We start from the raw sequence: 138061 nt of genomic DNA on the forward strand, positions 1-138061 counted from the left end.
TTGGAACGACATTTGTTGTGGTAACACCTCTTCCTCAATATCAGGGACAGACTCGTTTGCTCTAAACGAACTTTCACTTTCCACAAGTGGCTCAGGATTTTCGGCCATAACTCGAGGATGTGTGGTGACAAATATAGGGATGCATCCATAATTGACCACATCAGAGGCCATGTGCAGCACAACATTAACCATTTCATCATTAAATATATCCATAGGTAGTGAACATGCACGATACATTGTGTTACTAGATCTCAAAGTTGTCTTCATCGACAAACTATATTCAATATGATTTATCTGTAAAACTTCATACACCTTTGCCATAAATTGCTCAAACGTACAATCTTTCCGAACTAAAAATGTTGTATTTTTCGTATTCACGTATTCCGTACGACCATCTGCTAATGTCTCCCACCAACCGTCATAACATAATTGAAGTACAACGGAATCCATTAAACCTAAAAAAAAACAAAAGAGATAAGATTTCACGCTACAAAACCTAGTAAAAATGAATATGCAGTACATTTATGTGGATGAAATGAAGTATACAATTTTTGATTTACTTCGTCTCATCGTAAGCTTCGAAATGATATATTATACGCCTAAAACGGACACATGTAGCCCAAGTTATTACTTTCGGAAAATAACTTAAATTTAGTGAGACATGCAGTGGGACATGTGCCTGTCTCACATAAAACCAGTAAATTTATGTGAGACAGGCGCCTGTCCCACTTGCCTGTCTCACATAAAACCAGTGGTAACAAGTGAGACAGGCGCCTGTCTCACACGCCTGTCCCACTTGCCTGTCGCACGTATTTTGGTGAGACAGGCAAGTGAGACAGGTGCCTGTCTCACATAAAACCAGTAGATTTATGTGAGACAGATGCCTGTCTCACTTGTTCTGGGCTTTTGTTTTACTCGATTTTTCAGGGGTTTCAATGATTGATTTTCATTTCTCAACTCAAACTAACTACTTTAACAAGTCACATTGTTTTGTTAATGAAAAATAACAACATTTGCAATAAAAACTCACTTCAATTTCGAAATCAAATGATAAAATCAATAGATTAAAAGTTTAGGTTATGGTAAGAGTATAAACTAACCTTAAGAAGCTCTCTAATTGATAATTATATCTTCAATTATGTAATACTTGTTTGATGAAATTTGCTAATTTATTGAGAGTAATGGAGTTTGTTGAGTGATGAAATTTGTTAAGTTGAAAAGGGAAAAGTGGTGGAAGTGCTGGAATTGATAAGGGAAAGTGGCATGCCTTTGTAAATTTGATAAAAATGATGAGGATAATGTAGTCCAAAAATAGGGCGTTTGGCTAGTTATGATAGAAAAAAGTTTGAGGAGTTAAAGTTGAAAAATGCCTAATTTTTTTGACTATTTTTATAAATTTCCCTTGAAGTAAAGGGTTAATATTTAAAACAAAAAATATTATTATTTTTTAATTGATTAGATAATTTCAATTAAACGTGGATTTAACAAAGAATTGAGAAGAATGTCAGAGGTTCTACTCTTCCCGAAAGCATCGGCTGCAGCCGCACAAAATTCGTGGGATTCGTGTGGGCTTTTCAAGGTCCAGATGACCAAGCCCATGTGTTTTATACAATTTGGTCTTGGGGCGCTAAAATTGAAGAACAACGTTTGGCACGAATTGGTCGTACACATAATTATCATTGAATATTTGATAGATTATTACAACAGAGCAAAATATCCAACATAAAATACCAAAAAAGAATTTTAGCAAACATAAAACAGCAAAATATCGGGAAATTAGATATTTTCAAATGGAGATGTTGTCCGGATAAAAATTTTATAATGCTGTAATTAAAAATCTATCTATCTATTTATATGTATTTATATATCTATATAAAGTTGAGACTATTGATGTGGCATCAATATTTTTTATTTTCGTACATTATTTATTATTTAATAAATAAAGAATTTTTTTAAAATTTAACTTTTCATCTTCTTATAATTAATTTGATTGTTATTAGATAATTAATATGTAATAGTTCATCAAAAGATTTATTATCTTCTCTAATTGAAACATTCTTATCATAAATTAAGCAATAATTTATAAATATTTTTAATTACTCTTTTCCTCTGTCTTACCTTAATTGATAAGCAGCGACAAAAAATATGATATCTCACGTAAATATAAACACGACATAAAAGAAAAAAAAGTAACAATGACTCTAAAATATGTGTTTTTTTTTTTTTATTTTAGCTCTCACTTGCCTAATCATGACAAATATTGTAAATGCACCTAGCATGATTGATCGCCTTAACAATAATATGAAATCATGTTATGATCTTGCAACAATACTTGAAGTTAGCGGAGGCCTAACGAGTGCTGGAACGCGTTAATGGTGCTGAAATTATGTTCAAATGAGGTTGTTATATTCTTCCTTAATAGCCAGGCTGATATTGGCCCTGACTGTTGCGCGCTATTGATATCATCATCCGTAATTGCTCGCCTGTAATATTCACCTCTCTCGGATTCACTGCCGAAGAAAAGAACAAACTGAGAGGCTACTGTGATGCATCTGCTCCTCATTCTCTAGGTGGCCTCGCGATTATATATCAGCTTTAGATTTCTAAGGTTTTGGCTTAGACAAGGTGCATTTATGACACTTCTATTTTTGTGGTGTTAATTTAGCTAATGTAATTTTAAATAATTAAAAAAGTATTTTTGGTTTTAGTTTTGTTTTATTTTTTCATTTTTTTTAAGTCTTGCTTCTTAATCAAATAGAATAAATCGTTAAAAGTAGAATAAGAAAAAAATGATAATACTAATTTTTTTTTTTCAAAACCACATAAAATGCGGTTCTATTTCCAAGTTATAAATAAGGGTCATCTTATAAAATAAATTACGTGTAGTAAATATGATTTTTAAATAATAATTTTGATAAAAATATGAATTTAAAATATTAAATATTATAAATTTTTTATCATATAAGTATGAGATTTAATGTAGTATAAAAATATGTGATAAAATCAATTTAATTTTAAAATCATAACAGTTAGGGTTTATTAAATATTTTAATTCTATAATTTTTAAACTATGGCTATGGGAACTCAATAATAAACAAGACTGAAAAAGTTTATTCACTAAGTGATGATTAAAAGAGATGCAGAGAGTCAGGAGATAACAATTTATTGTCAGCAACAAAATTGTATTAATCATTGGACGCAAATTAAAGTAGTTCATTTATGGGCATTATCATCTTCGAACGACGTTGAGTTCTTTTACAAGCCTACCACATTTCACAGGATGCCACCAATAAAATTTGACTTAAAAACTTTTTTTGTAAAACACATTATCATTATAATTTTTCATACAGTATTTTGAAGAATCCAAATCTCCGATCAAATTTTCATTTATAAGAAAAGACTTTCAGATCCTGATATTAAAATGAATTACTAGTCATCTAGTGAACCTTTTAATGACAAGACATTTGAAAAATGATAATAGCTTTTTCTATAGAAGTGAAAAAAATAAATAATATTAGAAAATACACAATGCTAAATTTGCACTGTCAAAGCGGCAGCAATACCATGTAAGTTGAATTGTGCAAAAATATTCGACGTGGAACAAACACGATACATACAACACATTTACAGCTACACTAATGCAATCGAACAGCAACAGACGAAGTGGGGTTCGTAGTGAAAACCTATTAGATTATTTTATTTCTCTGGTACATTAATTATTGTGGAATATTTCATGAATTGGTAGTTAAATGAACACTATCTGACGATCCGTACCTACTGCCTTATTCATACTTTTTTTTTTTTTTTTTTTTTTTTGCGGAGAACGACTATTAGTGGTTACCATACGCTAATTTTGTTATAATATTAAGATTTAATATGCTATTATTATCTGTAAGGTGTTTATTCATATTACTAATAGTTAATAAAACTTAGACCTATTGATGGGTTGGTAATGGAGAAAAAGAAATAGAGAAGAAATAGAAAAAACAAAAGGACGGAATCAAAAGCGACAAAAATAAAGAGAATCTTCATTAAAATTAATTTAAAGCATGGACTTTCGATTTTGCCCCTTACCGTTAAATTTAACTGAGAAAATTACGAAATTAGGCTGTGTACATTGCTGTACAACGAGTAAATTTTATTAGATGCGCTCTGTAAAATGTCAATTCATTGCGGGAGTAGGTAGAAAATTACGTTATTGCATTTTAGCGCCCGCCAACGGCTCTTCAACTCCTCAAGCGACACACGATCCCAGATTCCGGTATAGTTATGTTGGGCTCCCCGCAATATATCCTCGCGTGTAATGACCATCGTATCCCTACAGGCACCCCCGTCAAGGATATTTATCAAAGTCCCGTGGATCCAATAACCCCCAGCCACGACAACTAGCATTTAAGCATTCAGCTCAGCATAAGGACTACGATCCTCTACAGCGGATTCATTAACTAAGATTGGTACCCGCAGTGGTTTATCAAGTGATTGGATTCTCTCGTGACCACCTGATCATCAAAAGCAGTCTAACGTGACCAAAAAAAGTGCCATGTATATGTACATCATACCGCATTCAATTCTAACCCGAAGAGGAAAATTTTGAAAATTCGTCTAAATGAAAATACCATAATAAATAAATACAAAACTGTTTTATATTAGAATATTCGTGCTCTTCGTGTGGGCTGTGCGTTGCAACTTTCAACCTATTTCCCTCTCCACGGCGATCGGATCGCTGATAACTTTCACTTCTGGTAATCTCGGTGCGTCTTTTTTTTCAAATCTCATTTTCTTAATTGCTATTGGTCTTATCATAAACACGATTTTATTGTCTAATAACTGATTATAGCCTTCGATTTGCATTCACTTCCAATCGATACGATTGTGTATCCTCTTTTTTTTTTTTTTTTTGCCCTTCCTTTTGCTATTCGCTGATTGTGTTATCTATGGTGCTGTTATTGGCGGTTAATATGGTGACTAGGGCAGGATTTTCATTGAAACAGAGTTGAAGATGTGGGGAATTATTAGGCAGAAAGTGGCTGCTGGAGGAGGTTCTCCTGTTGCGGTACTTCAAAATAGTATTCATCATGCTTCTTTTTTTAAACTGTTGACTGTTGTCTTATTGCGAATGCGATTTTTATTCCAGAGAATTCGCCCTGTGGTATCCAATTTGAGAAACTACTCATCTGCAGTTAAACAGGTAATTGTGCCTTTTATGACTTATTACTTGCAATGCGTTGATTTTGGCTGTATGATGCTTGTATTCTATCTATCTATCTGTATAGGCTTGCCTTCTATTTAAGTATTTACTTTTTCTAAGTTCATTATAGTTTTTTCTTTTCAGAGAGTTAATGGTATGAGAAATTACACATTTAATATTTATTTAAGGTAGCAATTTCTAGTTTGCGGCACATTGTTTGGGAATTCATTTTTCCAAAGTTATTTTGTCTACTACTGAGCTTAAGATGTTGTCGAATGCACAGATGATGGTGAGAGAGGCTTTAAACTCTGCTCTTGATGAGGAGATGTCTGCTGATCCTAAAGTTTTCTTGATGGGAGAAGAGGTTGGGAAAATTGATTTGGGATTTTCTTTTTCCTGGTCTGAACCTTAACCTTTCTTTTCTTGGTTAACGTGCGTTCATTCTATGTCTTTTGAGTGCAGGTTGGGGAATATCAGGGTGCTTACAAGGTTAGTTTTATTGTTGGAGATATTCACTCTGGTTCTTTTGTGTTTCTTGAAGGTCTTACAAGTATGTTTACGTTTTTCTAACTACTGGATTTTTATTTGCTGTTTTGTTTAGATATCCAAAGGGCTATTGGAGAAATATGGCCCTGAGAGAGTTCTTGATACCCCGATCACTGAGGTTATTGCTTTTACTTTATTTGAACAACTTTGTTGTTCCCCCCCCCCCCCCCCCCTCTTTTTTTAAAAACCTAATTCTTTTTGTTAGTTAATAAAAAATTTTATGGATTCTCTTTCTTTCTCTCGATTTCTAACTATCTATTTACCTATCTTGTATGCAAGTTTATATTAGTTATCGACCAATGAATCTTCTTGTTTTATTCTTGGCGATAGCTGTCTGCCCATAATAATTTGTGTCTTGCATGTTTGGCAGGCTGGTTTTACTGGGATTGGAGTTGGTGCTGCATACTATGGTTTGAAGCCTGTTGTGGAATTCATGACATTTAACTTCTCTATGCAGGTCAAGAGGGTTCATACTTTGCTTATATTAGTTGATTGAAGTGCTAGATTTTGTTCATGAACGTTAGAATCATATTTGATCAATTAAAGATTTTTACTGAAAAGAAGAGCCACATTCTTGAAACACAAGAGTTTATATTGAAGTGCTAGTCTCTCTTCATTAATGCTAGAATCATATTTGATGAGTGAAAGAATTTTACTTATTAGAAGAGCCACTTTGTTAAAACACAATGGTGGATAGTTGGCAGTGAAATTTTAGCAAATTGCGAGGGGAATGAGATCATATCTCTGATAATTCAGTTCAGAGCATACAATTGAAAAAGGACTTATATTCTTAAATCAGAAAAGATGGTACTTGTGTTTAAATGATCTTATTCTTGTTGGTTATGAAATCTATTCAAAACGCTATATGGGCCTACCAAACCCTTTCATGTTGACATAGACATGGTGTGTTCTTATAATTGCAGCATTAGAGGTGGGAATCCTCATAATTTCACTGCTAGTTTGTGTTATTCTCTTACCATGGCAGTTTAGGAATATCATGCTTGTTCAATATGATTTTCATTATAGGAATTTGTTAGTCAGATTTCTTCCAATGAGTACTTCTTGTTAATCTCTGTTGTGGTTTTTGTTGCAGGCAATTGATCACATCATTAATTCTGCTGCAAAATCAAATTACATGTCTTCTGGCCAAATATCGGTTCCTATTGTCTTCAGAGGGCCTAATGGTGCTGCTGCCGGAGTGGGTGCCCAACACTCTCAAGTATGGATCCCCAGTCTCTTCCATACCGTTCATCTTAATTGTCAGCTTTTAGTTTCTTCCTCTCCAAAATTATGCCAATTTGATTATCGTGGACAATTTATGCATTGTTTTCACACTTAACTTCTGATATCTTCAAATGTATCTTTGGTTCTTCAAAAATTTGTGAGCTAATATTTGACGACACTGCTTTTGTGTTCCTTGTAGTGTTATGCAGCATGGTATGCCTCAGTCCCTGGGTTGAAAGTACTGAGCCCATACAGTTCTGAAGATGCTCGTGGACTGCTAAAAGCTGCTATAAGGGATCCGGATCCTGTTGTTTTTCTTGAAAATGAGTTGTTGTAAGTAGTTTTGTGCAGTTTGATTCTGATATACTATTAGAATTTATCATCGGTTAACAAAAGTTAATGTTAACTTGAAATTTGTGCCTCAGATATGGTGAGTCATTCCCGGTATCAGCTGAAGTTCTTGATTCCAGTTTTTGCCTTCCAATTGGGAAAGCTAAAGTAATGGTCTTTTACCTTTGAAACTTGCTTGTTCTTTGATTGTCTTATTCACTCTTACTGCATAATACTGTCTTATCATCCGTTTACATTGCGATTATTTATTTCTAACAGATTGAGAGAGAAGGAAAGGATGTAACTATTACAGCTTTCTCAAAAATTGTGGGCCTTTCACTCAAGGTTTGTAACAGAGGGAGCTCCTCTTGATTTCTTTGAAATGTTTCCTTCTGAAAGTAATATAGTTGTTCCAAACAAGTCTTCCTAATCATATATCTAAATGAACGTTGCTTGGTTTTCAGGCGGCTGAGATACTTGCAAAGGAAGGAATAAGTGCTGAGGTAAATTGATGCTGGCATAAAGAACAATGTGTAGTTTCAAATGGTTCAGTCTTTTTCTTGCTGGACTCAGTTGCTGTCTCTTTTAAAACAGGTTATCAATCTGCGGTCAATTAGGCCACTAGATAGATCCACAATCAATGCTTCTGTCAGGAAAACTAACAGACTGGTAACAGTCGAAGAAGGGTTCCCTCAGCATGGAGTTGGTGCCGAAATCTGGTGTGCTTTCTTTCCACCAGCATGGTTAATCTCTAGTAATAAGTTATGAGACACTCTGGCATACATACTGACTCTGCTATTCCTTCCAAACAGTGCATCCGTTATTGAGGAAAGCTTCGGTTATCTTGATGCACCAGTTGAGAGAATTGCTGGAGCTGATGTTCCAATGCCATATGCAGCCAATCTTGAGAGAATGGCTGTCCCACAGGTCTTGTGTTTCTTATATGATTCTTCGATTGATGGCTGTTACAAGTTTCTTGTGTATTAAGGCACTTTGTGGGATATCTACCCTTGATCTGTGAAATGGCTAAATTGTAAATGTAGTCATTGTCCAATGGAACTGTACTATCAAATGCTTGTAAATGCTAGTTATTGTTTTCTTAGAGCCTTATGATCTTGGTTAATGGGTTTTGTACAGGTTGAAGATATTGTCCGAGCTGCCAAGAGAGCATGCTACAGATCTGTGCCAATGGCTGCTGCAGCATAAATGAACTGATTCTGCCCTGAAGCTTTGTCAGATCCTGGTTGGTTTTATTTGCACAAACTATTGTCTATTTATTAGTTTTATAAGGCTTTTTTTTCAGCTGGTGGCTTAAGGTCAATGCTATGGTTCTGAGTTTCAATTTGCCTATTTATTTAACGACTATTGGATCCTTTCCAGGAACAATAGAGGGATTGTACATTTTCCCCGTTCTCAACACTTTTTTGGGGGAATTGATCATGAAATAATTGGAGATTGTTGATGACAGCAGGAAATTTTGTGGCTCAGTTTTCTCTTGTTAATGTGGAAAATCAACAAGAAACCAGAGTTTTATTGTTTGATTATCAATGTACTTCTACAAGTTTTGTCAGTTACATGATATTTCATTAAATGGTGCGTGAATCTGAGTCGTTTGAATTCTTTCTTCGGATTTTTGATAATTGTATTGTCACTGTGAGAAAAGAGAAGGTGATGTGGGATTACAGAAATAATAAATTTGATGCATTGCCAACAATCCCTCCCTACATATTTTTCATTAAGTATCGTGCGTAATAGCAATAATAGAAACATACTGTGTTTCGGGCCCCATTTTCTTTCAACGAAGGAAGAGCCGATTCAGGGGCCTAGTGTTTGTGACTTGAACAGGGTTTTTGTACCGCCGAAACTCAAAGGCTAGCTTTTCTTACGTGAGATGGTTATTCTCACGAGTCATTAAACACTGGTAAAGGGGGCCTAGGAGTATCTGTTCTATTGCGCGACAGAAACAACCGAATTAACAAATAAACCTAAACTCGCCGAGCCGGAAGAATGTACAACCCACCGGAGTTAGCTGAACTGAAATACACAAGTGGCTAAGAAGTTGACTTGCTGGTGAAAGTGAAACCAAAGCTTTTGTTAGTAAGTATCATGATTCATGATTAATGCAAGAAGAGCATATGTAATTTCAATTTTCAATGCTACAAACCACACAATAATAATTTTACATCTGTCCGGTTTAAGTTTTAATTTCTAAACTTTCTTTTTGTTAAACACTAATTTATATGGTAAAACTTACATAAATTAACAGTATTGGTATCAAGAATTTTTTTTTTTAGTTAAGCGAATATTAAGTAATTGAATTATAATTTAGCAAGTTGACCCCAGTGGGGATTGGAAAAACTTATTGTTTAAGTGATGTTTTAATTTATTGAGATTCTACTGTATATTACAATCAAAATTCTACAGATATTTACAATTAAAAATTTAATGAGACAATATAAATCAAGTTTGTTATACACACAATTCATATTTTTATCCTCACAAATATTGGAATAAAATATACTCCACTCACATGCTTGTAGATATAATTACCTCGATTCAGTTTTGAAATTGAGAGGGAAATGGAGTAACAACCAATGATAACACAACTAGAAAATCTTTTATAAATTTATTCTTTTACAAAGAGATGTGGTTTAAATTTATTGATTGGATAAAAATACAAAATAATAAAAATAAGTCTTTTAAAATGAGATTTATCTAATCCAATCAATTAAATTATGATATATTAATTTGTATAAGAGTTTATAACTCTTGTCTTGTTATAATCACTAACATGTTCTGAGACTTCAACTCCCACCATAAAGTTGTTTAAGGGCACGAGTTAACAACAGAGCGCATTAGCTAAGTTATAAACTTAACCATGAGTCAAAGATAAGACAACATAATTCAAACATCCCTACTGCGAAACAGCGAAAGGCTGGGGTTGAACCTTCTAGGAATAGGAATATGATAGTTTTACTGGAACACTATTCTACAAAATGGGCGGTTCCAGCATTTCAACCGAAAATATATCGGAAACATCAAACGAGACGCGGCCTCAAACTGAGCCTTTTTTTTTCAATTTTTATTCTTTTCCCTTTCCAGAGTTTTCTAGAAAGAGAAGTTAACATCCGGTAGTGAAATTGCAGAGAGGCTAGCAAATCCTTGTGCTCTACGAAACACGTTTCCTTGACCAAAGAAAGTATCAGGTCTTCGCCCTAATGATTCCATTTCCATCCCCCGTGTTCTTTCAGTGTCCAATGTTCGCCAAATGCAATTTGGGATGGGTCTGGGTCTGTGACTTTTGATTTTGAGACTTTCAACTCAACTGCAATACATTCCAAAACGCAAATAAAAATTACCCCTGGTTTGTCGTCAGCTCGCCTATCCTAAACCCTCTTGTCTCTTCTGGTGTTGACTGATTTTTTTATTTCTTTAAAAACAGCAGTAATATGAATATAAATTATTCCACGACGCGGCCCCGCGCCGCGCACTAATGGTCAAAAGTTAGTTCTTGACCAGCTGAAACGTGCAATCCAATTACCGCTTTCCGATATTTTGGTCTATATTGGCTGCAACATTGATTTGGGCCTCTTTTTTTGGGCATGGTTGTATCTCGTATGTGCTGAATCATTATTGTTGTAGTTAGAACTCGCAACGACATCCCTGTGTATTATTATAAATATAACCTGTACAATTATGGGGTATATAACAATTTGAATGTCAAGTTTTGCATCAAAAGCACGACCCCTAAATCAAATGTACATTATTGGTAGGAGCAGAGTGCCCTGCACAATTGGTCAAACGATTCAATATTTGCTTTACAACACACGCATGGCATGTGTACATAGTTACAGTTAAATAATGCATGCGCTTGATGGTGGTGGACCGGTCAGAGAACATTAGGTGAGTATAGTTAACTTTATTTGGTACAAGAAGTGCTTCGATTGAATAAATTTAACTTATTGCTCTATTAATGTAACAAGCTGACGGACAACTGTTAACCCGTTTACCTGTGAAACTTACCATTAACAATAATAATTAAATCGTAAAGAAGGAGAAGTAGTCAAGAAGACAAGAAGGAATAAATAAAAATCTATTTCAACATCGATTTTTTGTTTTCTTAATCATGGGTGACGTAATGATGCAGGCAGTGCAGTTGAATTCCGGAGAAGAATGATTGTATTTCACTTTGAATTTCAGAGCTAACAGATAATAGGAGAATTATATTCGAGACTTGAGAGAGGATTTCATTTTTCATTTCCATTTCGTGAGGATACGAAAAAGGTTAAAAATCGAAAATGAAGACGTCGCTGAGACGATGGCGAGGATTCACACTCCACAAGCACGGCGATTCCAAGGACCGGCGAGATCTTCGGCCTCTGGCTCAATTGGACGAGCTCGCTCAGGCTTCTCAGGTACGCCGCTGTTGCTGTTTTTTTGTTTCGTGATATTTTAACAGAACGACTCTTTCGAGTTTTTTGAACGTGGCGTTAGGTTTCTCTGTAGTGGATGTTATGTTGGGTAATTCAATTGTCCCCCTTTTCTTTCTTTTTTTTTTTTTAAAAAAATAAACATAGTTTTGGATCCAGACTTAATGTGTAAATTGCTTAAAAGTTTGATTTACATACATAGCAAAAGTGAGACTTTTTGAAATTAAAAAAAAAAAAAAAATCAACTGATTTATAGGGAGAATGTAAGTAATATATAAAGTTATCGCCTTTTCTGGCTGAATTAGTATGTTTTTTTTTTTCCTTTTTAACAGGACATGCAGGACATGAGGGGCTGTTATGATAGCTTACTTTCAGCAGCTGCAGCGACTGCTAATAGTGCTTATGGTACCTCATTGATGCGTTTTTTTTTTCTTTAATTAATTTTTCTCATATTCTTTCTCATGAATGTTCTATTATAATCATAATATCTACATTATTGGCCGGCGAATATGTAAGCATTTCTGCGATGTTAACGAATCCCGCATATAGTGATTAGTTGGAATATCAAACAAATGCAACTACTTTTTGCAAAACTAAGACGGGACTAGTTTAGTTTATCGTATGTCACTTCTTGATTTTGTAATCTATTTTGTTTATTTTTTGAGTGTATTCCCATTTTCTCTCAGAATTCTCCGAGTCATTACAGGAACTGGGTGCCTGTCTTCTTGAGAAAACTGCACTGAATGATAACGAAGAAAGTGGTAAGTCAACATACTTTCTCTTCTGCCTTGTTCTTTTGTACCTTTTTTTTTTGTTAATATAGATTTGGCAAGTATTGTTTGAAACATGTCTTAATTTTACTAATCCACTGTAATGGCTCTGCCAGTAAAATATTATTCAAAGGCGATGTTGTGCTTAATGTTTTGGCCATTGTTTCATTCTTCAAATCTTATGAATAGAAGAATAATTGAAACTCAAATTTGAAGAATTATTTGGGCATAGTATGGTACCAATGTGCTTCCCAGTTTTGCTTAAAGGTGTAGTTTGCCACCGTATTTATCCTGATTTTTTTTTTTTTAATATTTCACTCACTATTGTTGATCTGTCAATTCTTGGTTTTGTAAAAATTGAATTGAACATTTGTTGTATAACTTTATCCAAGTTTGTTAATAGTTTCTTGTTCTTGTGAGTGCTAAAACTATGGTCAGTGCTCAGTCTTATACACCCAAAATAAGTCAGTTTTGCCTTCAGTTAATTAATTCTTTTTTTTTTCCCCCTTAGAGATGCATGGTCAGTGACGTGTGTTTTTTCCCCATTCTAGAGAGGGGCAAAAAGAAAAATATTAAGTTGTTTTAGTTCCTGTGCAGGCAAAGTCTTGTTAATGCTGGGAAAAGTGCAGTTTGAACTTCAGAAACTTGTTGATGCATACGTGAGTGCTTATTCTTGTCTGTAAGCTGTCACAAAATTGTACATCTTGCCCTGCCCCATTAATAAATTTCTCTTCATATTGCAGCGCTCTCACATTTTCCAGACAATCACAATTCCATCAGAGTCTCTTCTTAATGAGCTTCAGACTGTTGAGGTTAATTTCATGTGCACTCTTTAATTTTCTTAATAAAATTTTTCCTTCTGAGACACTTTCGTCTTTCAATAATTTGGTTTCAGTTACCATTTTCTAATTACTCACTGTTTCTATTGGTGAATTTTCTCTGCACAGTTTCTGCTTTTGTTTGTACATCTAATTTTTTTTTTTTAACATTTTGTTGCAGGAGATGAAGCGACAATGTGATGAAAAAAGGTACAGAATCAATTTTTAAGACACACTGCAGACACAGAAATTGAATGTCATTTGAGCCTTTGAGATAATTAATTTTTCATTTTGGTGCATGATCTGCAGAAACGTATGTGAGTACATGTTGATGAGGCAGAGAGAAAAAGGGAGGTCAAAAAATGGGAAAGGAGAAACATTTTCGCTGCAGCAGTTGCAAGAAGCTCATGATGAGTATGATCAGGAGGCAACCTTATTTGTTTTTCGTTTGAAATCTCTGAAGCAAGGACAATCACGAAGTCTTCTTACACAGGCAGCTCGGCACCATGCTGCTCAGGTTTATCGTTTTTCTCTATTGTTTTGTCTAATGTTCTTGTCCTTCTGCTGGATAATTTATTGATTGGTTTACTTTTCTGTGCTTGAAAACAGTTGAGCTTTGTCAAGAAGGCTCTTAAGTCTCTTGAGGCAGTAGATCCACACGTAAAAATGGTTGCAGAGCAGCAGCACATTGATTATCAGTTCAGAGGACTTGAAGATGATGATATGGATGATGGTGACGATGACGACAATGGCTCAGATTCGCGTGGTGATGGGGAGTTAAGTTTTGACTATAGACAAAATGAGCAGGAGCAAGATGCTGTTTCTTCATCAAGAAAATCAATGGAGGTGAGAACATAATGCTGGGATGTTATTTTATGGTGCTTTAGCATTTTTGCATTGTAGTTATGGTACTATATTTGTTCAAATATCACAGAGCTAAGAATCTTCGAAGTTCTGTCCTGCCAAATGCTTTATTTTACAGCAAACAAAAGATTCTAGATGTACATGTAAGATAAGCCATATATGAAAAGCACAATCATGCCATATTGTTGGATCATTGATCTGCTTTACTTCTAAGTTAGGAATGTATTGCATTTTAATGCTGCATTCCATTTGACTCTGTGAATTGGCTATTACAAATGTTTGTGCAGTTGGATCAGCCAGACATTACATTTTCCCAAGTTACAAGACTGGAGACTTCAAAGGTAAATGACCTGCTGTAGTTTCAATTTATATGTTCTTAGTGAACAGGTTATGAATTGAAATCCATTTAATGAGCATAGGCTGGTTGGAGGATTAAATCATGATTGTGATTGAATCTATTTCTCTTAGTTTTTCTAAGAAGTTGCAATCTTATCTTATTTAGCAAATCTTATATGGTAATCTAATAAAAACAAATTAATCTGACTGTAGGGGACTTTTATCAAGCTATAAGATTTTAGCCATTTGTTATCCAATTGTTAACAAATGATTGGAATTCAAGTTTATTCAAAAGTCAGTGGACCTGAATTGAATCATGACTATATAAGCTATTCTGATATTAAGATTCGATACAGATGAAATCATGGAAGCAGACCTTTGATTTCCTTAGACCACGCAGGAGTTAAGTGGAAAACCCTTCCTAGTGAATTCTCATTTTAATTTGATTAATTGATTGATGAGACCAAATGGACCGCTCTTGAACAAAGGACGAAGGACTCCTCCCATACCCGTTTCAACTTCACTAGGGATCTCAAATGATTGGAATTTAAGTTTAGTAGATATATTGTCATATACAGAGAGATACAATCAATTCATTTACTGGAAATGGTTGACTCAAAGAAGTGGATTGCGGACCTTGTACTGTACCAAACACAGGACAAGTTGTATCTCCCTGTGTGCAGCTTTAAAACTAAATATTGTATCACATTTATATATCTCATTTTCATGTTTTCTCTATATGATTTTTAGAGTTGCAGCAAACATCTATTTCATGCTCTGCACGAGTTTTATTCTTGTCTTTTGGTGTATTTGCAGGAAACTTTAGATAGAAACTACAGGAAATCTCTTTCCTTTAGTAGGGAGGTCAGGTTTAGCAGCCAATCAGCTCCACTTTTTATGGATAATAAATCTGATCTCGATGATAGAAGGAAACAGATGCGACAGTCATCCACGAGAAAGTTCAATACTTATGTATTACCAACACCAGGTGATACAAAGAGTTCTCATTCTCCAGGACCAGGTAGTCCGGTTCCTAGTGCATTAAGGCCAAGTTTGGGTGGACAGACTTATAATTTGCGGCATGAATCTCCCCTGGACATGTTGAAGTTTGATAAAAGTTTGGGAGGTGATAAAACTTCCAAAGATACTGCACAGTCAATACTTAGAGAGAGCAACAATAATACTGCATCCATTCAACTGCCACCTCCTCCCCCTGCTGATGGTTTTTTACTTTCACGGCTTGATCCTCGTGGTGCTTCTGTTCCTAAGAAAGTCAAAAGACAATCCTTCTCTGGTCCGTTGACAGGTCCGCGGCCTGCAAAACCTGTCTTGAAGGAACATCAGCAGTTGTTATCCGGACCTCTTTTAAGAAATCCAATGCCTCAACCGCCAAGCTCATCTCCAAAAGTATCTCCAAGCACTTCCCCTACGTTTGTGTCCTCGCCTAAGATCAGTGAGCTTCATGAGCTTCCAAGACCTCCGGGCAGATTAAACTTGAACTCAGCAAGGCCAATGGGTTTGGTTGGTCATTCGGCCCCCTTGTTGCCCAAAGGTCAAGTGCTTTCTGCTCCCAGTAAATCAGCAATGGAGAATGTAGCATCTCCACTGCCAAAGCCTCCTCAGACTATTACGCGTAGTTTTTCCATTCCTTCAAGCAGTCATGAAATGGAAACTGCTCACAATTTAGAGATGGCCTCACCTCCGCTTACTCCAATATCTTTAACTACCAAGAATCCATCATCAGCTGTTTCTGAACCTGTTGTTCAAACTGTTGAAATCAGAGGTAATTCAGAAGCATGTGCTGTTTTTTCTCTAGTCAGTTTAACTATTTCTTCTAAACAAAATGACACAAGTTCATAGGTATCAGTTTGGCAGTGGTTTCATTGATTAGTCATCAATTTCATCAGCATATTAAGAAATAATAAGACTCTGATACTAACTGAAATGTTATCATGCTTCATAGACTGTTTGCTCTTAGTCAAAACAACTTTATGGTGTGAAGTTGATGATGAAGCTAGAATCCAATTGACGAAGTGTTTTAAGAGAATTTGAACTGTTATTGTTGGTTATTGAAATGTTTGTTACAATTCTTCGTGTCTTGAACTTGGTAAACTGTATTGTTTCACTGATGGCTCCTATCCGGTAGGAAAGATATACTAACTGAAATGTTATCATGTTTCATAGACTGTTTGCTCTTAGTCAAAACAACTTTATGGTGTGAAGTTGATGATGAAGCTAGAATCCAATTGACAAAGTGTTTTAAGAGAATTTGAACTGTTAGTGTTGGTTATTGAAATGTTTGTTACAATTCTTCGTGACTTGAACTTGGTAAACTGTATTGTTTCACTGATGGCTCCTATCCGGTGGGAAAGATATCACTTGAGACCTCTGTATGGTTGTCTCAATTAACTTATGGCTATAAATGACGTAATCCATGTTGGTATTCATTGTTGTATGTATGCCTGTGTTATCTGCAAAGAAGTATTTTTGGTATCCATAATTTTTGCTGATATTGGTTGAATTTTATGTTCCTAACTGTTGTGATAATTATGCACACAGGTGCAGAGTAAATTTTTGGTTAGCAGGAGTTTCGAGGCCTGGCAGAAAATTCTTGAGGTGGAGATCATCCACACCATTTCGTACAGTTGCGGATGTATATATATTTCCCCATTAATCATTTTGATTCATCGTATCCACTCCTATACTCCTTATTTATAAATGGATGAGCTCTTGGCGAAGTAAAGGTCAATTAAATAATCGCTCATGTGCTCCATCACTTGTGGAGGAATTTTTGTATCTTTTGCTAGGAATGAGTTCCCTAATTTTCCTCAACAATTCGTCGCTGGCTTATAACTTCTTCTGATCTTTTGGTGTAGTACTAATGGAAGATTAAGACAATGCTGATTCATTGAAAAAACTTGTGGTTCCCATTATCAATTCTTTCGAGTTGTATTATACAAACCAGTAATTCTTCTGTTTTAAGGACAGGCTGCTTCAATTGCCAAAATTTTGCTAATTTTCTGATCTGTGGCTGTGGGTGGGCTGGTGGCATGGGTCCCTCCGAACCAATTTGGGTTCTGGGATTTCTGGAAAATTCAGCCAAGGGATGATGGTTCTATTTGTTGTTACAAGTATGATTCTATTTACGGTGTTCATAATTCAATCCGTTTCGTTTAATGTTCCGTAAAAATTCAATCCGTGGACTTATGGATTGAATTGAATTAAAAATTTAAAAATATATTTTTTGTGTATTGGATATGAATTTAGTTATGTAAATATATAAAAATTATAAAAAAATAAAAATATTTATTTAATAAAAAAATTAAACTTATAAATATGATATTATATTTACTAATAAATAAATAAGTAAAAATATGATTACATTAATATCATATTGTATCTTATCTGATAATAATATAAAATAAAATTAATTACATAAAAAATATAATTTCTTAAACAGTTAATTTTCATATACTGATCTAAACAAATGATATTTTTTTTTAGCATGTTATATTTTAAAACTTTAAATATATTTTCTAACTTTATTTAAATAATAAATTTATTTAAATCTAATTTAATTTTAAATTTGATTGCTAGTAAAATTATTTTTATATTAAATTTTTATTTAATTAATTTGTAGATAGAAAATGATTACAAAAATTTTAGCCTGCAAACCAGTCCACAAAATGATGAATTACCACAAAATGATGAATTAGGTCAAATATGCATCCGAACTGCAGACATATAGATTAAATTTTATATTTGAATTAAATTTCATCAATTCATAAATTAGATTAAATTAAAAATTTATAATTCATAAAATTATAAATCGAATACGAATTAAATTAATGTTCAATCCGCAAAATTCGATTTGGATCCGATTTGGATCATTGAAGAGCAGAGCATATGTATCATCTATATAGTACATACTATAATATATATTGGAGCAAAAGCAAAATTACAGGTGACTGAAACTTAAATGTCACAAGCGTGGAGATTAGAATTATCTCCGCTTAATATAGGATCAGTTTCATGGTATCATATGCTAACGAACAACTATATTAATATATATATATATATGCAAAAACCACTTCCATACAAAGTGACGTTGTAAGGATCTGGGGGCACACGATTGTTTCTTCTTTGGTTTTGTCATTTACAGTCTCCAACATCATATCTCACAAAGCCCATCAGTTCTGGTCCCTCTAGCCTTGGATTGTTCATAAAGCTGCAGCAACGAATCAACCCAAGAAAAGAAAAAGAAAAAAGAAAAAAAAGACGCATTTACGATTTGAACTGCTGTTAATGAATTCTTAGCATTGGATGAAGAACAATCTGTCACCTAACCTTTCCTCTGAGAACTTTGAGAACGAACCGGCGGTCGGAATTGTGCCACACAAATCGTTGTTTGACACGTCACTGCCAAAGGAAAAAAATCAGATTAATTAGCTCAATGTCGGGGAAAAAAGTAAAAAATTAGAAGGATTTAAAGTTGCTCTTGAGATTATGATTATAAGAAGTTACAACTCACAGGATCTTGAGGTTTCCAAGTTTGGTTAGTTCTCTTGGTATCTTTCCAGTGAGCTTGTTACCGTTAAGTCTCCTGCATTATGAACTAGCCATCAATGATTCTTGACGCCAGAGGAAAAATGAAATGCTTAATCGAATTTGTTTTCTTGATGCTTACAGGAATTTGAGATTAGAGAGCCTGGAGAGTGAAGGAGGAATTGGGCCGGTGAGGTTATTATGGTAGAGATCCAAGCTGATAAGGCTCTTCAATTGTCCAAGTTCCTTAGGAATTTGACCCGCCAAATTGTTCATGTAGAGTTCCCTGTAAGGCCAGCCAACACACACCAACCAATTAAATGCTTTGTAATTTGCATGCTTGGGTGCTTCATCAGTCATGATGATGACGATTCATTTAAAGATCCAAATCTATCACTCTATGATCAACGAATCAGTCAATCAGACGGTGATGGCCGCCCAAGAGAAAAACTGACATCAATAATGGCTCAAACTTAACATATCCTTTCTGTAATTAATTAAATAATTAAATTGGTCGACTTTGATGGCTTTGTGTTCTTGTCTCTGATAAAATGAACCAAGTAAAGTAACAATAATTGATGAATAAAATAATAACGAAAATTTAAACCACACTTACAGGTATTGAAGACGTTCGAGCTTCCCCAACTCGGGAACCAAATTTCCGGACAGCTTACCATTTCCAAGGTCCCTGCACGTTTCAAATCTACTCATTAATTAATTCCGCACATTCACAGTGAGACGACGCCAAAATATAATACTTTGATTATGTAAATGGTTACAGTTCAGTTCACACTAATTTGACAATAAATTTCAAGTTTGGTTCTGCTCTCATTAATTACATACGTGTATTTTGCTTGACAGAAGCTCGGATCCAGAGTAAAAAATCCTGATTTGAAATTTCACTCACATCAACTAACCACTCTAGGTCACATCTCAGTAGGTATTTGATTATCATTTTACGCTGTTGTATACAGAGGAAAAAAAAAAAAGGAGTATAGAAAATTTACAGTCGAGTGACACGATTATCGGCATCACAAGTGACATGAAACCAAGTGCAAGGATCAACTAGAGTCGGATCCCAGCTTTGAAGAACGCCTTGCGGGTCTTTAACAGCTCTCCTCAACGCAAATAGAGCATCCCCTTTTCACAATTAATACCATCAAAATTTGATCAACCAAATAAGAAGTAATCACTTTTAACAGGTGGGAAAATGAATTTTTTTTTTAAAAAAAAAAAAACCTGTACCTTCTACGTTCGCATTTGAGGTTGCTATGGTGTTTGATAAGACCAATGCAACAAGAAGATGAAACAGGCCACTCCTGCAGATCGCCATTGGCAAAGAAAAAAAAGACTTTGAAGGTTGTGTGGATATGCACACACTCTCTCTCAGAGCAGCGACTTTAAAAGAGTCAAGATGCTAATGGGGTTTTCTTTTTCTTTTTTTATAAGAGAAAGTAGTGTGTGACTGTGCGTGTCTCGTTTGGTTTTGTTTGTTTAAAGCAAGCAAGGAATCAAAGCCATAGTTGTTTGCAGGGGAATTTATAGAGCCCCATACAAATTAAGAACGGATTTACTTTTTTTTTTTTTTTAATTTTAAAGAATAATTATGACAAAGTTTCAAACTTTTAATGCGGTAGGTCTCCCCCAACTCCTGCTCGGCTATCCTTTGTTTAGTTGTTTTCATTTCCAGAGCCGCGTGTCCAATAATATACCCTTATTCTTTAACCTATAATATCATAAATATTAAAGTTGGTTTTGTCCTTGTTGCTTCCATGAGCATCTTTAAAGTTCAGCCCCAATGCTATTGCCTGTTATATATTTATATTGCTAGGCTGGTTGTTTTTTTTTTTTTTTTTTTTTTTCAATTATATTACAATCTATCAAAATTATATAACAAAGGGTACTTCGAGTTAGACGGTAACTCATCTCCTCTATGCCATATGAAGCGAGGAAGATTCTTAGCATTCGGTAATTATCATGGGTGGCTAGCCTAGTTGTGTTAGGAGCTTGGAAATGGTAACCTGGAGTTGATGACCGGACATAAAATAAATTCTAGTGGGCTAAATTTTCGGAAATTAAGCTTAGGACCACAATGTTCCTGATTTGCCCTGTTACATTACATCAACAGTAATTCCACTGAGGAACAAACAAATTTGGAACTTCAAATGCTAGACTTTTATATATATATATAAAAGTATGCACACACATATATATGAATTTGTAGACGTGGATGTCCTTACTTTTTTTAGTATAAACACGTTATTAAATTATATAATTTAATATAATCAATATTTAATTTATTATAAAATTAAATTATATAATTTAATAACATGTCTCTACTCTTGCATGAAAGGAAAAAAATAATGACCCCTACATGAGAGGTGAACACCATATATACGTCCATGCATGAACTTCATAACATTTTCTCAGCATAATGTTATAAAATAAGCACCATTTTATTTGTTTATTTATTTTCTACCCTCTCCTATTCTCAATTTATTTTAATGGATCGATTTACGAATTAACAATTGAATAGCAGATATATTGTAGCTTTAGACCTCTTGTCAGCATTGGAAATGAAAAGGAGTTATAGGGTTTGTGAAAAACCAGGCAAATCTTTTGAACTCTGTCGGAGCCAAAACATTGATATGCATGCAACAGAATAATGTAATAATGTAGACCAAGCATGTGCGCACTGACGTCTGTTCGTGTTTACAGTCTTTATATTTTCTAATTTTTTTTTTCAATTCAAGTGTTTGTATTTTGAAATTTGGAGTGTTATTGATAGGCGTAAAGAGCTAGGCAATAGGCATAAGATAAGAGTGCACTGTGACTTTGGCAACGTCTGGTGGTCGGGCAGACGTGTCAATGGCTTTCAAAATTATAATGATTTCTCATTTATTTATTTTTTTTGTCACGAGTGTGTTACAACTATGGGAGATACCTTTAAACCCGTACCACAACTTAGATTAATTCCCGTTCGTACCGGTTCGACCTGTAAGGGATAAAATGCTTACCAAAGTGGTGACTTCATACAAGAGCGGTACTTGAACCCCTGACATCTCTTAAAGAGTCAGAGTGCCGAACCACTCACACTAACCAACTTTAATTAATTTCTCATTTATTTTCAGTATTGCCTCCGGTAAATAAATTTCTTTATATGGAAACTCTACTTATCCCTCCAATCGGGTTGTGCATTAATAAATATTTTTTTTTATACAAACACACCATTTAATTATGCGACTTAATAAAATTAATAAAAATATATTATTAAAACACATAATTTAAGAGTATATTTACATTAATAAAAAAAAAAGACATCAACGCCTGAAAATAATTATATATATACATGCACGTTATATTCTGATTCGGAAGTCCAAGATTAAAGATAACAAATTGGTTCAAGAAGTCAACCAAATTGCTCAAAGGAATTTGCTTTTGCTGAAGGACCAATTCCTCTTCTTCAAAAAAAGCTAGTAAAGAATTAGTTGATTTATTCTAATCTTTTCAATGACAAGACAATTTTTTTCAGAAAAGCATTTCTGTTAATGATCGAATAGAAGTTTTGACATTCCTTAAAAATTCTATTCCTAATAACATTTTCTATTCGACAGAAAGCTCGGCGAAATGTTGAAGGCTGAGTTGCTCCAAATTCACTAAATAATTGGTGATCATATGAATTGGGATATAAACTAAATTATTCAAATAAATATTCTTGACGTAAAATATATTGCCAAACTCTTCTATTTTTTTATTTTTTTTTCGTTTGGTGTTTAAAACACTTGGCGGTTTTAGTTTGGTAGCATAGTTGCCAAATAGTAGAACTTAAAAGAGCCCAAATGAGCAGTTAGATGTTAATTATAATTGATGAGTAGTTGATTAATATCAACTGCCAAATACAAAATCAAAAACTAAGCAATGATAAACATAGTGTCGAACTTTTCAGGGGAGGAGCTAATTTCTTGCTCAGTTTTTCTTCATTTCGCATTCAAGTTTACGGTCCAAAGTTGACGGGTATTTTTGCTTGAAAGTGGAGCTGCAGCTAGGCAAGAAACTGATCTCATGAAAAGAAAAATGGACATAATTATTTAGCAAGCTGGGAAAAACTAGTGATTGTTGCCATGTGATACTCGTCTTTTAATGTTATTGATGTAATTGCCCTGGGGGTCCATTTTCCCGCCATGTTTGTTTGACTTCACGTTTAGATGATCCGCCTGTACCTCTTAATTTTAATTTCTTCTGCTAATTAAGATCTTGTGGGGGGAACGAAACAAGGAAATAAAAATATTCTTTTGTTTTGTATCTTGGATTTTTTTGACATTATGATAAGCTTTCTCCTCAAAAGCTGTGACTTGACTAAGCCAAAGCATTACGGTTCCCTCATCATTTTCCTTTTTCTTTCTCTTCAATGGTAATTAATATTTGAGAAAGTAAAAGCAAAACCGAAAAGGCCATGTTCTTCAAAGAGAAAAGCTTTCCATACGGACCATTGATTGTACAATCACTACCACACGAATTCTTTTCAATTTTAATTTATTTTTTAAATCATGAAAGGAGTCAATTGTTGACCATTAATCTCTTTCATTTTGCTTTTGGGACAAAAAAAAAAAAATCAAACAATCCATACAATTAGGGTTCGCATACTTAAAATTATCGGCGCCATTTAGATATAATTTAGTCAATCCAATTAAAGACTTACTCGCAAGAAGTTAGTTGTAAGATTAGAGTGGTTACTCATAATTTACTTCCATCAGAATTAAAGTTCCGAGTCTTTATTGATATCTCTCTTTTAAATAAAAATAAATTTTATTAACTGAAAGTGCATTAAGGTAGCGTTTACTTTTTGGATTGAAGTGAGAATCCTATGATTGGGAGTGTGGAGTGGGAGTGTGGAGTGAGAGTGGGAGTAGGTTGTTTACTTACACTGGAATTGAAGCATGAAATGGAGATCAGAATCCAATTTATGTGTTTACTTTGTCTTGGATTGGGAGTAAATAGTTTCAAATTATAATTTTATCCTTATTTAAAGAATTATAGTTTTTAATTACAAAACTAATAAAAAATATATTTAATGAATAAATTTTTTTTATTATATTTGTAAATTTATAATAATTATTAATATTCTTAATTATGAACATCACATTTTTTTATTAATTTTAATTTTAATATAAAATGAAACATTATTTTATTTAATATGATTATATTAAATTTAAATATAATTATATTAAATTTATTATTATATAAAATAATAATATAATATTATTTAGTACAAAATTAATATTTTCTTAGAAAAAACTATTTATTATTATTAATTATTAATATTAAATAAATATAGTACTATTATTTTTAAAATAAATATAATAATATTATATTTATTAATTATCTATTAATATAATGATATTATTTTTAAATAATTTTAACTTAGAATCAATGCAAATTATTATTTAGTTAAATATAATAATATTATTCAAATAAATATAATATTATTTTTATTTTATTTTATTAATTATAAAATATTAAATTAAATTAAATTATAAAAAAAATAGAAAACATTAAATCCACTCCCACTCCCCACTCCAAAAATAGGTGGGGCCTACGGAGTGAGATTCCCAATCCCTCCCCAATTTAATAAAGTAAGGTAGCGTTTACTTTTTGGATTGGATTATGAATACTGAGGAGTAGGAATCCTAGGATTGGGAGTGTGGAGTGGGAGTGGGAGTGGGAGTAGGTTGTTTACTTACACTGGAATGGAAGCATGGATTAGAGATCAGAATCCAATTTATGTGTTTACTTTGTCTTGGATTGGGAGTAAATAGTTTCAAATTACAATTTTATCCTTATTTAAAGAATTATAGTTTTTAATTACAAAACTAATAAAAAATATATTTAATGAATAATATTTATTTTATTATATTTGTAAATTTATTATAATTATTAATATTCTTAATTATGAACAATAAATTATTAATTTTAATACAAAATGAAACCTTATTTTATTTTATTTAATATAATTATATTAAATTTATTATTATATAAAATAATAATATAATATTATTTAGTACAAAATTAATATTTTCTTAGAATAAACTATTTATTATTATTAATATTAAATAAATATAGTACTATTATTTTTAAAATAAATATAATAATATTACATTTATTAATTCTCTATTAATATAATAATATTATTTTAAAATAATTTTAACTTAGAATCAATGCAACTTATTATTTAGTTAAATATAATATTATTATTCAAATAAATATAATAATATTTATTTTATTTTATTAATTATAAAATATTAAATTAAATTAAATTAAAAAAAATAAAAGGGTAAAAAAGGGAGAGGTGAGAGTGGGATTTCTACTCCCTTCCCATTTAGAGGAAGTAAACGCTGGAGTGGGAAGAATCCACACTCCTCACTCTCACTCCAGCAAGTAAACACAACATAAACACTGAAGTGGGAAGAATCCACACTACTCACTCCCACGCCAAAAAATAAACACAGCATAAGAGTTTGACTCAAAATTAATCGCAAGTATTTGGACTACACCCATAAATTAGGATACTTAGAGGGAGAGGGAGAGACTAGTAGATTTAACCTGTCACTTGGAAAAGTAAAGATGATTAAAGCAGAAAGCTTGTTGGACAAAAAATATCACTATGATGAGATTGATAAAGCTTGCAAGTAAAAAGGGTCAAAAAGACCTTTTTAGTTTGAATAATGCAAACTGACCATCATGTTAACCATGAACGTAGCAATATCCTGTAGCTTTTCCTCCGGTTTGAAATTAAATCTGTCTTTAAAGAAAGACTCGGCTGGTTGATTGGGATGGGGGCGTCCAAAGTAACATCTTCAATCAACACAACTAATCAACTAAAATAATATGATTTCTCTCAATACATGTTGATCAAATTCATCATTACTTCCTTGACCAAACCATATATATGAGTTGTTGAGCTATTTGATTCCAGATGCAATTTTGATTTTGCTTCCTTCTAGATTCTTAACGTTAAAAAGGGGAAGAGGAAAAAAAAGAAAAAGAAAAAGAAAAAGGGAGTTGGGTTTTAGAGACAGAGCATGTGGAAAAATTTGTATTCTTATTATGAAAGAAAAATGGAGCTTCCAAATTACTTTATTATATCTCTGTTTAACATAACAGTGCAACAGATGAAAGTTGGAGTTCATTTACTTTTACTTAATACTTTCGAGCTCTTGGGTCTTGTATGACGCTTGTGATGGCATATCCTGCACAAAGAAAAATACAAAACATAGTTGGTGATTAGCAGATAATCAAAAACAAAATGTCCACGGAGACGGATAGAGTTGAAAGTGTTCACATAGCGGGTACCCGTTGAGTTTTTGGCCCTCATAGTCCCTGCCAGTGAATTGTTTGCTACGTTTCTGATGAACCAACCAATGGATTAACGATCATACAATCAAGCACTAGCTGTAATAAAACTACATGCTGTACGCCCGTCGTCAAAAGTCTCAATTACGAAGTGTCGGTGGTCTTGTGTAGTTTTAAAATGAAACAAAAAGGAAGCGAGATAGAGAACGAGAACCAGACAACTCACAGGATTCTTAAACTGCCATTTATAATGAGCTGAATCACCTCTCTTGGTATTCTGCCAGTTAGATTGTTATTATTCAATCTCCTGCGCGCATGTCAATTATGGAACAAACATGTGAAATGAATTTCTTTGGATGCCAAACTACTGTTATGTCTTGTTTGGATATTAAAAAGGATATATCAAATTAATTACATGAACTTCAAGGATCTCAAGTTTCCAATGGATGCTGGAATGGCCCCTGACAATTGATTGTTGAACAGGCCCAAGCTGATCAGCTTCTTTAAATTACCAATCTCGCTTGGAATCGATCCACTTATGTTATTTTTATAAACAGACCTGCCAGCAGCCGTACAAAAATATGGATTTATTCATTCTAGTGACGTAAAAACAAAATAAAATGCAAAGCTTCTTACAGATACTGAAGATTAGTCAGAAGTCCAAGCTGAGGAACGAGAGGTCCGCTTAATCCGGCATTACCAAGGTCCCTTCAATTTCATTAACAATAATAATAATAAAATTTCAAAACCACTTCGAAACGATCAATCTTGGATTGAATTTCTTCAGTTAATAATTATAAAGAAAAAAAGGAAAAAAAAGTACACATACACCCTGATGACGCTGTTCTCGCTGTTGCAGGTAACGTGAAACCAGGTGCATGGATTGACCAAAGTTGGATCCCAGCTTTGGAGAACATTGTTTGGGTCACTCAACGTGGTTCTCCAGGTATAAAGAGCATCCACTGTCAGACGTTATGTTATCCAAATAATACGATATACGTGAGCTCAATCAACATCACAATTCACACACACACATACATAAATGATGTTATTTACTGTACCTTCCATATTACATTTTACAGGGGCGGCAAAGGCAGCCACGCCCACAACAATCACAAACAGAACATATAAATGAGATTGAGACGCCATGCGGACAGGGCGTTTAGAGTTAAAGAAAATCTGATCGAGAACTAGGAGCTTACTCAAGTTTCAAGTTGCTTTTCTTTGTTGGTTGATTCCTATTTCCTAATTTATATATACTCGCGCGCCGGCCAGGGGGGGGGGGGTGAGGAGAAGAACTAAAAAGCTTCGGCAATTTGCAGCAATGAAGAGATATGATTTGACAAGTTCAAAGATTCTGCATCACTGAGTCAAGTCATCAACAATGAAATTCATGCATACAAGTCAAATGTAGAACAATGAATGTAAATGTTGGGAAATCATTAATGAATAATTGTTTGATTGAAAACGGGGTCTTTCTGGAAGCATAATAATAACCACTGAAGAAGACAGATTCAGCAAGTTTCATGAATCCATCGCGTTTACCAGTTATATTTCAACGCAGCCAGCTGGATCGAATGGATAATGTTAATTTTACCAAAAAATATTCGCAGAACCTTCGTCTAAAGACCACTCATTGCATATTTCCCCGCTCTTTCTGGTGGGGGGAAAATTTGGGAAGAGCTGAGAGAGAGAGAGAGAGGAGACAGAGAAGAGGCACTGTTCAACAAATAAAGACTGCTGAATTATGCATTAACCGTAGGAATGTCAGAGTTATATACAAAAGAGCAAGCAAGAAACATCTCTATCTCAGCATGTGTTCAACCTTCAGGAGCATCACTAGCTTTAACAAATCGACCTTTCACTCTCTTCCTAGTATCAGCTCTTGCCTTCCTTGACTCATACCGTATGTGCTTGTCATATCTATCCATGAGATGCATGTATTAGAACTTCAGAAATCACACAATCTGATAAACATATAGCCAGATGGCAACAAAAATGACGAATGTGAGTATACCTTCGGGTTTTCTTCTTCTCCTTGTAACGCTGCATGGCATTCCCTCGATTTTGTGCTAGCAGCTCCAGATTGGCCTTGGCTGCTGCAGTTGTTCTCACAAGAAAAGGCTGTTCAAACTGGATATTTTTAGAGCTACTAGAGCCTTTGGGCTTTCCAAAAGCTGAACCTGATGATGGCCTTGCTATCGGTAGGTTGTTGCTCTCAGATGTTGCAGACCCCTGATTGGCTGTTGGGTTATTTGAGTTATTCTGAATTTTCACAATAGGACATATAAGTACTAGATAAAACTCAATGTTATATAAGGCCAAAACTTTACCAAAATACTTAAAACAACAGGGGCGAATTAATAGAATTATATGTTACAAAGCAAATCTTATGGTCCATCCACCAAAAATTCAGAGACCTTTTCTCAACCTTCTACATCTATGCCAATATATGGGGGTAATTAAAAAAAAAAAAACAATCGATGCCTGCCAAAAATATCTACTGTTGACCATCCCTTATACATGCAGGAAACAGTTTTGCTGTGTGACAGATTGTTTTATAGGGAGACAGATATGCTCCTTTTTTTTTCATTCTACAGCCATTTTCTAATTGGAAACTCATGAGCCATTTTCTATATGTTCACAGAGTTGTTCACAAGAGAGAGGAGCATTGATGAACAATGGGCATTGACAAGGAAAGTTTTATCACTGGAGGTACTAGTTTGTTACAACTTAGAGACATCCACCAACTTAAACTACAGAAAATACACACAAGACCTCAAAAATTATCACACAAATCAAAATCCAAGTACTACAAAATATTATACGAGAGTACAAATTAATATTCCAAGCACAATATCACATGCAATCAAAATCAAAATAATAAAACAATTAAAATAAAAATGAGCAACTACTGAGAGAACGTACATTAAATGATGCCATGTCATCATGTGTGACGGGACAATTCATCGGGTACATTTCTCCAAAAATTTCAGTATTAGTAAGGGATGTTTCTTTCATCAGTTCATTGAAGTTCTTGATCATAAATACTGAATCACTTGCACCATATGCAACTTCTACCTGTTTAAATTCTTCATTGCCCCTCAATCGTCCCAAATTAAAATCCCATATCTGTGAGTGAGTAGCAAGAAACCATTATCACAGATAGCACATGAGTCTATTAGTAACATTTATTACATTTAAAACCTCGAAAAACGAGGCAAATTAATTAAAAGAGAGAAATCAGTACTAACCACAATATAACTATAAAGAGGAAAATTATCCCAAAAAAAAAGGACACTATGGAAATCGATAAACTAATGTTTATTACATTAAAAACAAACTAATTAAAAAATGCAATATGCAGAGAAAAGAGCCAACAATACCTAGTTCAAATCCCAAATTGCCAAAACCTTCAACCCCATCCTTATAACCCGTAATCGATTTACGTCTGTGACATGAGACAGTCTATGTTAGACCGACTCCAGCATTACACCGCCACAAGTTTTTCTTTGCACTTCGAATTTTTTTCTTTTTTCTTTTTCAATGTTCCAAACTTTTTCGTCACAAGTTTCTTGTTGTAGCACATGTGACAGAAAAGTTGGTAATATATAGAAAAGCTTGTAAGTTCAAAAAAACTTGTAACTGTGTAATGCTTGAGCTGTCGCAAGGAAGACACGGCTCAGTGTTATTACTAGAAAGATAAGGGAGTAATGCTGAAATGACATGAAAATGTTAAACAGTCATGGTTTCACAGGTCAATTTATCAAATTGAAAAAAGAGGAACATTCCTTGGCAGCATCAGATTGAAATCCAGAAAGCCATTCTAGAGAAGAAAACTCAGCCCACCTCAAGGATTATCTTTTAAGAAAACAGTACAAACACGGAATATCAAAGATAAATGCTTCCTCAAAAGGCATGCTTGTTATGGAAACAATATTAAACATGAAGTTCATATGCATTCAGATTAGTTGACACGGAAAATCAACAACACGCCATTATTTTAACAAGGAGGAATTAACGAAAACCAAGACATCTCTGCACACAAGAAAAACAAAACGTTTCTGGTTTTGTACAAGCCAAAAATAGCAAAGGAAACTCAGGATTTCAATTTAAAGTTTGACAAGCAGCATTGTCACAGATTTAAATGAAAATAACCTATAAATTCAACAGTACTCAAAAACAATACCTGAGCACCCTGACCACAAGAATGTCCATCCCAAAACATACCCTCGTCGCCAACACGATCACACTCTTTAGAACCGAATTGTCGCTGCATCATAAGCAGAGACGTGAAAGGCGCTTGTTGCTCAACCCCATTCCCCAATTCATTCATCCTCGTCGTCGGCACCAAATTCTCGCCGCGGCCGCCAACACTATTATTCATACTAATATTGTTGTCGTTATTACTATCGTTATTGTTAATAATTTTATTACCATTTTCATTCACCATCGAGTTTGTCTTTAACAACTCCACCAATTGTTTATGTATCACTTGTTTCAGCTTACCACAACTCGGACTCTGACTCTGACCTTGTCTCTTTGACATACAACTCATTAAATCTCCATTAAAAAAGAAACCTTTCTCATTCGGCACCGTTAAATCCTGACTGTTCATAATCCCGTTGGCTTTATACATCCACAAGGATTCGAAATCTTGACTCCCGTTCCAGTACTCACCAAAGGACGCCGTTTCGTTCAGTTTCTTACCCTGAAGATCGAAATTCCACATGGACGCCAGCTCGAGAGCCGATGGACAACCGGAGAAGCCTTCGATTGGGACGCGATCGTGCGCGGCAGACACAGAGCAGCTACCGTGCGCGTCCCAATCGCACTCTTGACAGAGCACCAAATTGTCAGTGGCGCACCGGAACGTCACTGGTTCGCTGCGGCAGTTATCGCAGATCTGTGACCGGATGTGTTTCTTTGAAAGTAGGTTCGCCGAGTGCACATGGTGGTCGCAGAACAAACAGAGCTTCGCTGAGTCAGCTCTACAGTAAAGAACCGCTATTTGGTCACTGCAGAAATCGCACGGCACGCTTTCTTTGTTCCTGTCGGATTGCGGACTCACCATGTCCATTTTCAAGCAAAATATTCAATAAAGTTTCTTTTTTATTTTGTGTTTTTGTTTTCAAAACCCTAACTGATCGCAAGGGGAGGAAGATAAGAGAGTGTGTTTTGGTAATTTTCTTCAATTTCTGGAAACAAGGAGAAGAAACATTTTTGACCTTTTGGGGATTAATGTTATTTCTGTTTTTGTAGAAACCGAGGCTGGCTGATGAGCGTGGGTTAACTTGCTCGCTAGTGAATTGAGTGATGACCGATGATGGGATCTGTTAGTAAGACGTGGAGCCCAGTTAAGAAAATATCTTTTCACTTTTTGCTGATCTGGCACCTAAATTCAAGGCATTTCCTTACGCACCCAATCAAACAATTAAGATTTGCTAGTATGTTTCCTTTAGTAACGTGACAAAATTTGATTATCGAATCTCGAGCGTTGGATGAGTTGAGGATTGGGGATCGTCGGATAGGTGTGATTAAGGCGTAGGCGTAGTGGATTTATGGTGGGTGGTGGTTGTCGGAATGAATAGTTGAATTGGAAAAGTAAAAGAGGAGATCAAAGGCACATGATTTATTGTGTGGGCCAAGACGAGAATGGAATGGCTTTTTGATACTTTTAGGAAGAGCAAAAAGCATAACAGGTTAAGATTTAACAGGATTTTAATAACAAAGGCTAATCCCTAATGAGGGAGCCCAACCGCTGATATTGTTAAAATAATTAACAATATCTCTATCCCTAAGGATAAATGATTCTCGTGACTTCAATGGAAGCATGTCGCTAATATGATATTCTAATTACTCTATTCCACAAAAAAAAAAAAAAAAAAAAGGCGATCTTGATGTAGCAGTAGTACATATATGTTATATTGCATTTATTTTTTGGATTATGGATAAGAGAATAGATTTTAGTTAGGATGCATAAATTTAGGAACGAGGATTATAGAAAAAGGTGGAATGAAAAAGAAAAAAGAAAATATGAAATAAATTGATATTTTCACCCTTAGATAAAACTAAAAATTCTTTTCACCTCATTTTAATATTAAATTATTATTATTATTATTATTATTATTATTATTATTATTATTATTATGATAACATTTACAATTAAAAAATTAGTAATAATAATAACAACAAAAACATTAATAATTATTATAATTATAATTACAATTAAAAAATTGATTTTGATTTTGATTTTGATTTTGATTTTGATTTATGCAACTCAAGCAAACAACTTATTTTTATTCTTAATTCTCATTCTGATTTCAGTCTATTCCGATCCTTACTCATTCCAATTCTAATAAGTAAACATATTATTTAACATTATATGATTTTACCAATTTACCCATGAGTAGTCAAAGTACCTCAAAACCAAAAAAAAAAAAAAAAAAAATTGATTGAAGACAGCGTTTCTCATCCTCATCTCAATTTTAAAGTAAGAAATAAATATTACAGAAAATTACATTAGCAATACTAAATCAAATATTGCATTAAAGCCTAACGGTGAGAATTCAGGCTCTCAAACATTGTGTGTGAGTTCAAGTCTTAGTTGGAGTAATTTTCCTTTACATAGGGTATAGTGAGAATAAATTTTCGAGTTATTATTAGATAAATATTTTAGGCGTACTAATACTATATATGTATCTAGACTATCAGCAGCAAGTTTCAGGTCATGATGATGAGAAAAAGAAAGTAGCGCTAACACCGCGCGGCTCCTGTGTATCCGATGTTACGTTACGAGGGTGCAAGAACAAGATTGATTTCCAACTGTTGTAGATAGAATTTTAAGAAAGGAAAACAAATGATCGCGTCGTCGAGCCAAAGAAGATACGGACGACCGAATGAAAACTCAATTATTAGTTGGGCTTTCGTTTTCAAGAATCATTAATAATTGAGATTAGACTAAACTCAAGGGTGGGCCACAATGTGAAAGGAGGCACCAAAAGCAAGTGGGCCGGTGGCAGCGAAACATCTACATCGTAGCGGCGGGCGGCATTAGCAGTATTACCGAACGTAGTCAAGGCGAGGTGAAAACACTGTTGTGGATCACGTGTGAAGCTTTGAAAGAAGAGCAAATAACGTAATCAGAACAACATTTTGAAGCTCCCAAACCAAGGCAAACTCTATCTTACATGCATGTAAGATAGGAGATCCCCCAAACCAATTCAAGTCAATATTAAAGGACTACGCACGTCGTCATCCGTGACGTAATTTATCAAAATTATAATACTTCCTTCAGCCAACTCCCCACCTCCACCGACCACCGTCCTCGCAATTTTATTTTTAGCACCTCCCCTCTTGGGATTTTGCTTTTTTTTTTTTTCATCGTTTTAAAACAATTTGTGACTCCTTTTCCCAATAAGAAGAAAAATAAATAACTAATCTGCGACCGTACTAGGTAGGTTTGTTCAATGCCAGCCCTTTTTTTTTTTTCTCCTCCTTATTTGGTCATGATACGATTTTGTGACTTTTCCATTAAAAATATTAATTGATAAGTCACTCACACAATTACGGGCGAGGGTAGACTTTTCCCAATTATTGGTGCTATAAATATATATAGGTAGTACGTATTTAGATTTCTAATAAATTTCGGATGGTAACCAATTTCAGAAAAAAAAAAAAACAGAAAAGATATTTATTATCGATTTTGCCAACTCAGCAGGATGATGAAAGAGATTGGAAATGCATCGGATGGTAACCAATTTCAGAAAAAAAAAAAAAAAACAGAAAAGATATTTATTATCGATTTTGCCGACTCAGCAGAATGATGAAAGAGATTGGAAAATGCATTTTCATTTTTGATGAGAAGTAGACGGGAACAAAAAGAAGAACTTGGCATCTGATTCTGATCTGATAATGAATTATTGTGAAAGGATCCTCGACGGTTTGTATTTAATTTGAAGCGAGAAACCCTGATTTGGGCCCAAACAGAATTGATCTGCATTCTTCGGCCCTTCTTCAGGCCTTATTCATGATGAGTATTTGTGGCATGTGATAAATTACGTCACGGATGACGTGCGGGAATTCTGCAACCAAAACATCAGTTGCAAGTAAATTACTTTGCGCATATGATAACCTTGTTGTTGCTGGCATTTGTTTGCATGAAATTCTTTTTATTTTAGTGAGTTTTTTTTTAATTATTATTATTATGCTATTTATTGATATAATAGAAGTTTATTACGGCTAAATCGTTACAATTATGAATTAGTCTAGAACTGTTTGGGAGAAATAATATAATACTAAGTAATAAAACGCCATGTGTCACCAAAAAATTAATAACCTATGCGAGGCATACCAAGTAATCAAAATGGTACATGGGATACACCATATTCCTTAACTAATTCCTGACTAAAAGATCAATGATTCTTTTTGGGCAATGACGACATTTTGCATATGTTCTTTACCCTTCTTGAACCTCTAGCCTCCATTGTTGAGAGCTCGCAAGCTCTTAACACCCAAAAAATTGGCCCAAAACTAACTTGAGCTCCAAACGTAGCAAGTGACACTGTTTTCACTACTTCTATCCTTATTTCTTTCTTTTGTATGTTAAACAAAACCCTTGAAGCCAAATCTCTCCAGACTTTCCAGCTTTCACTTAAAGCCAAAACAATCAATATACTCAACTACGCTAGGCACCACTTCACCTTAGTACAAATTAATTACGTTTAACTATGTTTTTATACATTTTTCTTCACCCAAAAATCTAGTTAAAACAATAATATACATAACATAATTTAGTAATACATACCAACTATATAAGGTTGGAATTTTGAGTCCTAGGCACTGGAACTCATTTTCACTGCGACACTATAGAAGATTATGCCACTTACAGTAATCTAATTTATTACATTACATTTTTTAAGTCGCTTACCTTTAGTAATCTTTTTATAATACTCGTATTTAACCATCCGTACGCTTATGTACCACAAAGAAGCAATTTTATCTTTTCAAGATGGATTACAAAACTCTCAATTCGAAAGAGGATCCTTATCCTCTTAGTTAATAATTCGAGTATGTTAGTGATTGAGGTTAATCCATAATAATTTTTGAAAAGGACTACTAGCTATCAATAAAATACAGTGATACGAAAAAGTAAAAGTGAATGTTATTATCAAACTTTCAGAAATTTTTTGTAAAATCTTAAATGTTTCTAGGATGGTAACATTCCACCCCTGATGAATTTGGGTCGAATATGTGCTTCGGACAAGTCTCAAAAATGAAATTAGGACTTCTTTGAGACAGGCCCAAGACTCCAAGAAATTCCAGGTTCAAGTTTGTAGATTTTTCGACTCCCAAACTCGAAATAGTTAATTAAGGCAATCTCTATCTTACATGCATGTAAGATACACTATTCTCACATGAATAGTGTATGTGTGGGACCCATATACTATTTATGTGAGGGGAGTGTATCTTACATTTATATAAGATAGAGGGACCGGTTAATTAAATTAAAATTAACGGAACTCAAAAACTGTCTCATCTCTTATCACTTAGCTAAGGTCGCCCGGGTGGGGATGGTATATGGGTGGCCATATCATTGTATCTAACCTGATCTGATTTGAAAAATAGATCGAATGCAAATGAAGACTCCAACTCAATTGGATCGGGTTAGATTTGATCCGATCCGAATATATGATGAAACCAATACGCACACAAACTATCATTCGATTATAAGTTTAGATTGAGTGCAGATTACTTGTTTTTCCCAACCCAAATTTGGCCAGGAAAATCTAGAGAAATTCCCCGTGGGCAGGAGATCTTCAAGGTGACCTCGGACAAGGCATACATCAAGCTGCAATTGATGATGCTGCCAAACGGAAACAATGGTACCCCTAACCCCCACCTAGTGGGTGGCTAAAGGCAAATGTCGACGCGCTGTTAATATAGATAAGCAACTGACGGGGCGGGAAGTTGCTAGTAGAGATTCTAACGGAAATCTTGTAGCAGCTTTAGTTAAAACCACTATATACTATGACAATGTAGCTTTGGCGGAAGCAACGGCTATAGATTGGGGAAAACAGGTGTCACAGAGAGCAGGCGTGGCTTCCTTAATCATGGAATAGGATTCTCAGGTGGTGGTTGAACTTTCAGGACTTCAAAGCTCAACATACATTAGATCCCGTAATGCCGTAGCCCGTTCCTTAGCCAAGCTGCCTTAGGAAGAAAATGAAACTGTTGTTTGGTTGTATAATATTCCAACATAAATCATGTATTTTCTTAACGGTTGATCTAATGAAAGGATTAGTCTCTCAAGCCCCGTTCATGATTCATCTCGTACGTCACATGCGCTTAATAGTCAATATGCACACAATTCGATTGAAAAACTTTTACAGAAGGGTTAACACTTTTATTTGGAGCAAATATTTTGCATGCGGAAAAGATAGATACAAATCAAACGGCACAAAATCCTTCCGACTTCAGAATTCGGCAAGAGTCAAAATTCGGAGCAATAGAAGAGTGAAACTTCAGCCATACTTTAGTACTTTTCATGAGTTTGAAATTCGATTATGTTTTGGACCATCAAGGAACATGAGGGGTGGTGGGCGTACGTCTGCCCACTAAAATTCCGATATATTCTGCCTGGGAGTGGGTTATCATGCAAATTAATTGATATGATAAAGATCATAACACTAATACAATTACGTGAATGTAACATTGAGCAATCGTCGGCCATAAATAGAGGCTTCATGATTCATCAAAACACGCCATTTCATCAGCATCGGATTTGATGATTTATCTATGTGTTAGAATTCAGGAGGAAGAGGTTCCCAGGTGAAGGTAAAGGTTCTCGTTTTGTAGCCAAGGATGACTTGCCTGGAGCCCCTCAACGGTATTCTTACTTATTTATCATTTCTCAAAATATACGAGTTAATTAACATAAAATCAGATCACGAAGTAGAGTAGTGCTTACATTCTACTTCAAGAAAATGAAAGGACTGTAGTATCTTTGAGTGGTTTGCAGGCCATCTCCTTGGCTAGCAAGATGGCTCTTATCTCTCACGCTGGACCGAACCTTCTTCTCAATGGCAGCATTACTTGCTTGAGTAGATAATGAACTTTCAAAGACACAAGTAGAGGGACATATTAACTAAGTTCACATGCTGTACTGTCCATCTATCTTTTCATCAGTAATTAAAACATAGTTGTAACCCTACACAGCAAACAGCCAACAGGAAAAAATTTGAGGGAGGTCCGCCTACTTGTTAGAAATTTATGCAAAAGATCAAATGCTTTCTTTACAAACTCTGAAAACATTTATAAGCATTTTTGAGTCATGACATCAAGTGATTGATATATTGTATCGCATTCATGCAAATGTGGCTTTCATGACAAACTGCAATCAAGTGCCGCAGTTAGCATTTTTTATTACCTTCCTGTACAGGGTTGAGATTACGATGAAAACTATCATTAAACACATTATAAAGAGAAATTCTTGCAGCACCAGTCTATGACCAGGGGTTTTGGCCATTCTCACCCATGCAAACCTTGCAACCCCAAATAGGCATTACTAAGGAACATGCAAAACATTCCAAAAGAGGATTCTAAGTAAATCTGAGAAGCATAAACTTTATGATACATAAATATATAGAAAAATAACATTGTTTATACACTATTGTAAAGTTTATTCATCAACAGCTTTGTTTACAACTCCATCTATAGACAAGATGCAACTGAAAGAGTATCTGATAATATAGGAGAGCTCATACAATCTAGAGGAAAAAGCATAGACATGATACAATTTAATAGGCCTTACACAACACTAAGCAGGCAATGCGAAGCTCAACTGCGTCCAGTGTGGAGGATCCATCACAGCGCAGATGTCTCTTTTCTCAAAATTGGCAACCTGAACCAAGAGCCAAAGCCAGAGTAAATCACAATCTTTGAAATGAAAACACACCATGAGTGACTAGGACAAAACTACAGAAGAGAATATGACTGAAACAATTGCTTACCTTTTCATTGCATGAAGGGCAGTAGTGATACTTATGCCAAAGGCAGTCCATTGAAGGGCAAAGAAAGCATATGCCAAGAAAGAATGGCATCATACAACCAACAACAGCTGCCGAACTTGGCTTTGATCTGGGTTTCGCATTGAAATAAAGACCCAATAAGGGGGAAAAAAAAGAGTAAAATAACTGAGTAACTGACTAATAATTTGAAACAAGAAATTAAGTGTAATGCATAGAAAAAAGTGTAGAATTCATAGATGAATGGCAATTCTTCTAAATTTCTAATTACTCAAATCTGTGTTTAAGGAAACAGAACTTCAAGAAAAATATGTAAATGATTGAATTGAAGGAATGTAGCTTGTTAGCAATAATTAATCAACAAAAACAAAAACATTGAGTTTGAGCTCCCTTTTGCTTTCTGTTAATCAGAGCATCAGTAAGCCAATTACAGATTCAGAGTTCGTGCAGCTCTATAAGCATGGGAAAGGGGCGACCAAACAAGTTGAAAAACTTCCAAATTAACACAAATTCTAACGGTAATGTTAATTAGACTTAAGCTTTCTTCCATTTTACCACCCAAAAATAATCAGGCTTCAGGGTTTTCACAGATTTTGCTTCTTCTTGATTATGTATTTTAATATTTTTCATATAGCTTCAAACTATGGAATGACAAAAATGGTCTCCTTTTCGCCATTTAAGAACTGTATTCAACGCGACGGCAACAACTAATTCAATTCATTGAAAAATATTTCAATTACTGCTCACTTATTATAATCAGCAAGGTCACGCAAGATACGAGACAAAAACAAAAACCCTGGAAATGTAACCAATACCTGACTTGGGTAACGCCGGAATTGCCACAGTAAACGCAGCTGAAGGGAGCGGGAGTATCCCGATAAATCGTTTGTTGAATCGGAATTCCCATGGGATCGCCGAGTATAGCGTTTGGCGGGATCTCTCCCTTTTGGTACGGATTCTGTCCCACGTAGAACGGAACTCCGACCACCGGTTCGTCGTTTTTCGCCATTTCTCAAAACTGTTTCGGAATCCGATACGGAGGCCGAGATCGATCAAAATTTTGACGTGCAACTTTTATTCTTTAATTTGTTGTTGTTCGGATTTGAATTTTTATTACAAAAGCAACCTGTGATGAGCTGGTCTGCTCCGGCCATTTATATAAATATTATAGGTAGATTTCCCAAAACGTCCTCGGAAACGCGAATGCGGTCTTTAGACGGCACCTACTTTCAGAAAAAATTCCCCCCCCCCCCCCCCCTAAATGACTATTATGCTATTAATTTAAAAAAATAAATAAATAACAACTGATTTACGACCGGAAAATGTGTGTTTTTCTTTTTATATTCCTGATAGAATTAAAAGATTTATGGTAAAATATATTTCTAAGTTATAAATATCTGATCGTTCATTTATTTGGTTATTATATCAACTTTACAAATGAACAGTTATTTTTCTTTTCCTTTCAAATTTTAACTCAAGTTATTATGTGGGCCTTGCTACATTACCCACAATATTTTATTATCTGAAGATAACACTGGAATTTTCTGGCTGGAAGCTTCTAATAATTGAATTTGGAAAAAAAAAAGAGAACAAAATGCTTTCTAGAATACATACATAAAAGACATGTTTTCCGAATTTAATCGGCCAAACTTTGACCACATAAAAATCGTTGAGTCGTGGGACAGTCTATTGCAGTGGGTTTCACTGTAAAATTCACGAATACTTTTAATATTAAAACTTAGTGGATCCTACTATAAAAAAAAAATATATATATATATATATATATTTAGTGGATCCCACTATAGAATCCTCTACACCGCTGCAAAATGTTGACCAAGTCAAGATCACCGACAAATACGATGCTTCATTCGGCCCAAACAATTGGATCTTGTTTCTCCGATTTAAAATCCAAGCATGTTCGATGAAGCCCGTTAAAAGCCCTGTCCATTCGTCTGTCTTAGAAGTGATACAAATAAAGATGCAACCCCAAGAATTAAGTTTTAAATTCTAGGCTTCATTTATTTATTTGTATTTAATTGTCTTTTAAAAAATTTAGGGGAGTGGTTAAAGTTTAAATTAATTTGTTTAACCCGCTACGCCCCCCACCCCAAGATTCGAACACAATTATCTAGCCACATTATAACACTTGAAAGCCATTTAGTCGGGGACAAAAAAGTGTTTGTAATAAGAAGTATTAATTTCTTATTTGTCATATGGTCTCAAATACATTGCATGACCCAAAAAAATATCAGTACGATCACTTTTAGGAAAATAAAGTTAGTCTTAATGGAGAAGTAAAACTCTATTGTTTGGAGAAAAATAAAATAAAATAAACGAATCTATTGAGTTTCATATATTTCCAAAGAGATGGGGATACAAAAATTATAGTCACTTTAATGGCTATTATAGTGCACTGATGATCTTATCTCCCTCTAAATAAATTGATATCACTAATAGAAGTGGATTTAGACACTCATTGGGTCTTTATTATTAATTTTTTTTATAGTGCTTATCAAATCATTTTGATTGTACATAAATAAACCCACGAGGAGCATCCATTCACGGATCTGATTCTTGTTTGAGTCAAGATTAATAAAATCCCCTACAAGTTCACGCAATGTTTTTTTTTTTTTTTTTTTGGTTAATGGTTATGGAAGGCTTTCAGCTTTTTTAAGTACTTGTGTGAATGTGGTATTAATTAGTATCCCGTGATTAAAAAAAGAAAAAAAGAAAAAAATAAATAACTTAAATAACCTAAGATATTAAGGTTGGTTCGATACTGCGCTTTCTGGATTGGTTGTTTGAAGCACGTAATCACCGCTTATCGTTTTGCTTATACTTAAAATCGGAAACCATTCTCCGCTCCTGGGCTTTGACAAAAAAGCACAAATGGGCACGACCAATTCCCAAAATGCGTACACAATTCCATACAAAATTCTAGGCTCCAGCTGTACGCATTTTTTTTTTAAAAATAATAAAAAATAAAAAATAAATATGAAAATGCAGCAACACTCGCTCAACCCAAGAGAGACAAAGAGAACGAGAATTAGATTAATTTTATAATAATAGAACATGTTTATCCGTGCAAGAAGACTTCTATATATGCCTCTCTATCTATGCGTAAAAAAGTGTTAGTTAATTGTATAAAAATGTGTGGAGTGTTGGCGTTAATAAACAAAAAAGTAGCACCCCCAAGACCAAGAGCACTAACGAGGGCATGTTCTAGCGAAGGAGGAATGAATGGGGAAACTCGCCAAAACATGCCACCTTTTAATCAATTTTTTAGGGAGAAGGATTAATCATGCACACCCCCCCCTCCCCACAAAACAAAACGCACATAAACTAATATTATGATTAAACCTTACATTGACGGATCTCATTAAATTACATATATTATGTATTTTTATTTATTTGGGAAACATTTTATGTATCATGTATCTCTACTTTTTCTTTTTTTTTTAGATCTATGTAATAATAAGATTAGTTTCGTAAAAAAAGACAATTCTTTTTTTTTTTAGGTTTTGATGGTTTTTTTTTGTTCTAGTTTTTGACAGTTTTACTCCATTTTTAAAAAAAATTGAATTTGTTTTAAGGAGAGTAATGTTATTTGTACATAGAATAGAATTGTACAGAAAACTAGAAATGACAAATAAATGAAGACACTTCTGCATTAAAAAAAGAAAAAGAAAAAGAAAAAGAATTAATAAAATTAACTAATTTATTTTTTACTAAAAAAATTTCTTATTTTACCGGTGACATGTAACCTTGTGTGCAAAAAACATTACTCTTTTGAGAAATAATTTACGAATGCAAGAAAGCGATGCATCCCAGGGATCCAGATCACAAGGGAATATTAGTGCAAAGAAAAAGAGGGGTGATGGGTGTCAGAAACTGAACAAGTTTCAGAAAAAGATTCCACATCAGGGAAAAAAAAATCCTGTTGATTTTGGTCCTATCTGCTAAAAATTTGAACAAACAGCAGGCCCCTATACCCCCCGTACCATCTCGTGAAGTTATAATTATTATTTAATATTTAATTCAAAGTATGAACGAACGTATGCATATCGCGTACAGGTACAAAATAAAATACAAACTTGCTTTCTCATCAAATTTTTCAGAAAGCAGCTACAGGCGGCGGCTCCCCCAATACATTCGGCCTGGCGACTCTTTACTTAATACGCTCGTCTGTTTCTCTTTGTCCATTCCCTCCATTCTTTGTTCCAAAAATTAAATCCCTGTTCGATTTCTATCGCTCAGTTCGCTCAATTTGTTTAACTAATGGCTTTTGAAGATTTAGTAGGTTTCGATAGCGAACCATACTCGTCAGTCAAGCATTTCAATTCAACAAAATTACTGTACATTGGCTTGCCAAGGCCTTATTCTCTACATTTTCATCTTCGTTCGCTCACAATCTGGTTTTGGCAATTAGACGTACAAAATCATTAACTTACGAGATTAGAGTGCTTGGTTGACTGGCAAAGGTGCAATAACGCGGCATTCGTTTGCATCCCCTTTATGTGGTTTTGTTTGACTTTTGAACAGACAATTTTTAATGTCGTTTTGACTTTTCATGAGCGTGCAAGCAAATTATTTGCGCTTTCTGTAGATGATGATAAAAAATAATAATAATTAGATTTGATATAATCTCTAATTACATTGTTCCTTAGATTGACCGACTTCTTAGCAATACGTAGTTTGGAAGCTTTCGCACTTCATAAAATACAGCTTTTATATGTAACTTTGTGTGTGGCAGGAACTTGGAAGTTGAACAACTAATTCTACAAATCTAAAACTCTCTAATTAAATCACTTATTATTATATCTATGTAAAAAGTTTATTATATGTCAAACACTTAGGTTGCGCCATAACAAAGTATTGACAAATATTTATTAAAAGTGTTAATAATGCTATTGCATTCAGGGGGCACGGTCATATATATCTTAAACAAATGTTTAAAAATGTAAGTGCGGACAAAGTGCTTGGTTAGAAGTGAAGTCATTTGGTTCACTTAATCAATTTAAAATATGATACAAGTCTTCAAAAATCAACCAACATCATAAAAATAAGAAAATTAATTAATGAACCATGCAGATCTTCAATTCAAATTATCTATAGGAACTTAACCGAATATTTTTCAAATAAATTTTTTTTTTTTATAATTACCCACCTAAGTTTGAATAAGAAGCTAAAAAATTAATATAAGCTTAATTTACTCATTTCTCTAACGTTAAAAAAAATCAAAATTCAAGCAGATTAATGAATTGCCTACCCCCAAGGCTAAAAGCTTTTCACCTTGGGAAAGTTCATTAAAAGCATTTCTGACTTTGAGCCAATGTATAAAATTGAAGCATGTACGGGTACATATAATACAGCAAATAGCCCAAGGTTGCCGCAGCACGCGTGCATAACAGCGAGTGCGAGTAGCAGAAGGCATCCGCCACTTGAGAAATCCACCAACTTAATCGAAAAGGAGAAACTGTTAAAGAAAGTTGCGGCAATTCTTGTTGATAACTGCAAAAAAAAAATTTTACTTGTTCCCTGCATTTTACACAAACTCTCCTTTTTTTAAACCCTCCCAAAGAGTCCATTTAAGTTGAAACAATTTTCAAATCAAATACAATTATCCAAGCAGCTGCAGCTGCATGGGTCATGTCATATCACGCGCCACTCATTTGAACCAAATACTAGTGTAATAGATTGATGCGAGACAAAAACGCAAAGGATTCCTGAAGCTGACAGTTTCGGGCCCACTCAGGAGTTCCTGTCCATTACTCCCACGCGCATTCACAGAGTGTGACCCGATAATCCTGTCTTCAAATTCAAAGACTCAAAAACCACCACTCCTCCATTTCCTCTACTTTATTCATATTCTCTCCTTCAAAATCTCTCCTTTCGTTAACAGATTTCGTATCACTACTCGCTAGCCACTACCAAATATTTCTCCGGATTTTGTTATTGAAGATAGGGAAAAAGAAAATGACAGCACCGAACATGTCGACAATCACAGAATCCTTAGAGAGGTCGCTCCGGAATTGTTCGCTGAATAATCATCAAAGAAGAAGCGGCGTTAATGGAGGCCGAGGCATAGGAAGATCATCAAGCTCAGATGATCATATTAACAACAACGATGATCTCCAAAACGGCGACGCCACTTTAGAGCTCAATTCACATATGTCGCTTCCTTATCATTGGGAGCAATGTCTCGATTTAAAGGTTAGCCCTTTTTTTTTTTTCTTTCTTTTCTTGAGTTACAAAATACAGTTCCTTTCGTTTTACAGAAGCAATAAATGAGGAGCCATAGCAGATCTTGTGCTTTCTTTGTTGCTTCCTGAAAGTGGAATATGGTCTTATTGATTCTTTATTGCCTTTTGTATATTCGCTCTGCCGCGTAATTATTATAGTTAAGGTATTTGCCGGTCTCTCTTTCTCCAACACATACACTCAATATTATTAGATCAATATTAGGGTTAATCACCAAAACCCTAAAAAGAGCAGACCTTTTTTTTTTACCCCTTTTGAAGGAAAATTTATTGATGTAGGCCAATTTGATTTTGATTAGGAGCTTTTTTTTTTATTTAAATTTATTTTTAAATTTGATATTGTGGTGTTTGTTTGTTTGTTTTTTCCGCTTTCGTTCTGCCGACGCTGACTGCGTGTGTTAATTTTTGATGTGTGGGTGTGTGTTGGCAGACGGGAGAGATTTATTACATAAACTGGAGGAATGGGATGAAAGCAAAGGAGGATCCGAGAACAACGGCAGAGTCAAGTGGAGATTTCTATTACTCAGAAGAAGAAGATGAAGATGAAGATAGCTCGTATGATAGTGAAGAGTCAACATCAGAATCATCTCCAGCTCCATCATCAAAAGAACATTATCATCGATCAGTGAAGGACAACAATAACAATAACGTTTTGGTGGTGGCTGGTTGCAAGAGCTGTCTCATGTACTTCATGGTGCCTAAGCAAGTCGAAGATTGCCCCAAGTGTAATGGCCAACTTCTTCATTTTGATCGATCTGAAAATGAATCTCCTTGAATCGGATTCCCTCTCACTATTTTTCTTTTTCTTATTTCATTTTACATTTTTATTTTTTTGTCCGTGCTTTATGGTGCCTGTGATTATGAAGAATTTCTGTGTGGAATTAATGAAAGAAATGCAAGACAAATATGATTAATTAATTTAGTTTCATTCTTCCTAATCCTCTCTCCTCCTTTAGTTTCCTTTTCCTCTAATAATATTTTAGTATCCAGTCCCCGCTGAAACAGCTTTAAAGCTTTCAAAGGAATTAACCAGCAAGAAGGTCACAACTTTTGTATACCATAGTTAAGAAGATTGGTTCTTGCTTGTATGGTTCGTGGACGGACATACTGTTCTTTCTAATTTGCTAGGTTCAATTAGTTGTTGCATTTTTCTCCAGTTTTCGGATCACATTACAACTTTCAGTCTCAAATTTTCGAAAAGGTGAAAGGAACACACCCTATCCGTCCAGTAATTTTAAGGAAAATCTATTGTCCAGGATTAAGTGAAATATAAAGAAAAAATAGTTAAAAGGGTAAACACGATGTGGTGGGAGTCCGCCCTGGGGGCATTAACATTATCCTCTGAGATTCAAGTTTCCGGCAGCTCTGTGCAGATGGACTCCACTCAGCACACGCATACTCGTAAAAGTAAGAGTAATCATGGACTCCATTGACGTTTACGAATTATTCAATTTGGATCCAATCAAAAGACGTGCACATGTGCATTGTGTGTATAAAAACTAATCTACGTATTTCTATACGATCATCCCGCCGTACAAGAAGGTTTTGATCTGTTTTTTTTTTTTTTTTTTTTTTTTTAAATATTAACCAATGAACAGGTAATTGAAAGGAGAAGGTGTCCAAAACATGATGTGTATGTTCCAATCACGACGCAACACGTAAATTCTTTTCGTAGCACACCCACTTTCTGTTATGCTTTTGGTCAACTGCTTCCGTCCGTTTGACAAACTGCAATCACGTTTAAAACTAGTCTCTGTGACTCATCATTAAGGTGCTTTAATTATTAACGAATCAACAAAACATGGCAAATCAATGAACTGATGCTCCCCCGGTTTTCATGACCCAAAATAAAATTATGCTTAAAAAAAATTGTATTAGATTCATGTATGGTTGAATTTTGCAAGTTGTAACACCGTCAAAATTTTGGACTTTTACCCAATTGACAAAATGAAAAGTGGATGGCAATGGCATCGATCGAGCAAGAAAATGATCGATGGGTCAGAGAATAAATTCTGTATCTTTGAAACATCACATATTACTGTAAAAACCTCAGGTTAGATGCCTATAATTGAATCCGACGTGTTATTCGTTAATGACTACTCACTTCAAGCATCTAACAGGTCTTCCCTTCCCTACTGTAAATGTCATTTCTTAGATTTTTTTTAAAAAAATAAATATTATATATGTTCAAATTACATTAGAATTTTAATAAATTAATAGTCTTGAAATTATAAAAAATTATTAATTTAATTAATATTAATAAGTTAATAATTTATAAGATAATATCACATTCGTGATAGGAATTTTTATTAAGTATAGAGATAGTATAATTAAATAATGTAGTGATTCTATTGAGTTGTATGATATCATTTTGATTTGATCTTTCTTAAGTGGATCAATCACTTAATAATCTTTTGACTGGATTATGATTACATCGTAACTCGTTAGAGAAGACAAAATATTGAGTTGATCTCTCTCTTATTTCTCTTAACATAGCACATACAATATAACAATATTTCTCATCTAAAAGATATTAACCAAAAAAAAAGTAACAATAACTAATTAAACGCTAAAAGCATTGCACCATCATAGACATATCATGTGCATTTATTTTTAAATTAATTAATTATTAATTAGGTCCTATAAAAAAATAAGATTCTTTTGAAAATTTATTCTTTAATTAAAATTATCAATTTATCGAGTATTAGTTTAAGAAAGTTCTACCGTACATATTATCAAAATAAAAATTTATACGAATCTATCAATGGAGTAAAGTCACATTTCTGATAGCCGAGCCTTCGTTGACACAATCAACCTCACAAATACGGGCAGAAAACTCGAACCCATTTTCACTAATTTAACACCCGGTTTGTTTCTAATTATTTGTTAATTGAGTCAATTTGGGTGGAATTTTCACATTACAGATATGCCCCCCGTAAGTTTTCTCTCTCTCTCTCTCTCTTTTTTTTTTTTTTCCCTTGGCCGATGCAAATTGATTAGATGGGTAACCGAAATTTTGTTAACCGTGTCTTCCACTGAAATAAAATATATATTACCAGTCGGTCATTATCCTCAAATTAAATAAAGAACGTATATCATCGAGGGACTTGGTAAGTTAGATATGTCGTAACTTGGCAGTTGGCTATTATTGAATACTAATAAAGAAATTTAAAAAAAAAACCACAATTTTCTAATAGATTATTTTTTTTTCTAATAGAATTGAATGCGATTAAAAAAAAAATAACAACATTACGATAGAAACAAGAATAGGATGAGCAGCTTTTCTCAGTGTGTGACTTGTGAGTGGTCACCACATGATTCAAATTTACAGCTCCAGGAAAGGATTTAACCTTCTCCAGCGACCTGTTTCTTTCTTAAAGGTGTAAAACTGTTTTGGGGGGGGGAAGCAACAATAATAAAACCGGGGTAGGACTAGGACATAGATTCTTCAGGGTCGTTTGCTCTAAAACACCAGTAGGTTACTATTGTTTTAACTTTTTAAGAATGGACACACACCAAGTCCCTTTATAATTTAGACCGTCATTTTCAATGTTGTTGTGCGTACATCTCGTTTATTGTTCCTTTGGGGAAACCAATCTCATTAATATAGTTAAATAAGAATATGATTGTATGTTTGATGATGAGTATTTTCATTTTTTGAAAGGATAGGGGGTCACTAAAGGCAAAATTTAATTAAGGGCGGGTTAACGAAAACATTTAAATGCAAAAATTGCAGGTAGAAAATTGACAAGATGAAGCTCGAAAGACTGTACGTAGAAAAGGGAGGATGCACCAGGCAGGCAGTGCTTGTGAGGCCCTCCGTCCTAAAAGATTCGAAAATTCAGACAGAGAGCGACAGACAAAGAGAGAGAGGCTTTAATATAGTACAAAACTAGTTCAGATGGTCCATCACCCGACGAGCACCCTCATAACTGGACTGTGCACTCTTGAGGAAACTAATCAAATCAAATTTGCCTCCTTTTCTTTTCTCTTTTTTTTTTTTAATTTTATTTATTTTTTATTAATATATTATTTTACTTAAGAGAATCCAGCCACTGATGCACTGATGCTAGCTAGATAAAGTTTTGCAGTGCCTCCACAGAAAAGAGATATCTTATCATATTGATAATAGAGGGAAAATGAAAATTAATAAATGTCTCTCGTTCTTTGTGTTACATGTTAATTGTCAGTTGGTCAAAGACAAAGAAATTGAACTGATACTTGGTTACTGGGGGAAGATAAGGACTCGCATCCCCTGTTTACAGTTTTATCCTTTTATGATTCAGCCTGTTCTGAAATAGGGAATCTGTTAATCTTTGTCTCTTTCAATATCCTTGTTCTTCTGTCTTTCTTTCACTCTGCATCCTTCTACAGTTTTACTTGCACGTAGCACTGTTATGCACTTTGCCCCATTAATTTTTTAAACTACGTGTATTCTTTCTTGTCAACTTTTTGGTTGCTATCTAGTAGTGATAATGTGTTTTCTCTTCATCTACTTAAATCATTTGATCCATAATATGATTGTTCCCATTTCCCTGTTCGGTAAATGACAATGCTTATTATATTATTATGTTCTTGTTTGATTTTAGCAACTTTACCCCGTGTCGTGAGCAAAGTTCACTGTGACTCCTTCGGAATTAGTATTGCCAGTTTCGGGAACTTGCAAACTCGGCGAAATTGAGGGAATTGAAAATATTTAATTGACTCGATTTAATGTGATTACAAATGGGGCCAATAAGAAAAAAACATGGCCAAAAATCGTCTCTAATTTGCATGTTATTCCCATCTCCTTGTGAGTGCTTTGTGAATCATTTTGTGTAGAAACAATTTTGATACAACTATCTACAAATAATAATTGTTACGTCAATACATACTTTCACACTTCTAGTTTCGGGTACATCTTTTTATTTGTTATTTATTTATTTATTTATTTTGTTAATGAGATTTGCATATTTGAATGCTGTCAATAGGCCCAAAAGAAGAAAAAAAAAGAATAATTCACTCATCAATTAAGTAATTACTTAGTGAAGAGAAGCATGAGAGAAATAAAACAGAAAATGGTAGAGAGAGAGAGGATAAAATTCTCTCGTCTTTCTCTCGTGCTTCTCTACACCTAGCACTACTCTTGCTTCTAAGGTAAGTTCTCATCTAGTAGACGCGCCTGCTTCTCCCATGACCATGAGCATATACATTCATATTTCCACATTGGTTATTAGGGTCCTCATTTGTAAGGGAGGAACACAAAAACATGCACTCTTGACACTCAAAATAATGCCTACATCGCGCTGAAATGGTAAAGGGGTGTAGTCAGAAGATTTGTTTTGTCCCTAAAGAATCACAGAATTTGTTTTCATAACCCAACCCTAGAACAAACCATGTGCATGATTTTACGTGGCCTAGGTTTTACATTCACGGACTGGGTGGGTTTAATCGTCTAATACTAATGGACCAATTCTTGCATTTGAGGCCCGTGCTATTCGTGTCTATATTTACCGTATAGGTAGATATAGAGTATCCGCAGGAAAGACGCCTGTGAAATTCTCGGCCGTATGCGTAAGCCGATTACAAGTGAATTGAATTTAAAATTTGATCTTCTACACTTGAATATTGAAACACACAAGCGACCTTTGTTCAGATCTTTACACACAAAATACCACATCAATTACAGCTTTACAACCAAACCAACCTATAAATTCTCAAACTGAAAGAAACAACCAAAAGCAGTGCATAAGAAAATTTTGAGTCACATGACGGCTCCAACAACCATTTTACACAGCTACTGGTCGCCCACTCGCCCTGCACTTCCAGTTGCTCTGTATTCTGACAAACTGTTCAACAAGTGGTTCGTTGCTTTCTCGAAATTGACAAAGCCCATGAACCAAAATTCATGTCCCTCCACAGTTACAATCTTCATGTACTTGTCTGATGCATTTTCTTTTAATGTCACTGGATTGACTGAGCTTATATTCGCCAAAGGTATCATAACCTGTTCAAGATAAGTTGTTCAGATCATTAAATTACCAATGCAATGCTATATTTTGATACAGTTTATTGAGTGTATTGTTATATTGATGATCATCTTATTCGTACCTTGTAGTAGCTCCAAGCTTCCTGCCCAGATGGAGCAGTAAAACACAAGGGACGATCACTGCAAAAAGCCACACGGGCCGTTGATAAATAGAGTGTTCCAGCAACAGGACCAGTTGTTGTAGAAAGATAACACGCAAAGGTCTTCTTTAGCTTCTCATTCGGATCAGTTGCAAAAATCTGCTTGAAGAGAGACTCAAATCCGCCCTCTGTTATTGCTTTCGCTGTCAAATTCACCTTCCCCCATGCAGCTTCCGACACAGAGGGACCGGTTTTCACTGCAAATTTATATTATCAATATGGATGTATTGGTCGAATCATATGTATATTACAGCTGCATAGCGTTTAATATGTATCAATATGGATGTATTGGTCGAATCATATATATATTACAGCTGCATAGCGTTTGATATATAATTAGCGGACAGGAAAGTAACTTACGATTATGCCAGATGTTGCGGGCAATGGTCTCAGCTTTGGTGCTCCAAGTATTGAACGCGTGAATTACAGGCTCCAAAGGGTTGTTACTTGGCTTGTCGATAGGAGAGTACTCGACATAAGACTGATGATAGATTTGCTGGCGGTTTTCGGCGTTCCATGAGGCTGCCTTTTGATTGTCTGGGTGAGCACTAGGCACCGCTGGCGCTCCCATGATATGGGTACCCCATTTCTTTCTTTCTTCTTCTTCTGAAGGTGGAGCTTCTGTCAGAGTGCTTGACAATTTTTCTGGTGTGCTTGTCATGGTGATGCTGGTTGTCGATTGACTGGAAGGTTGAGGCTATTGCTATGAGAACAAAAATAAATAAATAAATAAATTCTGATGGATTTATTGTTTATTCACGGTCACGGGTGAGTAACTTACCTAATCTACCCATTTTATAGAGATGATTTGCTTCCTTGGCCACGAAGCCGGAGGGAGAAAGCAACAACATTCTAGATTTTGGAAGAATCCTTAGCGGCGTAGTTTTATCCAGAGGCATAAGAGCTTTAGGTGGCAAATTCCAGTAACTTGTGGACCATTTGTTAGTCAAATAATGTAAACTATTAAAATAAAATAAAAAGGCAAGAAGCTTCCAGTGCATGCTTAATGTCTATTTTGGCTGCATTCCAGTGAGTAGCAAGTATTTCTCTAAATTTTCAATTACATATTATAGATTTTATTCTAAAGTTCCTTGATGGGTCCCCCCAACAGAACTTATCTGCTAGTGAACGTTGAGAAATTGAATTGTAGATGTTCAAATCTTACGTAGCAAGTCGTAGAGGTTGAGGCCTAAGAGATGAGCGTTACGCTACGGCAAGTGAACGTGTGATGTGATGATGTTGAAAGGCAGTTGATGGACGAGAGGAACAAGAAAGTCGGTTGGATCTTTTAGGATCACTCCACTTTCGCCGCGACACGTGGTAACGCATTCTATTCCTAAGATGTTCTTCTGCTCTTTTCGGCAATCATTGCAAGAATGGTAAGTGGGAAATTTCCTACTAAATTCACATTACAATTGAGCATTTTGGTTTATACAGGGGCTTTCACACTCGAATCAAAATTACTGCCCTATCATTCTGTACCATTAGAGTCTGAAAACTCTTAGCAATGAGTTACCATCCTGTTCCTCATGATTCTCCTTGTCCCCCTCCAGGCAAGTCACTAAAGGATTCAGTTTGCTTCTGCAATTTTATGTTCACGTGTTTGGTATTTGTATGGATGTATGTATATATATTTTTAAAATTTGATTAAGCAATTTCTCTGATGTCACAATTCAGGGCAGCCACCGTCACCATATCCTCCACAGCCAGACTTTCCACCCCCACAGCCGCCAGTGGGGCAGCCATTTCCTCCACCACCACCACCTGGCTATCAGGGATACTTCAATGAAGTGTACCCTCCACCACCACCGGCTCCACAGCCTTCGCAGGACGATCACCAAAATGACACTGGATGCTGTTCATGCCTGAAGGGATGGTATGCTATACCTCTCGATTGTCTTTTCAAAGTTATTGGTGCAAACAATTTTGTTTTTCGTATTTGGAATGAATGTACAAGACATCTATTTATACTTGTGTGTTTGATGGAAATTATCTTTTGCCCTCTATTTTCTATTTTGAAGTTGCTTATTTCAGAAATAGGTGATTATAGCTTCATGATACATGTGCGCTTTTTTTTTTTTTTTTGGGAATCACTCAAACCAAATTAACTGCAGCAATCTAATTCGCAGCTGCAAATGACACAAGCACATACCACAGATGCTTGTTACATATCATACTTACTTGTTCAAGGTTTACTTATTATTTATTCTCACTTTTCCCCTGAAAAACAGAGGTTTACTCTTGCCAAGGCCCAAGAGTAATATTTATCAGTACATATTCAATCCATGAAAATGTACCATTTGGGGCTTCATATTTTTATTCTCATATTTATATTGTTTTGTTTTCTGGTATTCAGGAAAGTAAGACTAGATTGAGATTCGAGAGCACATGTTAGAACTTAGAAGAGACTATAGCTTAAAGGACAACCTTCAAAGGACTAGAGTACTTGAAAAGTTAGACCCGACTATACAACCCAAGAAGAACCTAGATATCTTTCTATGCAATGCAACATGATCATAGAAAATGCCATTATTGAGTTATTTCCTTTTGAAAGCGCCTTTTTTCTAGAATTTCACTTGCAAAAAATCTTTTTAGTTTTGAAGAACAGACACTGAACCTTGAACTTTAACTCTGCTGTAGCCTGTAGGACATTTGTGTGCAATGCCCTACTCTTAGACCTTAACTGTCTCATTTTCTCTATATCTTCCAATTGTAAACTCAGAAAGTGCTTGTGCTTATGGAATTGGGAGTAATAAGGACCTGAATGTAGTGTGTATTTTGGTAGATAAGAGAGAATTTCTTCTTTGAATATATTATCAATTTAGGACTAACCTAATGCAAGGGACACATGACAACACTTCATTAAATTGAGTGCAATCTTTCTAAGGCTTGTGGATATGATTCAAATAACTACTTTAATCTTCATTGTTATATGAGATGGCTTTTTCTATCAAATTGATGATGGCCGATTTCTAACTAATTTCTTCTGCTTGTTCCTTATATATGCAGTTTGGCTGCACTCTGCTGCTGCTGTGTATTGGAGGAATTGTGCTTCTAGGCCTTGCATGATTCTTCTCACTGGTTTTATGTGTGTTTTTTGTTACTTTTACTGGGATATTTCAGACAATTATGAACGACAGTAGAAAATAGTATTTACACATCCTTTAGGGACGCCAAAATGTTAAAATCAAACTTGTGTTGTTACAAACTGTTTCTTCTGATTTGCATCTGTTTCTTCTGATTTGCTTTCTTTAACTCTTAGTACTGCTGAAGCTTTGGTATATGTTGATCTTTTTGAAAAATCAACTCCGATACTCACGGTGGAGAACCGAATCAACTCCAATGCTAACCAATCCAACCAAAGATTGCTGTGGTTATATACCATTGATTAAAACTTAAAACCCAAATACTTGATAAGAGCAATGAAAAATAGAAATTAATTATGATAAAATGAGAAGACAAAAACAATAACTGACCAAAGAAACAAAAGAACATCGGACTTACTCAAGACTCCTTGTGTATCGAGAGTGATATCTTATTTCGATTAGAAATTATTGCTTGTTTTCTTTATCCAATTTTTTTAGCTGTTTTTTTTATAAAAAAAAAAAAAAAAATTGGAACTCCGAGATTCCAATGGAGAAGGCGAGAAAGATTTCCCTCTGCAGGGATTTGGTGGGGAAGAGATGAAGAGCTTTTAGAGGAAAAGATTTCGGACGAATCTAGAGATTAGTTTTAAAGGTGTGTTTTAATTTTAAGATTAGAAATTTGAGATTTCCTTTTCATGTTTTAAAGAAAAAGATGTTGAGAGGATAAATACGCACTCAATTCTGTACGCTTCATGTCCATCGACTATGCGTAATCGTGACGGTCGGATTGAGTGTATATAATTGCACGGTTGATTATTAGTTGGCTCTATGTTGGAGTTGATCCAACGTAGCCAGAGCCTTTTATAGTTTTATTTGTGTGTGAGTTCATATGGTATAGGAAGTAATTTACGTGATTCAACAAATTTGCTGCGTCGATAAAAGTCCTTGATTAATTCACTAGTGAATATGTACAAGTTTTACCTCAAAACTAAAAAATTTACGAGTTTCAACATGCTTTTACAATAAATTGTAACTCAGAAAAACCCTCTTTATTTAGGTATCATGATTTCTATTTTCAAATACCATGTGTTCAAGTCTTTCTGCATTTTTTTCGTTAATGTACGTGCGATGATGATGATGATAATAATCATCATAAAGTCTTCTCGTACTTTTGTGGTGTAGATCTGGCCATTTTAAAGATCATAAGTTTAAAATGGGAGCCTTATATGCTATCCAGAGATATGATTCGTACCGAAGTTCCTGCTGTGAATTTCTCCTGGAACCAAATTTCGTGAGGATGATCTCTGAACAAAGGCCAAGCAAAACAACTCCCCGAATTTGCCATCCGTTCCAAAATCTTCTTATGTTTTCTGGAATAAGTTCCATGGCTCTACTATCCTCTTTTATCCGAAAGAAATGTTGGAATTTTATTAGTATTTAAAATTACTAATGTCCCATATTTGAGGGAAGTGAGAGCAATCACTTTTATTTATTTATTTATTTTCGATAAGAAAACAACTGATATTAGTTGTTTCAACTTTAATTTTAATGGCTGCAATGAATGCTCTAAGTTAGAGCATAACCAACACAGCTAGACCCATACAATTATTACAAAATTAACAACCTTACAACTTATTAATTTAACGCGTAACATACAACAGAACATTGTACAACAATTGCTGCGAGGAAGCACAGAGCTAGATAGTATTTAGTATGTGCTGCCGATTTGATTTTGGCCGCGCACTCTTCATTTTCTTTACTCACTTTGTTCCTCTTTGTGAGGACTTGATCTTATTCTCAGCGTACGAAGTGCAGTAAGAAGAATTCAACATAGTACAGCTTCCACGTCAACATATAGAAGGATTTTGCTGATTTATTATCGGAGGGATCATTAGTTTTAGCCTGACGCCACAAAACGAAAGCCAGTGCGGAGTGGCTTATCATAGTAACAAGTTTGCATAACACGGAAGGCGAAAATGCTCCAACTAGTACAACACCTCCATAAGCCATTAACATAATATTAACAGCAATCGAAAATACTTTTTCTTTCCCTATGATGATTGGGAGCGTTCGAAGGCCAAATGCTTTGTCGCCCTCCACATCAGGTATATCCTTCACAAATGCAATATTGTCAATGACAGAATTTAATGTTGTATCCTGCTGATATTCGGTTTATTAATAGTTGCAGCGTTAGGCAGGCATAATTTGGTCACGGAAACAATATATCCATCCATTTTCAAAGACCAGTAGCTGTTGTTAGAAAATTGAACTTCCTCCCAAGATCACTCTAAGCAATTTATCAAGCAACAAATTAACAGAAAAATTAAATGGAGAATACATCAATCACACAACACAAGATTTACGTGGAAAACTTCAAATTCAGAGAAAAACCACGGCCGTTGTCGAGAGACAACCAGAGAAAAATATTCACTATGTGGAAAATTATTACAACCACACTCTCAGAAATAAATTTCTCTCACCCAAGTCCCAAATACATAATCTTGAGAAATACCCCTTAACAAAGCAAATCCGTAATACCCATATTGAGGAGCCAAATGCTCCTTCAATATAACTACATGCTTAAGAATATTTCTCTCCCATGTTGGAAGCTCTCAATGCTTCACTTGCATTCACCAATTGAATGCTCTCAATTGGATTGCTTCTCTTGGATTTTGGATGCCAAGCTCTCAAATGAGAGCTTCCTTTTATAGGCAAGATTTTGCCTAAAATCAAGCTCACCAATCTTGATCAAAATTGGTGGCTTATCCATCAAATTTGATCAACAAATTTGGTCAACAAATTTGGTGGTTAAGCCACCAAATTTGAAGCTACCTTTCTTTTTTTCTCTTTTTTTTTAATCAATTTTCAACAGCTGTAACAATAAATCAATTAGTATAATTTTTATAATTGGGATAGCATTGAGAAAGTCAAAATTCATTGTCCAGATTTAGATTTGAACTCGCCATAGAAAGTTTTTACTTTCATTCAATATCACAACTACATTTGGGGACCACAAGACAGTCAATTTTGAACAGAGTTCTAGTTAATGAGTAATTTAACTTCAAACACATGAACCTTGAGAATTTAATTATTGATTTTTTAAAACAAAATGGCATTAATTAATTGCTAGAGTAAATTAAAGTTGGTTTAAATTTATTGAAGCCAATATCTTATTCTTCAGACGAATAAAATTATTAAATTCTGCCACGCCCATGAGATCCACAAAGATAGCAAATAAACTGAGAAATAGGTTAAGGGACTGTTTGATAATAGCTGGGGGGCAAAAAATTCCCCCCCCCCCCCCCCCCCTCTCTTCAAATACTACTTAATTACAAAAATATACTTTTTTTCAATTTATTATTTAAAATAAGATTTGAAAAAAATGGACTTGAACAGAGCAAAGTATAGATAATAAACAAGGGTAGATTATGTATGCGGCAAAAGATTTTAAAAAAGAAAATATACCGAAGACAAGAAAATTGCGGGAGCCATTCTCTCTTTTTCTTTAGACTTCAAGTCATTCCAGGTGGATAATGTTTCTCTTTTTCTTTAGCTATATAGTACAATTATGCCTGCCTAACGCTGCAACTATTAATAAACCGAATATCAGCAGGATACAACATTAAATTCTGTCATTGACAATATTGCATGCAGTGTTCCAGATCACCAGGTAAGCAGCGGTAAACAACACTGGTTTCGTAAATGCTACAGGATTACCAAGCACAATTTTCTGGAAGTGTATGAAGAAAGGAAAAAAAACTAGAAGTCCATTGCAACAGATGATGGACACTGCAGCCATCAATGGATTTCCCTTCCATCGAAGAAGGGGAGGAAGATCGATGGAATAAGCGCCTCCAACTATACACCATATGATGAAGCCTATAACTAGTGGTGGAGATCGAAGCATAATCCCCATAGCCACAGCCATCAATAGAGATGCTATAGTAATTGCTAGTCCCTCTCCCATTGAAAAGTCTCCGCAAGCGAGGGGCAGATCAGGCTTGTTAACCTTGTCGATATGAACATCTGCCAATTGGTTTATGGCATTGGCATAATTGCTCATCATTATTGCGGGCACCATGCACTTGAATGCTTCTATGATAATCTTGGGAGTGAAATCCGCAGGACTTTGTAATGGAAGCAAAGAAGCGGATAATATCGCTAAAATATAGCCAGCGCAAGTGTGGGGACGAGTAAGCTGTAGAATGCATCACACTTCTTGGTCAAAACTTGCATAAAGCTTGTTGAAGGCAGCTATGATTTTGATGAATACCCATCTTGAGCTGCCAGTGCAACTGTTGATTTGGTCAATGGCTTATGGCTTCTATTGATTACGAAATCCTCGCTGTGTCCTATTTTATTGGTTGAAAAAAATGAACTTTCGGAGGAGCATCTGACGGAGTACTTCTTGCTCTCACTTTTGTTTGCCAAGCCATTTATGTGTTTCACACGAGTCTGGAATGTTTTAACCCAACCAGCGTGTTGCAAAGGATGGTATTTCAAAGAGAAGCTTGAACACGGATAAATTTGAAGCAACATGATGATTTGCTTCTTTCTTTCTCTCTTTCTTTTCGCGTCTGTTGTGGAGAGAGATTGAAAAATAGAGTTGCTGAATCAAATAGAGTTTAATTATAAATAGAGTTGCCAAATCAAATCGAAATGTAATTTAGATTTTTTAATTTGAATTAAATTATGAGGTAAATGGATGATTAATTCAAAGTAGATACTTTGACTAATTCAAATTGAAGTAGGTAAGGAATTACAGAGAGTTTTTTCATAAAAAGGAGACAAATAAAACCCTCAAGGTACCACTATTAACCCTCTTTCTATTTTATATTTTCTTCATCATTTTTTATAAATATATGTCAGTCTCAGTATAAGAATATGCTTCAATGCAATGCAATTCAGTATTTTGAAAGCTGCCAAACACACCCAAAATACAAATTTAAAACTGAATCATTTAAAAACATCTTTAAACTGTTTGAAAATGTTATGAACTAACCAACAAAGTGTTGGCTCCACTAGTAATGGAGTCTCCTTAAGTGACTTGACTGGGTTTGCTCCTAATTCGAGTCGCAGGAAAGTTGCCTTTGTTGGGAGAACTTGTGCCTCCCGGTTCGAGTAGGGACTTCTTGTCTGAGTTGTGGTACGGGTTTAAAGGGGCCTCTCACAGTTGAGGCCATCCCCAAGATACCCCGTGGTTAAAACAAAACAAAAAAATGTTAGGTGGGTCTCGCGCTTGAAAACTACTAATTCTAATCTTAATGTTACATTTTTAGCACATGTTAATTGAATCAATGGTTCAATTGTTTTTTCTCTTTGGAAAATTGGGTCAGTTGCCAATTGTTGACTTACAACTACAGACTAGAAGCCGAATGAACATCTGAATTCCTTCATAAAGAATTGGTCGTACTTCATAATCGCAATAGAACGGTCTCCTTCGTTGCAGTTTCCTTTCGTTTGGGCATTCTTTTATTTAATCACATTTGTATGCTGGTGGCCTTTTCTTTGAATAGTCGTCGCAAGACTGCTCTTTTGGTTCAGTGCACTTATATCAAGTCCAAGCATGTGGTGTTGATTTTATTGGTTTGGTTTTGAGAAAGCATTACTTTCATGAATTCAATAAGTGAAACACATCAAAGATAAGATTACATAATAGTTTCTTACAAATTAGATTATATATATTCATCCATTACGATAAATAAATTGGCTGAGTCAGTGAATACTTACTGATGATTACGGAGGAAAACAGTCACTGAGATATCACCAAAGAATATGTCCACAAAGATGCATACAATATTTTAGAGTATAACTAGGTATATACCTTAGCTCTTTTCAGAATCTCCACCTTCGTTAGCTTCACAAATTGATAAAGTAATATCATTCTTACAGAATCTTATCTATATCTAGTATTTTTCCAGATCTGTGGCTGAAAAACTTCGAATCCACTAGATAAATACATCTTGACAGACAATAACAACAAAAGAAGCCAAATCACCTAGAACATAGTCTGAATGGAACAGGACCCATGTATCTGCGACCATGGAGGGAGCTACCTTCACACATGAAGAGGAACTTGGAAGAAAACAAAAAGACAATATATAAAAACATAAGAAAAACTGAAATGCAGTACAGTCGGAAGAAGAGCTCAGAAGAACTCTCCTTCTGGCAGCAATAAAAGGGAGATATTTTTGTCTGGTTTCCAAAGAGAGAGTGTTGTTGAATTTTTAATAAAACTTGAACCTTTCATCTTGTTTAACTAAAGAAAATGATATTTGTCCATCAACAGAACACCACAATGGCAACAGTACTGTAACATAAATTGTATTGATAGACTGTAGTATAAACAGTACCCTATTTTCTGTAACGCAGTGTCTTGATGGTGTTGAAACTTCAAATATCAGTGCTTTTAATTAAATACGAGTCGTTGGTGCAGTCAATTGTCAATATCGTTACAAATTATTTCATACAATTTTTTATTAAATAAAATATATAAAAAATAAAAAATTACTTGAGCCATATGGTATTTTTATTTAATTATTCATTTATTCAACGTGTGATTGTGTCCTTATTTGTCAAATATTACCCTTGTCAAGTGAGTATACATCTTAATTGAAAAAGTCATATAAAATAATGTACATTCACCCAAAAAAATAATAACAATAATAATAATAATAATAATAATAATAGTCTTAGAACAATAAAGTAAGAGCATAAACATTTGAACAAGATTTTTAAATTGCACAAAGTGTCGGCATCACGATCTTGACTACGAGTCTGCGAACCGAAGTTAATAATAACAACATCAACAACATGGGGGAGTCTAGGAGAAGAGGGCAAAAATATTTATATATAGTAAAAGATTCATTTGTTAAAAAAGAATAATAATAATGCTTTCTAGAGAGTACATGTCATTAGTTGTGTTGTTGTTAGAGGTGACAATTAGGTTAGTGTGTCGTGTTCATGTGGTGCCACATTTGAGTTAAATTAACTTAATTCTATTTATTATTCTTATCAAAAATCCGAAACCCTATTACGTTAATGGTGTTACCTATTTAAAAAATAATTTTTAATTAAAAAACAAATTTAAAAAATTATTATATTCTGTAGGAAATTTCTAGTACTACTTACTCAAACTCTAATCAATTTTGTTTTTAAAAAATATCTAAATATTTTTATATAATTAATAAATGGTTAATTGTGGAGCTATTATATTAGAAAATTTAAATGTAAATTCGACATTATTATTAAATGGACCGAGCAAACAAGCATGAACTATTAAATAGTCATGTCAATTTTAACAAACCGAAACCCATTTAGATAAATGAACACGTTACTGTAAAATAGAGTACCGTATGTGGCTACGATGATATATAAACTATAAAGACAAGTTTTTGAAGCACGATCCTAAACAGTTTAGTAAATACTTACCCGTGGATGGCAACTTGGAGCCTGAGAGAAGAATGATGTAAAAAGGACGCCAAAAGGGGGCCAAAAAAAGAAAAGAAAAGAAAAGAAAGAGAGAGAGAGAGGTTGTTTGCGTTTAGAGACATGGAGTTTGATAAGGCGCTGGTGAATCCTTGGGAAACAGATTACCAGATGACTGTGAAGAAGTATACAGAGACAGGGTACGGGGCAGTAGTGCCACAGAGAGTTTTTTGGAATTTAACCAATTCCAAGTCCACATCAGTGGCTGGGACATAGAAAGGGGTGGCGCTTATTAGTGGATTTACAAAGAATTTGCTCACTTTTTGTTTATGGATAATGAAGGTGGAATAAACCCAGAGCTAGTCACGGAAGCTGTCATCTCTGGAGAGGAGTATCAGAAGCTAATTGTGCTGGATTGAATATGAGCCTAATTGTATCCAAGCCAGACAATTGATCCTAGCCCTTGGGGAAAGGAAAATTGATATGTTTTTAATCTCTACATAAAACAGAATAAAACCAAACAATCAAATTGATCCTTTTATTTTAACTTTGAAGGAAAAATCACAATGGCTTGATCTAATGTCTTAATATCATTTTTTTAAAAAAATATATTATTTCTTGAGAATTTGTAATAGCAGGTAACTAGCTAAACAATCAAATTTGTGAATGTAATAGCAGTAACTAACAATGCAATTAAAATTTTAGTTTCCTTTCAATCAGATAAATAAATATGCGTTTAGAAAAAGTTTAAATTAAAAGAACTTCACTATTTCTCTCAAATGGTTGCTGTGGTGTAGTGGTTATCACGTTAGTCTTACACACTAAAGGTCTCCAGTTCGATCCTGGACAGCAACATGTTTTTTCATTTTGTTTATGAAATTCCTTTTTCTTTTTTCTTCCATTTGTTTTTCCTTTAATTAGTTTTCATTTGTAATTTTACGTTTTAAATGTTAATTAGATCCATTTATTATTAGATCACCTATTTAAAAAAAAAAATCACATTTTTTACTTTTGTTATTTGTTTCTTGAAATTTATAGTAGTACTACTTTTAATCAATTTTGTTATTTTTAAAATATGAAAAATATAGCACATTTTGACTAAAATATAAATAAATTATCAATATAACATAATCATTTGACTAATTAATAGTGTTATAATCGGTTAGCGTGTCAAAAATTCTAAATTTAATCGTGTTAACACGGACACGGTTAATTTTCTAGCCATGTTACATTTAATCTCTCATTTATAATCTCATTTTATGTTAAGTAAGTGAGCCCACTCAAATTTTTCCATCTTTACTGTTGTGTGGTTAACAGTTACTATGCCCATAATTTTTTATCTTTAGAGAGTACCATTTACTAACCACGCGATGACGCCACTATCTATGTTGCCTCCTTTTGCCGCAATAGATACCGCGTCGAACACGTGAACGTGGGAGATTTTTCTTTTTTATAAAATTTGAATCGAAATTGGGGGATTGGAAATAAAGAAGCCCTCTGGAAAAAATTGTGGCTCCTGACTTGTCATATCGTTAGTAGGGCCCACTGTTCGAATTACATGAAGTTCAATAACTTCACGATGGGGATAGTCACGGCGAGAGTGCGGTCCAGTACACGTCGCTTTTAATTCTATTTTAAAATTCAGGTGCGCGTTTTATCGTTTTCCTTTTATTTTTGAGAATCTCAGAGGTTACTTGTTAGACTTGACAGTGCGACAACTTCTGCGGTCCCGCTCATAAATTAACGGATAATGACGATCCTTTTTCAATTTCAACACGTGAGTAGAAGCATTTTAATCACGTGATGTTTGTGCTTCTTTGATTGGTTCACGTTACCTACTGTGCCAGCAATTTTGCCGACTTCGCCAAATCACGCCAAACGACAGAAAATAATCTTATCATTACCCCCCAAATACCAAGCAATTCCATTTTTCCAGTGATTTGAATGATAATTTGTAAGAAATTTTATTTAAGTACTTGATTACGATTTTACAACTACACGCATCTTTTCAACCACGTATTTTTTTATTACATAAGATTATTGCACTCATATTGAATTAGATTACAACTAATATTTCTTTTTTTACTATTCGAGAGATAATAGATTACACTTATATTATATAAAATTACAACTGATATTTATAAATCAGATTATTACTGAGATTACCTTATCTAATATTCAAAAAATATTTATTCCACTCATATTTCGAGAGCTATTATTAGGATATTTCGAGGGACCTCGAATGTTAGAGAGGATTGCACTCATATTACATAATATTATAACTTATATTTACAAATTAGACTATTATTGAGAACTTGTACTCATATTATATGATATTACAACTGATATTTACAAATTAGATTATTAATGAGACTACCCTCTCTAATATACTATTACTGAGACTTACACTCATATTACATGATATTATAACTGATATTTATAAATTAAATTATTACTGAGATTACACTATTTAATATTCGAGAGACATTTATTCTACTCACATTTCTCACATTTAATATTACAATTGATATTTATAAATCAAATTATTACTATAACTATTCTCTTTAATATTCGAATAACATATATTCCACTCACATTTCGAAGAATGTCTATCCCCTGTCATATTTTGAAAAAAAAAATTATTTTTTATTTAAATTAAAGAATGAAATTAAACACTCATAATATATTGTGGGGGCTTAAATTTATGACTTAACAATTATAAAATATAAATTCTAATCACCAGGCTAAAGTCCCGTAGCTCTTTTCAACCACGTGTTATTTCATTAAAGAGAGGGCTACACAAATTAGCGCCGAAGCCCACGAAACTGTTGAATGACGATAAAAAAAAAACTGACAGTGCCAAATTGGACCTACTCTCCTGTTACTTTTGTCCTTGAAAGATGCAAAATGTTGGCATACCTGTACATCTGTACATCTGTGCCGGCCTACATATCTTGTCACTTCACAGTTAGAGCCAAAGCCCTCTGAAAACAATAAATGTAGATAAGATTTGGGATGACTGACTATTCTACAATTTTTTTTTCCTAACATCACTTTAAAGTATTTAGGATTTGAAATAATTTTTTTATGAGGTATTTTTTTATTATGTAATTTCAATACTTAAAAAATATAAAAGAGTTTAAAATTCATTTAATTCTTAATTCTTGAATTTTAACAATTATAAAAACATCTTAAAATTTTTTAAATAAAACTTTAAAAAATAGCTTAGAATATTTTTTTTCCATTAAAACTCTTACAAAAATAAACAAACAAATAAATAAGAATAATGTTATTTTCAAATAGTATATTTAGAATGCAGCAATATAAAGTTGAGATGATAAATTAATCATCAGATGATAAATATGAACTTTGTATTTTAAAAAATTAATTGTTTTTTTTTAAAATGAACTAATGAATGTAATAATTTTCTTTATAGAGAGAGTAAGAAATTTTTTTCATCTATTATTTTTTAGTATAAATTAAAAAGGAATACTAAAAGCCAAATATTCTAACATTATATAATTAAGTTTTTTTAGGATTTAATTTTTTTCTTAGAAAGCCTAAAAATGAATGAATTAATAATTAGATAATATTATTAATTATATTTCTTTAATATTAAAGTTACCAAATATATATTTTTTATAAATATAATTCTTAATTATAGGATACTTACTAATCAGAGAGATGTCTAATAAGCATTCTTATTTCCTACCATACATAATTTTTTTAAAAAATCTTATTAATTAAAGAATTATTAAAAAAATACTCACAAAAATGAGACTTTTTCAAAATGTAAAGGATTAGATGACCGCCAGAGATTTAGATGATCACCTCGTTACCCTATATTTAAAGCCACTCATACTTATTTCACCAGTCCACACCTTCTATTTTGATGTGATCATTTTATTTATTTTGCAAAAAAATCAAATTTCAGACTTTTATAAAATTGTTTGAGTTATTTAAATGTTAAATTGTTTGAAATTTCATTCCTTACTTTTTACAATTTTACTCCATTTTTCTTGATGCTCTCTTCATGTATATCTGAAAAAAAACACCTCAAAATTTTGTTCATTTAAATAATTGTACGTTTGATTTTTGCCTGAAAACTTATATGAGTTGTTTTTAATCAACTTTATTTTGATTGACCACTTGATGTCTTGATCATGGGGAGATAAGGACTTAAAAAATTAATTTGAACATTTTTCACCCTTCTACCTTTATATAAATAATTAAAAATATATATAATCTTTGCTAAATACTTTATTCGTATAATGTGTTTTTAAACAAATGGAAAACTATTTGCACCTTAATTATATTTTGAACATCTTTTAACTTTGCATATCTTTTAAAAATTTTGAAAATTAATTTTTACTCCGACAACCCTTCTAAATGCCAAAAATGTCCTCAATCATACCCTCTTATTAAACTTAAAAAAAAATTGTTTAAGAATTTATTTCTCTTTATACCCTCAAAAATAACCATTAACTCGTAAATTGTTGAAAATTTCAAATTCATTAAACGTTTGATGTCTGATTCTCAAACAATTAGTGTCTGCTTTAATTACGACACAAAGAATGCTTGTGATTTAGTTCTTTTTGTCTCTAATTATTCTCGTGGCGTGCTTCTTCCATGAATAATTATTGAAGCCAACTTTTGATGTTGCGTTAAAAAAAAAAAAAAAAATCATAATTTTTAAAAATATTGGGTGTGCGGTGTGTTCAATATTGGTTGGTGGTTAAGAATGCTGTTAGATGTTCTTAATAATAAATTACATCATGGCTAATTTAGCAACATAAAAGTTTAGCAAAATGGATATGCAAAGTATTATTTAGAGTTCGTTTAAAAAAGAAAAAAGAGTACAATTTTGAATTAAGGATGGAAAATGAAAATAACTTCACACTTCAAGTAATATACATTTGTATTATTGTACCCTTAACTACTATAGACCTCGATACACAAATTTTCAAAATTATAAATACAAAAATGTAATACTCATATTTACATGTATGCTTTTATTAGATATTGAGACTGAAAGTATTGGCATCCCTTCATTATTATCGTAAAATCCCACTTCCAATAAAATTACAGTTAAGGACAAATAAGATTTAAACTAACATATAATTTTTTTTCTAACAAATTATTTATATTCATAATCAATCCTTCTTTTTTTAAAAAAAAAAAATTACCTATTAATATAAATTGTTCAAATTTAGAATAATCTATTTTTTATGTTTCTTATTGATTAAATATTTTTGTACTTAAGATTTCTTTTAAATTATAATTTTAACAATGATTAACATTAAAAAAATTGTCACCCAAATTTTTTATTTATTTATGTGTAGGGCAATGTAAGATTACAAAAGTAATAAAAAACAATACCATACTAGTTTGAGTTTAATAATAAAAGAATTGAATGAAAAGTTATGTGAGAAAATAATAAACGATATTTTTGAAGTAAAATAAGTATAATTGAAAAAAAAAGGTTCATGAGGAGATTAGAGGGATCCTAATAGTCCAACTCAGATATTTATACCTTCATCTTTTATTTCAGTTAAAGTTATTGATTTGATTTAAATTCCGTATTATCTTGTCTCTTGTAGAAAAGCATAAATAAGATAATATTCTTTTTTATTTAAATTAAAAAATGAAAAATCTCGCAAGTACGTTTTTCACAACTCACAAAAATCCAAGCGGGGTAAATTCGTCTTTCGGCACAGGGCAGAAGACCAATATTTCCACTACAAGATTTGGTGTACAAAATTAAATTCGTTCATCACATAAAGAGCCCAAGGAGAAATTTTAAAATATCTTAGGTGTACGATAATTAATTGATATATGTATAATAAATATAATTATTATTTATATAATAATAGTTTAAAATAAATATATATATATATATATATTATAATATTATTATTTATTATATAAATAACATGACATCTCAAATATATTCTAAAATTTTTCGAGTGCAAGACAGCGAGGATTAAATGTACAGCCTACGAAAGTTTGTAGAGAGATACGGTATCTTATACCAACAAAAGATTATGTAACTGCTAATTAGCGGGACCCGCTCCTTTTAATGGATACCTCGTGGAAGACGTGTGCCTTAAATCTATATAACTTTGCGAGCGCTCCACCCCTCTTTCTCTCTCTCACACAATTTCGAATTCTCATGTCATGCGTACCTCGTGCTTCATCTCCATCTCCCTCCCGCTTTACCAATTAAGTTGTTCAACTTCTCCAAACATCTAAAGCCAAAGTTCGTTTTTCTTTTCTTCAACTCGTCTCTCACGATTCATTCACTACTCAACATTTTTCTTCATTAGCCATGTCTCGAGCTACCGTTGAACTCGATTTCTTCGGCTTGGAGAATAAAGAAAACTCCTCTAACAAGCCTCAGTTCAAGAAATTTCCTCGCCAAAGAAGCTTTCGAGGTATCTTTCTTTATACTTCTGGTTTGATTTGATTTTTCCTTTTTCTATTTTCTTTTTCAGATATACATACATGTATATTTATTTATGTATATAATTGTTTTCATTTTTTTCATTTTCAGACATTCAAGGCGCCATTTCGAAGATTAATCCTGAGATTATTAAATCTGTGATTGCTTCCGGTTCTGCGAAATCATCAATCTCTTTGCCGTCTACTCCAAAAGAAGAGCCGATTACGTTTCCCGACGTGCCTCTGTACAGGCACATTCCAAAGTACTTGAATATAATAAATCTCTATTTCCTAAAAATAAAAGAATATTGAATTATTTTTGTTGCGAAAATATTTATCATTTTCTTAGAAAAGAAATATATCTATATGTTTTCAGGTCTGGTTCAGAGAACGTTTCGGAAACAGCTCCTCTGACTATATTTTATAACGGAACCGTCGCTGTTTTTGATGTTCATCGAGAGAAGGTTTGTTTAAACTTTAAAGCTTGAACCACTGCGGACACGCATTAAGTTAATTTAATTTTTAATTTTCTACTTTCGGTAAGTTTTTGGTTCTCAGAATTTGTTGATTAAAATATCAAATGTTACAGGCTGAGCACATTCTGAAACTTGCTGTTGAAGGAAACTCAAAAAGTTTCGAATCAAATGATGCTAATGTTGCAAGCGATCAGCAACAACAGCTGCTTGAGACTCTTAATACTGGAGGTTAGCGTTGATCCATGTCTCATTAATTATTATTATTATTATTATCTTTTCCCTCACAATAACCCACGAATGAGTATTTATTAAAAGCTTGAGCTTATTATTTAGATTAATGGAAGATTAATTAAAAATAATAATAATAAATAAAACGTATTTGTAATTTGCAGATCTGCCAATTGCGAGGAGAAAGTCACTCCAGAGATTTCTGGAGAAACGCAAAGAGAGGTAATCCGCGTCTCAATATTGAATTCGCCTTATCAGCTTCTCTTATTTTGTAGCGAATTTTGCGTGATATTCTATTCTATTAGTTGAAAAAAGAAAATGTCACAATTACCTTAAATATGATACATTATATTTTTATATATTTCATGTAATTTATCAAAAGCTCGTACTTAGTTATAGTAACTTGCAAATACATGTCACATGAGCCTTATTATTTCTCTTTTTTTTTTCTAAATTATTGTAATAGAGAAATGAAAAAAATTATCTTTTTAAAAGTAAGAAAACAATTTTATTTACATAAGTCTCTTTGTGAAAATCAGGAATGATATGGAGTCTGATATCAAGCAACTAAGCGGTAAATGCTATACTCATGAGAAATAGGAGCTACTCATGGCGACTTTTTAATTTTATCCGCCAATTGATTTTGTTTCCTTTTAATTTTAAGTTTGAAAACGTCTTACACACTCATTTGATATCATATATTTTAAGCGTATGTGGGATTGCATGATCCCAACTGGGAATAATTCCCGGAGAGCAACACGCGATGTTGAATCACCGGGATCGGACTCTTACGATTTTTATTTTTTATTTTTCTTTTCAAAACATTGCTTCTTTTGCGAATTGTCGACATGTTAGAGCTACTGTTAATTATTTATTTTTTCTAACACGTGTTTGAATTCCTTTAAGCAAAGTACAATAAATAACACGCGGTTTTGAATTTGTGATATATGTATGCAGATTGACTTTGGTGTCTCCTTATTCATGCCACACTTAAAAAAACGCGTTTTGGTAATTGGGACATGAAGATCAATGGAGATTGATGTTATTGCCGGCCTAAAAAGAGGAGAAAGTTAATGGGCACAAGAGTAGTTTTGTAGAAATTCTGTTTCCATCTTTTCGGAGGTTGAGCTTTTGGTCGTACTTAATAGCCTGCCTCGTTTGACTCATTGGATGTAATATTATATACAAATAGAACGGTCTCGTTCGTTGCGGTTTCCTCTCCTTTGGCCCCATTCCTAATTTTATTTGCGACATTTGATTATTAATCTATTAATGTCGTTGAAGTCATATGTATTCTGACCTTTTCTTTGAATACTCATGTTGTACCTTCCTTCCATTATTATTATGGCTATTCTTTTGGTTGAGTGTATTTATTATATGAAGTGCAAGCATGTGATGTTTGATTTAATTAGTTTGGTTTTGACTGAAAGTTTAATTCAGCACCTATTGTTCATCTATTTTAGATATGCGTAGTTGGTGCTGCCACTTACATTGCAATATCTGTTCAACAAACATTATAAATATGTGTAATAGATATATCTTTGTAATGATATCGAAAAAAAAAAAAAATCAGTAACCATACAATAATTCACAAAAAAAAAAAAAAATCAGAAATAATTCAACGAATAAATCTGAAAGTAAGATGACAAAAAACACGTGATTACTAACTAAATCAAGTATTGGATTTTAAATATAGACAAAAGTAGTTATTGCATCTGATGATATAAAATCAAATAGATAAAACAAATACTGAAAAAAGCATCAAAGTGCCTTTGTAAGTGCAGGCTTAGTCTAATTTGTGATGATTCTCAAGAACTAAGGATTGATATTCAAGCTTGCTGATTGAACAGGTGCAATTTACCATTTGATTTTTCTTTAATTAAATAAGTCTAGATTATGAAGGTTCTTTGAACCTTCAAATTATTCTATACAAACTCTTTGTTGAATATGTAATATTTCATTCAATCAATTATCTTATGTCACATAAGCAAGTATAAAAATAATTTGTATAATAGAGTTTGTAGTTGTATCAATATTAGTCAAATATTACCATTGTGGATTGAAAATTCATCTTAGTCGATAAAACGTTATATTAGAATGAGTAATGATACAGAACATTTAATTTTATATTATATTAGAATGAGTAATGATACAGAACATTTAATTTTATCTTGCCATCCATTTAATGAATGTCATATCATTTGAGATGAAATTTTAGGATAAAATTTTAATGCTATTATCCTTTCACTACATCAAATATTTTGAAATAACAAACCACTATATAAATTATTTAAAGGTAACACTTCACTACATTAATTTCTTAAAGACACCAGTTTAATACAATTTTATCACTGCTGTTAGTCTAATGATGATGTTACAATAATGTCACATGGGTAAAATTATATTTTCACTGAATAAAACCTAAATTTATAATTAAATCTTAGGATTTTAATCCTTTCATTTCGGCAAGTATTGTGAAATAATAAAAACAACTACATGAATTATTGAAAAGTAACAATTTACTACGTTTTTGTCAATTTACAGTTGATCATATACTAGATATCAATTACATGGACAATATTGTCATTGAGTTATCATTATAAATTTAAGTGGTAACAATATGCTGTTCTACACTAAAGAGTAGGACCTAATTGTACATTCACATGGCATTGGTTTGTATCATTTTTTTTTTAATTTTAGGATTTATTCTTAAGGTTAAATTAGTATTTTATAAGTCAACTAATGAAATTGATGGAAATATAGTAAATTTATATTTAAAAAAATTAATATAGTAAAGTGTTATCTTTTAATAATTCATACAGCAATTTATTGAAATTTAATATAACTTATATTTCAAAAATGTAATATAATTTCAAAAATTTCATAATATTTGACGTAATGAAAGGATTTATGACATCTACTGTCTAACACTATTCTTCTCAAACCAAACTCCTGGGAATTATTTATTTCTTTAAATATGCCCAAACTGAACCAAAACTTTTTCAAGTCGTGTGAGTGTGGACAAAATGCCCATGCCTGCCCAAAACAAATAAACTGAACAAATCAAATAATCAATGGTGGGAACTGGGAAGCAAAATAATTGAACTACTTTCCCCACAAAGGGTAAAGGGTGGGTTGGTGGGGATAGTTGTCCAAATTGGACATGTGAATTAAGTGATGTTAGGTTTAATTCTTTTCTGGTAGGTTAGGTTAAGTTGCAAAGTGGAAGAGGTTGGGTCTGAGTTTTTCAAAACGTGAACAATGCTGGCGGCAGATTGTTTTCAAATATATTCTGTAAACCGACTTGATCCTTCTTTGCTTTTATCTTGATACCATCGAAGGTTGCATAAGATCGTTCATTTACCTTTTATTTTAGGGTTCACAGATTGCTTACTGTTAAATTGGAGTAGTAAACTAAAGCAAACTCCTCTGTACCGTTGTCGAAAGTTTTCAGAGTTAAGTGAGAATTACTTGGGCCAGAAGCCCAGCTCGGCCCAAATGTTCTAAATGCACCATCTCAGTTCATATCATCACACCCATCCCTTCCCTTCTCATTAATTAATTCTATTTATTTTCTGAATTACTCCTCTGCGTCATTTCTGTAAATAGCTCTTATTCAAATTCATCTTCTCAAACCCAAATTTTGAACAAAAATTGAGATTATCCTACGATTAGATTTATTAAAAACTTTTTTTTTGTGATTTTTTAGTAGCCCTTATTCGCAAAATGAAATCCGCTTGAATGGTCCTAATATCCTATAACGTTAAGTTCTATGTAAAGATAAAATTTCCCAGTTCAGATTCAGCAAAGATGGGAGCTATACAAATGGGAGAAATTCTTGTGAATCTATACCCTAGCTAGGCGGCGCTTCAAAATTAGAATTTCTCAGCCACATCAAAATGTTAGCCAAAACTCAGGATAATTGTGAACGCTTTTTGGTTTCGATTCACTACCAAAATATTACATCAGAGAGTTCAAAAATACGAATTAGAATGATAAATGAGGAAATCCACAAACTCTGCTTACAACAACAATTTTTTTTTATTTTTAAATTTAGAATATGGTAGGAAAAAGAAAAAACTAAAAAGTGTTCGACGATGGAACTTAGTAATAATAACTCAAAAAGAGATAAGTCCATGACAAGAAAGATGGGCAAGAAAATGAATTACGGAGCATCAGTTTTAAAAAGCTCGACTTTTAGAAGCATCACGGCTTCATCAGCTATGAATAATGTTTTTGTATCATCATCTGCTCAGATTAAGAAGCAAAAACAAATTGCAAAACGAAAGGAACCGAAGAAATAAAACCGGAAAAATGAAGAAAGAAAAAGGAAAAAGGAAAAACCAAACCAAAACAAACCAATAAAAATCTCAAAGTAACCCATGCATCAAGTTCAAGAGGGTAGGCAAGCGCCGTGCAGGTGCAGCGGCCGCAGCACTCCTTTTTATAGACCACGACCCCCCCGAAACCCTAGGTTGCTAAAAGACCCCATCCAACGACGTCGTTCTTCTGTTCCCATCAGTTAAACGCACCGTCTTACTATAGCACTTTAAACGCAGCGTTTCGGCTCCCTCCCGCAGGCGGCTTGCGCCAACTCAACTCCAGTCAAAACCGAGTCTCAATAATCTCATCACATGATTAGATTGTTCAATTACAAAACATTTTCATGCAAACAACTTACACGTCAAAGTAAAATCAACGCATGGCTACGTGGGTTATCAGGTCAAGCAGCTTTATCGACTCAACAATGCAGCAATTCTACAACCACACCGATAACATTCTCAGTCTCGGAGTTCAATTCTCATTCCTACGCCACGTCACTTCAAAGCTGTATCCAAAACGACGACCTCCAAACGGCAATGACAATTCATTGTCAAGTCCTGAAGAAGGGTAACTGCTTAGATCTATTCGCAACTAACGTGCTTCTTAATGTTTACGTGAAGTTAAACCAGTTACCTGATGCAACTAAACTGTTCGATGAAATGCCCGAGAGAAATACCATATCGTTTGTTACTACAATTCAGGGTTACACTGTGTCGTCTCAATTTGTTGAGGCTGTTGGGTTGTTTTCTACACTTCATAGGGAAGGTCATGAGCTTAATCCTTTTGCGTTTACTGCTTTTTTGAAAGTGCTTGTCAGTATGGGGTGGGCAGAGCTTTGCCCTTGTGTTTTTGCGTGTGTATATAAGCTTGGTCATGACAGTAATGCTTTTGTTGGGACGGCGCTGATCGATGCGTTCTCTGTTTGTGGTTGTGTCGAATTTGCTAGAAAAGTTTTTGATGGGATTATTTGTAAGGACATGGTTACTTGGACTGGAATGGTTGCTTGCTATGCTGAGAATGATTGTTTTGAGGAAGCATTGAATTTTTTCTCTCAAATGAGGGCTGTTGGGTTCAAACCGAATAATTTTACCTTTGCTTTTGTGCTTAAAGCTTGTCTTGGATTGGACACCATTCGTGTTGCTAAGAGTGCTCATGGGTGTGCTTTAAAAACTCGTTATGAAGTGGATCTTTACGTGGCTGTTGCTTTGCTTGATTTGTATACTAAGTCTGGGGAGATTAGCAACGCTAGGCGTATATTTGAGGAGATGCCTAAAAAGGATGTGATTCCGTGGAGCTTCATGATTGCCAGATATGCTCAGACTGACCTGAGTATAGATGCAGTAGAGCTGTTCTGTAGGATGAGACAAGCTTTTGTTGCACCTAATCAGTTTACATTTGTTAGTGTTCTGCAAGCTTGTGCAACTATGGAGGGTTTGGATTTGGGGAAGCAAATCCATTCTCTGGTGGTCAGGGTTGGTCTTCTCTCGGATGTGTTTGTTTCAAATGCACTCATGGATGTCTATGCTAAATGTGGAAGGATGGAGAACTCTGTGGAATTATTTGCCGAATCACCAAAGAGAAATCACGTGACTTGGAACACAATGATTGTTGGCTATGTGCAATTAGGGGAGGTGGGGAAGGCAATGATTATGTTCTCAAAAATGCTTGAGGAGCAAGTTCCAGCAACTGAAGTGACGTACTCTAGTGTTCTTCGCGCTTGTGCAAGTTTAGCAGCCTTGGAGCCAGGAATGCAGGTTCATTGCTTGACTGTCAAAGCAAATTATGACATGGATGTCGTGGTCGCTAATGCTTTGATAGATATGTATGCAAAGTGTGGAAGCATCACTGATGCACGTTTGGTTTTTGACATGATGAATGACTGGAATGAAGTTTCGTGGAATGCTATGATCTCAGGATACTCCATGCATGGTCTAAGTGCAGAGGTCTTAAAGGTTTTTGACCTGATGCAGCAAAGAGGGTGGAGACCTAACAATTTGACTTTTGTTGGCGTTCTATCAGCATGTAGTAATGGAGGACTCCTTGAGCAGGGTGAAGCTTATTTTAAATCTATGGTAGCGGACTATGGTATTGAACCATGTATAGAGCATTACACTAGTATGGTCTCACTTCTTGGCAGAGCAGGCCATCTTGATAAGGCCGCTAAGTTGATTGAGGGAATCCCGTTTCAGCCAAGTGTCATGATCTGGCGTGCCTTACTTGGTGCTTGCATAATTCATAATAATGTTGAGATTGGAAGACTTTCCGCCCAACACATTTTAGATTTTGAACCCGAAGATGAGGCAACCCATGTGTTACTTTCAAACATATATGCCATGGCAAGGAGTTGGGAAAAAGCTGCTTCTGTTAGAAAAAGCATGAAAAAAAAAGGAGTGAAGAAGGAACCAGGGCTAAGTTGGATTGAGAACCAGGGTATGGTTCATTATTTCAGAGCAGGGGACACCTCACATGCAGACATGAACATCATTAGAGGGATGTTGGAGTGGTTGAACATGAAATCCAGGAAGGCAGGTTATATTCCTGATCTTAGTGCTGTATTGCGAGATGTGAAGGAAGATGAAAAGGAACGATACTTGTGGGTGCACAGTGAAAAATTAGCTCTAGCTTTTGCACTATTTAAAATGCCCCCTAGTAGCCCTATTCGTATCATTAAAAATCTCCGAATATGTGTGGATTGTCATACTGCAATAAAGATAATATCGAAGATAGTACAGCGAGAAATTATCATCAGAGATGTCCACCGGTTCCATCACTTTCAGGACGGATGCTGCTCTTGTGGCGATTTCTGGTGATTGATGTGCCTTATTGATATCTGGGGGAAAAGAATTTTCATCATCGACGAAGTTTCTGAGCATGTTCTCAATTTGTTTAGGTGATTGTGAATCCCTGAAAAAATCTGTTAGGTGCATTTTACAAATTATTGTTTATTAGTTTGCTTTATCTTGATCGATAAATTTTGAGTTGCTTCAAAAATAAAAGAGGTAGAAGTACAAGCAGAAGAATAGAGATCCATTTTAGGATAATGTAATTGTATGAATCTGAATTATTAATTATAAAACTTTATTCTTCTTTAAAACCATGTTTTTGCACTGCGTGAAGGCAGGTCACATGCCACAACCTTTTGACATAAAGATATAGAAAGGACCATGCCTGTACCATTTGATGTATCCCATACCATTTGATGTATCCCATACTGTAAGATTTTGTCTTAATGGCTTCTCTATTCTTGGATGGTAACCTGTTTGAACATTTTCTTAATTGAGCTTGCAGACTTATGGTTGATCACAGATCAGAAATCAGAATCTTGGAGGTTGGAATGTTCTTCCTAGGTTGAATTGTGTGGTACATCGACAAACATTCTTGTAGCTTTTGCATCCAGCAAAATCATGCAATTGTTCCTCTCCCAGCAAGGTAAACTGCAGATAATGTGAAGGCAAGATTCTTGGTATTATATATTTGTTTTATGAATGTTGTTCTTCTTAAGGTACTTTTACGTTAGTAGCTTTCTTTTGGTGTTATATTAGTTTGTATCTGAACTATGGCCTGTAATGGAGAAACAATTGGTTACTGCTAGATTACATTGTATGAATTTGGATCCTCATATTCCGGCCATGTTGGTATTAACTGTCCATACTCCTCTGGAAAGAATACTTATGGTTAAACAAATAAATCCTAAACTAAATAATACGATAACTCCAACGGTCTAATTGTTGAATCACTTGATACTTAAAATAATTTCTAGCAGAAAAAGTATTTATTAAGTCATTCCTTTTTTTGTTCGTGTATTGGATTTCATTGTTTGAAACTTCTCATGCTATGTATAATCTACATCAAGAAATTCAGATTTTATATACCTTTATTTGTTGCTTCAAAACAGTTTTAAAACGATATACCGACAGAGCCATGTAACTCATGACTAATTTTTGCATCATGTAATTTGTTATGATTGTCAAAGGCTAATCTTAGGTTTTTACTTTCCATAAACTTCATATAGACCTAATTTAGTATCTAATGGTTTACAATTAATTTATACATCATTTATGGTTGTTTGGTTTTGCACACAGTTGTAGCTTTGGGACCCTTATGTAGCATAGGTTGTCTTTTCATCTAGCCTACATGCATATATATCATTGGAATACATTTTATTTGGGAGCTAATCAATTGAGCTGTGGTGATTGTTGTTGAAAATTCAATTTCTTTGAAACAGTTTCAAACTCACATGGATCATAGTCAGCTTGAAGGTAGTGACTTTATCTGTTTCTAGTTGTATTTTCTTATTTCCCTCAACAGTTACTTAATCTCATTGCATTCACGGGCTTTTACATCTCCATTTCTTGATTGTGTTCACCTCCTTCTTTCATCTTTACCTTATTTATCTCCTTTCGGGTCCTTTCATTGAAATGATCTTTGGCTGAAGAATATTAAAATGGTGTTGTATGCCCTTGTGAATTTGATCTGCAAACTCTCTGTCTCCATGTTACATGCTATCTTGTTGCCAGTAGCTGCTTACTTCCATCCCTATTTCTGCTATAAATCTTTCTCTTTTTTAATTTTTTTTTCCATTTTTTGCATTTGCTCCTTATTTCTATAGTATTTTGATATTTACTTGGCATTCATGAAATATCTACCTAAAGTCTATCATGACCAGCATAACAAGTGACATATAGCAATTTTACATGATGATGCTGTTCTTTGAACAATCTTTTAATCGTGGGTTTATCTTTGGAGATTATCATTTTAGACTTTTAGTTCTGACCAACATTCTATTTCACGAATTTTTTGGCATGCGCCGTCATTGTCACTGTTAGGATGTTCACGCACTAACTTAACGTTATCAAGTCCTTTGTAAAGTGGGATCGTGTTTAGTTTACTATTTTTTTTCCATATTGGTATTTGCATCTATGGTGCAATGATAATATTTATGATACATGGCAAAACTTTTATAGCTTCGAACCATAGTAATTTCATACTTTCTTGTGCCTGTGATGTCAGGCTGACATCACTCAGAAAATTCAGTATATTGATTATTCAGAAAGCCATATCACTAATGTTTGGACTTGGAGATTGCTTCTCATAACATGATAGTATTTTAGGTGGTAGTGGATGGTGCAAAGTCAAAATTGTTTGGATTACCCATGAAATATCCCTTTCTAGAAATGACCTTGCCTAAGGGAAGTGCTTCCTTTTTCCTCCTAGTTCCTCTGTTGGTTATAGGGCTTGGATTGGAGGTTTTTTATCTTTCATGCTGCTGCCTTGGAATTTGCCCGCACACAACTGTTGATTTCCAGTATGAACAATTGCTTCCTACCACAGGTGTTACTAATGTTGGTCCCGTTAATTTTGCTGCTGCTTATATTTTACTTCGGATTATGCATGGCAATGTATCCACTCTCTTTTTTGCTGCATAGATTTTGATGTTTAATTCAAAGGGACTCATTGAGGGTAAGATGCTGGTACATTAGCAAGATTGAGCTAAGAAAAGAATGGACTAACCAACTAAATGGTGCCTTGTTGCTCCATTATTGCTGCTGTCACCTTACTGTTTTTCCCCTATTTAATCTTTCCCACTGGGGCTCTACAATGAAAGCCTCGATGATTCACTTCGATTGAGACATGGAATTCTCTGGAATGACAGTTGTAGCTTAGGCCATTTGCCTGAATCCTAGAAGTAGGAAACTATCCTTGTTAGAAAATTGTTGATTATGACTTGTGCTTGCTTTTGAAATGAGCAAAGGCCAAACTTTGTGAGTGTAAATCTCATGGAAATTCTTTTATATCAGGATGTTGTCAGATTTTACCCTTATGAAAATTTCATCACACTCATCAATTTATTTTCTTTGTTGTGCAATTGCACGTTGGCATTTTTTCAGTACACTTTTCTTAAACTAATTTCACTGATTCTATTATTTCAGGTTAACTATATTGCCACCGGCTCAGCTTCCGTATATTCAATACACCAACATATATGGTTTTCAAATTGAAGATGAAATTGGAGCTCACTGCATCTTGGTAGCCACACGCATTGCGTGGATAAGACAACTTGGAGAATTGCAGAAGTGGGCTAAAGTATGCTTTTGAGCATCTCAATGATTGATTGATCATGATGCTTTTATTATTGTAATTTTGTAAACTATTATTTTAGATCCAAAGTTGTGAGCATTCTCTGAACTTGTACATAGAAATTCATCAAAATCTTGTAATTTTAGCTTTGCCTATCCCACAAAATTTATTAAATTAGACTTCAAATGTACATCATCAAGACTTCCTTAAAACAACTTCAATGCAGGTACTGAAAGAGACGTGAATAATGAATCAAGGCTGTAAACATGCATGATAACTAATCCCTTGTTGAGCCATTCGGCTATAAATGACGAAACATGATTGGTTAAGGCTGAAATCATGGATATAATTTCGCTAAGCTAAGCTAAGCTGCCAATATATCACTTTTATAAATGACGAGATATGATTGGTTAAGGCTGAAACTATGAGTATAATTTATCTAGCCTAAGCTAAGCTGACAACAAAGTATCCAACTGGTTAATAAAGATGAAAAATCCTCCTCAATCAGTCACGTGCAGAACAATATGCTCACGTTCCGAATCTGAACTCAAAGTTTTGGTGTAAATAGCAAATTGGTGGGTCTTAATTTATATGTTAATAGCACGGTGAATCAAACATGTAATATAGAAGTTGAATTCTTGCCTAACTTCTAATTTCTATTGAACCGACTGCTAAGTCAGATTTCAATTGCCAAAAAGTGATTAATGCATTGCTGTACAACTAAATTACTTTTCAGTCTCTTTTCAAAAAAAAAAATATATACTTTTCAGTCGACAAGCTCTTGGCCCACTCACTTTAATCTGTTTGTACCCCATATGTGATTAGTTATTCAAGTTTGCTTTTCCTTTTGACTTCCATTTACACTTTCACACTCATAGACTGTGAGCCTGGAGCAACCACAGCTTATAACTGCCATGCATTTATAAAGTTTCATTATCTTGCCTTGTCTGACGATTAAAGCCTTCTGGTTTATGTTAACTGAAGGTTTTCTTTAGCTGCAAAACACGAACAACTCCAGATTGGATATGGGCTTCAATCTTTGTTTATCACGATTGTTTTATCATCAGTACCACCCAATAATCTCATCTGTCCAGAAAAAGACATGAATATAGCTTCACCGATCATTTTATTACCCTACAATGAGTTCCCAGGAATGTCAATTTACACCATATGAGAATTTCCTTTGGCCAATCGACCATATTTTATGGACCCATATCATTCAACAAGCGATGGCTTTGATGATGGTATCGCATATATAAAAGTGCCGAGCAATTGGCATCTTGGCAAGATTCACGTTTCATCGTTTCCGTTTTCACCTTTTTATTATGATCAATCAAACGTCGACGTGACTCAACCATGACAAATGCCTTCAGCTCCATGCTCTTAGAAAATTAGATTAGATAAATTCGTCAAATGAATTTTAGTTTCCATGAACTAATGGGACCCTTTAAAGAAATAAAGACAACGGAAGAGAGAAACAAATTTAATTTTGACCAGAATGTTTAACCTCCTCTTTAAGTTTAACAAACGCTCAACTCGAAGAATTAAAGAATTAATTAATTACAGGTATTATAATAACACTAAAAGGGCTTTGTAATTACAATAGCCTTTGAAAATTGTACTAAAAAATAATGTGGATTAGTAAAAGATGGCAATGATGATGGTAATTAAAAATTATCAAATACGTGTTGATTAAAGGAGTTGTGGGGGTAGTGCGGAGCCCACAGGAGAGCCCCCCCATGAACTTGGGCTTCGCACGCGCAGCCAGGGAGTCGGGCCCCACGGAAAAAAAAACGAACGAACCCCACGCACGTCCATGCAAAATAAAATGAAATTAACAAAAAGCATGCGAATTACGAGGGCGTACGATTGTTTCTCTTGAACCATCAACTACCATATAATAACCTTTTGCGATATATAATATCATGCGCAAGCGCAATAGCGATCGTCATCATTGTTCTTGTGAGCTCGGTAATCAGTGTCCACGCCTTCGATACAGCGGATAAATTTTCTTAAAGGTGTGGCACAAACATCAATACGGTGTCGGTTTTTCCTATATAATTCTGTGTTATGTATGTATTATTTTGTACGTCTTTGACACTTTTTAATATTATAATTGGTCTAAATCATACTTAGATTATATAGGCAATCAAGAATTTGATGACAACTGTGAATATGCACGGTGATATGCATGAAAGGTATAATAATACATATCTATACACACACAATTGAGCTATGGAAACGTGCGGAGATATATGTAGCACTTGATACGAGGTTATAGCTGCTTTTCGTTAGGGTTTAGGGTTAGGGTTTAGACTTCAGATAGAGTGCCAACTCGATTGAGCTAAGCTGCTGGGATTCATCATTTATTGCTGTTTAATTTGTCTTATGTGTGTATTATTATTATTATTATTATTATTATTAGGAACAACTTTTGTGGGTGTGCAAATTTTTTAATTTAAATAACTTGTTGCCTTAAAAAAAAATTAGAAACCCCAGGGGCATTGATGGTATAGGGCAAAGAAATTAAAGTAAAGACATTCTTGAGATCTTTGTTCAATGTGGACAAATTAATTAGTTGGCAAATTTGAGGAGGGTTTGGTATAACATGCAAGCCAATTAGCTAGTGGAAGGATTAGTAGACATCAATGCTAGCTCACAGAAGTTCCAGATATGCGATGAGAATTAATAGATTGATGAGATTACTCTGAATATATTTTTTTTAAGTTAACATTTTTGGTCTAGGCAATTAGTTTTTTAAATTTAGTTATTTATGTAGAACGCATATGTCCACTATGGCTTGCCTTCACTTTTAAAGCAAAACAACTCATTGGAATCATATAAAAAAAATTATAATAATATTCTGTACTCGTGACTATTCTGGTGCTGTATGTATTCTTAAATTTTTTGATTATATATAATGCAACATCATGACATCTTCCTCAATTTATGTTTTGTTTGCCACTCAAAATAAATAAATATATTGATTTTGTTTAATTTTACCCATTAAAAGTTAGGGTTTGCTTTTATCATTTACATTATGGCTCATTGATTATCATATCATTCCTTGTATTCAGAAAGCAGCCATGAAAATTGTCATCAAGTATGAGTGAGAAGAAAGGAAAGACAAAATGTTTGGTTGCCTTGCAAGGCCACTTGACATAAATAAAGTCTAATCCCACCCAAATCTGGGATATTAAATTTTCCTTTTTTTCCATTTATTATGTGAATTAATATGTGTTTGGATGCAAAAATGTAAATATTTTATTTTTTTCAAATAAAGTTCATGTGAAACTTAAGTCGTAAAGTAAAAACAATAATGCAAACTGGATGATTGGTGGCAGGATCCTGAGCTGAAATATTTGGAAACTGATCTGATAAGCGGTAGATTTTGGTACAATTGATTGGTGGGATTATGCTGAAAATTCAAAGATATGAAATTTTATGATCATTTGCATATGAATTTTATATGTATAAACGATTGGTTAATCTGACAAACGAAAAGATTTGTACAGATTTAAACGGATATAATTAGAGACAAGGGACCTGAACGGCTCTCATTAAAAAAAAAAAAAAAGGCTATCCAATTAGAATACGTGTGAGCTTGACCAAGAAAGGAACCCAAAATAATAATAGTAATAATAATAATAAGAAAATGTAGGGGGGGGGGGGAGAGAGAGAGAGAAGCAGTGGAAAAGGGAGAAAAAGAAAACGTAAAGGGTGATGATCCAAGTCAATTTGAGTGTAATTACGAGTACCCTTTTGGTAGTAAAACTAATAATAACAAATGGATGAAAATAATGATCAAAAGCAGGAAAGTGGTAGGTTTGTAAAGAAAGAAAATCAGAAACCAGCCGGCCAAGAAAAAGAAAGAGGGCATATAATATATTAATATCTCATGTCAAGCAAAAGATAAGAATCAGAAATTATGAGGTATTTGTGATGACGGTGAGTGGGAAGCAGTGAAGAAGAAAAAGAAAAGGATTCAATTCAAAAGAGTGGAATATTTAGGGTTTTGTGACATGCAAAAGAATTAATGCAGGCAATGCCTTGTTTGTTTGTTTGTTTCAGTTCAATTACTTTATAAATTATAGTGAGTGCGTTCGTAAATTCCTATGCATGTGATGTATGTGCCTTGATCGAATCAATTAAGCAAAGCGTGCCTGAATTCTCATAGATGAACGAACAATCAACTCTGTCAACTGGACTGTTTCAGCCTGATGCCATGTATATTCTATACATGTTTTATCAGAGAGTGATAACTCACATATAAAACACAAAAAAAAAGAACTTATTAATCAATCGTTTTTGTAAGATTCTTTATCCTCGTGCCAAATGGCAGCCTTTTCAATCTTGAGAATGTTTAGCACATCTCTCTTCATTGAATTAAGAGCTAATTTAGGATTGCTTTTTAGGGGCTTAGAAGTGATTTTAAAAATTTTAAAGTTAATTTTAGTGTTTGAGGAAAAAAATTAAAATTACTTTTGAAAAGAAGGGAATGAGTATCTTTTAGATTCTGATTTTAAAAATCAATTTTATCCTAAATATCCTTAAAATTATTACCTAAACCTAAAATTATCCTTATTAAAATTGGAAATAAAATCATTATTTTAATAAAATTTTATTATAATTCATCAATATCAATTTATTAATATCAATTTTTTTGTCGAATTATTATTAAATTTTTTCACTATATTATAAATTTAATTATCAATTGTTTTAAGATAAAAAATAAAAATAAATAAAATCAATATATTATAAATTATAATACACAATTAAAAATATTATATGTACAAATAAATTTTATTATACATTATTTACATTTTAGTCATTTGATTTCTCTCAGTAATTTAATAATAAAACTTACCAAGCATCCATAACTGCTTTTAAAACTCATAGTACTTTTGAAAATAAAATTTACCAAACACTTAACCGATTTTTTTTACAGTTAATTATTTTTACAGCACAAATAACAATAATTATTTTAGAAGTTACAACATTTTCAATTTTACCCTAAGACTTTTGGTTGAACTGTATAGTTTCACGGTAATATTAATTGGTGTATGATATTCGGGATCCGGGGGTCTTTTATTGTTTTCACAACTATAACTCTTTAGTTTAATTATGAAATAACTTTACAAAGATTGAGGTTATTCTCTTCCCACTGATCAGGTCATTGTTGGGTTCTGAAACAATATTTTCTTCATATTTTACAGGGCAAAAATATGAAATATGTTTGTGTTGTTATAGAGGAGTCTAATATTTCTTGTGTAAACATTTCATAAATGTGAGGTAGATTTACCCGTACTAAATGTAAAATTATAAACTATACTCATTAAACTTTCTACACTCACAGAGTCACAGTAAAACTTATAAAATGATCCTATATCTATTTTTTTAGAATACTGATATATTAAAGTCACAAGCCTATTGATAATTAGATATTTATTAAAACTAACTTAGATGAATTCTATTACAATACAACTGAGATGTCCGAATTTACATATCTTTACTAAATCAAACGCTTACTAAGAGCAAGAGGTTCTGGTTCAAACAATTAAGGATAAAAGTGTCATATTGGCTTTGAAAAGTTGGGAAATATCGGTGCCCATTTATAAAAAAAAAAACGAGGGTGCACAAAACCAATTGATGTTGATGTTGAAATAAGAGAATATTCTGCAGACGTGAGAGGCTTTGCTTGCTTTGGAAGGGGGACATGCAAATGCAATGCAAAGCGATAATTAAAAAAAAAAAAAAAAAGATGGCTTGGATTTATGGAAAGTTGGCTCCCTTTTCACTTTGGAATGATCACCCCACATATTCCCACTATGTTAAGGGCCATGCCAAAACGATCCAACTATACTCACTAAAAAGGCATCTCTCTTCATTTCCCACAATTTTATTATCCACCATTAAAGTAGTAGACACAGCATAATCGGATCAATCGACCTTTATTTCTCTCAAAGACATGTCTCCATCACAAGATTGCAACACAAAACAAAGCATGATTTATTTTTTTGATTGTGTGAAATGAGTTTGTGGCGAGGAAAATTAAAGAAATCGAGAGCAACATTTTACTCCCTCCCTTTGTCACACGATCACATAGCATTGAAGTTTGAAAACGTGCCCTGAGAATTTGTGCTTTTTACTGTGTTGAAATATTAGGTCACCTCTCGTACGCCATTTTCCGGATTGTAAAACACTCTTTCTTATTTTGGAGAACAACAATAATCATGTCTTTTATAAATATCTATAGATGTGCGGGGTCAAGTCTGGTGTTAATTAGAAACACATTTTCGAATTAAAGCTGACTCCTAAGCCATGTTATAATTGTATAGATTTGAGAATTTCTTATATTTTTGTTGCGGTAATAAATCCGAAATCTCTTTTGCGGGATCAATCTGTAGTCCTACTAATATATATATATATATATATATATGAAAGCATATATTTGCCAATTTTAAAAGCTAAGTTGCCAATAAGAGACAAATTTCTACGTTTTCAAGAGGATGCGATTTCCTTAAGCTTGCTATGATGACGATGACATGAAGAGGCCTAACTTGCATAAGGGGACGTATAGGCTGTGTCTATTTTCTCACTTTTGAAGCTACATGAAATGATTAAACATGAAACAAAGTGCATGGCATGGCTTATAACACAAGGCAGTCACTTATCAATGCCAGGGCTTTGTCACTGCTTGTAAGTTCACCATTATTTATAATTCTCCTTTCGCAGCATTTTGAAAAAAAAAAAAAAGAAGAAAAGGAATTATACGTGCACACGTAAGAGGGCTGGACTCCTTGTTGGTCATATTTGCTTAGTTCATAATGATGGGTCAATAATTTATTCGGAGACATGAGGCAATTCATATGTACTAACTAGCTATATGTACACACAGCTTAATGCATTTTCTTTATCTGCTGGTCCCTCTTCGTCCAAGCAGTCCTCTTTCTAAGCTTAACTTAAATTTAAAATTGGGGATATAAAATTCAGAAAAGTTAAAAAAAAAAGGAAATCTTGTGCATTTCTGTGGATAATCATCCTATAATATGATCTATTATGTCAAATTGAGCATCACAATCATAATTTACCAAATTAAGAAGAGACAAATCAGGCTTATTTCTCCTAATTAAATGGGCAAATCGACCAAAAAATCTTTCAGCAAAGGAAGAGCAAACCAATAAGATTCTGACATTTTTTTCTTTTCTTCCCTTTAGTAGAAATCGGCTCCTTTTTCTCTGAAAATTTTGTGGTATCCTGAATAAGCTATGCTCAGTTCAACCATTTGTATAGCCAGAATCCTAAGACCTGTCGACTATTATTGACCAAGCTCTGAATCAAGTACATATGAAAAGAGAGCACATGCATTCACTTCAATTCAAATCAAAACCCGAGACTCCGTTAAAAAATCCTGACAAAATTCCCACCATGCGCCATGCACTCTCTCTCTCTCTCTGTCTCGGTTTCAACAAATTAAACACCCCACTAACATTATCCCCAACATTCACATGCATGGACTGCCACTGCCACTCATTATTCCCACATGCACATGCAAACATACTCTTAATAATTCTTTCTTTTATTTTTCTCAATGTTCCCAAGTGAATAAATTACATGGAGAAAGTAAACAGTTGGTGGTGCGTTTTGTTTAAACCACCATCTCTACCTGACTCTGAATACTCCTAAATTTTAAAAATTTATTTATATATTAATGATTAAAAATTCAATTATTTTTATATTCTTATTCATTAATTACCCGTTAATTTTTTATATTTACATAAAAATTAATTACTTAGATAAACAAACTTATGTAAAATCATATTGATAAAAGACCCGGATCGGTTTTGTTTTGGGACTCTAGCACATTGTGATTTGAGAAGTGGTGATGATGGCATTGATGATGGTGTGATGACGAAATTATATATATAATCTTTTTCATCATCTTCTTTCATTGTATTAATTTGTTTTTTCTCCAAATATTTAGTGGACAAGAACCCCACCATGGTCTAATGGAAGAGCATGCACATTAAAAAGTTATTATTGTTTGGTCCCCCCTTTTGTACGAAACTAAATAAGCTTCGTGGACTCTGATACATGAAATTCTCTCTCCCTCTCTCTCCTCTCTTTCGTTCCATCTCTTTCAAAAGACATGAGAGGATTCCATTTCCATGCATGATTATTACGTATACACCAATACGTGCTCTCATATTGTCTCTTCCTTTCTAAAGGGCAGTTCGGATATTACTCGGTTGTATGTTGCTGCTACCTTTGCTTTTATTTACATGAGGAGATAATAAAGAGTTTGACCTCTTTATTTTATCTCATCAATTTTATACCAATACTCATATTCCCCTTGTAAAAAACTATTCAAAGGATATATAACTTTTAAGAAGTCACATGATAGTTAAATTAATATCTTATAAAAATAACTTTAGGCTCGTCTCTGTAATTTGATTCTACCTATAATTTGTTTCCATTACGTTTCATTTTTTCAAAAGAAAATTGCAATTATCAAAATGATTCAATTACATTAAATGAGCACTGAGCCGAAAATATATAAATATATATATAATTGAGAGTTCAAAACAAAAATTCCCAAGAAGGGACATTATTTGGATATATATATATATATAACTGAGAGTTCAAAACAAAAATTCCCAAGAAGGGACATTATTGGGTTCTCCAGCATTTTAGAACCATACTATTAGTACAATAGCAGCACATTGGTGAAATTCCAAGTTTACATTCATTCAGTTTAAACAAAAAACAGTTGAAATAGAGAGCAACTTGAAGTTGAAATAATTTTATTTATTAAGTAAAAAGAACAAACAAACCCTTTACAATTCAAATATGCCTCAATCCATAAATTCCAAGCTTTTAAAAACCACACGGCACCACGTGGAAGAAGATGATAGAGATGCAGCTAGTGCTTACAGCAAAAACAATTGAAATGGAGTCCGCTCACATTCAAGAGGGAATGGTTTCTTCAATCCATAGATTTTGGCAATTGCTTTTCCAAACGATGAGGCATGAGATGGAAACCAAGGCTGTGATGGTAAAAAGGGGTTCCAAAAAAAAAAAAAAATAGAACGGCTAGAATTGGTGATGATAAACCCTTAATAAGAGAAGGGAGATATATTACAGATTATTGGAGTTTTTCATTTTATTTTTTAAGTAGATTTTTAAAGTTTTATTTGTTGGGTATTTGGAAAAGGACAAAAAAATAAATATAATAAGGAGATAAGTTATACTAAGATATAAGATTATTTAAAAATTTTCAATGGGGTTAATTGAGAAGTGGACCCTAGTGATATAAAATATGAGGTCAAATATCATCACTCATTAATAAATCCTTTAGGACCTCCACCTACTTATGGCATTTCAACTCGTTGTTAGGTAATTAAAGTCACCCTCGTGATCTAAAATTTTTCATTGGTGATTGATAGTTAATAAATATAAATAAAAAATTTAAGTAATACGTATATTATCACTAAAAGAAACAAAATTTAAGAGAATTTAGATTAAGAGAAGACCCTACCTCAAAATTATTAGGCCAAATTAATTTTTTTTCCTCCACCTATTAACGCTCTGCATCTCACTCAGGTCGGCTTAAGTTTGCAGCAAGTTGGACTATAAAACTATTATATTTTCACTATATACGATTGGTTGAGAAGTATATATGGCAAGAATTCAATACATAGAGGTTTTGTGTGTATGGGAGACTCAAATCTGTAAGAGGGCCTATACACGCAAATACTCAAACTTCCTTCCGTAGTTTATTTGTAAATCACATTGGTTTTTTAATCATTAATCGGTAGCTCATAACAAAATTCTAACCATGTTATCTATAAAACAAGCTTATAACCAAAATTTGGACCACATTATCTTTATGATTAATAAAAATACTGCAACTTTATTGTAAAAACTGTAATTATATTATAAATTACATGAATAAATAGCAACAAGCAATGATCATCAGAGGGTCTATAGATTTGTGCCACGTCTCAAGAGTTTTGGAGATGTTGTAGTACTTCTTACACCAGTGAGTAAACATATTTCTCTTACATTTCAAAATTTCAAACTAAAGTGTTAAAAGAGATATTAAAAAAAAAATGGCCTATCATATTGATTATTTTTGGCCGTTATTCTTGAATTTTTAAGATAGATAATTAAAGCATTTTACTGTAGGAACTTCATATTTTTGGAAAGATGGGCTATTATTGCATCATGGGTGGGGGCGCGTATGTTTGATTTGAGAGAAAGAATTGTGAGGTGCCCACTTGGTAGAATCTTGAGGTTGAATTTTTGGTAGAAACATATCTCCATCAATGCCCTTGCTTTCATGCTTTTATTCCAAGCTTAAGTCATTCCATGCCCATGCACTGTCACCAGAGGCCACGCTTCCCATCTCTTACTACTGCTTTATTTCGAAGCATATTACACGCTCCTCAATTTCTTTATTTGGCAACAGGATTTTTTCTGTTCATTAAATAGAAGTTGCAACATTCCATCAGCCACAGAAGAAAATAAAGCTAGCATTAGAGATTTTTCAGGCTACTCATATTTTTATATCACAGTATCCTCCACTCTATGTTGAAAACCTTCGATTTGTTATATCTAAGTTCTAAGATAATGTACATAATAGATCATAAATTAGAGAGTGAGAAGGAAAATTTAGAGATCGACAATTGGAAAACATTAAAACAATAAATTAAGAGATTTTTTTTTAACAGGAAAACTAAAGTGAGATTGATGTAACAAATAATGCCGTATATAGTTTAGACGCCCTGATCGAATCCTCTTATTTATTAATTTCATATGTGCATAACATTGAGAATTTAAATGCTTAGAATAAGAAAGGAGACTAAATCAATGTCGTTTATATTGATTGACCCATCTCTGAATCGAGAGAGAGAGAGAGCAGTGACCACGTTTGATGGGCTGGAAAAAGAATGCGAGCAGCCTTTCAGGGCAGAGATCAGGCAGCAGCAGCAAAGCAACTAGCTAGACAACAGCAGCTAGCATTGGCCGTTGTTGTTGTTCAAGTTTAAAATATTACCTCTCATTCAAGTTAATTTTTAACTGACAAAACGCATTGGAAAGAGACTCATAGAGAGAGAATTTGATATTAATTTTGACAAATCAGAAGTCATGTATTTTATATAGTACACAAAGTTAATGCAGGGAGGGTGGGGGGCACATGCTTTAGCAAACGAATGTCCTACAAGCCCACGTCGCTGTGTTTCGATTCTCGGGTCGTGGGGAAACACCATCATGCATGCCAAAGTACTCCCCCCTCCCCATTTATTTGTTTATAATTACCCTATCAATAACATAACAAACGCTAATGTGCTTCTAATGTTAATATCTTATCTTATTATTGACAGGTAATCTCATTTTGCCAGGTCATTAAATTCTTCTTAATCCCCCACAACTCCCTTGTCTCATTTAATTTGGTTTGAACCATACATTAATTTAACATTTCGAATTAACAAATATTGATATAACTATATACATACATATTCACACACTAGCTAGCTAGTATAATTAATTAATTAGCTGCAAATTCACAAGAACATGAGACGCGTGGGGTCTTCCTAGACGTGAATAAATCTTTGCTTTCTGATACATAGTTCTTCCCAAATTGTAAGTTATTAATAAGCTTATTCCATAAACATGATCTACTAGGGCTAAAAAGGACCTTTTTGTGATATTCTAGAAACAAAGGAACTTTACGGTCATTTTTTCCTAGGAACATGCCCTAAAGTTGTTAGCTGGAAGACCCTTGATTTTTTTTTTTTTAATTGCAACAACAGGTGGAAACTTATATTTCGTCTTAATAAAGTCAAAAAAATATTACTACTAACTCGACCTCCTTAGAAGAATATGTATATATATATTTTTTATTAATATAATATAATTAGAAACTGACTGACTGACTGACCACCATCTCTCTCTCTCTCTCTCTCCCCCCCTTCTGCAACTATTTCATCTCCACAAGCTTCCAAACAAAGAGAATTAATGGAAAGTGAGATTTGTAAGGTTTATTAATGTTCTCCTTGTAGTTGTATTATGTTATATTTACGACAAAATTGGCACCATACAAATACAAAATAAAAAAAAGGAAAAACCCTTATCTTTTTGTTAATGGGTAGTGTTTCTCCCTTAGTCTTTGTCAATTTATTATTCTTCAATCCCAACAAAACATGCTTGTAGAATCAACAATAGATCCCTCTTTCCGTTTCCAAAATAAAAACAACTCCTCACACTCACAGATTCAGAATTTGTTTCCAATCCATGGCTCTTGTCGATATTGATAGTATCAACAACAAAGTTAATAATCGGTTTGGGGTTTTGGGTTATAGGATATGACCATGGTTCCTGCTGCTGAGAATCGCACGAAGCATCAACAGCAACATCATAATCATAATCATAATCTTGTTTATAATTATGGTGGTTGTGGTGGCAGTTATTCAGACAGCGTTGTTGGTCTTATGAGTCGAATACAACAACAACAACAGCAAGGGTATGAGTATAGTAGTAGTGATCAGGGTTGCTTATTAGGATCTGATCGAGACGACGTTGTTGTCGTTTCTAATAATAATAATAATAATCCAATTCCAATGGCTGAAGATGAATCAAGAACTAACAGTCTTAGCGAAGCCGAAGCCGGCTCAAGCTCAAAGGATAACCAAGAAGAGAGAGACGAAGGGTGGCTACAATTGAGTATAGGAAGTCACACAAAAACAAGCCACGGTCTCAAGCATCACGACGATGAGGTGGAGGTGGATCCAACGGCCAGAAGAGGAAGAGGAAGAGGAGGATTAATTGAGCTTGATCTACTACCCGGAGGCGGCAGCTCACAAGAAGCAAGTGCTTTATTAGGTACCGCTTCTACTGCTTTTCATCATCATGCGCCTGAGTTTAGAGGTCAGCGGCCGCTACTAATGAATATGGCTGCAGCAGCTGGTGCCACCACTAGTAGTTTTAGTTCATCTTCTTTATTCTTTCAACAACAACAACAAGGCGGAGGAGGAAGTAGCAGCTTCTCAACATTTCCTCATTATCATCATCAAGAAATTAACTGGGCATTTAGGCCTATACCTATCCCTCAAAATATTGCTTTGGCTTCGTCTTCTTCTTCTTCTTCTTCTTCTTCATTGATGCCATTTGGGTCCTATTTTGCACGGCCATTTCAAGTGCATACGGGACTTGACGTTGCTGGCCCAAGTTCTGATTTCAGAATCATTGATCCTCCAAGGAGACCCCATTCTGGCATTTGGTTTATGCTATTAGCTTCACAAAATCAGTAAGTGCAATTTTCAGTTTCTGGTTTTGTCTTCATTTTTTAATATTTGCCAAAATCATTCTAATTTCAAAATTAATAACGTTCTAATGAAATTCTCTCTTGCTCTCTTTCAATGCAGAACGAAAGAACCGTTCTTGCCTCAAATACCAAAGTGCTTCTTAAGAATCAAGTAATTAATTAATTTTATTTCATCCCCCCGATCTTTCTTTCTTCTTTCTTTTTTCCCCTTTAATTTAAATTACATACACACACACACACACACACACACACACACTATTTCAATTGTGAATTAATTGATTTCTGATCATGCTTTCAGAGATGGGAGGATGACAGTTCGATTGTTAATAAAGTATCTCGTTAACAAGCTGAAACTTGATAGCGAATCAGAGGTATTTATAACTCAATACTCCTACTTATTTTCCATTTCGATGCATTTATATGCGCTTTGTTTGCATCATTCTTTGTTATTAACAAGATTGAAAAATAAGCATGGCTCTCCACACAAAAAAAGCCAAAAAGAGAAACTCGAAATCAATTTTATCCACTAATTTTAATTTACGTGAATTAGGATATGGTTGGTGTTAGAGACATGAAAGAAACAGCAGAACAAATTAAATGCATTTTATATGTTGTTATTTATTTCTTTTGAAAAATCGTGTTTAGGAATTAGGTGAGAAGTATATTTCTAGGTAGCCATATATCTTCTCTTTTTGTATCATTAGCCTTTTACCAGCATAATCTTTTGTCTTAAAGATGGTCTTGAGACAATGTGTTTTTCTAATCAATTAAGGAAATGACTCTTATAAATTGGTCATAAACTTCATGTGTAGTTAGTTACTGGATAGCTTTTTTGATGAGATTAAAGGTGTAGGGTTCAAATTTAGAACATTGAAAATATTTTATAGAAAGTTACCTACCACCATCTTTTGGGTACCCAGAATAAATAGAAGAGGATTTTGTGTTTGTATTTGTTTAAATACGTAGCTGTCGTCCTTGTAAAATGAGTTTACTCTCAATTTTGCTAGCATAAAATTTTAAAATATTTTTTAAAGTAACGCATAAGTGCTCCTCAAGTAAAATCTAATTTAGGTTTTAATTTATTACCATACTAATGTTTAGGATGGTAAATATAAAGCAAATATTCGCACTAATTAACCTGATCAAAAGCTTCGAACATTTTTTTTTAAAACCAAAATCTCTGAAAGGTATTTATGCAACATTGAGATAGTTAAACCTAAAGTTTACAGCATTTTCATAGCTTAAGTCTTGATGTTTTTTGGGTTTTGTTTAGAAAGTCGATTCAAATATTCCTAAAAGATATCAGATTTCTCCTAGTTCCTAAGTATATTATGTTGAGATATTTCTGTGTTTGGGATTCTCTATGTATAGAATTTGGATTAATTAACCGAGTCTCAAATGTTAAATCATGAAGAGTCTTTTCTAATATTATTAAGATACTCAAATTGTCTAGCATTAATTTAGCCTGAAAAAAGGGTTCACTTCCCATTATGCAAGTCATTTGAACAGCTCTATGGTTCTCTTTAAAAAGGAAAAATAGCTTCAATTTTGATTTTGATTTTATCACCCATGTTACATATACCACACTTAATAACCCAAGAAAATTCCCTTCGCTATACTTTTTATCAGAACCCTAAACTCTTTATAAGAAAAAGAATAAAATATTCATTGCCATCTGGCTAATAATTTTAACTGTGCATGCATGTCTATTGTCACAATTTTGTTTCATGATCTTGTTACGGACACCAGTTGTTGTGATTCTAGTTCTCGTTTGATGCAGCTAATGATAGATTACAAATTAGTTTTTAGTCATTATTACAACGGATATAGTAAATATATACAAAAATAAGCATGCAAGGTAAAAGTGTGTGTTATTTGACGAATCATATCAATGTTTTAGGTTATATGATATCTTTTAATTTTCATGTGTCAAAGTACTCATGTTTGATGATTTCGCATTCGTATCTAGTCATTACTAGTAAGAAAAGATACAGTTATACAGTAATCATGGATCCACGATATAGTGATAATTTACATATAAAATCTAATTATTGTGTGTCCATCACTCAGTACAATGCTTCCCATGCACACTTCATTATGAAATACATTCATGTCTTCTGAAATAATTATTGTAAATTAAAAGTTTCTTTTTACTAATCCCATTATAAACCTAGGAGAAACAAAACGTATGAATATATACTGGATGAAGAAAAGAGAATTTGCATAATTATATACCATCTCTTGCGTTCAAAAATTCTAATCCGAAAATCCATTTGATGATTATATTTTAAAGAATTTTAGACATATGAGGAAAAGATTCATTAGTTAAAACTTTAGAACTTAGATATACCTAATTGGTTTATTAGAATTGAAAGTAGGGGATCAAAATTGATAAGATTATTCATGACATTGTCCACGTTAGCAAAATAAAATAGAGTGATCCTCCCCCAAAAAAAAATTGGATAGAGTGATGAATTACTGATATTTTTAATAAAATTTTGTAAACTCATTGTAAGTTAATATGCCTTCATGTATCTTGAATGTTGTTGGTAGGGAGAACGGAAGGATTCCTGTTAGAGTCAACTGTTAGTATATATGGCAGTTCCTTGGCTCTGTGTAGGAGAGATTATAGTTTCTTGCTTTTCGCATTTTCTTTTCCTTAAAAATGGGTGCGTAGGATTTGAACTTTGAAGCTGTTGAGGCGTTTTCTAGGGTTGATTTTTTAGTTTCTTTGTTGAAAGTAAAAAAAGAAAAAAAAAATTGTGAGACATGAAGATTATAGAGAGGGCAGTACATGAAGAAAAAGAAAAGAAGCCACAACAAAATTGGCAGAAAATAGTCAAACATCGAGCACTCCATCTGTTCCACATAGAGAAGAAACCTAGGGCATCTCCTAATAGCTTCATAGGAAAAACGTTTTCAGTAGTCAAACTCTATATGTTGGACGGCTAAGTTAGCAACGTGAAATTTTAGTTGTTGAATTCGTCGTCTCGTTTCCTGAATGGTGCCTCAAATGTCATACGTTCGTACAAATATCTATTTGTCGTCATTATTACTAAAAACAAATAAATTAGATTACATGTTTGCCACTCGACATTCCGTTTTGTTGTAGTATAATGAAAAAACTTTAATTAATTTAAGTTTATATGATATAAGTTCGGTGGTTAGGTCAATCCTTTATTATTCCATGCTATGGATGAGACATAGACGCAATATCTTTATTATTATTATTATTATTACTAATTCCAAATGTAACCACCAAGAACTAAATAATAATTGACAAACAAAAATTTTTTAAAAAAACTCACGCCATAGTTTCTAGTTTGCACCAAAATTATGTACACCTAATAACAAAACTGTCATTTGTACCATAAAATATGTTCATAATTAAATAAGAATGTATGCCACACTCAACATTCCTCCTGATTTTTTAATTTTTAAAAAATAAGTTTCCATGTGTATAGTTGGCTCTTTAGGTCAACGAAATGAACCAGTTAGTGATATGTATTGTGTCGCCTGTCACGTAAACTTCTTCTGGCCGCCCCCAGAAAAAAAATCTTAGATCTTTAAATTATATATACGGCCAATGCATAAACTTCATTTCATTTCATTAGTTACCCATATGAAATAGCAATCCTCGACTTTAATTCACACATTGCATGCAAGTAAATAAACCTAATGATTAGTTTTGCTAGGTGGCTCTCACTCTCGCTCTTTCTATCTTGTTAGGTAATTTTGTCTTCATTAATCTATTTTCACACTAGAGATCATGGATTTCTCCTTTATTTTTTTGCCATGATTGCTCACAATCAATGAGAAGCATTTAGATTGTTTTTTTTTTTTTTTTCATGGGCATGGTAGATTGTTGGTTTTTTTTTCATGGCCATGATGAATAGGAGTCTTAAGGCTATAATCGTTCGAGGAAAAGTAAAAAGATGCTCTTTTGGGGGGGAAAAAAAAAAAAAAGAGTGCGTTGACTTTAGTATAAATCTTCAAGTTGGATTATCTAGAGATAGTTGACGCTCATTAACATATAAAATGACGATGATGATAATAATAATAATAAATAAATAAATAAATTGATGGAAACACATATTAATCATCATCATATCGTAGGGCCAGAAAAATCACACGTGGACCCTAAAATTTTAATCATCCATTTGCATGCGTTATCGCCTTCCTTTCGTCACGCTTTCGCCTATTTCAACTCATCAATTCCGACAGCTAATATAGTGTAGGTCTTTCATTAGCCTTTTTATGTTTATTTTTATTTTTACTTTTATAGAATTTGTGCTTAAAAGTTTCCATCAAATTCCTTAAGTGCTGCACTTTGATCAAATTTAAAAAAGACATCATCATTTCCTACCCAAACCAACCATATATCGACAAATAATTATATTTTTAAAAAATTAGAAAAATATCATATATTTACGTCGGAGGAAAGCAATGCATGAGGGATAGATGCAACAATAGAATCATTCCATAGCATAGAAAGCAGAGAAAGACATATAATAGTTGGTGATGTGTATGAATTGCATGCAATTTAAAATATTCAGAGATAATTCTTCCAATAATATATATACACACACATACATATATTAAAAGAAAAAAAAAAAACTCAGAGACGATGGAGGAATATTGACCTTGAATTAGGGTTTTAATTTATTAGAAAGCGACGTGAAGGAGGAGACGTGCATGACATGAGAACGAAAAAAGTTAAAAAAATAAAAAATAATTATGATTAGATATTAGTAGTGCCTATTCCTCGCCGTGCTTTTTGGATCCATTACAAATCTGCTTTTTTATATGCTGCCACTACCTATATTATTTTTCTTTTTTTTAAAAAAAAAAAAAATCTGATACCAAAGATTAAAGTCTCTGGCATCATGATTTTGGCTTACGAGCAAAGTCTTATAAGCGGGCCCTGTAATGATTAAAACTCGGGCTGTTTGAGATCGTGGCCGGGCAGCCCTAACTAGTCCATTTTCCTTGGCTACCCGAACTGCCCTAAGTAATGCGTTTCATTTCTCTGTCTCAAGAGTTTTTTGAGGAATGGAGAATCTCTTGGAGTGAAAGAAAAAAAGGTTGAGAAATTTTATGGGTAAAGTAGACGTTAACAAAACATATATGGGGCACTGCATTTGCACGTAAGCTTGTGACAAAGCATGACTTCAATACTATATATCTTCTTCTTTTATTTTACTTTATATTTTGAAATTACCCAATACCGATTTGAATTTCTTGGTGCATCTTTCGTTTCTTTCAAGTGAAAATTTGCAGTCTTGCTTTGTCATGCAAGATAAATGGGACTACTAGCTAGTTGTGTGAATTCTTTTACAATAATCATAACGCGTCACCAGTAAGAAATTTTTACGTTGAATTACATTTGAAAGAGGAGTCCCTAAGAATTTATTTATATTTAGAATTAAGAGATTCTTAATTTTTTTTCGTTAATATTTTTGATAATATATATACATACTGTTGAACCATTGATGTCATTTGAAAAACAAATAGTTGTTTTTTTGTCTGTGGTTTTCTTTTCCTAGAGTGTTTTGACATCATCAAGGAGTAATGGGGGGTAATGTATTACGAAAAACGTAATTAACAGGTAGGTGGGTAACAAACAGCATAAAAATGCTTTAGGAGAGAAGCGACAATGTCCTTTTGGATTTGAAGAATTTGATTCAATCATTGATATCTTGATTTGTGTGTTTTATATGAATGTCATTATTATAATAATCTGAATTAAAATTTGTAGAGTGACTAATGATGAGAATGCGTGTGATTGTGATTGATGATTAAAGCAGATAGAGATAACATGTAGAGGGCAACAACTTGTACCTTTCTTGACGTTGCAGCATGTGAGGGATAACATATGGAGTCCAAGAGACGCTGTGACTTTACTTCCAGAAACCTCAACCACTGATCATGTTATGGTGCTGCACTATGCTACTAGGACTGCTTCAAACTGAATGCTATTAGTATTATCTCTTCCTTTTTAATTTATTTATTGCCTTGCCGCCGCCCCCCCCCCCCCCCCCCCCCCCAATGTATTATTAATTTTTTAAGTTATTGAAACCCCCCCTTTTTTTCTATTTAATTCTTTTTTTCCCCCAAACTATTCCTTTTCTTTCTAATGGGTTCTGTTATTTATTTCTTATCCATTTCGTTTTCGTTTTTTTGGGTATTCTTCAGTACTTCCCTTAATTGATTGATGAAGAAAACAGTTTGGAATAACCCGAAATGATGTTTATGGTTAATTGCAACGGGAAATAACTCAAGTAGAGATGTATTTCCAAGCCTTGATTGGTTTTTAATTAATTAACTATGATCATTTATGTTAACTAGCACGAACTTCGATTGTTGCTTCTTCAACATTAATTCTTGTCTTTACTTTTTCTCTAATTACTCATGAGATTTGGAATGTTAGTGCCCCACCAATACCACACCATATGTTCCCATCGTGGTACTCGTACCATCTTAAACCAACAAATTGAAAAGTGACATTACAAAAGGCCTAGCTAGCTGCCGAGGGTCAGTGGAGACTCCTGTGCAGTACAAAATGTACAATCATGGCACAGCCTCGGCCTACACCAGCTTGTTGGATAGCTCCATCTTTGAGGCCCATTGTTCAAAGGAACGTGGGCCTCGTATGGAATCGCCTATTACAATTTTATTGTTGAACTGCATTTTAAGCACGGACGGTGATGTTGCGCCCCCAGTTCCCGTCGGAAGGATCTACCGTATACTTCTTTTAATTTTGCTTTTGTTTTGCGTGGTATACGGACAAGCACGGTGTAACGATTTCCTTTTCCATTTGATCGACAACTGAGTTTCAACCATCAGCAACTATAGAGAATTTAAAATTTCTAAAAAGGAAAAAAATATTCAAAATGTGGACATTTGTTAGGTATAGTCTCCAAATCTTGCATTCACGATACCGAGATGATAATCAAAATAACGGATTCAAATACTTCCACCCTCTAAGTACAAATGGTGTACGTGGGCTTTGGTTAAGATTGGCCTTTATTCTGATCCTCCTCGGTAGATCAGCCTACGCAAGACGGATTAGAGTAGCGAGATAATGTGAGCATAGCCGACCGTCACTACATCAATAAGAGAGTAATAAGGTGTGTTCAGAATTTAATTCGATTTGCTTAATTCACATTGATCCGTAAAAATTTAATTCGTATAATTCTGATATGTGGATTAATAGATTGAATTAGATTGAAAATTTGAAAAGGAATAAAAGTTAATTTATTTCTATAAATTAACAAAAATCTACGAATCCGCAAAAAAAAATCTATTTAATTAAAAAATAAAACTTGTAAATATAACATTACTACTTACTAATCAATAAATAAATTAAACATAATTATATTAACACCATATTATATCTTCTCCGATAATAATATAAAATAAAAATAATTAAATAATTAAATGAAAACAACTTCTTAAACAATTAATTTCATAATTTTAATTAATTTTCATGTATTGATCTAAATAAATGAGATTTTCTTTTTTCAATATGTTATATTTTAAAACTTTAAATTTATTGTTCTAGCTTCATTTAAACAATTAATTTAGTTAAATCTTATTTAATTTTGAATTTGATTGGTAGTAAAATTATTTCTATATAAATTTTTTTTATTTGATTAGTTTGTTGATTGGACAAAATAAAAAAAATTAATCTACAAATCAATCCACAAAATGATAGATTAAATGTGGATTTGGTCCAATCAGCATCCGATCTACAAACATATGGATTGGATTGAATTGGATTTCATCAATTTGTTAATTGGATTAGATTAAAAATTTGCTAATCAGCAAAATCGTGAATCGGATATAAATTGATGTTCAATCCCGCAATCCGCAAAATCCGATCTGCGATCACCCTTACAAAACAGAATGATTTCACTACAAAAACAAAAAATAAAAATTTGTTTCATCGTTTCACAACACAAATCTCACCCACAGGCACTTCAGCTGTGCGCAGAGTATTTGGTACTTCACTGTTGTAAACTCAAAACACAGCATCTGTCCCATCTAGCTCGAAAAATATGCTTACATATCTCCACCCCTAAAAGCTGAACAGAATAGCACATGCGAATCCCAGATAATCACATAGATACAGTGCAAATCAGCAAAATCCCTAGTGAGCCAGACATAGGGATGCAGCCCAATAGCAGCAGAACAACTGAAGGAAAAATGCAGACAACAGAAGCTATATCCTAACATTCATAAGAATATACAAATACCATAGCAATCAAATTTTTGACATCAATTGCAAGGACGAGCAATTCAGGAAATAGAAATTCCAGACTGAAACATGGTCAAATGTGATCTAGAATTCTCAACATAAATGGAAACCTTTTTCTCAATGTTATGAAATAGAATCTCAAGTCGTGACAATGCCCAATTCAGTTAAATGAATACCCAAATAATGGAATGAGAGACACAAGCAAGCAAAACCAAAACCAGTGTCATCCAAGATTACATACCTATAAGGAAGCTTGTATGCCTTAAATTTAAGAAACAGTTCATGTAGTTAGTCACTTTACAGTTTAATTTAAGCTGTTGATGACAAGCAATTGATACACATGACAACAGGAATCTCACATTATTGTTGGAGCCGCCACAAACAGTAACGAGTTTCCAGTTTCCAAGTTGAACAAGTGACCTTGCAAGAGCTCCAATAAACAGGAATACTTGACCAGAGCAGCTGTGGAAGGGTAAGTAAGTTATCTGCGAACCTGAAGCACAAATTTCACAATTACCAACCATTGATGCCTACCATAACTGAGGAACCAACCTTGGACACTATTGACTACCTAACAAAAGAAGTGAATTACAAAAATGAAGTTCATCAAAGAATAGCAAATCTATTGAAATAGTCAATAGTAAGAGGAGAAAGATGGATTCTCAATCATATAGAGGAGATCTCTAATCCTACAATTGAAGTAGCTAGCTGGAAATTTCCTCACATGAATTCTTAAAAAGAGAAAAAGGGGAGAGAACATAAAGGGCTTCTGGAGACAAATTTTTCAATACGATTCTCCAATATAGTAATCAAACATTGGAGTTTTCCATTTGACAGAAGAACCACTAACGTAGACCTTGGAAGATGACAAACACTAGAGATCTTTGGTAGGGAAAAAAAAAAATCATAGAATCCAGAACAAATCAATAGTATTACAGTAGTTAGTATTTTCCATTCCTCAACAAAAGGCCAAAATTTTTTACCAATTCCCAAAGGATATACCCTCAATGCACAAGTTATCCTACAATAAGTATACAACCAACTCTTCACACATTAAAGGTTGACTCATAGTTTCAAAAGATTTGGCAAAATGAACTATAATTTGCTCAATTTATTGTCGATTATGAGTATATTTGCTGATATTAAAGATGGCACTAGGTTCATTCAATCACACTGATACAAGCCTATATGTATCTACCTTCTACAATTGTAAAATGAAAGCTGTGAAGAATGAAGGATTTATTCCATAAATTCTTAAAAGGCAAAGCTAGCAACCATGTCGAGTCCAAGTCATGCCAAAAACCTTAAGACACCACTAGTTGCAGTCATTAGAGCAATTAAAGGGAACTGAGAAGGTGAATTAGTGCTAATCATAAAGATTTTTCATGCAGACAACATGACTCAGAAGATGAGCATCATCCATAATGTTTAAGTTGTTGAATCGCTGCAACACTTTGCAATATTGGTATTCTCTGCCCCTGTAAAATAACATTACAGTGAGACATGGACAAAAGAAGGGGGAAAAAATGCAAACGAATTACAAGTCTAATGGGAAAAGACATATTGACTCCCTTTGAGGTTATAACCTAAACCGTCTAAACTTCATGGTGGACCCCAATCGGAAGCAGTCAGATGGAATGACACCAAGAGAAATGGACTTTACCACACAAGTCATATGACCAAGTTACTCAGAATCTTATTACTAAACTCCATCTAGCTAATCAAAAGCCCTACATTATTGATACACAATACGCGAATCGACTCTAGACAGCAAAGCAGTCCCCCTCTTTTACAAGCAACCTTATTATCTAACTCCACTAGCCCCAAATGTCTCTAGGAAGAAAGTTCAATTAAAAACAAGCTACCAATGAAACAGTTATCATTTCCCTTCCTTCGACAAGTTTCAAGAAACTTCACTCACACACATTCCATAACTGAACTTTTCTTTTTCCCTTATTAGGCCCTACAGCAGTGTTACAATAAAAGAAACTATCCAAAAAGATGGTCCTCCCTTCTCTGCTCACCAACATGCACAAGCACTCACCATTTCTGGAGGAGACACAAACATTAATCAAGTGATAAATTTGTCTGCTGTTTTCCATCCTAAAATTTATCGAGCCATTGTAGAAACAAATCAAATACATGCACTGAGAAAGCAAAACAAACAACCATCTCAATCCAAAACTACCACACATAACAAAACTGACATCATTATCATGATCATTATTAGTAATATGATTACAACAGACAAACTCAAACAACCTAGGCGTGCAACTTATATCTAAAATTTGATCGAAGACCGAGGTTTCATCATCATCAAAAAGAGTTACATAATCATACAATTACAAATTATTCTCATCATTATCATTATTAAGAAAAAAGTCACGAAAAGCCCTTACGAAGCTTCTGAATCGCAGTATACAATTTCCTTCTAGAACCCACAGCATTTATTCCCATATCTTTAAGATCTTCAAGTGTCAACATCGGTAAAACTTCATCATCCACTTCATGTATCTCAAAAACGGGCGCGTATCGACTCAATCCCAATTCAATCAGCCACGTCCTCACTCCATCACTAGTTCCCACATTATTATCAAACTCATTATTTTCATTTTCTCGACTCTCCGATGCCCTAGCCCGGGCCAGAACTGAACTCGAACCCATTCTCCTCTGTCCGGGCCAAAAATCTAAGGCCACGTTATCCACCGAATGAACCGGGCTTTGGTCTTTTAACAGACTATCCGAATCGTGATCAAATTCACGATCACGAAACGTTTCGTCTCCGTCTTCTCTGCTGTCCCCGTCAGCTCCTTCGTCGATTTTCGAAATCCAATTCGTTCTCGCTCTCTTCGCTGTCGTCGCTCTTTTCGCTTTCACTCTCTTGTGAGTGACTTCGAGATTATTATTACTATTGTCGCCATTATGGTTTCTCTCTTCGGCGTCTTGAAAATCGTGTGAATCGCCGCCATTGACTAGGTTGGTTAAAGACCGAGCCTTGATTGATTTAGTTGAGGTGTCCTTAGGGAGGCGCCACGTGTGGTGTTGGGATTTAGTACGGCGCACGTGTGAATCATAAATTGGTTGGTCGCCGATCTCGCCTAATCGAACGCTGGGCCGCCGCTGTCTTTTTGGGGCCAGGGGTAGCCCCGTGGGCTCCGTTTGGCCCGGAATGATCGCCGTGGTTGTTGTAGCTGTCGTAGATGTCGTTGTTGTGTTAGTAGCGGTGGCTGTTGTAGCGGCGATTATTGGATTATCCGGCAACTGTAACTCTGCGGCCATAATAACAATAGTGACCAAGAGAGAGCGTGTGTTTCTTTGTGCGAGTGTGTGGGTGAAGTGTGCATAGGATAAGGAATGGTGAGGGGAGATCTGGTGGTTCTGGTATTCGTAGAACGTGTGTTGTTCACCGTTCGATTAGCTCTGTAGTCATTGGTCTTTCATTTTTTCAAAAAAATGGGACGGTAGATGACTGAGATCAGCTTTTTGGTCGTGATTTGGTATTGCTTGGGTGAATCGGACGGTCCACTAAGACCTCGGTTATCTACAATTCTGTACGTCAGGCCAACAAATTTCAGTTAGGATATTGGGCTACACCTCCACTTGGATCTCTAACAGGCCGAAAACGGGAGCTCTTTATTTTCAAGCCCAGTCGTGGATTTGCAGCGACACTGAGTGCACTCTCCTCCTGAGCATCTCTAAAAAAGTTTTAAAATAAATTTTTATTTCTTATTTAAAAAATTATATCAATATTAAACACTTTAAAAGATATATTAATTTAAATTTTTCAAATAAGATTTATTTCTCACTCTTTAATATTATCGAATGAGTTTCTCTCTCTTCTATTAATATCTTATTATTATTTATTAAAAAGATAAGACTGTAATAAGTATTATTCATGTTTCCTTTAAAAAATGGAGTGTAGTTAAATTTGATAGTGGGAAATATTTAATTAAAATAATGTTAATTTGTTCTTATTTGATGAGTCTTTTGGAAAAAATTATATTTTTCTATCCTCTTATTTGCCACATCAGTAAGTAAATTAATACTTGAAAAGTAAAAATTAAATAGCTTTTTGAAAATGCTCTTAGGAACGAGTGTTGAGCTGAGTTTTGGTAAGTATTAATTATTAAATTAAAAGTTATGAAGTAAGAGAAATTAAAAATATAAAATAAATTTAAATTTTAAATTTAATATTCAACAAAAACTTAATTTAGGATTGAATCATAATCTTTTTTTAAGAAAGACTTTAATAATAATAATAATAATAATGGAAAACGGCGATAACGTCTGACGGCCTGTGGCTACTATCCAAACAACTACCAACAACTACAATGGAGAAGAAGTTTGGCAGCACAATGATGGAGCTTCGGTAGCATGACGGTGGAGCTTTAGTACCAACAGGCAAATAGCGATGACGATGGAGGAGAAGCTTCACAGCGACGACGATAGAACTTTGGCAGCCGCAATGGACCTTGGTAGTTACAAGGGTTTGTTGAATTTTCATTTTTTTAATCTAAAGGGGATATTTTTGAAATATAAGAATTTTAATGGAGGTAAAATTTGTATTCGTGAGAATGGGGGACTGATTCCCACGCTTTCCTTAGGAATCAATCTCTTATTCTCGAAACTCATTTTGACGTGAGTCCTAAATATTCAATTTTAATTCATACTCTTATTTTCTGAAGTAAACATTATCAATAATTTTGATTTTGGCTTCCAATTCCTCAATTAAAAAATAAATATTCAGTGATTTTTTTTTTAAATTCAACTTCAAAAAGAAAACAATTGAAATAAAAAGTTGCCAAAACCTTAACCGGAGAAGAAAAAAACAAAAACAAATTGTAACCACAGCGAAAATGAATGCTGTAATCACAAATGTCCGTAGGCTCACAGTGATTGATCCCCTTGTCTGTTCAAGACTTGAGAATCCACAATTTTGATTCCTTTCCTTTTCACGTTTTTACCCTCTCTTGCTCACTGGACAAGACAAGTTATACACTGTCCAGCGTTCAGCTTCTGTTTAAATAGAGGCCTGAGTCTTCTAACCCCTCACGGTATTTCGAGAGAGCTGTGCCTGTGTCTGTGTCTGTGTGAAAGCAAACGCAAAGGCCTGGAGCTCAATGGCTACCCTTTTGGGTATTGATGAAGAAGAGACTGTTATGATGCCGAGTAACGCCGTTAACGGCGTTCAGGTGATCAGTCAAGATCATGCGGAGCCTGCTGGTGCTGGATGTGACTGCAGCAGGAGCCGTCGATTTCGAAGGAGAGTTTCACGTTCATGTAGACCACGCTACCAGCGGGTTGCTGCTGACAATCCATTGGTCTTTAATCCACGTGTCAACCGTCTGCCTGTTCAGCCTCCACCGCCGCCACCCGTTCGTGTGAGTTCCAAATTTTTTCTCTTAATCCGGCTTGTCACCTCTCCGTTCTCTTGAGATATTTAGCTTTTGTTCACAATTTTTTTTTTTAATTTCTACACAGCGATCCATTTATTTAACGGCGGATCTGTAAATCTCCATTTTCCTTTTTTGATCGATCATGTTTTTGCATTTTTACACACTAATTCCATATGATATTTTGATACTGATTCCTCTTCGAGTAACTCAGTAAAAAGGTTTTCCTAATAATATAGGTAAAAATATCTTCAAGTTCTTTTTCTATGAATGCGAATGTTTTTTTTCTTTTTGATATCTACTCTGAGCTTAGTATATCGTCTTTATGATTTTAGACAAAATTAAAAAGTCTTTTGACTTGAAGTGTGTACTTTTTATAGATGTGGTAAAAAACTTGTTTTCGCGCTTAATTTTAAATATTTTGTTAAAATATAAGTCTACTTTCGCGCCTAAATATAATAAAAAAATTTCAATTTATTTTAAGTCACGTGTCAACTAAGGTCTTATTTAGTATTTAAGTACTGTATGTTTTAAGTCGAAACTGTTATGAAAAAAAAAAGTAATTATAAAATAAAAGTTGATAGTGTATACATATAATTTTTAAATAATAATTTTTTAAAAAAGTAAAGATATTATTTGTTTCCCTCATACAAATGTGAGATCAAATAAACTTAATTTTTAAGTCATAACAACTATTATTTATCAATTTATTTAGTGTTGTATATCTCAATACCAAACATGATTTGAGTTGTGCATCCTAATTTGTTTTTCTCAATGATTTTCTGTAACTTAAATGTACAGGAGACTACGGAATTATCAACTTCCTAAACACAAGGACTAAGTGTGAAAATAACATTAATTATTTTGTCATGGTATGAAATGGAAGTGGAGTATATAAATCAGTTTATTTATTTATTTTTTAAAAAATGTCTGATAATCATATAGTAGTGATACGAGCTGGTTGAAGAATTGGGGAAAAAAAAATTGACTTCAGAGTTCAGATTATAAATGAAATTTAACTCTCTTAATGGCCGGACGTTCTTTCCAATATGGCATTGATTCATCAAAATTATTTATTGCATGATGTACGAAAATTTAAAAATATTTTCAACATTTTATGTAACAGGAAATCAATCCATTCCTGATGAGGTTTCTATTTGAGAAACAGCTGAAAAACAGTGATGTGAACGCAGCTGGGCGCATAGTGTTGCCGAAGGTGAATCACCAAATTTCTTTTTAAACCTTCCGATATGGCATGATTTCGAGTTTCATTAAGGATGAGTATTGTTATTTCTTCAATAACCAGCTACAAGTGTTTGTTTGATCAGAAACTTGCTGAGACCTATCTTCCTCCCGTGAACGAAAAGGCGGGGTTCTGGATGCACCTTGAGGATATGGACTTTAATAAAGTGTGGACATTCAAATTCAGGTTTTTCTCTGAAAATACAAGTCTTTTAATGTGCTTGTATTACTTATATATGTTTCACAACGTAATAATATCTGTCAATGTTATTATTTTTTAATATATCCATCTTGATCCATCATTGGCAGGTTCTGGCCTAACAACCGTGGTAGAATGTACATCTTTGAGAATACCAGTGAGCCAACCCTCTAGATTCCTCTCAACTAGTCTATCAACCTATTTATATGTTCATAATCATGATGGGCAATTAATTAGTTTGTTATTGACTGATATTAACTAAATATATGTATACGCACAAAATTAATGGATGCAAACTTGGCCAGGGGCGTTCATAAAGAGGTACTGCTTGGAACTTGGAGACTATATTATGGTATACAAAGATGAGTTGGAGGGATCATACGTGAGTACTTTCCTATGTCCAATAATTTTGCCCTGAGAGAACTTATTATCATAACCCTCAACGAGTAATTACATCTATATATGTATACACGTATATGTTTCAGCTCGTCCGTGCTAGAAAGAAAGGTAATTATGTTCCAGTTCATGATCAGTCTAACCAAGTTGATAACAATGCAAACTTCCCTAGCATTAACCTGGAAGAACTTGTCCGTTGTGGAAATAATTACCCGAAGCATGCGTGTGAAGTGGACACATCAGATTATGCACATCTTATTCTCACTCCCTGCTGTGAATCCCTTGACTTTGCTCCCGATCCGCCGCTTGGGTGAATTGAAGAAGATAGGCATCAGATCATCGATCTTCTGACTTTGGATTGCCTATCTTTGTTTTATGTATGTTTGTTTTGAAGCTCATAAAAAGTAGAGGAATACGAGACCTCCATTACATGGCTCTCCTAAGTTTTCTCTCTTTTTTTTTTTTTTTTTTCTTTTGAGGAAAAAAAAAAGGTACTATGAGACTGCATTTATGTACGTGTGCGTTTGTTAAAATTAATGTGCTGTTTCTTTCTGCTTTGGTGGGAGTGCATGGGAAGACAATAAAGGATAATGCTGTATGTGGTTTGTGTAATTTTAGTTGTTTTATTTGCACATCTGGTGCTTCCTTAAATGAGTTCCTCTAATATGTTAGCGGCTTTCACCACTTACATATCGATTTCATTATGATCTCATTTATGCACGTTAACAAACTTTTTAGTAGAGCTATTATTCTTCCAAAGTTATGAGAATTTTTTTAATATTAATTAATTCTCCATATGTATTTATGAATAATTTGTAAGAATGAAATTCTGATCGATATTGAATTAAATTAAAATAATAAATATATCAATTATATGGTATCCCATTTTTTTTTTAAAAAAAAACTATTTATTATTTATTGATAATATACGCACACATAGAAGAAGGAAAACGGCATTACAAATTGAGAAAAAGGACAAGTAAATGAGTTGCCAAAGCTCAAATCAGCAGAGCACTCTCTTTGAAGGAAAAGCAATTAAGCAAACGCAAAATAACGAAACCATTACCAAATAAACACATATTATTTCCTGCGACAATTTTTAATTATTCTAATATTTAACGACCCAACGGCCTTTACCAGACACTGTTACAGAATGAGAGTAGATGGTCGACGGCGAGAAGAGATGCGAGACGACCCTTCAAATATCTAATTATTACAAACGTAAGTAGCATTTATTTTTTCAGGCTCTCTCAAATGCTGACAATTGGACGTTACGTTCCCTGTAGAGAAACCACAAAATTCAATGGGAAACGTGCACATGATTTGGTAGCTCACATCTTTAATTAGAGGTGGGCATGAGTTGGGTTAATCATACTTATAAAAAATTAATTTAAATTTATAAAATTAAGTTAATTTAACCAAATAAATGTATTCAACTCAAATTAATTTTATTTTTAAATCATCGAGTTGGGTTGATTAAAATTTAAAATTAAATATAAAAATTTATTTGATTCTTAAAATCAAATTTAAATAGTTAAAAATACATTAATTCTCCATCATAGCATTAACAGTTATCTATTGTACCTAACATATATAAATAAATAACATGATATAGTGTTCGAATGTCTATCAACTCATTTTTAGCGAAAATTTGAGTTTCGTTTTAAAATCATGAGTTTAAAAAAATTCAGCCGTGGTTAGGTTAACAAAGAGATATGAAAAGAGTCACTTTCATAAAAGAATAAAAATGATTCAAAATTAGATTTAGCCATGTAAGAGTTTTACAATTGACCGTCGGCATTAATTTTTTTTTTATAATTTTTATTTCTCTTAGATTGGGTTGAGTTCATGTATTAATCTGATGAAAAGAATTCATCCAAATTTAATTGAATTCGATTGGGTTTGTCCACCCCTATTTTTAACTAAAAATTGAAACTTATTTAACATGCATGGCATGGGCTTGCTTACAGGTTTTGCATTCGCCAGTAGAGAGACTGGAAATTGACCAACTCATATAGGTCAGCATTAGCAAGTTCTTGAATCCGGCCGTCGTGATCATTGCCCCGTAACAAATTACCATTATTATCCTAGCAATCAAAATTATCAAGTGATTTTGGTTGTAATTGTTATATACTATTTAACCAAGTAATAATAATACTACCCTTCATGAATAGTAATTATAATAATTAAATAGGCGTTGTTAGAATGGTTAATTACCTCTTGATGGGCAAGTGGGCTTGTAGTGAAGTCCACTCCAGAGTCGCTGAACATGGGAGTTACTGAAGCAAGTTTTGCTGCAAGGAACTAAAGACAAGAAAAAAGAATCATAAGTGGTTGGTTGGTGATAATAAATACATAATAAATATGGTTAATTTAGAACTAATTACCTCGACTTGAGTTTGTAGAGTCCGGACATATTTGATGATTTCATCCAGTATTAGAGCCTTGCCGGTTATCTGTCATGTTATCGAAAACGTTAACATTATAATTTTCCTGTGAAAATAATATTCCAAACCTGGAATTAGACGATAATGTAAAATCTCTTGTCATTGTGGTGTGCGCCATGCCTTGTGAGACCTAAAAGTCAAAGTCTCAAAGATGGAGGTCTCCCGGGCATTTATGGCAATAAAATATATCATAGTTTGGCACCAAGTAGCTATAAATTGGGTCGGAATCTTAAAAATTAAAAAAAAAAAATTGTGAAAGAAAGATAATGGATTTTTTCTCGTTTAGGTCACGACAAAAATTTACACTTAATTTCACACCAAAAAATAAGAAACTTCAGATGCTTTCAACAATTTACTAATTATAGTTAGACAAGATGATTTAATCTTAAGTTCGTTTTTTAAAGTATATATGTTGATTTTTTATCTCATATATATATATGTTCCAATTCGAAATTTTAAAATACGAGAACGTCCGAAAAAATACATAAATCGTACGGTTTAAATTTTTAACTTTTAAATTTTTAAAGTTTCACACTTTTAAAACTTTTTCAAATTTTTTTCACCGTTTAAGATTTCAGACCAAAGAATATATATATATAAGGTGGAGCATCACTTTATAACCACACGATTAAAGTTATAATAATTTTTTTACTATTTATTAGTTTGCATGTGTGGCTGAGATTCATACTCGAGTGTAGATCTGCTCCAACATAGTCATTTATATATATATATATCATCTTCTTACCAAACAGCAACAATTAGATATCCTTAATTCTATTCAAGTGGATGAAAATAGAGCCCCCATCCTCGACGAATTATATATATATATATATGTATATAACATCCGAAAAAATACATAAATCGTGCGGTTTAAATATTTTAACTTTTAAATTTTTAAAGTTTTGCACTTTTAAAACTTTTTCAAAATTTTTTCACAATTTAAGATTTCAGACCAGAGAATTAATATATATATATATATATATATATATATATATATATATGGTAGAGTATCACTTTATAACCACATGATTAAAATTATAATAAAATTTTTATTATTTATTAATTTACGTGTGTAGCTGAGATTCATATTTCAGTGTAGACATGCTCCAACATAGCCATATATATATATATATATATGGACCCAAAAAGGAGTGTCACCTTCTCACATCCTGGTACAAGTGATTGCAATAGCTTCATCCTTGCACTGATTTTTGCTCTTCTCACCTGCAAAGTAATTAATTCGAAAACAGATCGATAATGAAAAAACAGTTGAAAATTAAATTAAAGAGAATTGAGTAAATTACCCTCTCAGCTAGGCTGTGGCTGTCCGTGGCTTGCCCTCTCCTTGCTCGCACATGAACATAACCAGAAGGAGAAGCAGCTTCCTCAGCCAATTTTTTCTGTTTCTTGCAACGTGGCTTTTTCAGAACACCTATGTTGTACTTTCTCTCTTTCTCTTTCTACAAATCAATGAACAACTCATCATTGAAAATCCTCACATTGATTAATTAATTTATAGCACAAGGTTCTAGTAAAATTAATTACCTTTATATCCACAATGTTTCTCATATTCTTCTCCTCCATTGAAGTAACCATTTGTGAAACTTGATGCTCACCAGTAGCTACCTCAGTATTGTGATCAAGAAGGCCCCTGGTTTCATGAATTTGAGCATGTAAAGGAATCTCCTGAGAACATTCATTAGCAAGCATTGGAGCAAAATAGGTTTTGGTTCCAAAAGTGGTTCCTTCCACAGCATTGCTACGCATTTTGTTCGAGGCGGTTGGCACAAGAAAGGAATCAAACACAAAGGTCGGTTCCTGGTAAGGAGAAAAGGCTGCCATTTGATGAGTGATTGGAATTAAACGAAACAAGGACGGGCAAGACAATGAAATGATCACACAGACAGAGTGCAGGATCGATCGATACGATGGGGCGGCGAAGAGCTTGCCACTGCTAGAGTTGTATTTATGAGAAAGCAGTGATGTGACTGCTTCTGGCTTTGCATTTGAATGGAATATTTTTATTCAACGAAATTTGTAGTTTTGATTTCTACAAGAAAAATGACATGCAACTCACTAGTCTTGAAAATTAGAAAATTGACCAAGAGAATTGTGAACCGTCACACTGAGCCTTTTTCTTTCTTTTTTTATTTATTTATATATTTTCCTTTTGTACTGTGCATGTTACATAAGTTGCTTAATACATTGAAAATCAAGTTGGCTCTTGTTGATTAATGATTTGAAAATGGAAAAAAATGGGGCCACCTATGGAGTAGAGGGAAAGAATGAGAGAAGAAAACAAAATTTCAGTTAAAAATAAATTGAAAATAAAAGAGAAAATAGGGGGTCAAATAAAATTTAACACACAAAAACACAAAAATTGTGATACCTTGTAACTGTTGCAAGTAGGTGGATCCTGATTTCTATTACCCTATGAGTAATCTATTGGAAATTCCTAGTGTTGTAGTTTCTTTATTTTAAAATTATTTAAGGGCACAAGATGCTGTTGGCAAAAAATCTGTTATGGGCTTCATCATGATTGTCTTGGTTTTACACCCTTGTTCTCTTTTGCCTTAACTTTGACTACTGACTAGGTATGTTTTATGTAACAAAAACCAAAAGAAAGAAAAAGAAAAAGAAAAAGAAAAAGCAAAAGCCCTATTATTCATCTTTAAAATGCGTGATTAATGAGATTAAACAGAAAATTTATTATTAAGAAAAGGACAATTAATTTACAAGTTAGCCTAAGGTTGTAGTTCATTGAAAAGTTTTGATATTTTTCTTTGAATTACTATGGTTCAAAATTCAAAATGATGATTGCTCAAAGTCCAAAAGGAAAATAGCTCGTGCCTTCAAACGGGAAAGAGTTTTTTTTTTTTTTTTTTTTTTTAATTAATTCCCGTTTTGGACTTTTGATTCATAAAGTCGAGCTATCGTCACAACAATGACATAAGTGCTTACTTGTCTCTACCCATACGGTTCCTATTAAAAAACAAATAATCAATACAAATATCGTTAATTTTAGTTTTTTGGATTTGGATCCCAGTGATGCCATTTCCCAGTTTCATCCAGTACAAAATCAAATTTCTCAACTTCATGAACTCAGATCAATGGTCCTAATTAAGCTATCTCACCTCGTACTTTTGTCTCTCGCCTAGCTAGTATATTCTAAGAACAAATATTATAAGATTGAGTTTTATAAATAATATAAAACTGAAGATCTTCAAAGACATACCAGTGTGTTTTCTGATTTAGTAATGCAGTTTAAGACGTGCATCCCTTTTACGGATATACGTGAATTGTACAAAGATCATTTTATGGACGAGTGATTTTTCATTATAATGATAGATCTAAGTTTTGTGAATTTCTTTTTCGTTGAGACTTCAAGGATTATTTCTGGTATTTAAACGTGCATCAAAATCTTTAGTGCGTGGGAAAATAAAATAAATAACCATTTTAGCACTAAAAGTTAAAGACTACTTTCTGCATCGGTCATACAAATATACAGCATAAAAGCATGTATTCAACACAAGTTAATTTGCCGCACCAAAAAATTATAAATTGAAAAAAAAAAAAAGAGGTTCAATTTGTCACGTGGGATAATAATACAGCTGATTAAAAGGAAATTAACCAGCTAGTCAATGACTATCCTCTATCCATGCATTGTCTGGGGACCCTAGTGATGCATGCAGCATGCACCACGTTTTTATGCTCCTCTAAAGTCTAATGGGCTGGTGGAAATTTAAACCGTCACGTTGAAATTAGGTTTCGGCAAGCTTTGTGGTTCGCATGATTTAGTGTGTCAGCAATTTTTCCCCGGTTAGTTCCAACATTCGCTGGTCCATACAGCCGTTCCACCTTCTTGACTCATACTTTACGAAAATGATGAGCTCCATTTTCTTGATGATTCAATCAGAAATGGTCATCCATTAACTATGTCACTGTGCTTAAATCATCTCTTGTCAAAGAAAATTATAACCCCCTTAGGGATTGATGCGCTGTGACAGCACAATAGGCCCAGACACATACTAGATTCTTATTAAATCTATGTAAGAGATTTTACGTAAGAGATAATAAATTCGTTAAATCTATCACGGCTGAGTATTTTTCATATAATTTTAATTTGATAACTGTCTGAATTTGAATTTTGAGGAGGCAGAGGATTAACAAAATTAATTTAGATTTCGCCATTCCTTTACCCTGAAAAAAGTTCTTTAAATCAACCACTTGCCAATATATATAGGATTCCAAATAACAGTATGATCAAGTATATAAAAGGTGCTATCTCATTTTGTGTTTTAAATTGTGTAGCCTATGAGTAAATAACACGTAGTTAAACAAACAATATTTAATAGATGTACATAGAAGAAATTTTATTCTAATAATAAGCAAAATAATTAATTCATTGATTATTCTATTCGTTTTAATCTAATAATCATAATTAGTTTCTTTAATTTATTATTATCTAAATACTTCCAACGGTTTTTCTATGTCAACTGGGGGAAACAATCTCGTTTCATTGTTGAGTTCATGACAGCAGGCTCATTTGACGGGCTGGTAGCAGTTGTCATTCATGGGTCAAATTAAAGTGAAAGCATTATATCAACTGTTTTTGAAATTAAGCACTGCATCATCTTCATTACTAAGACTTTCTCGCTACGAAGTCGATGAAAATATTGACCTTTGCTACGAAGTGGATGAAAATTTGTCCATATGACACTGACAGTAACTTGTCCTGGCAATTTTACAAGAATTATTGCTAAATAGACACTGAGAGACAACTTGGGTCAGTGAGGCCAGGCCAATTTTGACGGGAGTAGTGCTATTAACACCCCTTCGTTTTCCTTATAGCACCCCGATCCTTACACAGTTACATTTAGAATCCTAATCTAATGTCCCTGTCTCTTTCAAACTCTTTAACATACCTGCGCATTATGTAGTTTGTTTTCTCAGCAAATTCTTTGAATACATCAACAAGTCATTTATTTAACTTTATGTTTGTAACTCCTCGTCAATCTTCATCTATGTTGTTCTGTTGAAATAATGTTTTCCCTCCCTTTCTTTAGAGATTCATTATTCACTCTTTTTTTTAAAACTTCGCATGTTGTAGCTTTTTGACATTCTATATTTTGTTCAGGATTAACAAGGAATTGTTTAGGATTTGTAAGAAATTGTTTTTTTTCTTATTATTGTCTTGTTATAAGTGAGTTTCAATTTTTGGTACTTTTTGGTTTAAAGTTAGAGCTTATGTGAATTACCAATTGAAGCAACAAATAGTTGATTTGATCAGCTTTAAACATTTATTAGGACATGCAACCTAACTCTTTAGCTTATGATTGTTGTGGATATGATGTCTACCTCGTTGGACGTTGCACATGAGATCATATCTTAAAGAAAACTCCCAAAGATTTCAACATTATTACCTCAGCGGAAGTGAAGCAGGTTATTTCTGTCTATATTTATGTAGCATTTGCATTTGCATTAAATTTCATTTTAACCAGTAATTTGCTGTTCTCATTATAGACTTCTTGGGTTTAGGTGTGTTTTTGGGAATTTAGTTCACTCATGGTTTGAGCCCTTATTTAACTTGTTACAGTACTATGATATATGGAAGGAAACAATGAGGATTAAATATATAAGATTTTTAGTCTGAGGGGCATGGATTTGGTGAATCTTCACCTTTATATGTAGTTAGTGTATGTCATGTGTCCCATGCTTGAGTTTGTAACTTAATATTGGATTCAACTATTTGCTAAACTATGGGACTTAAGAGACAAAACTGAAGTTTTTTAAATCCTCACTTTGGACTCGTGTTTCTTGCCTATGCAAACTGATCCCATCATGCCATTCATGATTGGTTTTTAAGTGTTGGATTTCCAATGGTTAATCAAAGTTTTAGTTGCAATGCTGTTTCATCTGGTTAAATATCCCTAAGTATCTGCGGACAAAAAATATTTTTCCTCAATGTCAAGTTTTTGGAAAGAGATTTCCTATTTGCCATCTGCACGTTGATGAAACCATCTTGGAGGTTTGTCTGCTTGTTACTTCTATCTCTATAAAATGCATCTCTATTTCTCAAGGATTATGAATCTTTTTTCTTTTCTCAATTTGTAAAATAGGTTTAAACTTTTAACAATTCTACTCTAAGACTGATGGGATGTTCGAGGATGGTTTCAAAAAGCCAACGGTAGGACTTCACAATTAATGGGTGACGTACTTGAATCTTTTTTTCAGAAGTTGTACTCTACTAATTGGATTTTAAAATGATTTGGTTTTATTACACATGTTATCACCACATTTTGAGGAATTGATGATTAACCATTGATGTGATTCATTTTTACATCTTTATAACTCCTTTTCGTGTTTGTACAGGTTGTTTTTTGATCCACGGGCAAAGTTGTGTATGACTATATTGGGGGAATAGAAGACACTAGAAAAGCTAAAGTGTGCTTTACTTTATGATGGTTTCCATTTGAGCTTATACTTTCAGACTTCTTAAAGTGTCAAGCAAGTATCATTTTGTTTAACTTGTGTCTGTAGGTACAGACCATAATGCCCGCAAAATTTTCTTTCGAGGAGGATTGTTGTGATTATCTTTTTGCTAACTTCTATAGCTAATGGACTCTCACCTACTGTAGGCATATAATGCTTGTTTGCACTCAATTTACAGCTCACAAGTTATGTGGGGCTAGAGATGCTGCTCGATTAGGATTTCATTTATCTAGTGATATAGCTCTTTCCTTGAAACAGTTATCTCGCTCTGTGATGATTCTTGACAAGGTATCCAAAAGTCTGTCGTGAATCATATGATTCATTTATACTTTAATTTCATCCCTTTATTTTATTTATTTTTAATTTTATAGAGGAGAATCGTTATGGAGCTGAATCATATGCTAGCATTGGGGTCTGCAGAAGCTTCTTTCAGATTATTATGGAGATTCGGACTTCTAAAAATACTTATACCTGTGCAAGTTCGAAGGTTTGAAGTTTCTTATTTTGTGGTGGTATGATGTTGAATATATTATAGTGTCTTGGATAATTTAACTAGTTTGATTCAGGCATCTTACTTTGATTTGCAAGGACTCCAGAGATCCAACATGCTTCTGGTTCGCTCAAGCTACATTTGACTCATCTAATTCTGCCTATTATGTCATTATCTCTGCTCTCTCTCTCTCTGTGATGCTCTATACCCCATGGTAAATGTTCTACCTCCCTACCATTGACATATAATACAATTACGCTTTTGGGTTTGATCCACAGAAGTTGTTTGCCAACCTCGATAGGCTTGTGACCCCTAAATGGCCATGTGACGAATGCATATGGTAAGAACTTTAACACCTTTGACACTTCTGTTTTAGCTTCTTCTTTTTTAATGAATATTTTCTTTTTCCTGCCATTGGTACGGTATTATCTATAAGTTTTGCAGGATTTTGTGTCTTGGGTTTCCATAAAGCACTGGTTGATCAATCTCGAGATCCATTTGTTGTTTCGGCATTTGCCTACGCTGTTCACGGCCATGGGAATTTAGATGAAGCTGTAAAGTTTGGAAAAACAAACTCCCGACATGAACAGGGCTTCCCAGAAAGTATTACTTTGAAAAAAATACCACCTAGTATAGCAGTGAAGATTAGGGTCATCAATCTAACAGCATCAGTCAGTACTACGTAATCCAAGATGGCATTGGTCTCAGGTAATGACCACACTCCCAACGTGTGAACTCACAATTTATCAAGATCTCTTCACTCTCTAGGAAAGTGTGTTCAAGTTTAACATGCGATCGCTATTTTGTTTTACTGCATATGTTTATATCCTACCAGAAACTTCACGACGAGCACACGAGATATTTGAATGCATTAAATGGGACATGCATCGGTTGATAGTAGAAAGGAGCTTGGGGGCGGCTTGGCATACTTTAATTTGGAAGCATTGTTTATAACACTTTCCGGCATTCAAACCACATCCAAGGGGAAGTAATTAGTTTTGCGAAGGAGGGATCTTAACTTCTAATACTAAGGTACCCGATTCCCTTAAGCATATCAGTGACAGTGAAGATCTGGTTGGTGATGCAATTTGACAGTTTTGTAACGGTTACTTTCGATTTCACTCTGTTGGATTCTGTACTTTTTGTACATGCATAGGGTTATTTTGAAAAAAATGAAATTGCGTCAATTGCTTTTTTGGTGTTTTATTCTAAGTTCTAATCTTTCTTATGTATTTTTCATTTAAAAATATTAAAGCGTGATTTGGGGTTTTTCTAAAGTTATTTTTAGACATAAATCCAAAAATTAGTTGTTTCAGTTTGATTTGATTGTTTTATTTACTATGTAATGCAATTATGGGGGTTCGCTCAAATTCAATGAGAAATCACATTTTATGAGGCCACAACATAAAACGTGTAAGTGTGGGGGCTCAATTACAAAACCCTTATATTTCCCTCATTTTCCTGAATATTTTTACGATTGGGCTAGGGTAACCCACGAACCAAAGTGTAGCCCACGCCCATTTCTCTTTTGTGATTTATACGCTACTTCGCTGCAGACTGAGACTGCTGTGTACGAAGAAGTAGGAACTCACCGCAAATCATCACAGTGATTTCAAATTTCATTATAGCTAAGCAAAGCAATTAGCAAAGAGCAGCACAGCCACCGCCAGAAGGGAAAAAAAAATGATCGGAATAATATGGCGCGTACAAGGCCATTGGCTTGCAATCTTATGATGGGACGTGAGCGGATATATAGAATGAAGGGCGTGGTCTCCACTTTTCATCAAGTAACGAGGTGTGTGGCGAGTGATGGAAATGGGTTTATTGATATTTAAGGTGATCAGAAGCTGGCCAAAAAATGCTCTGCAACATCAGCCAAGCTTGCAGGTAAGCCCTCCTTAGCTTACTCCAAATGATCTTTTAATATGTGTATGTTGTTACTCATATAAAATTAGGATTCTTTTATCGATTACATTCTATTTTATTAATAATCAGTTAAAATCTGTCCTTGCCCCTTAGACGTAGCATGGCTGGCCGTAAGTGCCCAGGTTTTTCATCCCATCCAAACTTGTAAAGAAAAAACAATAATAAAGTCTAGCCTCAAGGGATAGCTTAGGGTTGGCCCTTGCCTTGCAAGAGAACAAGGATCAACGATTACTTTGCGGGCGGAATTTATTTAATCCATTTTTGTGCCTACGGAGAGATAAGAGTGTGTGAAATATAAAGTAAAGATTTATTTAATTTATTACAATTAAAAATTAAAAATCTCTTATTAGGATAGAATCATAGTCCAATTTAATGATAATTCAACATGAATGCAAGTTTTGAATAAAAAGTTGAAAGTGATATATTCTGTTATTGACAAGTTCTCTTTTTGGTTAGCTAATGTAAAAGGGGACATTCATCCTAGTCCAAATTTTGCACTTATATGTTATTGTCATTCAATCCTAGGCCATTCGTCATGTTAGTTATTGTCATACAAGGACGGACACATTACATTATCTAAATTTCAGTGTCAGATATCCTTGATTTCCTCAAAGCTCTGGTTGACCAGACCCGAGAGATCCAACACCGTTGGCTGTTGCTGCATTTGGCCTTGCTGTTCACAGTGGTGCGTCTTTGTTGGAAGCTGTTAAGATTGCGAAAAGAAACTTCCTAACCACATGATGAAAGCTGCCTTGAACTACTTCCTTTGGGAAATACATCATCAAATGGTGCGTTAATGTATCAGGTCATTGATCTTGCAACATCAGTCAATGATGCAACTACGCAAGATGATGGATGATTGTTATGTTTCCCGAGCAATGATCGAATTCTCTGAAGCAACATTCTCGGACTTGGTAAGGGCTTATCATTTTAACCAAACCTTTTCATCTTCTTGGAAGTTTTCAGTGTGTCGTGATTGTTTTTTAATCTTCAGGTTTTTATCCCACCTGAGACATTGCAACAAGTTTACGAGATATTTGAATGCATTCGAAGAGGCATGGAGAGTGGATTTGTAATTGATCAAGATAGAGAAATTGACTATGAACCACTGGCTCAGGGATGCTTGCAGGAAGTATGACATGTTTTTGGAAGGATTGTCTTTGATACCGTTTACCCTCCAAACAAAAACTAAAAGAAAAAAAAAATCCTTCTATATCATAATATTAGAGATCTACTAACCCGGTAATCTCATGTAGCTTATGAATGGCCTTTTTTTAAAAAAAAAAAAATATTGGCTACGCACAAGATTACTGCATTGCGTAGATACATTGTTATTATAACAAACATTACACTGATATTTACAATCAGATATACATAACTGAGACTTACATTATTACATTAAATTCTATAAAATACATGCCCATACGAAATAACTTTTACAAATAAGGAATGTCTCTGCTCCACTTGCATTTCATAAGAGATAAGAGTTTATAAATATTTAGCCTCCACAATGCTTTTGTGGGGGCTTGAACCGCTTGTGAGGGCAGCAGCCCAACCACTTCGTCCAAATGCCTAGTGGTGCTTATGAATGGCCTTTAGATTAAGATGATGGAGTTTTTTTTTAAGTGGCCCCGTGACATATTAGTTACTTCTAAACATGTTTGCAAGTTTTGAAACTATAATGGAATAAGACTTGGTAGTAGCCGTAAGTGTATTAATTTTTTTTTTCAATCTAATATAGTGTTGTTTGTCGCAAACAAGGTACTTTTCGAAAATCATAACTTAGGCTACAAGCATTTGTTTTCGGTGTATAATATACCGTTTCAATCCTTGCGACGAGATGAACAAAACCCAGAATGCTTAAGCTATTTTGCCCTGTAGTCAAGCCGAAAATTCCGTTTCTTTTCTAGTTTTAAGATTTTTTCCTATTTTTCTTGATTCTTTTAGGTTTTTTATCTTTTTTTTTTCTAAAACTCGAATTTGAGTGCTGTTTATTTTCCTTTTTTATTTTGATTAGGAGAATTTAATTATCATATTATATTTCCGATTTGCGTATTTTGGTAAATTTGTAATATTTATGTTTGTTATACACGAGACTCAAAATCCTAATTTTATTTATTCAGACTTTCAATAAAAATTTATTATTATTCAGAAATCTAGTTTCTTCTATCAATAAACTCAATAACGCTTTCCTTTCATAGAATCTTTAGAACTTGTTTATAACTTAAAATGATCAATTTCTACTGTGTACATCGAATTCTCGATAGAATATCATTAATTAGGAACTCCGACATATGGCGGTTACCATTCTGTGTCAGATGAGTGCCATCCCAGCTTATGTGTTGTTCTGGATTAGGACAAACAGGCACGCCTGGTGCTCCACAAACCTTGGTCAAGTTCTTGTCAAAGTTGTATAACCCTCCTGTTCCGCAGCAAGCTTTAAGAGTCGATCTTGGCTCAAATCCTGCGCAAAGAGTTTGATATAAACTGTCAAGAGATCGACGGATATATATTTGACGAAAATTCTAGTTTGAATTTTGCGTTGAAGGGAGAAGGCTCGCCTAAAGATTCAGCACGGCGAAGAACTGATAGGAAGGCGGCATAGTAATCTGCATATATTATGTCAGCATGAGGAAATTTCGGCCGGAGCTTAGCTAGAGCTCCTTTAAGGTTATTGTTATGAGACATCTGAAACTCATTTAAATCTCTCAGACACCCTTTGTCATCATAAGCTTTTGGATCACTGTTTGGAAAAGCTGTCAAAACAATTGGAGAGCATCCTTCTGGTAAAGTTCCTGTGACAACTACTCGAATTGCACCGAGACGAATCACTTCCTTTTCGCATCAAAAAAAAAAAAAAAAAAACATGTGAGAAGAAAATCCTGATCTGATATTCCATAATCCGAACCGAAAATGCACGTACTCGAACAGCGTTAACAATGGCTCCGACAACGTCTGGGATATAAGTTTGAACTTCTTGGATAGATTTTCCTTGGAACAAAGCGTAACTGTAGTCATTGCCACCGGTCTCCAGTATGACAATAGACCTTCTAAGCTTTCTGGCACAGTCTATCAAAGAAGTGGAATGTACATTAATGAGTTAATTTGATTAATATTGTTGCAAAACATAACTGCTAAGTGCTTACGATGTCAGAAACAATAAACGAAAAACGACCTGTGTTTGACTGGCAAACTGATGAATTGAGATAAGTTTTGAACCAATTTAGCTGAACTTTTAGAGGAGCATTGTTCTTGGCCCATTTCATTGGAATATTCCTTGCCGCGAAGAACCAATCATCCAGTGCTGTACTTGCAGCTACAGCAAAGTTGGCGCCGTTATTAAACGAAGCGTTTTTGTCCAGATAAGGATTTAGAAGCGGAAGTTTAAGATCCATAGCTGCAAATTAAATGTTCACACAAGAAATATTTAGAATATATACATTTTAATAAAATGAATGAGACAATTACAATGAAAGCTAGCTAGGGTGGTGGCCTTTATTCTCTTATGCAAATTAGTTACAAGCACCAATCAATGTAATTGATCATAAGAAGGCCATCGGACCAGCGACCGGTTGGCTTGTCGTGGAAGTAAGTTTGACCGTAGGGAAGACGGGCAGCATAATATAAAACAGGATGGTCGCGAATTTGGTTACCGGTATCGGAGATTGAATCTCCGAACTGTATATTGCTTCAATTGGACATCTGGGTTCCGAGACCGATAATGCACGAGGAAGGAGGAAAACAGACGACATTTTTATTATTGTTGAAAGGGTGATGTTGATGTTGAATAAAGCAGCTGATGAAACCATTGTTGGTGAATGCATGCTTTTTATATTTTTTATCTTTTTTCACGTACGTGCTTCAGTTTGCTTGGCTTTATAGTTAAATTAATTCTTAATGAAGATAGTATGTTAGGTTGTGTGCTTTGCTGCTGTTAATTTATTTATCTATTTATAGTATTGTATGGTTTTCCTTTTCCCTTTTTAACCCTACTTACTAGGAAATGAATAAAATTACATTCTCTCTCTACACCTAGCCAATGAGGTCATGCATGGCAAACTAAAAAAATATAGAAATACGCAGAAAAACCACTTACCTTCCAATTAGCTATAGGAAACTCGCTTTTTTCTTTCTTTTTTTTCTCTCTCTCTACCATGATGTGGTCCTGAGTGGGCTCCAACTATGGGAGGTACCTTTAAGCCCGTACCACAATCCAGACTAATCCCTACTAGCACCGGATCGGCCCGTAAAGGGTAAAGTGCTGGTAAAAGTGGTGACTCCATACGAGAGCGGAGCTTGAACCCCTGACATGTCTTAAGGAGTCAGAGTGCCGAACTATACACACCAACCAACTTTAGTTATAAGAAACTCGCTTTTTAATAATGAGTAACCTCTTTTTTTTTTAGTGATTATTTTCTAAATTTAAAATATCATTAGCTTCTGTCAACACCAAAGTAGTAGTAAAATAAACCTAACTGGCAATTTTGCTTTTAATTATTATTATTATTATTATTCTCAGTTTTGTGTATTATAGTCTACCGAATTTTCTTTTCATTTATTTGCAATTTCAGCCGTTCGACCACATGTCCCATGTGCGAGCGAAGAAATAAAGTATTTTGACTGCGAAAATTACTAACATTATCATTGCGATCTGGTGGTTAGTAGGTTAACCAAAAAAAAAAAAGATTTATTGAATTTATTAGCTAGTATAGTAAAAAAAATTGTGAATTCAAATCTTAATCATATAATTCTAGAGATGTCTTATGTTATTAGATTCTCGAAATTTACATATCATTAGATTCTTGAAAACTAGTATAAATAAGAAGAGAAGAAATGAGTGGAAGACTTAAATTTAAATTTAAAATATGAAACTAAATTTTATGGTTTAATAATACCCGGCCACAATTATTTATTATGTTGTACCAATTTTTTTTTCCCCTAAAGAAATGTTATTAAGTTTTTTATATTATTAAAATGATCTCAATGTACTTGAAGGTTATATGCAATATCTTATGGTAATCACGTTTACAAATTAATTCTTTTTTTTGATCATTAAAGGGCTCATAAGAGAGCTAAGGCAACACTAAGCGGGAGTGTGCAACCCCATGAACATCATTAGTCAATATGCTAAGCATATTTGGAGGAATAAATTGAAAACAATGTAAACCCAAGGGAAAGGAAAAACTGTACGAAGCAAGGAAATCAGCTGCTTCATTGGCTTCTCGATAGATATGCTCCACTTTGGTTATCCAATCACGCCGGAGGAGTGCTTGGATTTCTTGAATGAGAATAAAATGCTCATTGATCGGAGGATTTGGATTGGAGATTAACCTCATGACACACATGCTGTCTACTTCCACGTACACTCTGCGGAACCCATATTGCCAAGCAATAGAAAGTCCATGAAGTAGTCCCCAGAGCTCAGCTAAAGTCACCGAGCAAGCACCTAAATTTGCACTGTAGCCTACTTGCCAACCACCTCTGAAGTCACGGATTAAACCACCAGCTCCTGCAATCCCCGACGATTTCTTGGCACCATCTGTATTTAACTTAACCCAAGGCCAAACAGGCGCAGTCCAACGAATCCATCTTTCGATACGGGTTATACCAGCAGCAAAGGAGCAGGAATTACTTCGTAGAATTTCAGCAGCCCTGACTTTGATATCCATTGCAATACTATTGCTATCCCAATAATCCTTCGTAAAAATAAAATGATTTCGCCAGAACCAAATCCGCCAAATAGCCACTCCAAACAGCACACGCCAAAAGTTTCCACCTGGAGACTTGTTTGAAACTTGCAAGTTTCTTGACATCCACCCCGCAAGATTAAAGTTGAAGAAATCATGATGATTATTGTCCCGAAAAAGACGACTCCATATTGCTCTAGAGTAAGGGCAATCACGAAGCACATGGATCGTGGTTTCCAAAACATACCCGCATCTCTCACAATGTGGTTCGATTGTTAAATGTCGTGCAGCTAACTCTCCCCGCGTCTTCAAACGATTATGCAGCACCAACCATATGAAAGTTTTTATACTCTGCGGTCCCTTCCATGTCCACGCCAAACGCCAGATCGTATTCCTTTCATGTAAGTAAGGCTGAGCCAAATGATCATATGCTGACTTTACTGTGAACTTTCCATGAGTTGCAGCTGCCCAGTAGACTTTATCAACACCATTTCGCGCCGAAGGGGGATGCACTGAAGCAATGCGCATCACTGCATTATGGGATAAAAGATGGCTGAACTTCGGCCAGTTCCAGGTGCCATCTGCAGTCACAAAGTCAGCCACACACAATTCACAAAGCTCAAGAGGTATTGGTTTCAAAATAAAATCCGCAAGGGGAGACGATGCCGTGGCCCAACAATCCCACCAAAATTTAACTCTCAGTCCATTACCAACATTCCAACGTAATCCCTGCTTTGCATGATCCCAAATTCGACATACAGACTTCCACAAATGAGAGCCATGTCGAGTGGGAAGAAATTGCGGGATATCCGAGAGAGACACTCTGTATTTTGTAGCTAGTACTTGGGCACAAAGCTTACCAGGTTCGGTGATCAAGTTCCAAGCAACCTTTAACAATAACGCTTCATTCATAACCTCCAATCTCTTAAATCCTAGCCCACCCGCCAGCTTCGGTTGACATATAGTGTGCCAACTAAGTAAACTCATCTTACGCATTTCGTCATTGCCACTCCACAAGAATCGTCTGCAAACTTGATCAATTTTAGTCTTGATACTAGCCGGTAAATTAGTAGTCTGCATAGCATATATAGGGATTGCTTGGAGGACAGATTGGGTGAGAGTAATACGCCCTGCCAAGGACAGTTGGGAGGCAGCCCAACCCGAAAGTCTTTGCTGCATTTTATCCAGAATTCCCTGATAAGTCTGTTTCGAAACCCGACGGTGCAACAGAGGCATGCCTAAGTAATTGCCCAGATCTTTTGTGACTGTATACCCCAGTTCACGCCCTAAACGACTAGCTACAGCCCCGGAGATATTCTTAGAAAAATAGACTTGAGTCTTGGATTTGTTCACCTTTGCGCCAGAGCTCAAACAAAAATCATCTAAGACCGAATTTATGAATAGAGCTTGTGTACTAGAAGCCTCGGCAAAAAGAAGTAGGTCATCTGCAAAAAATAAATGGCTTAGGGGGGTACCCATTCGAGCTAAACGAATTGGTTTCCATTGTTCTTGCTGGATTGAGCGATAGATTCCATGACTCAGTCTCTCGATACAGAGGACAAAAATATAAGGAGACAAAGGATCACCCTGCCGAACACCTCTACTAGGGGCAAAATCCCCCGTTAATTCTCCATTCCATAAAATGTTCATCCTATTCGAAGTAATGCACTCCATTATTAACTGGACGAGCTCAAACGGCAAAGCTAGCTCCTTTAAAGTCTCATGAATAAAATTCCATTCCAATCTATCATATGCTTTCTCTAAATCAATCTTAATAGCCATGATACCTTTTTTACCCATCTTTCGTCTCATAGAGTGGACAACCTCTTGAGCGATGATGATATTCTCCGTAATATGCCGGCCGGGGACAAAACTAGTCTGGTGAGGGCCAACAAGATCAGGGAGTAAAGCTTTGAGTCTATTCACAATAATCTTGGTTACTGTTTTATAAAATACTGTGCATAAACTTATAGGGCGATACAGCCTGAAGGATATGGGACGCTCAGTCTTTGGGATCAGGACTAGGAGAGTTTTACTAACATCTCTGGGGATCCTGTGGGAATTAAAGACTTCCTGTATACCAGAACTAAAAGACTCACCAACAATATGCCACTGAGCCTGATAAAACCCGGCAGGATAGCCATCGATTCCAGGAGTTTTGAGCGGACTCATCTGACAGACCGCCTCATGGATTTCTTCCTTCTCCACCGGCACAGCAAGACTCGCCAAACGGGCCTGGTCAATTTGAGGAAAACACCCTCGCATATGATACGACTGATATGTATCATGTTCAGATTTATACAGTGTAGAGAAAAATGTCACAGCATGGTTTTTAATTTCGTGAGCTTCATAAAGCCAAGTACCTCCATCATCCCTGATTGCAGTGATCCGATTACGAGCCCTCCTTGTAATGGTTTTTTGATGAAAGAAAGATGTATTCCGATCCCCATATTTTATCCACTCTCTGCGAGATTTTTGATACCATAACAGCTCCTCTTGAGATAGAACTTCTTCCAACTTCATTTTTAACCTTACCTCCAGACGATACAGGCTACTTAGAGGCCGTCTTTCCAAAGCTTTTTGAACCCCGCCAAGACGAGCCAGCAATTCTTTTTTCCTTTTAAAAATATTACCAAAGACTTCCTTATTCCAAGTAATTACCTTACTCGTGAAGTTAGAAGCTGCTTGAGCATAAGACATATTTCTCTGCCAATTGCCCTGCATAAAATCTCCAAACCGATTATCTGTCATCCAGGCCGCTAAAAACCGGAAAGGCTTTATGTTCTCCATTCCTTTACCATTGCGCTCAAAACGAACCAAAACCGGTCTGTGATCAGATTCAACTCGCGGGAGATTGGTCACCGAATGATTATCAAACTTTAGAATCCAATCCTTATTACTCAGAGCACGATCAAGTCTCTTTGATAGATTCCCACGAGCCCAAGTGAAACGAGGGCCACTGAACGGCAGGTCAACCATTTGATTAGCATGAAACCATGAATTAAAGCTTGGACAAATACCCGTGCCCATTTGAGACCCTCCATGTTTTTCCCCAGCATACAAAATTGAATTAAAATCACCCCCCACTAGCCAAGGGTCATGCATCGATCTCGCAATGCAGTTCAACCGATACCATAGCTCTCGACGGCGAATTGAATTAGGGCTCGCATAGACTGCTGTGACCCAAGCTTGAGTAACATTCTGTACACTGATTTTTAGGTGGATAAACTGATTATGATTTAGCGTAACCTCAACGTCAAAAAAATCACGCCATAACACCCAAATACCTCCAGAGAACCCACTAGCCTCCACACGATGAGAGCGGTCAAAACCACTTTTTTTAATAAAATCGTCTGCTTTCTTCCCACTGATTCTTGGCTCGAAAATTGCTACAATTGTAGGATTGTAGTTTTTAATTAAAGCAGCAAAAGTTCGTCTAAAGGCTGGGGACCCCGCCCCTTGGACGTTCCAGAATAAGGTTGAAATTGTCATTAATCAATTATAGATACAGTGGGTGAGCAAGAAATGTTTACGCATCAAGCTCCACCACTAGTCCATCATGCACTCCAGGAGTCTCCTGTACAACTGTGTCTTCATCATCAGACATGGTATCTTCACCTTCATGTCCAAAAACAGGTTGAGAAACCCCCTTATAATTCACCATTATTTCACCAACCCCTGCACCCTTACCATCAGGAGGCTTCGCTAACTGCTTTGGAAGGATTTGCTGTTCAGGTCGGGTTACAGGTTTTCCACTTGGTGGCTGTCCTGCAGTGTCCTGATTTCTATACGGTACGGTGACAGCCGTATGTTTTGTGGGATCAAGAGTTGTTAAATTAAAAGTAAATTCAACGGGTTCACTAGGATTGTGTCTCAAGGGGCTCGGGTTTGGTTCATTAGTTTCGTGGGAGAGGATTCTGGTGGCATGGGGGTGTAAAGTTTCATGCATGGAGCTTGATGTAGTAGGGTGCAGTGGCTTAGGTTTTGGCAAGTGTGATTTGGCTACCTGCTTTCCTTTGGATAGCTGGTTATGAGGCTTTAGGATTCGATAGGTTTTCACTGTATTGTTTTTTCGATTGTTGAAATGATCGGTAATGGATGTGGATGGTTGCTGGGGAGGGATATGTATGGGGTTCTGACCAACAAGCTCCTCCGCTGTTGGTGCATCCTGGTCGTCAGATAAAACAGCAAAACAAGAATTAGTACTGAAATTCCTTCGCTGATTCCTTTCTGAATCCGTAATGTTCTCCTTATCCACAACTGATCTAGCTCTCCCTTTTCGCTCCACAATCATCCATGGGCCAAACCTGTCGCTGGTGCTGTTTGCCACAGTCTGGGTATCACTCTTATCGACTGCATTGGTCTCAGAATTTGCCTCATTCATCTCATTCGAAGGTTTTCTATTCAAACAAGCTGTGCTATTATGACCATACTTACCACATTTAAAACATATGATCGGTAACCCTTCATACTCAACCTTCTGAATCCTTCCTTCCAAGTTAAACTGAGCCACCAGCGGCTGAGTAAGGGAGATACGAACAGCAACCCTAGCAAATTTGCCCCTTTCCCGCGATTCCGCATGATAATCGATCTTAATGACATTGCCCACGAGTTGTCCAATCTTCCTTAGGGCACGCTTGTCATATAAGTGGAACGCCATTCCAGGCAAACGAATCCAAACAACTGCAGAATCAATCTCTGTAATGGTGCTATCGAAACTAGGACTCCACGGTTGGACTGTTAGATAGTGTCCAAAGATTACCCATGGCCCCTCAGTTAACGCATAAATAGCATCCTCTGGTGAGTTAAGTCGAATTAAAAAGTAATTATTTTCAAGGTCGATAACTGAAAATTCCGGAATCATATGCCACATGACCTTCAGCCGATTGCACAAAACCTTATAACCTATATTTCTCCCTAACAACTTCACCACTACCGAATTTTGCCAAGGTTTAACGAGTTTCTCATGGATTCGTTGAGAGAATTTAATAGTTGGCATGGTACCATCGTCCCCCACTGTTACATCTCCCGGTTCAAAGTCCCACTCTTCATCCATCTCAAAATCATCCAAACTTCTTTGTTGAGTACGGGGCATGAGGGCATCCTTGAAAGATAACGGTGGTGGATTATCCGCGTCTATACCATGGCTGCGAAAGCGAGCCTTTTTGGTAGAATGATCCTCAGGCAGCGGTGGTGGAATCGTTTTCAACAAACTAGGGTTTTCATGGGTTTCAAAATTTCCGGAGCTTTCCGACATCTTAGGGATTCTCTCTTAATGGGAGTTTACAAATTAATTCTAACCATTGAAATTTCAATGGTTAGAATTAATTTGTAAACTCTTAATTTGTAATTTCAATGGTTAGAATTAATTACATAGCTGATATATAATTGGATTTTGGCTCAGTGGGGCTGTAATCGAGAATAGCGAATTAAAGAAGCTACATTATAAAAGTTATAAGTTTGAGGGGGCCAAAACATAAAATGGGCTAAATTTCAGTTGAAACCTAACGCAGTGTACTTTACATGTAAGCCAGATAAACTTGACCATGATTCACAGTGAATGTGTGGCAGCCTCTCACTCGTCAAGATTTTCATTTGTCCTGCTCTGCTTACAACAAGATTCCAACGCCAACAATTCAAATAGTTAAGAGGACCTACGCCAGCAAGTGGATAAAGCAAGCGAGTTTGCTGCATATGAACAGCTAGACAGACAGCTACTTGTGTTTTCTGGTTCACAAACTACTTGCAATTTACACTTTCTCTGTTATCCATTATCTCTTCTTCTCTTCCAATGGCAACTTTCTCGGCTATTACTTCTGTTATATTTGCTCCTTCACTTGAGCCCTCATTCAGCAATAATGTGGTAATTAGCTCATTTACTTTGCATGTAATATTTGTACTTTCGCTTTGTGGGTATTGTTTGTTGGCTAGGATATTATTACTAGAGAAATTACATATACTTCTCTTGCTAGTGGGTTCTCTCTCTGATTTCATTTACTAAAGTTGGATCATTGATGTTGTTCATCACGACTGTTCGGATTTTGAGCCACCTGTATTTAGAAAATGTTTTAGCTGTATCTGAGGTTACATTATATGTGGAGCATTAATTCTGATTTCTGAAGGAGTTGAGAAAATTGGAAAATTAAGAGGTAATCTTAGGTTCTGGATGATAAGGTTTCAACTTATGCTATAATGACATAATTTTGTCCACAATTTGACATGTGGGGTATCAAATTACAGTACTCTGCAGTTCATATAAAAAAATAGTGATTGATCGATGACCGGCTATACCGTTAGCGAAGAGACGCGGAGTCAAATACTATATCAGATGAAAGTACTTATATATATTAAGAACCTGAATCGAATTGTATAATTAAAACTGTATGCAGGGATATAAATACTAGAACTCATTTTAGTCGTTAACTCAAGAATCTACGGAATTGAAGGCCTGCCCTCTTATGCTTTAATTATGTGCATTGCAAGATTCATACTTCAAAGTCTTCCATATAGGGCATGTTTTATGCATTGAAATCATTGTGTATAGCAAGCAGACATTGACTCCGACCATATAATGTTTCATCTTCGGAGGAACCAAAATGAAATGTAGAAACTTGAAGACAGTTTGATTTTGTAGTTGAGGACAAAGTGATTATAAATGATGAAAATGTACATGATATCTGAAGGATTAAAAAAAATAATAATAATCAGTGCGTTTCCAAATTGAATTGCTAAGTGTAACCTGCCAGTCTAGTGGTGGAGTTCATTAGTTATATGAGAAATAAGTCTGTGTATCACTGTATAGACAACTTACTACAAATTTAATGATCTTTTTTTCCTTTTTCCTGGATACTAAATTGCTATAATGCTTTTGTGCAGATAGCTGAAAGGACAACCAATCTGAAGATGGCTATAGGTGGTTGGAGAAAGAACAGCTTTCCTTCTTTGAAAACGAATCGCTTCTGTGTCTCATGCTCTGTACACAATTTCTCTCCTTTTACCTGCACTGTCTCCAATGTCTCCAATTCTTGATTAATTGAATATAGTAACACAATGAAGATACATTTATGTTTCTCTTGAACAATGCTTGTGTACATTTCTGGCAGGCCAAGCCCGAAACTGTGCAGAAAGTCTGTGAGATAGTGAGGAGGCAACTTGCATTGCCTGCTGAGACTGAGCTCACCTCAGAATCAAAATTCTCTGCCCTTGGTGCTGATTCACTTGATACAGTACGTCTCACTTTACTGCTCAGTATTTGGTTAAATTTGATTTGACAATATAATCGTAATATGATGATAGAGCTGCTAAGCTAATTCTATAAAATGCAGGTGGAAATAGTGATGAGCTTAGAAGAAGAATTTGGGATTGGTGTAGAAGAGGAAAACTCCCAGAACATCACAACGGTCCAAGAGGCAGCTGATTTAATAGAGAAGCTTGTCGAAAAGAAGGCAGCTTAGTGAGAGCCTCAGTTGGCAAGAGGGTAGAGGTTTTCAACAACTGAGCTGAAATCTAGCTGAGCAGTTAGCCCATTTTGATTTTCATTTGTTTGATTGTTGAGACTCATTCATTGGTCTAAAATATGACTCCTGTTTTGGTTTTAGAATTGGATCGTTAATACGCATGCATTAACTTAAAACGTTTTTGTTTCAAAATGAGGGGATTCATCAATTGCACACGGTTGCTTTAATTTGGATTACATTACGTACGAGTTCTGAAAGTAATTTCATCCTTATTACCGTTTAGCGCGGACGCCATATGCGGTGTTAATTTAGCGCTGATAATTGCAGCTAATAATCATGTTACAAATTCACAATTTATAGAAGAGAATGTTGAAGTCCAAGAAATTGTCGCTGTTAAGTTAACAAGAGGAGACTTGGGAAGTCTAAGAGCTTGGCAGTAGCGATATGCTCACAAATATGCGCACAAAGGTTTGCACAAAACGGTGCGTTTTGTGCAACCTTTAAAAGGCTCCTCGTAATTCCACAAGACACACGCACCAAACAAGACACACGCACGTTACGTTTCGTTCTCCCTTCACTGTAATAGCTCGGTTTTCACTGCAACTGTGCAACAGCTCGGTTTTCATTATAAAAGGCTCCTTTCATTGTAACAAAAACCCAGCAGTTTCGTTCTCCACACAGCAATAGCTTCGTTCTCAGTTGTCCTCACTCTCTCAGCTCAAGTTTCAACGTGATTTTGTCAAGTTGAATGAAATCTGAGAAAACCCAGTTGCTTGGTCTGTTCATGTGGCTTAGAGATTTGTGAGTGATTATGCAGTGCATTTGCAACATGGTTTTGCAGCTGAAAATGGTTTGATTGGGAAGGGGGAAATGTTCAGCTTTCTGTGGCATTGAAGCCGTGATTTTGGCGTGCATATGTTTATTTGCAGCTGAAAATGGTTTGGTTGAGGTTCCCTGTCCATTGAAACTAGTTCAAACTTTTCCTTGTGAATCGAAAGCTATACACGATTTAATGCAAAGTTGCAAATAACAGAAAATAAAATTTCAACCATAAACGTAATTTTCAGTGCAAGTAGATGAAATTGAGATCGAGAGATTGAGGCAGATCGGAACCGAGACAGTGAGGGAAATGGAGCCACCGAGAATGGGGGTGATCGGAGCCGAGAGAGTGTGGCAAAACAGATCCAGCGAGAATGAGGGAGTACAGAGCCGAGAACGAGGGAGAATGGTGTCTAGAGAATGAGGAAGCTGCTGGGTTTTTGTTGCAGTGAAAGGAGGCATACGCGAATGTGAGTGATTGCTGTGCACATGAGAAGAGCCTTTTAAAGGTGCACAAAACGGTACGTTTGTGCGCGAATGTGTGAGAACATCATTTTCCAAAAGCTTGGTACTTTCCCTCGAGAGGCTGCCATGAGGGTGCCTAATTGCACTTTATATTATTAATCTGTCTGCCTGATTGAACTTTTGAGTATTAGCATAACTTGTTGTCCAAGCTCTTGCGATAGCCATTTTGGGGCGAAGATTCTGCAGCTGTCTTGGTTTGGTTTTGTGTTGGCACACATAAAATATACGAATTACCTTACAAACTATGGACAATTTTATCATTTAATTTCCTCCCTTGTTGGACTCCACATGCAAGAGAATCCTTTAAACTTAATTCAAAAGGGAAGTCATTGAACATTAATAAATGCTCAACTGCACATACCTCTGCCACAAAATCTCTTACGAGTTAGATATTTATTGTATTGTAAATTAAATTGCGCTTTTGATAAAGTAAACAAGAGCATAAATTAATAGATGAAGATATTTATATTCCTAAATCTTAATTCTCGTTTACATTTCATTTAATTTTTTCTCTTGGGTTTTTTTAATAACAACTTCAACAATTTACAACATTTTAAATAAAAAAAATTATATCTAAAAGAAATAAAAAAAAATTCAAGATGGTTGATAGTACACATTCCAAATTGTGGTATAAAGTTTTTATTCTAAAACCAATATGACATTTGATGATGCTTGTGAATCAATACACAATTTATAATATTGCCACCTTATATACTATATTAATTGGAATGTAAACTTTATATCATGGTTTTATGAATTTATTGTTTTTGTAAGAATATAATAAAAAAAGAAATTTTTGAGAATTAAAAAGTTTAAACCCTCCATAATTTATAATTTTTAGAATTTATTTTTCTTTTTCAAATATTAAAATTAAATTTACTTTATTCCTTTCTTTGCCCGACAAAAACGTAAAAATCGTACGGCCCCGGATTCGGGAAGCAGAGAATCCGAACCCAAATCAACGGCTCGTCAGCTCATCACTCAGCATTACTCTCCCAAAGTCCCACCACTACCAACACTTCCACATCACGCGTTACGTACGCTAACCAAATAAAATGAATTATTTCTGTTCACGTATCGCTGACGTGTACGGCCAAGATTCAAAATCCACCGAAATGGTACTAGATGCATCCCTCCCTTATAAAAAGGAAATTTCCCATTCGCCTCTCATCAAATCATCCTCTAACGAGTTTGTGTTGGTGCTGTGTTTATTGTTTTTCCGTCCGTTTATTTATTTTCTGGAGAGAGAGAATAATCTGTGCTTGTAATTTGTGAATTAACTGTTACACAAACAGATCTATGCATCAGATCTGAATCTGAGAATTAAGAAAAATTGAGATTTAATTGAAATTTCTTTTCTTAAAAACTTCTGGTCAACTATCACAAATCTTAGTCAAAAGGAAAAAAAAAAAAGATTCAACTCTTATAAGCCAATTTTTTTGGTTTGAATTTGTATTGATTTTTGTTTATATGTTTGTTGTGGTGGTGGAGTTGTTGAGTAATTATTTAAAAAGACAACAAATTGTAACTGAGTTTGCGAGACGATGGGAAAGGATGTAGAGGAAGGTGAAATTTCTGATACGGCGTCGGTTGAGGAGATCAGCGAAGAGGATTTTAAAATTAAACAAGAAGAAGTTGTTAAGGTTGTTAAAGAAACGAAACCGATTAAAGTTGGTGGTGGTGAGGCAGCAGCTAGGGTTTGGACGATGCGAGATCTGTATAATAAATATCCGGCCATTTGTCGCGGATACGGCCCGGGTTTGCATAATCTTGCTTGGGCGCAAGCGGTGCAGAATAAACCTCTGAATGAGATTTTTGTTATGGAGGCTGAACAGGATGACGTGTCCAAGCGATCATCACCAGCATCATCCGTGGCATCTGTTAATAGCGGCGCTGCTGCTGGTAAAGATGATAAGAAGGTAGTGGAGAAAGTTGTGATTGATGACAGTGGCGATGAGATTGAGAAAGAGGAAGGTGAGTTGGAGGAAGGCGAGATTGAATTGGATTTGGAATCCGAGTCCAATGAAAAAGTTAGTGAACAAGTGAAAGAAGAAATGAAATTGATTAATGTGGAATCGATTCGGGAAGCATTGGAGAGTGTGTTGCGTGGGGATATGTGAGTGGAGTCGGTTGATTGCTCTTTTTGAGAAAAGTTTAGGATGTTAGAATTGCTATTGATTTTTTTTATTTGTTTATTTTCTTGGTGTATTGTAGATCATTTGAAGGAGTTTGTTCAAAACTTGAGTTCACTTTGGAGAGCTTGCGGGAATTGGTGAATGAAAATAATGTTCCCACAAAGGATGCTCTCATTCAACTTGCATTTTCAGCAGTTCAGTCGGTCCATTCTGTAAGGCACCAAAATTTGAAAGCTATACTTTGGCGTAATGGGTTTAAATTATTGATTCACTTGCAATACTGTTTGTTTGTTTGCAGGTATTCTGCTCCATGAATCATGTTTTGAAAGAGCAGAATAAAGAAATTTTGTCAAGGTTTTTATTTTACTATGCTCACTGTTTTCTCCTTGTGATGTTCTTTATTTTCCATCAGATTGTTTAGTTTATCTCTTTTGTTGCATTCTCGGTACAGGTTACTTTCTGTTATAAAGAGCCATGAGCCTCCTCTTTTTTCCTCTAACCAGATAAAAGAGGTGTGATTTTTACTGCACTAGTTCAGAGAATTCTATATGTTTTTCAGCTGTTAGCTTACGGTGAAGATTGTTTTCTGCTTATGAAAACTTAAATATGTTGTCTTAACAGATGGAAGCCATGTTATCCTCTCTGGTTACCAGAGCCAATGATAAAGAGAAAGACATGCTGGCCATGCACGGGGTGAATGGAAAGGATTCAAATATTGTTACTGAAAATGCTGTTAATGATTTAAATTTTAAAGAGAAGGTTCCTTTACCTGTTGATTCTTTGATGCAAAATAAGCCATTGGAAGCGTCGAAACCAGGTCCACCTGGTTATAGAAGTAGAGGAGTTTTGCTTCCATTGCTTGACCCTCACAAGGTCCATGACGTGGACAGCCTTCCATCACCCACACGGGAAACAACACCTTCCGTACCTGTGCAGAGAGCATTGGTTGTTGGAGATGGTGTGGTTAAATCATGGGCAGCAGCAGCAAAGTTGTCTCATAACGCCGAAGTTCATAAAACTCCTCATTATGAAACTGATGCCCTCAGAGCTTTTTCTTCCTATCAACAAAAATTTGGTCGTAATTCTTTTTTTATGAATAGTGAACTCCCAAGTCCAACCCCTTCTGAAGAGTCTGGTGATGGGGATGGTGACACTGGTGGGGAGATTTCCAGCGCTACCGCCGTTGATCAACCAAAACCTGTAAATATGCCAACTTTGGGACAACAACCTGTTTCTTCTCAACCCATGGATATTTCCCAACCAATGGATATTTCCAGTGTGCAAGCATTGACTACTGCTAACAATTCTGCACCTGCTAGTTCTGGGTATAATCCAGTAGTGAAACCTAATCCAGTAGTGAAAGCACCGATAAAAAGTAGAGACCCTAGGCTTCGGTTTGCCAGTTCTAATGCTTTGAATCTCAACCACCAGCCAGCACCCATTTTGCATAATGCACCAAAAGTGGAACCTGTTGGCCGAGTAATGAGTTCAAGAAAGCAAAAAACTGTGGAGGAACCTGTTTTGGATGGCCCTGCACTGAAAAGGCAAAGGAATGGATTCGAGAATTCAGGGGTTGTCAGAGATGAGAAAAATATATATGGGAGTGGTGGCTGGTTGGAGGACACTGATATGTTTGAACCTCAGATTATGAACAGAAATCTGTTAGTAGACTCTGCTGAATCCAATTCTAGGAAATTGGATAATGGAGCTACCAGTCCAATTACTAGTGGTACACCCAATGTGGTGGTTAGTGGAAATGAGCCAGCACCAGCGACAACTCCCAGTACCACAGTTTCATTGCCTGCTTTACTGAAAGATATTGCAGTGAATCCAACCATGTTGCTAAATATACTTAAGATGGGACAACAACAGAAATTGGCAGCAGATGCCCAACAGAAGTCTAATGATTCTTCAATGAACACGATGCACCCTCCCATTCCGAGTTCAATTCCCCCTGTAAGTGTTACATGCTCGATACCATCAGGGATTTTGTCAAAACCAATGGTGAGCATCTGGCTATGTATTATTTTGATAATGCAGTTATAGTTCATGTTTGATATAGTCTGAAGAATACTGCAATATTACTCCCTTTTTATTTTTCCTGCTTTGAGCAACACCCTCTGTTTTTTAAGCTTTTTTTGGTTTTCTTCTAGTAATTTTTTTGTTTATGTGAATTAAATTCTTTTCCTGCTAGGATGAGTTGGGAAAAGTCCGCATGAAACCCCGTGACCCTCGACGAGTTCTCCATGGAAATGCTCTTCAAAGGAGTGGGAGCTTGGGACCTGAGTTCAAAACAGATGGACCTTCTGCTCCATGTACCCAGGGAAGTAAAGAAAATTTGAATTTCCAAA

General features: G+C 34.5%; 18 protein-coding genes, 1 long non-coding RNA gene, 2 other non-coding genes and 2 pseudogenes across 39 annotated transcripts in view; 12 read left to right on the forward strand and 11 right to left on the reverse strand.

Moving 5' to 3' along the window:
* Nucleotides 1-4634: 4634 nt before the first annotated feature.
* Nucleotides 4635-9002, forward strand: LOC18045173 (pyruvate dehydrogenase E1 component subunit beta-1, mitochondrial). 5 transcript variants are annotated; one of them, XM_024186029.1, is made up of 16 exons: nucleotides 4636-4751; nucleotides 4970-5053; nucleotides 5135-5188; nucleotides 5472-5552; nucleotides 5651-5677; nucleotides 5790-5852; nucleotides 6105-6191; nucleotides 6828-6953; nucleotides 7158-7291; nucleotides 7384-7456; nucleotides 7568-7633; nucleotides 7753-7791; nucleotides 7883-8007; nucleotides 8101-8215; nucleotides 8426-8531; nucleotides 8669-9002. In XM_024186029.1, exons 2-15 carry the CDS (start codon nucleotides 5000-5002, stop codon nucleotides 8492-8494), a joined length of 1113 nt encoding a protein of 370 aa, XP_024041797.1. In that variant the 5' UTR covers nucleotides 4636-4751; nucleotides 4970-4999; the 3' UTR covers nucleotides 8495-8531; nucleotides 8669-9002. The 5 variants fall into 5 exon arrangements, with proteins under 5 accessions (XP_024041799.1, XP_024041797.1, XP_024041795.1 ...); XM_024186027.1 differs by having other exon boundaries at nucleotides 4975-5053; XM_024186028.1 differs by having other exon boundaries at nucleotides 4636-4742.
* Nucleotides 9003-10988: 1986 nt separating this feature from the next.
* LOC18045174 (uncharacterized protein At2g33490) lies at nucleotides 10989-17522 on the forward strand. Of its 4 annotated transcripts, none has more exons than XM_024185709.1 (12): nucleotides 10989-11191; nucleotides 11436-11703; nucleotides 12051-12123; nucleotides 12405-12479; nucleotides 13086-13147; nucleotides 13232-13300; nucleotides 13488-13516; nucleotides 13616-13823; nucleotides 13916-14152; nucleotides 14458-14511; nucleotides 15323-16289; nucleotides 17066-17522. In XM_024185709.1, exons 2-12 carry the CDS (start codon nucleotides 11587-11589, stop codon nucleotides 17074-17076), a joined length of 1902 nt encoding a protein of 633 aa, XP_024041477.1. In that variant the 5' UTR covers nucleotides 10989-11191; nucleotides 11436-11586; the 3' UTR covers nucleotides 17077-17522. The 4 variants fall into 4 exon arrangements, with proteins under 4 accessions (XP_024041477.1, XP_024041478.1, XP_006438830.1 ...); XM_024185710.1 differs by having other exon boundaries at nucleotides 11489-11703; XM_006438767.2 differs by lacking the exon at nucleotides 10989-11191 and having other exon boundaries at nucleotides 11273-11703.
* Nucleotides 17523-18392: 870 nt separating this feature from the next.
* On the reverse strand, nucleotides 18393-20630 carry LOC18045175 (leucine-rich repeat protein 1). Its single transcript, XM_006438768.2, has 7 exons — nucleotides 20297-20630; nucleotides 20059-20191; nucleotides 19668-19739; nucleotides 19194-19337; nucleotides 19038-19109; nucleotides 18854-18925; nucleotides 18393-18734 (listed from the first exon to the last, which is right to left on the reverse strand). The coding sequence occupies exons 1-7, from the start codon at nucleotides 20382-20384 to the stop codon at nucleotides 18659-18661; spliced, it is 657 nt and encodes a 218-aa protein (XP_006438831.1). The 5' UTR covers nucleotides 20385-20630; the 3' UTR covers nucleotides 18393-18658.
* Nucleotides 20631-26215: 5585 nt separating this feature from the next.
* LOC18045176 (leucine-rich repeat protein 1) lies at nucleotides 26216-27757 on the reverse strand. Its single transcript, XM_024185712.1, has 7 exons — nucleotides 27463-27757; nucleotides 27231-27363; nucleotides 27038-27109; nucleotides 26817-26960; nucleotides 26628-26708; nucleotides 26402-26454; nucleotides 26216-26298 (listed from the first exon to the last, which is right to left on the reverse strand). The coding sequence occupies exons 1-7, from the start codon at nucleotides 27548-27550 to the stop codon at nucleotides 26249-26251; spliced, it is 621 nt and encodes a 206-aa protein (XP_024041480.1). The 5' UTR covers nucleotides 27551-27757; the 3' UTR covers nucleotides 26216-26248.
* An 86-nt stretch (nucleotides 27758-27843) lies between these two features.
* Nucleotides 27844-31713, reverse strand: LOC18045177 (zinc finger protein CONSTANS-LIKE 14). The gene is made up of 5 exons (XM_006438770.2): nucleotides 30591-31713; nucleotides 29330-29533; nucleotides 28419-28666; nucleotides 28227-28324; nucleotides 27844-28120 (listed from the first exon to the last, which is right to left on the reverse strand). Exons 1-5 carry the CDS (start codon nucleotides 31479-31481, stop codon nucleotides 28035-28037), a joined length of 1527 nt encoding a protein of 508 aa, XP_006438833.2. The 5' UTR covers nucleotides 31482-31713; the 3' UTR covers nucleotides 27844-28034.
* A 5071-nt stretch (nucleotides 31714-36784) lies between these two features.
* LOC18045178 (GSH-induced LITAF domain protein) lies at nucleotides 36785-39578 on the reverse strand. Of its 3 annotated transcripts, none has more exons than XM_024185713.1 (4): nucleotides 39243-39578; nucleotides 38413-38539; nucleotides 38214-38303; nucleotides 36785-37515 (listed from the first exon to the last, which is right to left on the reverse strand). In XM_024185713.1, exons 1-3 carry the CDS (start codon nucleotides 39434-39436, stop codon nucleotides 38220-38222), a joined length of 405 nt encoding a protein of 134 aa, XP_024041481.1. In that variant the 5' UTR covers nucleotides 39437-39578; the 3' UTR covers nucleotides 36785-37515; nucleotides 38214-38219. The 3 variants fall into 3 exon arrangements, with proteins under 3 accessions (XP_024041481.1, XP_006438834.1, XP_006438835.1); XM_006438771.2 differs by lacking the exon at nucleotides 36785-37515 and adding an exon at nucleotides 37522-37610; XM_006438772.2 differs by lacking the exon at nucleotides 36785-37515 and having other exon boundaries at nucleotides 38046-38303; nucleotides 39243-39577.
* A 4635-nt stretch (nucleotides 39579-44213) lies between these two features.
* On the forward strand, nucleotides 44214-45581 carry LOC18045179. The gene is made up of 2 exons (XM_024186398.1): nucleotides 44214-44640; nucleotides 45118-45581. The coding sequence occupies exons 1-2, from the start codon at nucleotides 44404-44406 to the stop codon at nucleotides 45460-45462; spliced, it is 582 nt and encodes a 193-aa protein (XP_024042166.1). The 5' UTR covers nucleotides 44214-44403; the 3' UTR covers nucleotides 45463-45581.
* Nucleotides 45582-50260: 4679 nt separating this feature from the next.
* On the reverse strand, nucleotides 50261-51746 carry LOC18045180 (GEM-like protein 5). 2 transcript variants are annotated; one of them, XM_024185761.1, is made up of 4 exons: nucleotides 51637-51746; nucleotides 51216-51558; nucleotides 50778-51052; nucleotides 50261-50673 (listed from the first exon to the last, which is right to left on the reverse strand). In XM_024185761.1, exons 2-4 carry the CDS (start codon nucleotides 51514-51516, stop codon nucleotides 50464-50466), a joined length of 786 nt encoding a protein of 261 aa, XP_024041529.1. In that variant the 5' UTR covers nucleotides 51517-51558; nucleotides 51637-51746; the 3' UTR covers nucleotides 50261-50463. The 2 variants fall into 2 exon arrangements, with proteins under 2 accessions (XP_024041529.1, XP_006438837.1); XM_006438774.2 differs by having other exon boundaries at nucleotides 51216-51746.
* Nucleotides 51747-51878: 132 nt separating this feature from the next.
* LOC18043539 (cysteine-rich and transmembrane domain-containing protein WIH1) lies at nucleotides 51879-54088 on the forward strand. Of its 2 annotated transcripts, XM_006438776.2 has the most exons (4): nucleotides 51879-52175; nucleotides 52293-52408; nucleotides 52533-52731; nucleotides 53865-54088. In XM_006438776.2, exons 2-4 carry the CDS (start codon nucleotides 52363-52365, stop codon nucleotides 53911-53913), a joined length of 294 nt encoding a protein of 97 aa, XP_006438839.2. In that variant the 5' UTR covers nucleotides 51879-52175; nucleotides 52293-52362; the 3' UTR covers nucleotides 53914-54088. The 2 variants fall into 2 exon arrangements, with proteins under 2 accessions (XP_006438839.2, XP_024041530.1); XM_024185762.1 differs by lacking the exon at nucleotides 51879-52175 and having other exon boundaries at nucleotides 52182-52408.
* A 1332-nt stretch (nucleotides 54089-55420) lies between these two features.
* LOC18043540 lies at nucleotides 55421-58539 on the reverse strand (annotated as a pseudogene).
* A 3612-nt stretch (nucleotides 58540-62151) lies between these two features.
* Nucleotides 62152-62224, forward strand: TRNAV-UAC. The gene has a single exon. It is a non-coding gene; the product is annotated as a tRNA-Val (tRNA).
* A 5281-nt stretch (nucleotides 62225-67505) lies between these two features.
* LOC18043542 (protein TIFY 9) lies at nucleotides 67506-69881 on the forward strand. 2 transcript variants are annotated; one of them, XM_006438781.2, is made up of 7 exons: nucleotides 67506-67803; nucleotides 67923-68073; nucleotides 68187-68274; nucleotides 68400-68514; nucleotides 68679-68736; nucleotides 69054-69088; nucleotides 69472-69853. In XM_006438781.2, exons 1-7 carry the CDS (start codon nucleotides 67698-67700, stop codon nucleotides 69474-69476), a joined length of 558 nt encoding a protein of 185 aa, XP_006438844.1. In that variant the 5' UTR covers nucleotides 67506-67697; the 3' UTR covers nucleotides 69477-69853. The 2 variants fall into 2 exon arrangements, with proteins under 2 accessions (XP_006438844.1, XP_006438845.1); XM_006438782.2 differs by lacking the exon at nucleotides 69054-69088 and having other exon boundaries at nucleotides 69472-69881.
* Nucleotides 69882-72264: 2383 nt separating this feature from the next.
* On the forward strand, nucleotides 72265-79070 carry LOC18043543 (putative pentatricopeptide repeat-containing protein At5g13230, mitochondrial). 4 transcript variants are annotated; one of them, XM_024185803.1, is made up of 4 exons: nucleotides 72265-75727; nucleotides 75959-76266; nucleotides 77063-77096; nucleotides 78768-79070. In XM_024185803.1, the coding sequence occupies exon 1, from the start codon at nucleotides 73149-73151 to the stop codon at nucleotides 75645-75647; it is 2499 nt and encodes an 832-aa protein (XP_024041571.1). In that variant the 5' UTR covers nucleotides 72265-73148; the 3' UTR covers nucleotides 75648-75727; nucleotides 75959-76266; nucleotides 77063-77096; nucleotides 78768-79070. The 4 variants fall into 4 exon arrangements, with proteins under 4 accessions (XP_024041571.1, XP_024041572.1, XP_006438846.1 ...); XM_024185804.1 differs by lacking the exon at nucleotides 77063-77096; XM_006438783.2 differs by lacking the exon at nucleotides 78768-79070 and having other exon boundaries at nucleotides 77063-78084.
* LOC112099425 lies at nucleotides 72684-72768 on the reverse strand. Its single transcript, XR_002906227.1, has one exon. It is a non-coding gene; the product is annotated as a small nucleolar RNA SNORD36 (small nucleolar RNA).
* An 11944-nt stretch (nucleotides 79071-91014) lies between the features above and the next one.
* LOC18043544 (protein LAX PANICLE 2) lies at nucleotides 91015-98257 on the forward strand. Of its 2 annotated transcripts, none has more exons than XM_006438784.2 (4): nucleotides 91015-92224; nucleotides 92343-92393; nucleotides 92541-92613; nucleotides 98047-98257. In XM_006438784.2, the coding sequence occupies exons 1-4, from the start codon at nucleotides 91284-91286 to the stop codon at nucleotides 98212-98214; spliced, it is 1233 nt and encodes a 410-aa protein (XP_006438847.2). In that variant the 5' UTR covers nucleotides 91015-91283; the 3' UTR covers nucleotides 98215-98257. The 2 variants fall into 2 exon arrangements, with proteins under 2 accessions (XP_006438847.2, XP_024042273.1); XM_024186505.1 differs by having other exon boundaries at nucleotides 98050-98257.
* A 1830-nt stretch (nucleotides 98258-100087) lies between these two features.
* On the reverse strand, nucleotides 100088-103995 carry LOC18043545. Of its 2 annotated transcripts, XM_024186574.1 has the most exons (3): nucleotides 102902-103995; nucleotides 100862-100995; nucleotides 100089-100329 (listed from the first exon to the last, which is right to left on the reverse strand). In XM_024186574.1, exons 1-3 carry the CDS (start codon nucleotides 103779-103781, stop codon nucleotides 100252-100254), a joined length of 1092 nt encoding a protein of 363 aa, XP_024042342.1. In that variant the 5' UTR covers nucleotides 103782-103995; the 3' UTR covers nucleotides 100089-100251. The 2 variants fall into 2 exon arrangements, with proteins under 2 accessions (XP_006438848.1, XP_024042342.1); XM_006438785.2 differs by having other exon boundaries at nucleotides 100088-100995.
* Nucleotides 103996-104913: 918 nt separating this feature from the next.
* Nucleotides 104914-108046, forward strand: LOC18043546. The gene is made up of 7 exons (XM_006438788.2): nucleotides 104914-104989; nucleotides 105600-105883; nucleotides 107022-107111; nucleotides 107224-107324; nucleotides 107447-107493; nucleotides 107642-107718; nucleotides 107822-108046. Exons 1-7 carry the CDS (start codon nucleotides 104914-104916, stop codon nucleotides 108044-108046), a joined length of 900 nt encoding a protein of 299 aa, XP_006438851.2.
* A 1720-nt stretch (nucleotides 108047-109766) lies between these two features.
* LOC18044766 lies at nucleotides 109767-110169 on the reverse strand. The gene is made up of 3 exons (XR_002905883.1): nucleotides 110120-110169; nucleotides 109950-110036; nucleotides 109767-109819 (listed from the first exon to the last, which is right to left on the reverse strand). It is a non-coding gene; the product is annotated as an uncharacterized LOC18044766 (long non-coding RNA).
* Nucleotides 110170-116331: 6162 nt separating this feature from the next.
* On the forward strand, nucleotides 116332-120225 carry LOC18044767 (annotated as a pseudogene).
* A 1102-nt stretch (nucleotides 120226-121327) lies between these two features.
* On the reverse strand, nucleotides 121328-122839 carry LOC112099202 (GDSL esterase/lipase At5g03980-like). The gene is given in 6 exon segments (XM_024186336.1): nucleotides 121328-121551; nucleotides 121664-121922; nucleotides 122011-122156; nucleotides 122263-122484; nucleotides 122657-122767; nucleotides 122770-122839. Coding segments are annotated over 6 exon segments (1032 nt in total).
* A 5464-nt stretch (nucleotides 122840-128303) lies between these two features.
* On the reverse strand, nucleotides 128304-130031 carry LOC112099203. Its single transcript, XM_024186337.1, has one exon. It carries the CDS (start codon nucleotides 130029-130031, stop codon nucleotides 128304-128306), a length of 1728 nt encoding a protein of 575 aa, XP_024042105.1.
* A 392-nt stretch (nucleotides 130032-130423) lies between these two features.
* On the forward strand, nucleotides 130424-132311 carry LOC18044768 (acyl carrier protein 1, chloroplastic). Its single transcript, XM_006438791.2, has 4 exons — nucleotides 130424-130637; nucleotides 131651-131749; nucleotides 131878-132000; nucleotides 132100-132311. The coding sequence occupies exons 1-4, from the start codon at nucleotides 130566-130568 to the stop codon at nucleotides 132226-132228; spliced, it is 423 nt and encodes a 140-aa protein (XP_006438854.1). The 5' UTR covers nucleotides 130424-130565; the 3' UTR covers nucleotides 132229-132311.
* A 2452-nt stretch (nucleotides 132312-134763) lies between these two features.
* The window catches only part of LOC18044769 (RNA polymerase II C-terminal domain phosphatase-like 3), a 6260-nt gene continuing 2962 nt past the window's right edge, over nucleotides 134764-138061 (forward strand). For both annotated transcript variants that reach the window (XM_024185513.1, XM_006438797.2), the window contains exons 1-6: nucleotides 134764-135691; nucleotides 135790-135922; nucleotides 136009-136064; nucleotides 136162-136222; nucleotides 136332-137714; nucleotides 137905-138061. The exon at nucleotides 137905-138061 is cut by the window's right edge and continues 446 nt beyond it. In XM_024185513.1, the coding sequence (XP_024041281.1) occupies nucleotides 135120-135691; nucleotides 135790-135922; nucleotides 136009-136064; nucleotides 136162-136222; nucleotides 136332-137714; nucleotides 137905-138061 (2362 nt within the window). In that variant the 5' untranslated portion in view covers nucleotides 134764-135119. The remainder of the gene's footprint in view (nucleotides 135692-135789; nucleotides 135923-136008; nucleotides 136065-136161; nucleotides 136223-136331; nucleotides 137715-137904) is intronic.

The sequence above is a fragment of the Citrus clementina genome, unplaced genomic scaffold, assembly GCF_000493195.1.
Source record: "Citrus clementina cultivar Clemenules unplaced genomic scaffold, Citrus_clementina_v1.0 scaffold_4, whole genome shotgun sequence".
Classification (NCBI taxonomy): Eukaryota; Viridiplantae; Streptophyta; class Magnoliopsida; order Sapindales; family Rutaceae; genus Citrus; species Citrus x clementina.

What these genes read in the sequence shown, in the direction of transcription:
- LOC18045173 (XM_024186029.1), top strand. Translation starts at nt 5,000, where the DNA reads ATGTGGGGAATTATTAGGCAGAAAGTGGCTGCTGGAGGAGGTTCTCCT. An exon ending in TGGGTGCCCAACACTCTCAA is followed by an intron (nt 6,954 to 7,157) that starts GTATGGATCCCC and finishes TGTTCCTTGTAG; the next exon opens with TGTTATGCAGCATGGTATGC. An exon ending in TTGTGGGCCTTTCACTCAAG is followed by an intron (nt 7,634 to 7,752) that starts GTTTGTAACAGA and finishes CTTGGTTTTCAG; the next exon opens with GCGGCTGAGATACTTGCAAA.
- LOC18045174 (XM_024185709.1), top strand. Translation starts at nt 11,587, where the DNA reads ATGAAGACGTCGCTGAGACGATGGCGAGGATTCACACTCCACAAGCAC. An exon ending in GACTGCTAATAGTGCTTATG is followed by an intron (nt 12,124 to 12,404) that starts GTACCTCATTGA and finishes ATTTTCTCTCAG; the next exon opens with AATTCTCCGAGTCATTACAG. An exon ending in CATCAAGAAAATCAATGGAG is followed by an intron (nt 14,153 to 14,457) that starts GTGAGAACATAA and finishes ATGTTTGTGCAG; the next exon opens with TTGGATCAGCCAGACATTAC.
- LOC18045175 (XM_006438768.2), bottom strand. Translation starts at nt 20,384, where the DNA reads ATGGCGATCTGCAGGAGTGGCCTGTTTCATCTTCTTGTTGCATTGGTC. An exon ending in CTCAAATGCGAACGTAGAAG is followed by an intron (nt 20,192 to 20,296) that starts GTACAGGTTTTT and finishes AATTGTGAAAAG; the next exon opens with GGGATGCTCTATTTGCGTTG. An exon ending in CTCTCTAATCTCAAATTCCT is followed by an intron (nt 19,110 to 19,193) that starts GTAAGCATCAAG and finishes TTCATAATGCAG; the next exon opens with GAGACTTAACGGTAACAAGC.
- LOC18045176 (XM_024185712.1), bottom strand. Translation starts at nt 27,550, where the DNA reads ATGGCGTCTCAATCTCATTTATATGTTCTGTTTGTGATTGTTGTGGGC. An exon ending in TGTAAAATGTAATATGGAAG is followed by an intron (nt 27,364 to 27,462) that starts GTACAGTAAATA and finishes AACGTCTGACAG; the next exon opens with TGGATGCTCTTTATACCTGG. An exon ending in AATGGCAGTTTAAGAATCCT is followed by an intron (nt 26,455 to 26,627) that starts GTGAGTTGTCTG and finishes TTGGTTCATCAG; the next exon opens with AAACGTAGCAAACAATTCAC.
- LOC18045177 (XM_006438770.2), bottom strand. Translation starts at nt 31,481, where the DNA reads ATGGACATGGTGAGTCCGCAATCCGACAGGAACAAAGAAAGCGTGCCG. An exon ending in ATGACATGGCATCATTTAAT is followed by an intron (nt 28,667 to 29,329) that starts GTACGTTCTCTC and finishes GTGAAAATTCAG; the next exon opens with AATAACTCAAATAACCCAAC. An exon ending in GAGAAGAAGAAAACCCGAAG is followed by an intron (nt 28,325 to 28,418) that starts GTATACTCACAT and finishes TCTCATGGATAG; the next exon opens with ATATGACAAGCACATACGGT.
- LOC18045178 (XM_024185713.1), bottom strand. Translation starts at nt 39,436, where the DNA reads ATGGCGAAAAACGACGAACCGGTGGTCGGAGTTCCGTTCTACGTGGGA. An exon ending in TCCGGCGTTACCCAAGTCAG is followed by an intron (nt 38,540 to 39,242) that starts GTATTGGTTACA and finishes TGCGAAACCCAG; the next exon opens with ATCAAAGCCAAGTTCGGCAG. An exon ending in GCCCTTCATGCAATGAAAAG is followed by an intron (nt 38,304 to 38,412) that starts GTAAGCAATTGT and finishes CTCTTGGTTCAG; the next exon opens with GTTGCCAATTTTGAGAAAAG.
- LOC18045179 (XM_024186398.1), top strand. Translation starts at nt 44,404, where the DNA reads ATGACAGCACCGAACATGTCGACAATCACAGAATCCTTAGAGAGGTCG. An exon ending in AGCAATGTCTCGATTTAAAG is followed by an intron (nt 44,641 to 45,117) that starts GTTAGCCCTTTT and finishes GTGTGTTGGCAG; the next exon opens with ACGGGAGAGATTTATTACAT.
- LOC18045180 (XM_024185761.1), bottom strand. Translation starts at nt 51,516, where the DNA reads ATGACAAGCACACCAGAAAAATTGTCAAGCACTCTGACAGAAGCTCCA. An exon ending in CCGCAACATCTGGCATAATC is followed by an intron (nt 51,053 to 51,215) that starts GTAAGTTACTTT and finishes ATAAATTTGCAG; the next exon opens with TGAAAACCGGTCCCTCTGTG. An exon ending in AAGCTTGGAGCTACTACAAG is followed by an intron (nt 50,674 to 50,777) that starts GTACGAATAAGA and finishes TATCTTGAACAG; the next exon opens with GTTATGATACCTTTGGCGAA.
- LOC18043539 (XM_006438776.2), top strand. Translation starts at nt 52,363, where the DNA reads ATGAGTTACCATCCTGTTCCTCATGATTCTCCTTGTCCCCCTCCAG. An exon ending in TTCTCCTTGTCCCCCTCCAG is followed by an intron (nt 52,409 to 52,532) that starts GCAAGTCACTAA and finishes GTCACAATTCAG; the next exon opens with GGCAGCCACCGTCACCATAT. An exon ending in TGTTCATGCCTGAAGGGATG is followed by an intron (nt 52,732 to 53,864) that starts GTATGCTATACC and finishes TTATATATGCAG; the next exon opens with TTTGGCTGCACTCTGCTGCT.
- LOC18043542 (XM_006438781.2), top strand. Translation starts at nt 67,698, where the DNA reads ATGTCTCGAGCTACCGTTGAACTCGATTTCTTCGGCTTGGAGAATAAA. An exon ending in TCGCCAAAGAAGCTTTCGAG is followed by an intron (nt 67,804 to 67,922) that starts GTATCTTTCTTT and finishes TTTCATTTTCAG; the next exon opens with ACATTCAAGGCGCCATTTCG. An exon ending in CTGGAGAAACGCAAAGAGAG is followed by an intron (nt 68,737 to 69,053) that starts GTAATCCGCGTC and finishes TGTGAAAATCAG; the next exon opens with GAATGATATGGAGTCTGATA.
- LOC18043543 (XM_024185803.1), top strand. Translation starts at nt 73,149, where the DNA reads ATGATTAGATTGTTCAATTACAAAACATTTTCATGCAAACAACTTACA.
- LOC18043544 (XM_006438784.2), top strand. Translation starts at nt 91,284, where the DNA reads ATGACCATGGTTCCTGCTGCTGAGAATCGCACGAAGCATCAACAGCAA. An exon ending in CTATTAGCTTCACAAAATCA is followed by an intron (nt 92,225 to 92,342) that starts GTAAGTGCAATT and finishes CTTTCAATGCAG; the next exon opens with AACGAAAGAACCGTTCTTGC. An exon ending in AACTTGATAGCGAATCAGAG is followed by an intron (nt 92,614 to 98,046) that starts GTATTTATAACT and finishes TGATGATTAAAG; the next exon opens with CAGATAGAGATAACATGTAG.
- LOC18043545 (XM_006438785.2), bottom strand. Translation starts at nt 103,781, where the DNA reads ATGGCCGCAGAGTTACAGTTGCCGGATAATCCAATAATCGCCGCTACA. An exon ending in TACTGCGATTCAGAAGCTTC is followed by an intron (nt 100,996 to 102,901) that starts GTAAGGGCTTTT and finishes TTTGTGCTTCAG; the next exon opens with GTTCGCAGATAACTTACTTA.
- LOC18043546 (XM_006438788.2), top strand. Translation starts at nt 104,914, where the DNA reads ATGACGATGGAGGAGAAGCTTCACAGCGACGACGATAGAACTTTGGCA. An exon ending in GGACCTTGGTAGTTACAAGG is followed by an intron (nt 104,990 to 105,599) that starts GTTTGTTGAATT and finishes TCTGTGTGAAAG; the next exon opens with CAAACGCAAAGGCCTGGAGC. An exon ending in GTGTGGACATTCAAATTCAG is followed by an intron (nt 107,325 to 107,446) that starts GTTTTTCTCTGA and finishes CATCATTGGCAG; the next exon opens with GTTCTGGCCTAACAACCGTG.
- LOC112099203 (XM_024186337.1), bottom strand. Translation starts at nt 130,031, where the DNA reads ATGTCGGAAAGCTCCGGAAATTTTGAAACCCATGAAAACCCTAGTTTG.
- LOC18044768 (XM_006438791.2), top strand. Translation starts at nt 130,566, where the DNA reads ATGGCAACTTTCTCGGCTATTACTTCTGTTATATTTGCTCCTTCACTT. An exon ending in GCTTCTGTGTCTCATGCTCT is followed by an intron (nt 131,750 to 131,877) that starts GTACACAATTTC and finishes CATTTCTGGCAG; the next exon opens with GCCAAGCCCGAAACTGTGCA. An exon ending in GTGCTGATTCACTTGATACA is followed by an intron (nt 132,001 to 132,099) that starts GTACGTCTCACT and finishes TATAAAATGCAG; the next exon opens with GTGGAAATAGTGATGAGCTT.